Source organism: Cotesia glomerata, linkage group LG3 (genome assembly GCF_020080835.1).
Source record: "Cotesia glomerata isolate CgM1 linkage group LG3, MPM_Cglom_v2.3, whole genome shotgun sequence".
In the NCBI taxonomy this organism is placed as follows: Eukaryota; Metazoa; Arthropoda; class Insecta; order Hymenoptera; family Braconidae; genus Cotesia; species Cotesia glomerata.
The window spans coordinates 29927289-30037266 of NC_058160.1; the positions used below are offsets into that span (position 1 = coordinate 29927289).

The 109978-nt window shown below is 28.7% G+C and overlaps 10 protein-coding genes, 1 long non-coding RNA gene and 1 other non-coding gene across 16 annotated transcripts; 5 read left to right on the top strand and 7 right to left on the bottom strand.

The window, feature by feature from the left end:
* The first annotated feature begins 1275 nt into the window (after window positions 1–1275).
* On the top strand, window positions 1276–2184 carry LOC123260550 (copper transport protein ATOX1). Its single transcript, XM_044721705.1, has 3 exons — window positions 1276–1478; window positions 1583–1658; window positions 1822–2184. Exons 1-3 carry the CDS (start codon window positions 1467–1469, stop codon window positions 1950–1952), a joined length of 219 nt encoding a protein of 72 aa, XP_044577640.1. The 5' UTR covers window positions 1276–1466; the 3' UTR covers window positions 1953–2184.
* Window positions 2185–4260: 2076 nt separating this feature from the next.
* LOC123261253 (POC1 centriolar protein homolog A-like) lies at window positions 4261–7708 on the bottom strand. Of its 2 annotated transcripts, none has more exons than XM_044722816.1 (5): window positions 7362–7708; window positions 6940–7298; window positions 6360–6570; window positions 4841–5040; window positions 4261–4764 (listed from the first exon to the last, which is right to left on the bottom strand). In XM_044722816.1, the coding sequence occupies exons 2-5, from the start codon at window positions 7285–7287 to the stop codon at window positions 4456–4458; spliced, it is 1068 nt and encodes a 355-aa protein (XP_044578751.1). In that variant the 5' UTR covers window positions 7288–7298; window positions 7362–7708; the 3' UTR covers window positions 4261–4455. The 2 variants fall into 2 exon arrangements, with proteins under 2 accessions (XP_044578751.1, XP_044578752.1); XM_044722817.1 differs by having other exon boundaries at window positions 6940–7295; window positions 7357–7708.
* Window positions 7709–15072: 7364 nt separating this feature from the next.
* LOC123260616 (calpain-D-like) lies at window positions 15073–27171 on the bottom strand. Of its 2 annotated transcripts, none has more exons than XM_044721827.1 (9): window positions 25980–26675; window positions 23320–24630; window positions 22444–22915; window positions 22132–22365; window positions 20681–21073; window positions 18557–19221; window positions 17085–17427; window positions 15939–16117; window positions 15073–15850 (listed from the first exon to the last, which is right to left on the bottom strand). In XM_044721827.1, exons 1-9 carry the CDS (start codon window positions 26450–26452, stop codon window positions 15670–15672), a joined length of 4251 nt encoding a protein of 1416 aa, XP_044577762.1. In that variant the 5' UTR covers window positions 26453–26675; the 3' UTR covers window positions 15073–15669. The 2 variants fall into 2 exon arrangements, with proteins under 2 accessions (XP_044577762.1, XP_044577761.1); XM_044721826.1 differs by having other exon boundaries at window positions 15224–15850; window positions 23320–24627; window positions 25980–27171.
* Window positions 27172–27548: 377 nt separating this feature from the next.
* On the top strand, window positions 27549–27621 carry Trnar-ucu. Its single transcript has one exon. It is a non-coding gene; the product is annotated as a tRNA-Arg (tRNA).
* A 1472-nt stretch (window positions 27622–29093) lies between these two features.
* LOC123261611 lies at window positions 29094–41458 on the bottom strand. The gene is made up of 3 exons (XR_006508697.1): window positions 41195–41458; window positions 40889–41119; window positions 29094–29296 (listed from the first exon to the last, which is right to left on the bottom strand). It is a non-coding gene; the product is annotated as an uncharacterized LOC123261611 (long non-coding RNA).
* Window positions 41459–60407: 18949 nt separating this feature from the next.
* LOC123260971 (myb-like protein D) lies at window positions 60408–64326 on the bottom strand. The gene is made up of 3 exons (XM_044722386.1): window positions 64160–64326; window positions 62143–64069; window positions 60408–61215 (listed from the first exon to the last, which is right to left on the bottom strand). The coding sequence occupies exons 2-3, from the start codon at window positions 63977–63979 to the stop codon at window positions 60449–60451; spliced, it is 2604 nt and encodes an 867-aa protein (XP_044578321.1). The 5' UTR covers window positions 63980–64069; window positions 64160–64326; the 3' UTR covers window positions 60408–60448.
* Window positions 64327–64733: 407 nt separating this feature from the next.
* On the top strand, window positions 64734–68913 carry LOC123260937 (dnaJ homolog subfamily C member 11). 2 transcript variants are annotated; one of them, XM_044722319.1, is made up of 8 exons: window positions 64734–64959; window positions 65217–65346; window positions 65887–66130; window positions 66230–66543; window positions 66988–67195; window positions 67274–67838; window positions 67918–68064; window positions 68443–68579. In XM_044722319.1, the coding sequence occupies exons 1-7, from the start codon at window positions 64888–64890 to the stop codon at window positions 68059–68061; spliced, it is 1677 nt and encodes a 558-aa protein (XP_044578254.1). In that variant the 5' UTR covers window positions 64734–64887; the 3' UTR covers window positions 68062–68064; window positions 68443–68579. The 2 variants fall into 2 exon arrangements, with proteins under 2 accessions (XP_044578254.1, XP_044578253.1); XM_044722318.1 differs by having other exon boundaries at window positions 64735–64959; window positions 67918–68047; window positions 68548–68913.
* Window positions 68914–69105: 192 nt separating this feature from the next.
* Window positions 69106–70590, bottom strand: LOC123260938 (uncharacterized protein C1orf50 homolog). The gene is made up of 4 exons (XM_044722320.1): window positions 70365–70590; window positions 70197–70300; window positions 69917–70135; window positions 69106–69376 (listed from the first exon to the last, which is right to left on the bottom strand). Exons 1-4 carry the CDS (start codon window positions 70417–70419, stop codon window positions 69191–69193), a joined length of 564 nt encoding a protein of 187 aa, XP_044578255.1. The 5' UTR covers window positions 70420–70590; the 3' UTR covers window positions 69106–69190.
* A 1418-nt stretch (window positions 70591–72008) lies between these two features.
* Window positions 72009–78469, top strand: LOC123260939 (importin-13). The gene is made up of 6 exons (XM_044722321.1): window positions 72009–72372; window positions 72435–72599; window positions 74662–74817; window positions 74886–76821; window positions 77347–77490; window positions 77927–78469. The coding sequence occupies exons 1-6, from the start codon at window positions 72214–72216 to the stop codon at window positions 78172–78174; spliced, it is 2808 nt and encodes a 935-aa protein (XP_044578256.1). The 5' UTR covers window positions 72009–72213; the 3' UTR covers window positions 78175–78469.
* A 1587-nt stretch (window positions 78470–80056) lies between these two features.
* On the bottom strand, window positions 80057–89626 carry LOC123260544 (5'-3' exoribonuclease 1). 2 transcript variants are annotated; one of them, XM_044721693.1, is made up of 6 exons: window positions 89473–89626; window positions 88885–89325; window positions 84134–87580; window positions 83103–83186; window positions 82747–82923; window positions 80057–81023 (listed from the first exon to the last, which is right to left on the bottom strand). In XM_044721693.1, exons 1-6 carry the CDS (start codon window positions 89545–89547, stop codon window positions 80106–80108), a joined length of 5142 nt encoding a protein of 1713 aa, XP_044577628.1. In that variant the 5' UTR covers window positions 89548–89626; the 3' UTR covers window positions 80057–80105. The 2 variants fall into 2 exon arrangements, with proteins under 2 accessions (XP_044577628.1, XP_044577629.1); XM_044721694.1 differs by lacking the exon at window positions 82747–82923.
* Window positions 89627–91444: 1818 nt separating this feature from the next.
* LOC123260601 (CCR4-NOT transcription complex subunit 9) lies at window positions 91445–93407 on the top strand. The gene is made up of 3 exons (XM_044721787.1): window positions 91445–92154; window positions 92244–92638; window positions 93167–93407. The coding sequence occupies exons 1-3, from the start codon at window positions 91828–91830 to the stop codon at window positions 93372–93374; spliced, it is 930 nt and encodes a 309-aa protein (XP_044577722.1). The 5' UTR covers window positions 91445–91827; the 3' UTR covers window positions 93375–93407.
* Window positions 93408–94699: 1292 nt separating this feature from the next.
* LOC123261480 lies at window positions 94700–109237 on the bottom strand. Its single transcript, XM_044723075.1, has 25 exons — window positions 108386–109237; window positions 107584–107743; window positions 107449–107514; window positions 106928–107047; window positions 106565–106719; window positions 105297–105437; window positions 105076–105184; window positions 104687–104796; window positions 103714–103897; window positions 102005–102091; window positions 101545–101723; window positions 101286–101469; window positions 100208–100413; window positions 99954–100113; window positions 99766–99831; window positions 98630–98749; window positions 98374–98528; window positions 98160–98300; window positions 97999–98107; window positions 97830–97939; window positions 97046–97229; window positions 96895–96981; window positions 96661–96839; window positions 95044–95230; window positions 94700–94962 (listed from the first exon to the last, which is right to left on the bottom strand). The coding sequence occupies exons 1-25, from the start codon at window positions 108568–108570 to the stop codon at window positions 94921–94923; spliced, it is 3426 nt and encodes a 1141-aa protein (XP_044579010.1). The 5' UTR covers window positions 108571–109237; the 3' UTR covers window positions 94700–94920.
* Window positions 109238–109978: the final 741 nt, after the last annotated feature.

Here is a 109978-nt window from a genome sequence, read left to right on the forward strand (position 1 = left end):
AGGGGGGAGGAGGGACCTTACTCAGTAGGAATTTTTTCGGTAACCGAAAAAAAATAATTTATTAATTAAGTGCAATTTTTTAAAAATATTTTTTAGTTACAATTTAATAAGTTAAGCAAAATAAAAAAATAAAAAATGTCGGCATGATACTAAAGTTAGCCGACGTTTTTAATTATTTGATTTTTTTTTAATAATTAGATTAAAACGAAAAAATATTTTTAAAAAATTTCACTTATAGTTTTTCAAGTTTTTTACAAGTGACATTTTTTTTTTTAATTTTTTTGTAATAATTTTTTCAATAAAAAAAATATTCTAAAAATTTTTAAATGTCGGCTAACTTTATTATTATTAAATAATACTGAAGTCAGCTGACATCTGATGATTTTTAGGATTTTTTTAAACAAATAAATTATTAAAATAATACTTTTCTAAAAAATTCCACTTGTAGATGTCAAAAAAATATATTGTTGCCTTTTTTTTAATAATAATTTATATGGAAATGAAGTTAGCCGACATTTCAAAATTTTTGTAAATTTTTTATTAAAAAAATTTCAATTAAACAATTAAAAAAAAATTCACATGTAAAAAATTTGAAAAACTATAAGTGCAATTTTTTAGAAATATCTTTTTAGTTGTAATTTAATTAATAAAAAAAAATCAAAAATTTTTAGGCGTCTGCTAACTTCAGTGTCAATAATTTATTTGTTGTAAAAATCCAAAAAATTATCAGCTAACTTTAGCTTGATACTTATAATTAAAGGGTTTTTTTATTTACTGCTCTTACCTGCGTTATTGCGCTACAGGAATATCAAACTTCTGGATAATTAATTTTTTTTTATTTCATTTGACAGATAAATTATTCAAAGTAATTTTTTATAAATAATTCTTCACCTAAAAAATAAAAAACAAAAATTTTATTAATAAAACTGAAGTTAGCTGTCAGTTGTGATTTTTTTAAATTTTTATAACATAAATTACAATAATAAAAATATTTAAAAAATTTTTTACAAATAATTTGGTTTTAATTTTGACATTTAGAATTTTCTAATTAAATTTTTTTATCATAATTGTTCTAAAATAATAAAAAAAAATGTTTTAATGTTAATTATTTATCAATATTATTTTTAATTTAATAAATTGAAGGTTATTGTAATTTTATAACACAAAAATTAAAAAAATTGACAGCTGAGAGCTAACTTCAGTATCGTGTAATTTTAAATGAAAAATTAATACGCGGTTTATAAAAAGGTGGCGCCACTTACTGAAATCACGTGATGTAAATAAAATATTTGTTGATTGTCTTGTGAATGCTTGACACGATTAAACGATTCTTATCTTATCCAAATAGAATAGTAAAATAAATTTCTCTCGCATATTAAAGCCAACTGGACCCGAAAGTGATCTGAGATCAGGAACCAGAAGAGGTGATTGCTCGCTGCTGACGTGTCTGCAATAGAATTTTCGATATGGCGTCAAAGGTGAGTCAGTTTTTAAAATTTAAAACCTATAAAAAATATCCCAAGTGTCAATGAACTATTTATTTAGTATTTATTATTTTAATTAAATTTAAATTGGTAATTAGGTTAATGAATTTACGGTGGAAATGACTTGTGAGGGCTGCTCTAATGCTGTTGAGCGGGTACTGAAGAGAAAAGAAGGTATTTTTTTTAATTAATAATTAATACAAGTGAAATTTTTTCTTTTAATTTTAAAAAAATAATTTTTTAATCAAATAAATTATAAAAATTTTAATATGTCGGCTAATTTAATTTTCATGATTAATTTACATTTTTTTATTGATCATTATTTATTTAATTATAGGTATTGAGTCTTTCAATGTTGATTTACCGGGGAAAAAAGTTTTCGTGACTTCTGAACTGCCGTCTGATGAAATTCTGGAGTGTCTCAAAAAAACTGGCAAGACTGTAACTTTTGTCGGGGTAAAAAATTAAATTAATTATCAATTTCCCATCAATAAAAAAATTAAAGTCTCTAAATAATTTACAAACCCAAGACAATATATTAATTACATTAAAAAATACTTAAGTATTAAAATTGATGCTACAGTCCGAGTACAAGACTTATTTTAAACGTTAATTTAATAAGATTTTTTAATTATCTGGTGGCTATGTTTAAAATTATCAAATTGTTATAAAAAGGTTTAAATAAATAATTTTAAATATACAAATCTGACTTTTTATGATTGAATAACTACTGTGCTTATCGTTAATTAAACACAATAAAATATTAAAAAATTATCAAAATACTTTATTTAAAAAAAAAATTCATATTTATTTTTTAATAAATTAATTAATAAAAATTTTTTAAGTCATTATATATTGATTGTTTTATGAGATGGGACTGTCATATTAAGGAAGTTTGTAAAAAAACTAGATACTTAAATTATGTACTGTACAGCTTATCTGCAATCTTAGATCCTAAATCATTAAAAATCATTTATCAAGCTCTATTTGAATGTATAATTGGATACGGCATTATTGCATGGGGGAGCTAACGATACTGCTCTAGAACCACTTAGATCTACAATAAAATCTATAAAAAACAGAACCAAGATGTCGCACACGGCAAATATCACCAGTAATTTTGTTATCTCCTCTATTGTAAAATACTATATAGAAATAATAAGTCTAATACTAGATACAAATTAATTACATTACCTAAAATATATCGCGTGACTAATGCAAAAAGGGTGCATAGCTACACGTTAGTAGGGATCCATGCTAAAAGGGCGCATAAAAAAATTTTTTTTTGTCATTCTTCTTGAAATCACTCGAAACACAAAGATCTGTAAAAAAAAAAATTCGAGTATCCTAAAGCTAAAAGGGTGTAACTCAAGACATGCGCCCTTTTAGCTTTTAGAAAAGTAGTGCCTAAAGCTAAAAGGGCACAAAAAAAATTTAAGTTTTTATAAAAAATTTTGATAAATTTGAAAAATTTCCTAACAGCCCGTCCCTACACGGAAAGAACAAGATTACACTGGGTATCATCCCAGATTATACTCAGTGATATCTGTGGTGAAAAAAAATTTCAGATAGTAGCTAGAAAAATCCAGATTATACTGCGTGATATCTGGATAATACTCATTGTAATCTGGATTATACTAACTACTATCTGAAATTTGTTTTTACTCAATATAATCCGGGATGATATCCAGTGTCATCTTGTTCTTTTCGCGTACGATTGCAGCTTTATATTTCTCTTCTAGACAAAGAAGAATTTTGAAAAAAACGCTCTGCTACGTAATAGATTTTTTAATTATTTATTTCGTCTAGCAGGGTGTTTTTTTCAAAATTCTCATTTTTTTAAAAGAAAAACATAAAACTTCAATAGCTTTATACTCATGAATGTACCGAGGATAGTACCGTTTCTCGAAGTGAGTGCGACGCGAGAAAAAGAGGGGATCGGCTGTTTTTAAGTACATAAACAATATTGGAAAAATAATAATTTTTAACTACTTTTATACAAGCAATGGATAATTAAATTAATCGAAAAATAATGGGATTGAAATAGTTTTCAAATAAAAAATAAATTAATACAATCACGCAGATTTTGCAATTTTTTAAAAATATTTTTAATTGTAATTTTAAAAGAGTGTATGTTGAGTTAGAATACGCCTCTTTCATGTAAATCTACCGTTTTTTTTTTATTTTTAGGCTAAAAATGAGCATTTTAATTAATTATTTAGAAAATAAATTTATAAGCCCTTTTAGCTTTAGGTCATGAAATTTTCAAATTCCTATAATTAGAGACATACGCCCTTTTAGCTTTAGGAAATCAATGCTTGATTTTTCGACGAAGAATATGTCAACTAGTTGATTGGTGATAAAAAAAAAAAATTATGCGCCCTTTTTGCATTAGTCACGCGATATAAAGAAATCAGTAAAAAGAATGCCTATTACAATGCTATCAAATATTTTAATGAGTTGCCACTTAGCTTAAAGAATCTAACAGGAAAGAAAAAATATATTAGAGAAAAGCTAACTGTCTGGTATAGGGAGGAAGGGATTTTTGCCTCGGGATAAACATAAATATTTTCACTTATATTTAGATTTACGTTTTGTTATTATTTTTTTTATTTTGTTATTATTTTTTATATCGTTCAATTTTTATATTTTAAAATTTATATTCATACCCTATATATTATATTTTATATTGTAACCAGTCCCATACACAGTTGACATTTCTCAACTCTATGGGACACGACTAAATCGTGTATTAATACTGGTAAATAAATTGAAATATTTAAATAAGATATTTTTTATTGATAAGTTGAGCAGGTATAAAATTATCAAATTGGTAAAAAAAATAATTGAAGAGTTTAAATAAATAATTTTAAATATAAAGCTTTGATTTTTGGATGATTAAAGTACTATGCCTTAATTAATCCCATGGTATTTTCGACGATCCAGATCCTCGACAGGTTTCTCGATAAAATTAACTCACCAACAATTCATGCTTACTCTCTCTGTCTTTGTTCTTCAACAACTCATCAGAGCCTTCAGTCTCATCTCCAAACTGCAGAGACTTCAATTCCTTTTCAATCTCCTCTGTTTCAACGGAGCTTCTTTTGATTTGAGATCTTCGAGTGTCATGCTGTTCCAAATTGGACTCCCAGATAAGCAGCTCCTTATCTCGACCTCCGGAGGCAAAGTACCTGCCATCAGGAGAAAATGATACTGAAGAAACACCACCTGTGTGTCCTTTGAGAGTGTAAATAGGTCTTCCTTCCAATATATCCAAGATCTGTTTGGTTTATAAATATTGTGGTGATTATTTTTGCGATACTACGATAATTATTGGAAAAAAAAAATAAAATTACCTTCATTGTTGAATCTTCGGAAGCAGTTATCATGAAATTACCATTAGGGTGGTAAGAAATTTTATTTACAACATCAGTATGTGCCTGGTAATACTGATGCAGCGAGCCAGTGCGAAGCTCGTATATTTTAACAGACCCATCGGTGTTAGCCGTACCAATGGCTCCTCCAGAAGGATGAAAGTCAACGTATGTTGCTGGTCCTGAAATAAATTACACAATTTATCATGACTTAGGTAACTTGTAAACTATAAATAAATAAAATTTTGTTTTATTAAATAATGACTTCTGTTAAATTGCACTGTACTTTCTAAACTATTGACGTTTTTAAAGATATAAGCTCATCCTGATGTTACACTCATCAAGAGCTTTCATTTGAGTACCCACATGCATTTTTGATATATTTTTCATATATACATATATATAAATATATGAAATATATAAAAAAATTGATGTGGGTACTCAAATGAAAGGTCTCGATGAGTGTATCATCGGGATGAGCTTATATCTTTAAAATTATCATTATTTGACAAGATACAATGTAATTTCTTCATTATTGATATTTTTTAAGATATAAGCTCATTTCGATGTTACACTCATTGAGACCTTTCATTTAAGTACCCACATGCATTTTTGATATATTTTTCATATATACATATATATAATATATATAAATATATGAAATATATGAAAAATTGATGTGGATACTCAAATGAAAGGTCTCGATGAGTGTATCATCGGGATGAGCTTATATCTTTAAAATTATCATTATTTGACAAGATACAATGTAATTTCTTCATTATTGACATTTTTTAAGATATAAGCTCATTTTGATGTTACACTCATCGAGACCTTTCATTTAAGTACCCACATGCATTTTTGATATATTTTTCATATATACATATATATAAATATATGAAATATATGAAAAATTGATGTGGGTACTCAAATGAAAGGTCTCGATGAGTGTATCATCGGAATGAGCTTATATCTTTAAAATTATCATTATTTGACAAGATACAATGTAATTTCTTCATTATTGATATTTTTTAAGATATAAGCTCATTTCGATGTTACACTCATCGAGACCTTTCATTTAAGTACCCACATGCATTTTTGATATATTTTTCATATATACATATATATAAATATATGAAAAATTGATGTGGGTACTCAAATGAAAGGTCTCGATGAGTGTATCATCGGGATGAGCTTATATCTTTAAAATTATCATTATTTGACAAGATAAAATGTAATTTCTTCATTATTGACATTTTTTAAGATATAAGCTCATTTCGATGTTACACTCATCGAGACCTTTCATTTAAGTACCCACATGCATTTTTGATATATTTTTCATATATACATATATATAAATATATGAAATATATGAAAAATTGATGTGGGTACTCAAATGAAAGGTCTCGATGAGTGTATCATCGGGATGAGCTTATATCTTTAAAAATCTCAATAGTTCACGAGATACAAAGTCATTAATTGTAACAAAAAAAATTTTAAGTACCTTTCAGCTCGGTGATTGTTCTGATACATTGACCAGCAGCTACATCCCATAATTTAATACTTTTGTCTTCACTACAAGAGACAATCAAACGACTGTCTGGTGAAAATCTGACACAGTGGACCCAGTGTGTGTGACCTACGTATGAAGTTAGGAATCTGCGCTGGTGGATTTTCCATAATTTGATCACCTTATCATTGGATGATGTTATCAGCTGCAATTAATTTAATGAATAAACAAATTGTCTATAGAAAAAAATATATGGTGGTGAATTTAAAAGATATCTGTCAATTTTTTAGATTTTTGTAACAATTAAATTATTATAAAAAAATTTTAATTGAAAAATTCCAAGTTTAGAGATTAAAAAAAATTACAAGTGCAAATTTTTTTAATAACGAATTTGCAATAACATTTATTTTTGATTTTTATAAAGAAATTTTAATTCAAAAATTTGACATCTAGAGATTAAAAAAAAATCACAAGTGTAAATTTTTTAAATATTTTTTTTGTAATAAAAATTTTTAAAAAATTGTCAGGTGTCAGCTGATTAGAGTATCTTAAAAATAAATACAAATAGAAATACCTCTTTTCCATCAGAAGAAAATTGAACCGAGCGTACCGCGCTGGTATGAGCTCTGAAACCCAAGGATTCTCCACGAACTTTGGGAACCCAGACCCTAACAGTCCTGTCCTGAGAAGCAGTTGCCACCAGTTCACCAGAGGGCGCGTAGTCTACGTCATTTATAGCCTCAGAATGCCCGACGTAGCGATTGCACCGGGAGTTGTTGTTGAAGTTGTAGACAATGAAAGACTTGTCCAAGCTACTCGTCGCGACCTTCAGTTCCTCGGGGTGAAACTTTACACTTGTTATGTCTTTCTTGTGTCCTATAAAATTTTTCAGCACTACCGGGTCGTCTTCCGTGCCCGACATTGTTTTTTTTTTATTTGGCTGTTACTAATTTACTTTATTTATCCGATTACCGGACGGCTAGACACCTCGTTTTTATTTTTCTAAATAATTACCGCGCGAAAGTTTGAGCTAACCTTACTTTTTACTTTGGAGTTTTTGGTTGCTATGTTAAGTTACTACAAACAAAATAATTAGTGTTTTATCAATCACCGGTGTATTTATTATAATTTATGAAGTAATGTGACACTTTGTTGGTTTAATAAACGTGAGTAAATTTTTTTTACTGAGAATTTGTTTCACGAGTTCATTCAATGGATATGACAGTTGGAATAATATTTTCAAACATGCGAATGCGACCACGCGTGAGGAGAAATGTATATTGTGTGTAAATAATAAGAAGGGGAAGGGGAATTCGAGCTCAGAGCTCTTGTAAATTTTAATAAATAATAGTTTAAAAAAACTAAAAACACGCTTTTTATAGAAAACCAAACTAAAAAATAGAAAATAAATTTAAATTAAGAATAGTGTTAAAAATTTCAATAAATATAAATTAATAATAGTGTAAATAAAAAAAATGTATTTTATTTTAAAAAAAGCGTGAGGTGCATGGTGTCAATAGTTATAAATATTTTATTGACAGATATGAGTAGAGTGATTATCATTTTGATAATATCTTAAAAAGCACCCCACGCTTTTTTAAAATAAAATACATTTTTTTTATTTACACTATTATTAATTTATATTTATTGAAATTTTTAACACTATTCTTAATTTAAATTTATTTTCTATTTTTAGTTTGGTTTTCTATAAAAGCGTGTTTTTAGTTTTTAAACTATTATTTATTTTTACTTTTTAGTTTGGTTTATTTATAAAAGCGTGATTTTTAGTTTTTAAACTATTATTTGTTGATTATCAAAAATATTCAGGCGCGTAAATTACCCACGGAGAGTTACATACTGACATACTGACATACTGACATACAAGTGAAGCTAATAAAAAATAATTATTTATAAATATTATAAATACGGGGAATCAGAGTTCGATTTCGGAGAGCGAGCCTGAGAAACGGCTACCAGAACCAAGGAAGGCCGCAGGCGCGCAGATTACCCACGGAGAGTTACTGACATACTGACAAACTGACATACAAGTGAAGCTAATATAAAGCGTGTAAAAATCTACTATAGGTAAGTAAATTTATATTTTTAATAGTTAAAAATTTTGTTTGATGGTGAAATTAATTAAAAAAAAAATAAATGACATTAAAATTAGCAGACATTTAACTATTTTTTAGTTTTTTTTTAACAAATAAATTAATAATAGAAAATTATTTTTTAAAAATTATATTGAATAATTTTTATGAAAATTAATTTAGCAGATATTTAATAATTTTAAGAATTTTTTTACAGTCACTCCGAAAAAAAAATAGATAATAAAAATTGACATGTAGAAATTTTAATAAATTAAAAATGCAATTTTTTAAAAATACAATTTTTTTCGTTAATTAAAATTGAAAAATTTTCAAGTGACTGCTAACTTTAATATCATATAATTTTATTTTTAATTTTCACGTGTGTAATTTTTCTAAATTTTTTTTTTTTTATTTTTTAATTAAATTTTTTATAATCTGAAGTCAGCAGAAATCTTATGATTTTTAAGATTTTTTTAAACAAATAAATTATAACAATAATACTTTTTTAAAAAATTCCACTTGTAAATGTCAAAACAATTTATTGTTGCCTTTTTCTTTAAATAGTTTTTTTTTTTATAGTAATTTATTTGTTGTGAAAATCCAGAAAATTGACAGTTGTCAGTTAACTTCAGCTTCATAATTTTTTTCATAATAATTTAATTGCTATAAAATTATAAAAAAATTTCTAATGTCTAATCTGTCAATTTCAGTATCATAATATTTGATTTGTTAAAAAAATGATAAAATGTCTAAAATAAAGATGAACTGAATATATATCTGCAAAAAATAAAATGATATATATTAGATAATATTTAAATTTATTATTGATCGTGTCTACAGAATACAAATGAGAGGACAACATAATTTTTCGATATCATTACTTTTATAATGCGTTATTACTTACTCATAGTAAATATATATTTATTCATATCATGTATGAACATTAAATATCATAAATATTAAATATTTCATATATTTAGCGTAAATATATATTTGTAAATATATATATTTTATATATGTTCGATATTATTATTATTAATATTATTATAAATATCATTGCGTATGTTTATACTTACATCTCAATATGAATACGCGCGTGAAACACACGTGGGCATTCAGGATCTGTTGAATGTCCATGTCTGTTTGACAGATACATTATCATTATTATTTATTATTATTCTTTGTAATATTTCTTTTTATCATCTTTCAAATTTCCCGCAATTTATGAATGTCAATAAGTGTGATTATAATTTTTTTTCGGTGTACTTTATAAAGATAATTACACAGACTATCACAAAATTGGTTGCAGGGGCTTTACATCATTAGTCAGTTCAAAATTTATATCTTCATAAATTACATTCTCAATTAGGCTTTTCCGATAAATTGAAAAGAATTTTTTTGATAAAAAAAATTTCTGTTTGCCTCTCGATTGTCGGTCTGTTTAAACTCTCTCATTACTTCAATTTCTTTTTAACATTTCACTTTTTATAAAATTATTTTGTTCAGTTCATAAATTTTTTTTTTTTAAATATAATAATTTATCCTCTATATTAATTATCAAAATTTCTAATTATAATTAATAACTATTAATATAAGTAATTAATTTTTTACAATTTTTTTTTTTAATTTTAATTTAACAATTTTTTTTCTAAAAAAAAAATATTTTACCTTAAAATTTGCTTTTAAATAAAATAATTGTAAAAAATTTTAATCACAATTAAAAGTAATTAATTATAATTAAATATTTATGAAAATCAGTCAAAATAATTATAGAGTAAAATTTAAAATTACAATGACACTCGTGCTTAATTTAATTCCATTTAAAATCAATATTATATATTTCAAATTCACATTTTAAGAATATATATGTCTAGGTACTTTGTGGCTTATCGAGGATCAGTTTTTCGTCAACGTGCACTTAAAAAAAATAATTAATTCTTCAGACATTTAATCAATTGCCGATAAATTATTAAAGTTATCACATCATAAATTTTACAATAAAAAAAAAGTAAAATTAATAAAAAAAATTGAGCAGAGATAGAACACGTTGCACTGATCTCGACCGCCCGCTAATTACTCAATTTTAAACAATTGTTTTTTAAATACCAACTAATTTACACCAATCAATAATGCGTGGTCTTGCAACAAGCATGCAAACAAAAGATATTTAAAAAAAAAATTGTGCGACGCTTCCACCTCTAATTACATATAATAAACACCAACTCTCATTAGATTATTTACACTCGATTAATCTGTTATTACCCAAGTCATTATCATTAACTCTAATTACTACCTTCAATCGTTCGTAACAAATGTCTTGAGCATTTATTTCGAACAATTGAGACCCTTAAATTTTAATTAACTTTTGTTGATTCAAAAATATTTATATTTTTGCCAAGTCTGGTTCAATAATTAATTATAAAAAATCATCAATTTCCCAATTGTCAGTACAATGTCCCTCTTATGGCACAAATGGTCAGCTTATCTTCAGATTTCTTTCATTATGACGCTTCTAATTATTTTCACCTTTAAAAAAAAAATTATTAAAGTACAAGACCCAGTTATTGACACCGGCCTGGTTGTTTGACACTTGCAATTTTATTCTAATTAAAAAAATTAAATATCAAAAAACCAATTTTCTTAAAATTTATAATTCGAAAATTATCTATATTATTAAGAGAATAAGAAAAATTTTGTGGCCAGTTTATTTATATGATAAAATGGGTTTTTATGGTTAAATTTGGAAGGCTGCATTCAAAAATGCTCTATCACTCGATACATAATTAAGAAATGACACTGTATCTTGTGAACTATGGACATTTTTAAAGATATAAGCTTATCCCGATGTTACACTCATCGAGACCTTTCATTTGAGTACCCACATGTATTTTTCATATATTTTATATATTTATATATTTCACAAATACCATATATATAAAATATATAAAAAATGCCATGTGGGTACTTAAATGAAAGGTCTCGATGAGTGTATCATCGAAATGAGTTTATATCTTAAAAAATGTCAATAATTAAGAAATGACACTGTATCTTGTGAAATATTGACATTTTTAAAGATATAAGCTCATCCCGATGCTATACTCATCGAGACCTTTTATTTGAGTACCCACATCAATTTTTCATATATTTTATATATTTATATATTTCACAAATACCATATATATAAAATATATAAAAAATGCCATGTGGGTACTTAAATGAAAGGTCTCGATGAGTGTAACATAAAAATGAGTTTATATCTTAAAAATTGTCAATAATTAAAAAATGACATTGTATCTTGTCAACTAATGATATTTTTAGAGATATAAGCTCACCCCGACATTACACTCATCAAGGCTATACTCATCGAGACCTTTCATTTGAGTACCCACATCAATTTTCATATATTTTATATATTTATATATATTATATATATGTATATATGAAAAATATATGAAAATGCATGTGGGTACTCAAATGAAAGCTCTTGATGAGTGTAACATCGGGATGAGCTTATATCTTTAAAAACGTCAATATTTAAGAAAGTACAGTGCAATTTAACAAAAGTCATTATTTAATAAAGCAAAATTTTATTTATTTATAGTTCACATAGTGACTGCAAGCTTGCTAGTATTTATTAATTTATTATATTTGATTTGATTTTTTTAATTAAAATAAAATTACAAGTGCCAATAACTAGGCCAGTGTCAATAACTGGGTCTTTTACCTTATTACCACAAAATAAATCTTAGTATCAGCACCTATATACACAGTATACAATAATAATTCGTATCCATGCAATTAAAATGTAATAATTAATAAGTAAGTCGATGGCAATTATTTAATTTAATTTACAAACATTTGATTTTTTTATAATTAATCTACTGATCAATTTACATAGTTAGTAATTATTAAGTGCCATGACAACTAATAATAACTCGTAAAAACTAATTTTACTTAAAGCCAAGCTCAGACGATAGATCTAGCCAGTGTAAAGCCTCCTTTTCAGCCTTATTTAAATATAAATTATTTATTATTACAATAAAAATTTTTTTTTTTAGTATTGTCACACCTATACGGGTGCAAACTTCCATTTTTATTAATTATTACAATTTACAGTTTATTACCCTCGTCTGAGGCCATGGACATGGCAGTTGTTTTATTAAATATTTTTATTTAAAAGAACTATAATTTTTTAAACGTTTCATTAGAAGCATCACATTTTTTTTAGCAAGATGGTCTTATATATTATTATTATTAATATTATTTTTATTGTTATAAATCCCAAGTTTCTATGAAGGCTTCTTTTTTATTTATTTTTATTGGCATAATAATTATTTATTTAGTTTAAAGTAACAAGCCGTGGTACTTAATTACTTGAGACATTTATTATCGTGGTTAAATCAACTTTTAAAAATAAGTTAACAAATGAAAAAAAAAATTAACAACCTTAATGTATAATTAGATCGATATAGAACACAAATAATTATTGTTCATACTTATAATTATTATTGTAATTTAATTTTCTTACTTTTTAGTTTATTTTTTTTAACATCAAAATATCATAAATTAACAAAGATTCATTTTATTTTCTTAATATATCTTGTTAAATTAAAAAACTGGAGAATTTATAATAACTCGACATAAAAAAATTTATGTAAAAAAATCATTCAATGATTAAAAAAAAAAAAAATGATAAAATTAAACTTCAAAATTATGAGTATTTAGAGTACTAAATAATTTAAGCTTACAATGATCAAAAACTTACAACTAATTGTGCTACAAGTATATATATATAAAACAAATTTACCTTACAAGTGCTTATTAATTTTAAAAAGCGACTACTAGCTAACTTAGTAATTATTTAAAATTACCTAGTTCCATTAATACTTTAAAAAATAGAACTAGTAATTAAAATAAATCACTAAAAAAATTAAATTTTTTTTCACCTTGCAGCTGCTCTAAAAAATTAATGATTCGATCATTAAACTATGGTAACATTTAAATAAAAAAAAAAAACAAAAATTATAAAACTTAATAATTAATTCATTATAGAGGAGTAAGAGTTAGTACTCGACAAGCACGCATTATTATAAATTGAACGACTATTTTAACAGCTACATATCATACATAATATCAAATAAACCAGTCTCGCATGTTTCTTAATTAGCACAAAAAAAAAAAATGATCGAACGAAGTGTCATTAATTATTTTCTTAATTTTCACGCAAGTATCTTTGGTATCGTGAGAGTATGTAGTTAAATGCACTCTTATTCTGTTTATTATTATTAAATATTTTTGTTTTAGTTTATCGTTAAGGCGTGATATATTCAGTAATGAGTTTGAGATAATATTGACGTATGACTTGTTTGAGAAAATTAAAATAAAAATAATTTACGTACAAAATAACACATTTATATACATATAAAAGGGTTGTCCTTACTAGAATAATTTTTCTTTATACATTGTGAAAAAAAAAATTTTTAAAGAAATTAAAGTAAGAACGGCCCTTATATACCATATATATGTTTAATATTTATATATATTTATATATCTCTCACACAAATATCTTATCCGTATGATACTTATAAGTAATGTTGAGAAAATAACTATTTATATTTTAGTTTTTTTTTGTATGTTAGCAAGCAAAATTTCCAGTGTTTAATGAGAGAAGTATAATTGTGGTCATTAATTTAAGTATGTTTTTAAGTTTACTGGAAAATAGCCATTTACGTTTATGAACTATAAATTTGAAAATTGATAATGTCATTTGCAAAATTAGTCGCAAATAAAAAATAGTATTAAGGAAATTAGCGAATTGGAAATTTCACAAAATATAAACTCAATCATTTATAAAATAGTAAATAACAAAAATCTGCGGCCACGTAAATTTAGCCAATTCTTATTGCAGAAACTTGTAAAATTAACCGATTGTAAACTTTGTGAATTGTAAAATTAGCCGTTTTTAAACTTTTGAATGGGTCGGTCGAATCTGCTCTAATTTTCAGAAAAACTAAATTTATGGAAGTCTTTTTAGATGCCTCAAATCGTTTTTTGATCCGTCGATCCGTTCAAGAATTACAAGAGATTTAGAAACGGCCAATTTTACGATAATCGGAAAAAATAGATAATTATAAAGTTAGCCGACATTTATTCTTTGATTTTCTTTAGTTAATATTAAATTAAAACTAAAATAATTTTTTTAATTTCACTTAAAGTTTTTCAAATTTTTTACAAATGAAATTAAAAAAAAAATTTTTCTTAATGATTTTTTCAATGAAAAAAAATTCTAAAAATTTTTAAATGTCGGCTAACTTTATTGTCATAAAAAACAGACCTGGAAAAAATATTAAAGTTATGAAAAATTCATATTATTTCATTAAAATCATTATAAAATAAAAATGACAATAATAATTGTATCACACCCATAATTTTTCTGAAAAACAAGCACCCCCAGAATGACCACTCCATTTTTTGTTACAAAAAAAAATATTATTATTATTTTATAATAATTTAAATGAAATAATATGAATTTTTCATAACTTTAATATTTTTTCCAGGTCTATTTTTTCCGGGATTCAATTTTACAATTCACAAAGTTTACAATCGGCTAATTTAATAAGTTTATGCAGTAAGAATTGGCTAAATTCACGTAGCGACAAATTTTTGTTTTTACTATTTTATAAATAACTGAATTTTTATTTGGTTAAATTTCCAATTCGCTAATTTCATTAAAATTATTTTTTTTTTGTGACCAATTCTGCAAATGAAATTATCAACTAATTTCCAAATTTAGAGTTAATAAACGTTCTAGTTTACAAGTTGCTATTTTCCAGTAATATTAAAAACATACTTAAATTAATTACCACGATTGTACTTTAATATCAATAATCTAAGTCGACTAATTTATGAATCGATAATAAATAAATTCAGTGCATAAAAAAAAAAAAAAAAAAAATTAATAATGAACCGTGCATTAAAGTCCTAACTATTTATTTTTCTGTCACGATAATTATGCATTTTTATCACAATAAAAAAACCCACGACAATTTATTTAAAATAGATTCTCATCACAAGTAACGTTGTCATGGTTAAAGAATAAATCAGCTTGCTCGATTAGTTAACTATCTAAATATTAATATTTATATTTGTATCTTCTCTTGTGAGAGTTATTTAATAAGTGACGACGTCGATAGTAAAAATAAATAGGATGATATTCACGTTATTAATCTAGGACTGTGTAGACCTTCAACTTGGGTGTCTATTTGCGGGCAATGCTGAGTATCAGGTGGCCCCCAGTCATGTAAGTTTCCACTGTTGGCAAGTCTGTGCGTCAAACGATGAGCTATTGAGAACCCACCGCTGCCTTCTAATTGCGTCAGCACTATAATAACTTGCCTGATGTACAATTAAAGTATTCATTATTTTATTCATCAAAGAAAATACCGGGTAATTAATTTAATAAAAATAGATTAATTTAATTTACCTGTGGAGAGGCGGTACACTGTCGGCAGTCCTCAATTGGCCTCTCGTTGAGACGACGTTGTAACTTTCATGGCAGTCACACTTAACATGGATCCACTTGTTGACATGACGATTTTCCACCATTACAACCAGTCCAGCCCAGCCTTTGGTCAGATAATACGCAGTCATTCCTTCTCTTCCCTGTTAATTAAATAATTGAATAATTAATAATCTATATTATTAAGAGAATAAGAAAAATTTTGTGTCCAGGATAGTCATATGATAAAATCGGTTTTTTTTGTATCTTGTGAAATATTGTCATTTTTAAAGATATAAGGTCATCCCGATGTTACACTCATCGAGACCTTTTATTTGAGTACCCACATCAATTTTTCATATATTTTATATATTTATATATTCTATAAATACCATATATATAAAATATATCAAAAATGCCATGTGGGTACTTAAATGAAAGGTCTCGATGAGTGTAACATCGAAATGAGTTTATATCTTAAAAAATGTCAATAATTAAGAAATGATCTTGTATCTTGTGAAATATTGACATTTTTAAAGATATAAGCTCATCCCGATGTTACACTCATCGAGACCTTTCATTTGAATACTCACATCAATTTTTCATATATTTTATATATTTATATATTTTATAAATACCATGTATATAAAATATATCAAAAATGCCATGTGGGTACTTAAATGAAAGGTCTCAATGAGTATAACATCGAAATGAGTTTATATCTTAAAAAATGTCAATAATTGAGAAATGATCTTGTATCTTGTGAAATATTGACATTTTTAAAGATATAAGCTCATCCCGATGTTACACTCATCGAGACCTTTCATTTGAGTACCCACATCAATTTTTCATATATTTTATATATTTATATATATAAATATATGAAAAATATATCAATATCCATGTAGGTACTCAAATGAAAGCTCTTGATGAGTATAACATCGGGATGGCTTTATATCTTTAAAAACGTCAATATTTAAGAAAGTACAGTGCAATTTAACAAAATTCGTTATTTAATAAAACAAGATTTTTTTTAGTTCACAAGTCACGGCAGTCATATAGTGACTGCAAGATTGCCATTTAAAAATAACCACAATAATTAATTACAAAATAAATAAAATAGTCAATTACTTCATGTCGTTGTCCTTTGGCGAGTGTTAGACTGATAATAGCGTCTGCGAGGACGAAAGCTGGTGGTGATATTTGCTCGACCAACAGCCGCTTCGAGCTGTGAATTGCCAAAACGTACTCGGGATAACTCGACGTGTCCTCCATTCCTGTATGCCAGTGATTGAATGCCAGGCAAACTACGATATACAAATCTCGCTCGAGCATTTTGTGGCAACCAACAAATCCTCGTACTTGTCGTTTGCTGTGCTCGACCAGTCTACCAACTTGCGGTGCTGCTGGTGATCTTGTACGAAAGACAACTACACATAAATCTAATTGCGAACGTTGGGATTTTTCCGAATTCCTGAAAATAATTATTTTATTAATTATTTATTTTTTTAGTGATTCATTTTAATTACTAGTTCTATTTTTTAAAGTATCAATGGAACTAGGTAATTTTAAGTAATTACCAAGTTAGCTAGTAGTCGCTATTTAAAATTAATAAGCACTTGTAAGGTAAATTTGTTTTATATATATATATATATATATATATATATATATATATATATATATATATATATATATATATATATATATATATATATACTTGTAGCACAATTAGTTGTAAGTTTTTGATCATTGTAAGCTTAAATTATTTAGTACTCTAAATACTCATAATTTTGAAGTTTAATTTTATCATTTTTTTTTTTTTTAATCATTGAATGATTTTTTTACATAAATTTTTTTATGTCGAGTTATTATAAATTCTCCAGTTTTTTAATTTAACAAGATATATTAAGAAAATAAAATGAATCTTTGTTAATTTATGATATTTTGATGTTAAAAAAAATAAACTAAAAAGTAAGAAAATTAAATTACAATAATAATTATAAGTATGAACAATAATTATTTGTGTTCTATATCGATCTAATTATACATTAAGGTTGTTAATTTTTTTTTTCATTTGTTAACTTATTTTTAAAAGTTGATTTAACCACGATAATAAATGTCTCAAGTAATTAAGTACCACGGCTTGTTACTTTAAACTAAATAAATTATTATTATGCCAATAAAAATAAATAAAAAAGAAGCCTTCATAGAAACTTGGGATTTATAACAATAAAAATAATATTAATAATAATAATATATAAGACCATCTTGCTAAAAAAAATGTGATGCTTCTAATGAAACGTTTAAAAAATATAGTTCTTTTAAATAAAAATATTTAATAAAACAACTGCCATGTCCATGGCCTCAGACGAGAGAAATAAACTGTAAATTGTAATAATTGATAAAAATGGAAGTTTACACCCGTGTAGGTGTGACAATACTAAAAAAAATTTTTTTATTGTATTAATAAATAATTAATATTTAAATAAGGCTGAAAAGGAGGCTTACGATTTATAATAATAAAAATAAACATAATAATAGTATTAATAAAATTAAATAATTAGTACTTTGATATAAAATAAAAAATAAATATTAATATTTACCGTTGGCCTTCTTGAAATAATGTAAACTCCGTTTCCGTAGGTTCAAGTACAGTCAGTAGTACACACGACAAGTGTCTTAATGACGAAAGTGGTGGCAAAGTACCACGTAGTCTAACTTCACTCCAACCAACACGCGTTTTACAAATATCAATACAGTCAAAATATTTAAGGACGTCATCAAATGAAATCCAGAAGACACCATCAGAAGCACCGTGAGGCATCAACATTTCGCGCATTTGAGGAGTCCACACGGGACTGTCGTCAGACCAGTCGCCTTTCCAACTGTAATGACCCCAAGGATTCCTCAAACGCAGCAGCCTGATCCCCTGGACGTCTCTGACGTCGAGGACTGAGTAAGCGTGACGCGGTCTCAATCCTCGTCGTTGATACTCTTCTTCGTCGACTTTCATGTTTCCGCCCCCGCAGCTCGCGCCCATCAGGAACATCGCCTGTCTGGATGACAGCAGCTGAGCCCAAATCAGATCCTTGTCGAGCTCATCTTCGCTAGGCAGTGCAGAAGGTTGGAGAGGTACACTTTCACATGGCGCTCCAGTCAGGGTCGCTAATCCCTCGATTGCACGTCCAGACACCAGCGCCTCGTAGCAACCGTGAATTTTAGCGACGGCTTTTTCTATCAATGGAACCCACAGCTGTTTTCTTTTCGCCTGAAAAATTAAATAAACTTTTAATTTTATAACTAATTTAATGTTTAATTAACGATACTAAATTTTTCTTAGTCTCTTAATTATATAGATTAATTTTTGACATAAAACTAAATTGATGTGTACAAAACAAAATAAATAAATAAACAAATTATGTTTATCGCTAAATTCGAATCTATTTATAAGTACTTCGAAAACTTTTTAACTATTGACATTTTTAAAGATATAAGCTCATCCCGATGTTATACTTATCAAGAGCTTTCATTTGAGTACCCACATGCATTTTCATATATTTTTCATATATACATATATATAATATATATAAATATATAAAATATATGAAAATTGATGTGAGTACTCAAATGAAAGGTCTTGATGAGTGTATTATCGGGATGAGCTTATATCGTTAAAATTATCATTATTTGACAAGATATAGTGTCATTTCTTAATTATTGACATTTTTTAAGATATAAGCTCATTTCGATGTTACACTCATCGAGACCTTTCATTTAAGTACCCACATGGCATTTTTTATATATTTTATATATATGGTAATTGTGAAATATATAAATATATGAAAAATTGATGTGGGTACTCAAATGAAAGGTCTTGATAAGTGTAACATTGGGATGAGCTTATATCATTAAAAATGTCAATATTTCATAAGATACAATGTCATTTCTTAACTATTGACATTTTTTAAAATCTAAACTCACTTCGATGTTACGCTTATCAAGAGCTTTCATTTGAATACCCACATGGAATTTTTTATATATTTTATATATATGGTATTTGTGAAGTATATAAATATATAAAATCTATGAAAAATTGATGTGGGTACTTAAATGAAAGGTCTTGATAAGTGTAACATCGGGATGAGCTTATATCTTTAAAAATGTCAATAGTTCACGAAATACAAGGTCATTTCTTAATTATGTATCTAGAGATATTTTTGAATGCAGTCTAAATAATTATCAGAATAAATAAGCTATTTTAAAAAGCCTAAGAAACATTGAAAAGGCACAACTTCAGATCAAGACCTTTCCAACGATAGCAAATTTAACCATAAAAACCCGTTTTATCATATAAATACACTAGTTACAAATTTTCGTTTAATCTCTTAATAATATAGATTATTTCTTTATAGAGTAGTATATTTAATGAAATATTTAAGTCCGATAATAATTAATCCGGCCATCGATATGGAGCTGTTTCATTGAGACTTTTGTTTCGTTAAATATTTCTCAACTAAATAATGAGCTGAAAAAGTTTTACAACTATCGACTTTATATAAAGCATCATATAAAGTTAATATCAGTACAAACACCACCCACTACCCGGAGAAAGCTGGCTTTACCGTAGAACATATCGTGTATTATGTTTCAGCGAGATACCAGAGGCTCAACAACTTTAAGACATGTAATAAGTTTTAATGGATGTTCGATAAAATGAAAATAAATACCTGAGAATAAACCAGATGACCTCTTTTATCACAGGGTAAAAGATCATCGACAAGCACCGTAGTCCACTTGCCGTCCTTGCACAGTCTGACCTGATAAGCGCCCTCGGGACAGGTCTCTCGCATCACCAGCACCCGTCTCACCAGCTCGTCGCTCTCGGCGAGCACCGCCAAAGCCGACAGAAGCCAGCAGTTCCCCAAGACACCCTGCGATATATCCGAAGGCAGTGGAGTTCTGAAGACAGCCCAAGGCAGTTTTGAATCGACACTCGAGTCGACGTTTATCTGGTGTGGCCTTCTCCACTGCACCACGTGGTTATCCTTAGTGTCTAGTGGGTTATAGTACAATGATTTAGGTGCTGGCGGGAATGAATCGTCTACAAATGGTTCGTTTGTCTGAAAATAAAATAAAAATTTTTTTTATTTTTTTAAATATTTCATTTTCATTTAAATTAAAGATATTATTGCGTAAGACTTAATCGTAGATATAAATTTATATTTTTTAGTTTTGATAAGCTCAATCATATTATGATATTCCCTCATAAATTGAAAATTCATTATAAATTGTTTAAAAAAGTTATTAAAAATTAAAAATTAGATTTTTAACATACAACGTTATGGCACATCAGCATTTTTTGAATTTAAAACTAGCAACCTTGCAGTCACTATGTGACTGCCGTAACTCGTGAACTAGAAATAAATAAAATTTTGCTTTATTAAATAATGATTTTTATTAAATTGCACTGTTCTTTCTTAACTATTGACATTTTTAAAAGATATAAGCTTATCCCGATGTTACACTCATCAAGAGCTTTCATTTGAGTACCCACATGCATTTTTGATATATTTTTCATATATACATATATGTAATATATATAAATATATGAAAAATTGATGTGGGTACTTAAATGAAAGATCTTGATGATTATAACATCGAGATGAGCTTATATCTTTAAAAATGTCAGCAGTTTACAAGATATAGTGTCATTTCTTAATTATTGACATTTTTTAAGATATAAGCTCATCTTGTTGTTACACTCATCAAGAGCTTTCATTTGAGTACCCACATGCATTTTTGATATATTTTTCATATATACATATATGTAATATATATAAATATATGAAATATATGAAAAATTGATGTGGGTACTCAAATGAAAGGTCTTGATGAGTATAACATCGAGATGAGCTTATATCTTTAAAAATGTCAGCAGTTTACAAGATATAGTATCATTTCTTAATTATTGACACTTTTTAAGATATAAACTCATTTCGATGTTACACTCATCAAGACTTTTCATCCAAGTACCCACATAGCATTTTTATATATTTTATATATATGGTATTTGTGAAAAGTTTATACTAATTTGACTCTATCATATAAACATCCTTAAAAAAAAAAAAAAAAAATAATTATATCTAATAATAATCTAGCACAAATAATAAACTATTACCTCTTTACAGTATCGTACAATCCGTTCCCATTTTTCTAAGGCTTCTCTCTCCTCAATATGTCTCAAGTTTTCCATCACAACACTTTCCTGTCGTTGTATTCTCAGCGTACTAACACCGGGTTCACTAAAACGCGGTATATTACCCGGTGTTTGCGACAATGACTTTGAGCTTTGGCACATTTCACACACACCGTTGCTGCTTTTATTTTCAAATGTACACAACTTGCAGTGCCACTGAAAAATTAACAAACATTAAAAACTTTCACTATCTATATCTCCGTCAACAATAAATAATTCACAAAAAAAACTTACCTGAGTAACAGTCGATTCTTTAATCTTGTGTCGCTTGTCGCCAGGCAAAGGTCCATTCCTCCTGACAGAGTTTCTGTGCCTGGGCGTAGAAATCCTGGTAATATTCGCAAGACCACTCGCACTGCCACTAGACAACCTAGGACTGGGACTGCGTTGTCCAGGTCGACTATCCCTAGTACCAGGTACCTCCAGAAAGTCAGCGAGAGTCTTGCAAGCATTGCAATTTTGGGCAGTAAGAGGATTCCTCAGAGTACAGGAAGGACAGACCCAACTTTCGCCCTTTCTAAGAGTCGGATCTTCAACATGAGTGACACTCCTGAGCTTAGACCCACCACAGGCTTCACAAGTCGTCCTGGAGGCGGGATTTAGCAGCGTGCACTTCTTGCAAGTCCACTTTGGCCCCGGCATCGGAGCTTCGATCGAGTCCTCGAGGTCCGACTCGGCAGTGGCGAGGGTGGCTTTGGGGATGTACCTGAATGAAAATTAATTTAGCACATATTTTATAATTTTTTTAACAAATAAATTATGTCAAAAAAAAATGAGAAAAAAAAATTGACATTTAGAAAATTAAAAAAATAAAAAATCCAATTTTTTAGGAATAATTTTTCGGAGGAAATTAATTTATTAAAAAAAATTAAAAAATTGTCAAGCGACTGCTAACTTTAATGTCATTGTACCATGAAAATTAATTTAGCACATATTTTATAATTTTAATAATTTTTTTAACAAATAAATTATGTGAAAAAAAATGAGAAAAAAAATTGACATTTAGAAAATAAAAAAAATAAAAAATCGAATTTTTTAGGAATAATTTTTCGGAGCAAATTAATTTATTAAAAAATTGTCAAGCGACTGCTAACTTTAATGTCATTGTACCTGACACTGTCTCTAGACACAACAATCGGCGATTGGGGAATGTTCGGCCGGCAATTGAGCGTGTCCTTCGTAACGGTGATCAAACTGGGCTGTAGCAGCGAGGGAGGAGTGCGATTGGAGCTGCAGATGTCGCAGCCGATCGACCAGAGCGGGTTGTAGGCGTAAGAGCACTTGCGACAGGTCCACATGCGTCTGAGCGGACTGGAGGACCCGGGAGTCTCCACTGGACTCGTGGATTCACTTCTGGCTCGCTGCGAGACTACTGGCTGTCCGATCTTGCTGCTCTGTTTCTTCGGTAACGGTGGCGGAGCATCCGGGTCGGTTATTCCGATGTAGGAGTACTTAGGCCGAGAATTAAAGCCCACCGAGTGAGGCGGTACCGCTGGAGGATCATCGTCATTTAGGCTCCGACGATTCGCGGCTTTCTTCTGCGCTGCGTTCGCCACTGCGTCTATTTCCGAGAAGGATCTTCTGTAGGACAGCGGCCCGGCTGAAGAAAGTCCCAGGGCCCGGGACTCCCAGCCCGGAACGCTTATCACCACTCCGCTGCAAGGCGTCGGGCTTCTTGGAGCATCACAAGCCTCGCATTGCTCTAAATCCGGAGCGTTGTCGAGAGTGCAATTATCGCAGCTCCAAAGCGCGTCGTCTTGATGAGCTTCCGCGACTATTAGACTGGTCGGTCGAGGGATCACTCCGTGCTCCGGCAGCTTTTGCACCACTGACCCGTTCGACAGCGACCGACTTACTTTGGATTTGACTCGCTCGTAGACTGAGGGGCTGTGGCGCTTTGGAGACCGCTGAGAGTCCGTTGAAGAGTCCGCGAATGAAATTGGCTCCATGCTCTCGATCGGAGGAAGGGTCCAGTTTTCGCGGTTCGACTGTGACCTGTTCCTGCTGAGCCCGACTGAGCTCAACTGCGCCATCCCTTCGTCCCGGTCCAACACTCCGATTCCCAGGTTCAAGCACCCGACATCGAGGATCCGCGCGGCTAGCCCCGCTGCCACTGTCGCGACGATGTCACCCCGTGGCTCTTGCTTGTGGCTCAGCTTCAGGGCCTTCAGACGCTTCCCTCGGCGCACGCCGATCAGGTTCCCATTCGTCTGGGCGATCGTGGAACTGGCTCCGCAAGCAGTGCACACTGGAGATGCCAAGCTACTGCAGTTTGTTTGGAGACACCTGATACAGGTCCACCGGGTCACTAGTAGAGGTAGTGAAGGAGAGCGTTTGGGATTTTCGCGCTGGTGGCTCACGCACGGCCAAGAACTTCGGCGGAGGCGTCTAGTGATGTCTGGGCTGGCTTTTATCTTGCTGCTGGACAATAAATATTATACATTAACCCAAAAAGATTAGTTGTTTAAGTTAATTGCTTTTTATGATGGTCATTGGTGATAATGTGACGGCTTTAAAATGTCTTCGGGCTTTTTGTAACCTTTTTGTTATTTTTAGTTTCAATTTAATCTTTTTCCTTAGGGTTTTTTTTACTACAATAATTTTGATGGTAAAATTGTAAAATTTAATGTTTTTTTTTTTTTTTTTTATTTCAATTAAATGAATTGTAAAAATTTTTTTTTAAATTAAATGGTATTAAAATAAAAATTGTGGGTTTTTAATTCATCACTAATTAAGCAATTAACAAGACGGTAATAGATAATATTTTTAGTGATAATTGCGGGAAATATAAATTACCTGGTAATATAGTGTGTTCAATTTACTGTCAGCTTTATTAAATATTTTTGAATTAAAAATTTACTAAAATAATTATTTTTTCAAAGATAATAATTAATACAGTTCAAATGTATTTTAGAATCACTACACTGAAAAAAAAATTTTATTTAAGAGAAAAATTCTTGAACCAAGAGAATAATTTCAGAGAGTTTCATTGCATTGAATCAGGACAAAAATTCTTGAATCAAGTAAAATTTACTTAAACCAAAAAAATTTTCTTAGCTTAAGAATTTTTCTACTCAAATCAAGAAGATGAAATTTTTCATAATTGTTTTCTTGATTCAAGATAATTTTTTTTTCTGTGTATTTTTTACATCTAATTTAATGCAATATTGTTAGTATAAATCTAAAATATTTCTCAAGTTTTTTAAAATAATTTGGTAATTGTTTACAAGTGGAGTCAACCCCATTTTGGGCTATAACTAAGTGAAAAAACATTTCAAAAATTTTTTTTTTGATTCTCCTTGTTTTTATTTTTTTTATTATGATATATATTTTTTTTAATTTGTAAAATTTGTTAAAATTGTGATAATCAACTTTTTTTTTAAATTGTTCATTTTTTTATGTATTTAAAAAAAAATCATTAAAATCAAATAGAAATTTCATTAAAAAAAATGAAAATTAAAATAATTGACCCCAGTTGTAAATATTTACTAATAATTTTTAAACTTTTTTTAATTATGTATTTTTGTTTGACAAATAAAAATTCTTTTTAAAAAAAAAAATAATTAATACAGTTAAACATAATTCGTAAATAATTTAATCAACATTAATTAACAATAAATTGAACACCTAATAAAAATTATTAAATAAAAACATCAATTATTACCTTCTATTTTTAAATAAAAAAAAATATCAATAATTATTAGTTCCCGCGTGAATAAAAAGCTACCACTAAACTAATTAACTAAATAACCGAAAAAATAAAAACGAACCTGAGGGTCAAAGAATTCCGTTGGTTGTTAATATTGTTGACAAGATTAATATCATCATCAGTTCCCTGGTCTCTAGGCAAGGATGACGTGAGCGCTGAATCACCAGTGGAAGTCTGCCTCGGCGGAGGCGTCGGAGGCGAGTCGGAGGGTGCCGAGGAGGGTGCCGAGGAGGAGGCCGAGGAGGACAAAGACACAGAAACAGAAGCAGAAGCAGAATTAGATGATGCAGTGGGTGTCTCTGGGGTGTTATCACTGGGCTTTCCGCAACCTGGACAATTGTTCTCCTCGTCGTCGGGGTCCTCGAGCGGCTTATTGTCCTGGACGTGAGAATTTTCAGTGTCGTCGCTCAGAAGCAGGTGAGTTTCTGCTGGACAGGTTAGACAGGCGGAGCATCGCCTGGAGACCTGCTCGGAGAAGTTGTTTCTGCCCGGTGGAGTTGCCGCGGAAGAGGTGGTAGTGCCGTGCATGGCCATACTCGTTGACCGCGGATTACCATCGCTCCACAAGCTCGTAGAGTTATCCCCGAGAGTTTGGTCCCCAGGAACAGAGCTTCGCCGGGTTGATCGCCTGGCCAGGCTCTCTTCCTTCGCCTGCTGTCTGCCCGCCACCCTCGGCAGTCCCCCGCAAGTCAGTGTTGCCGACAGAACCGCTTCACACAGCGGCCCGTTGTCAACCAAGATCTCCTGCTGCTCCTGTTTTTATAAACAACACTTTTGTAATTATTTACATTTATTTTTAAATTTATAAATATTTTTTTTACACTTTTTAAAATAATTGTCATCAAGTTACTGTTACCAAAGCTCTTATTATTATTATTATTATTATTATTATTATTATTTATTGTCATATGTTCACAAGCAGCCATTTTGCTTCAGGGCACGAGGAGACAAACAGCACTGCTTATGCTGGTCTAATTATTATTTAGATTTTTAACTTTTTTATTTTATTAATTTTATAAATTAAAATTAATTTTTTTTAATGTTTTTTTTTAATTAAAATAATCATCACTTAAAAATAAGTCTCGCGCCAATCAATGGACTGTTCAAAGACCAAATTTATCTTCCGGGCTGTCATTTTTCACTAACCCATTTTTAAACCTTCAAAATTAACAATCTAAAAATTTATTATTATTATTCTAAATCATACTGTTTTATTTTAACACACACCTTTGACACTTTATTTTAGTTAAGGGAGCTACTGCTACGTTAGTATCGTGTACCGTTGTGTTGACTACGAGAACGTAACACAGGAACGTCACACGTCGACAACGTCATTAAGTGCCACGCGCAACCTCTTTTTTTGGAAAAAAATTTATTTTAGGGAGATTAGACACTTATTTTTTAGTCAGCTGGAGGAAAAAATCTGCAAATTGAATATTTTAAGAAATTATTTGAAATATTGAAAAGATTTAGAGAGAAGAAATGGAGAATACTTACCTTGGGAGTTGGAGAAAGAAGACACATGGCTGAGACATGGAAGACTGTGGATAGTGCTGCCCTCTAGGACAGTTTTGGGTAATGAGGGTTATAAGGAAGTATTATAGATATTGATGGCTGTGGTCTATCACCAGTCCCTGTGGCGCAGAGGATAGCGCGTTGGACTTCTAATCCAAAGGTCGTGGGTTCGATCCCCACCAGGGATGCATACCGAGGAGAGATCCTCTTTTTTTGCCCGTTGTTACTAAAGGGTAATTTTATAAATAGCTTTTGATAATTTATTTTATTCTATTTTTTTTTTTTTTTAAGAAATATTGAATTTATTCCTTGATTTTTATTCATAAATAAATAAATTGATTTTTTTTTATTTTGAATGAAAAAATATTGAATTTTTTAAGATTATTATTTTTAAATACATTAATTAATTTTGTTGTTAATTTATTTTATTTTTTTGACTGAATGAAGAAAAATTAAATTTATTTTTTCATTTTCATTTGTAAATAAATAAATTGATTTTGTTTTTAATTTATTTTATTTTGCAGATAATTTTTTTTTTTTTAATAAAGAAATAATGAATTTATTCGTTCATTTTTATTCATAAATAAATAAATTGACTTTTTTTTTATTTTGAATGAAGAAATATTGAATTTTTTAAGATTTTTATTTTTAAATACATTAATTAATTTTTTTGTTAATTTATTTTATTTTTTTAATGATTTTTTTGACTGAATGAAGAAAAATTGAATTTCTTTTTTCATTTTCATTTATAAATAAATAAATTGATTTTGTTTTTAATTTATTTTATTTTGCAGATAATTTTTTTTTTTTTAATAAAGAAATATTGAGTTTTTTCTTTCATTTTTATTTATTTATAAATAAATTGATTTTTTTTTTATTTTGAATGAAGAAATATTGAATTTATTATGATATTTATTTTTAAATATATTAATCGATTTTTTTTTGTCAATTTATTTTCTTTTTTAAATGATTTTTTTGACTTTGAATGAAGAAATATTGAATTTTTCTTTTCATTTTTTATTTATAAATAAATAAATTGATTTTATTGTTAATTAATTTTATTTTTTTTAATTTAAATAAAGAAATATTTAATTTTTTTTCACTTTTATTTATAAATAAATTAATTCATACTTTTGTTAAATTATTTTGTAGGTAATTTTTTTTTTGAATGAAGAAATATTGAATTTATTTTTAAAGAAATTAATTGAACTTATTTTTTAAATGATTTTTGTACAATAAATTTATTTTTATAATTTTGTATTATCAAGGATTTACTATCTAAAATTTGAAATATTTATTAAAATATGATAAAAAAAATCTGAATATTAATAAACTGCAGAGATGATTAATTAATTTATTACTAAAGATATATTTTTCTAAAAATAAATTGTACTGCAAACAATATGTCATTAAACAAACAACACTAATTGATAATACGAGTTAAATCCGTCTTTGGATAGGAATTATTAATTTAAATCCATTGTACTGATACAATGATTCAAATAATAATAATAATTAATGATAAAAATTATTTAAAGTAAATTTTATTAAATATATTTACAATTATTTCCAACATTACTCTTATATAAATCAAGCTAAGAAATAAAATTGTTTAAAATTTCAAACAGATAAATTTCTAGTCACAAAAATGTTTATTTGTTCTAAAAATAAATTTTTTTTCTCAGTGAAGAAATAAAACTCCTTTTTAAAACTTGTAAAATACAAAGCAGCAAATATTTTTCCGCAATTACATTACAGAAAATAAATTATTACTGCAATTATAAACTTCTATGTTGATTTTGTTATCGGTACTAAAACTCTGAGCTGTTCCAGCACAGCGAAAGTTTTAACGATAGGTCGTACCTGAAAAAATAACCACTTTCATTGGTTTCCTCACCAGCAGTTAATATTAAATTACAAAACAGCTTTTTAAACTAAATAACCGGGAAGGAAATAATTAAACTCCGCATTGTTAATCCTCACTTTTAAATAGTAATTATAATTTTTCGACCCATTTAGTTTTACTTTTAATATAAATATAAACATTAAAATCTTATAAAATAATTCATTCAATCTAAAAACTATTTTTATTTTAATAAAAAAAAAATTCTTTTTGTTAGCAGAAATATTTTTTAGCCTTTGTTAGGAACTTGCGTTAATTTAACGATTGTTAAATTTGTTTGAACAATACAAGTAGAGCAAAAACATGCTTATGAATTCGCACACATGCACACCAGACTGGAAGAATATAATAACAAGAGCCAGAGAGTACTCGTACGGAACTACATACAGAGATCACTAAAATTAGGCCGGTACTTTATGAACTCCTCGAATCTTAGATCAAAGAGCCGCGTTAATTGGATCACTTGTAAGCTAACAATAATTATTGCCAGCAATTTTATAAACTTTTTAAATAGCCAAATAATATTTTACATATTTATTTATTTTAAAATAATTTCAGCTCTGTAATGAGATGGTTGTTATTTTTAAATGTCTTTGACTATTTTTACGTGACTTTGACCTTTTCGTAATAAATTTTACTAATGATAATACATATGATTTAAACATCACACCTATTAATTATGTATGTATTTTTTTTCGGGTTAAAAACTTTTGATAAAATAAATTACAACAGAAATTACAAAGAACATTTATAAACTATGAAATTAAAAGCTTATCGGTCCATTTTGTACACGTGGATTGGACACGAGCCAATAGTGTGATCGAGATTTTACCTCCTCGTATCGACTCACCGCAAAATAAAGATCAGACTGCTTGGCGGCGGCCAATTATACTTGCATTACATATATTAATTTACGCCTTTGTATTGGTCTTTTAGTTGTTACGGTAATAACATAATACAAGGCAGTGCTGCAATTATTTATCTCGGAATTATATAAATAATAACATTTCATAGAACAGACGAGAAGAGTAGTATAGAGAAGACTAGACACGCAGTCGAGTGATATGTAACACGTGTTTTTATTGAATTGACGTCATTAAGATAATTAAATGAAAAAATAAATAGACTACTTTCAACAAAGTATTTTATTTTTTGAATAAAAGTTTTATTTTATTTATCTTATTGATAAGAATCTTTTTATAGTTAATAGTTTTTTTGGATGGTCTTGAGATTATTCAACACTACACGTGGTAGATATTATTATTTTGATTATGACTAATTTATATTAAAAAGTTTGATAAATTATTTTATTTTTTAACTCCATTTCTTTTTATTAAATAAAAAATTTATTTCTTATTTTTTATTAAAAAATTTATTTTTATTTTTCATTAAAAAAAATTTTTTTTTGTTTTTTATTAAAAAATTTTTTTTTTATTTTTTATTAAAATTTTTGTTTTTTTTACTACTTATTAAAAAATTTATTTATTTTTTATTAAAAAGTTTATTTTTTTTATTTTTTATTGAATAAAAAAAATTTTTTATTAAATGAAAAAAAAAATTATCTTATTTATTTATAAATAAAAAATAGAGAAATCAGGAAGCGGTAAAAAAAAGTAAGTTTTTATTTTAATATAAATTACTTTTCAGGATAAAGATAAAAAAATAACCATTATATGCAGATAACTTTTATTTAGTTGGCCGCCGAGTGCGGAATCGCGAGTAATCAACAGGAAGAGTTGGACCTGTGACAATCAGGTGATGTAATTAGCGTAGTTAGCTGATTTCTTATTGGCCGACTAGTGGATCAGGGACATTGAATCATTAAACGAGTGAAAATACAAATAAAATTTCCCATTAGACGTTTCTTGCTTTTAAAAAATCACAACAAAACAAAACATCAAACATTTATCTTTACTTGGTAGCTTGGGCTTTATTTAAATCTACTTTAATCCCTGCTCGCGGAAAAATAAAACTATTGGCAATCGGCCGAGCCTTGTTGGATTTAAACACTAAGTCTCTTGACAAAAAAGCTCCAGAGTATTTACAGAGCCAGTGCCAACTTTTCGGGTTTTTCAAACGAATCTAGAGGTTTTATTATTCCAAATAAAATAGAGACCAAGATATAAAGAATTATATTTATTGGAGATCTTACACTTGACCCGAATTATTTTGTTTATTTTTATAGAAAAAAAACCAGAAATTTTATTTTAGCGAGTATTAAATAATTTTAATTCTGAAATTGTCACTTTTTAATTTTTCAAGCCAAGAAATTGATATTTTAACTTTAAAATTAAAATTTCGGAGAAAATTAGGGTAAAATTTATAAAAACCTTTTTTGTATTTTTTAAATATTTTTAATATTTATATTTTTTTAATATTTGAGAATATTAAATTGAAAATTAAAAATTAAAAACATAAATAATTTCTTTTCTTTTTAAACTTTTTAAGAATTTTTTTCTTGATTTAATTTAATTTTTTTTCAGTGTACATTATAAATTATGAACATTGAATTCATAAACTGTCATACAGCATAAATAATAAAATATTTATACAACATACAATGAAGATATTTCCAGGGACCTTGAATTTGAAATTTACAATTATTGTCACGTTCTAATTGTCATCTTGATTTTTATTGTTACAAACGCGGTCGCTTCTAATTGAGTAACATCATCTAATCCTCTAGAGACTGTTCAATGTTCTAACTTGTGACGACTAACAAATTTGATACTCTAAGTAAATGTATTCTATTAATTAAAACGATCTATCATGTATTATATAACAAACTTGATTTTTCTACAAATGATTGACGTAAATTGTTTTTTTTTTTTAATTAATTATAGATTTAAGCGTATTTGTTGGCGCATTAAATAACAAATCCAAGTAGAGTTTATTACGATGTTTTTGAATAAAAATAATCGAATCTTTGTTTTGCGAAAATTTATCATACCCCCAAACGCGAGTTCGAACAATCATGCCGCGGTGAATCATTTAAATGATACGTTGTCGCACATATAATCACAACAATATGCCACAGTCATATAAATTTAATCATTCAGGGCGTCTGGTCATGTTCGTTTTTATTTTATTTCGAATTCTACGCGAGCTCTGTAGCGGGTTAATGATAAGGTTATCGAATCGGTCGTGTTAATAAAGAAGGACGAAAGTTGCAATTTATATTCATTAGATTCACCCGATATTTTTTTTTCATTCGCTGTTAATTTATCATTTTAAAAAGTTTTTGATGTATTATACTTATTTTTAAATATTTTTATAGAAAAAAATTTTTTACAAATCGTAAAATGAAAGTATTCTAATTTATACATTGTAATTTACTTGAATATTTATTGTTTCATTTAAGTTACTGTTCAATTTATTTTAAACATAAAATTGAAATGAGACTTTTATTATTATTGCATATTTTCTATTTTTTTCAATAAAAATTTATCAGGATTATTATTATTAAATAAAAAATTAGTTTAGTTATTAAAATATTGAAATTTTAACTAAATTCAATATTCTGGGTCAAATATTGAAGATAAAAAAAAATTTTAGTTTTAAAATTTAAATTTTAGAAAAAAAAATAATCATTTTCTGTAAAAGAGATAATCGCTAGAAACTTTGACCCATTTACTTGAAACAACAATAATAATCATAACAAAAAATTTCTTAGGTCATTATTTTATTTATTAATAATTACTGAAGAATTGAGAGTGAAATGAAGGGGTCATGAAATATCACTAAAGAAAAAGTAAGTCCATGACCTTATCTTGCGATAATATCAGCGCTTGTCAATGTAACATCACCCTATAAAATAATGATTATTTATTTACACAGTGAATTTAACTTTAATGATTCGTCCAGTTATTTATTGTATCATTTAATATTGCAGTAAAGTTATTTGTCCATAAAAAAATCTCGATTTTATTTAAATACGGCTTAGGTAATGCACGGCCATGATTTTTATTACAGACAAGGTATTGTTGAAAAAATAAATTAAACATTAATAATCGACGGTGTAATTAACCATCCACGCACTTTATTAACAGTATGTTATACGATTATTATTTAATGAAACGGAAGGCTGCCCGTGTAATATATAGTTTATGAAAGGTAAAATAAGGTCTACATCGTACATTAATGTCTACGGTGTTATGCTAGTGGATTAAACAATTTAAATTGTGTACAATGTTCTTGCATTTGCCGATACGACCTCGGCCTTCGGATGCCCTAAACAAGAAAAGTGAAAGGACGACTTTTAAATAGTTATTTTGTTTTATTTTAAACTATTTGCTATTTTTATATTTCAATAATTTTATGTACTAACAATTTTTATTATCAACCCTCTGTTGGGTTTGTTTATTTAAATAAAATAATAATAATAAATTTCTTTTTTTTTAAGAATAAATTAGTCTAAATAATAAAGATAGAAACCCAAGAAATAATTTAAAAATAAAAAAAAAAATAAATAGAAAAAATATGTCAGTAATTATGAAGAAAATGTTGAAATAATATTTAAAATAAAAATATATATAGAGCTTAGAAGGTTTCAAAAATAACTCGCAGAAATTGTCATCACGGTAGAGAAATTTCACGGTAAAATAATATTAGATAGATCTGCGTATTATAGATATAGTTATCTTTCGTTAACGATGAGGATGGTGATACAGTAAAACTTGGAAATGTCAGCGTTAATTTTATTACTATTTCTATCTAGCTACTACCCTTTCATTTATATTTATCACTCGACTCGTTTTCACAACATACAACATATAATATAACATAACATAATAACAGCACATGCAGTGTGTGACTCACTTACACCACTTTTTCTCCCTTTTCCACGTATCATACATTTGCTAATGGTAATATACATATATAATACAACCTACCACGCACCGTTCGTCATCTCGGTCGTCCTCATTTCCTTATTTTGGAGCATCCGAGCTGAGTATTGCGATGGAACATCTGGCAAAAGTATAAAGAGCTTCCTTTCATTTTTATTATTATCCATATTATTACAATTGCAATAATGCTCCGCCTAATTTCGTTAAGTGTTCGAATTTCTACAGTGTATGCTCATGGGAACAAAATATCATAATAAGTAGATCATGTACCAGTATATGATCACTCCATGTATTTGTATACCTATATTTATGAATATAGATATACAAATACATGGAGTGATCATATACTGGTACGTGATCATCTATTGGGGCTTTTACCTTACTATACACTAAACTAACAAGTTTTAGAGAGAGAGTCTCTAAATGGAAACGGCCGAGGGGGCAAGTGTTTTGCCTGACGCCCAAACGTCGTGGGTTCGAATCTCGCAACCGGTTTAAATTAGGAGGTTTAATTTTTTCAAGTCCTTGTGTTACTGTTGCATGATCCATAGTGTAATAGTGTCTAACAGGACTGACAGAAAATACCAAATCAAGCCATTATCCTAGCCTCTAAATTATGAGTAGGGTATACGATCGAAATGGTAATATTTTTTTTTTATATTTATTGAATTAATTTTTAATAAATTATATAATTTATTAAAAATAAATCTATATTATTAAGAGAATAAGCAAAAATTTGTGGCCAGTGTATTTATATGACAAAATGGGTTTTTATCTCTAGATACATAATTAAGAAATTACCTTGTATTTTGTGAACTATTGACATTTTTAAAGATATAAGCTCATCCCGATATTAGACTCATCAAGACCTTTCATTTGAGTACCCACATCAATTTTTCATATATTTTATATATTTATATATTTCACAAATACCATATATATAAAATATATAAAAAATGTCATGTGGGTACTTAAATGAAAGGTCTCAATAAGTCTAACATCGAAATGAGTTTATATCTTAAAAAATGTCAATAATTAAGAAATGACATTGTATCTTATCAAATAATGATATTTTTAAAGATATAAGCTCACCCCGACATTACACTCATCAAGACCTTTCATTTGAGTACCCACATCAATTTTTCATATATTTATATATATTATATATATGTATATATGAAAAATATATACAAATGCATGTGGGTACTCAAATGAAAGCTTTTGATGAGTGTAACATCGAGATGAGCTTATATCTTTGAAAACGTCAATATTTAAGAAAGTACAGTGCAATTAAACAAAAGTCATTATTTAATAAAGCAAAATTTTATTTATTCATAGTTCACAAGTCACGCAGTCATCTAGTGACTGCAACGTTGCTAGAATGATATTATTTAATTTTTTACTTTATCTTAAACTCAATAAAATAATTTTTTAAAATAATTTATCGTGTCAAAGAGTCAATTAAAAAAATCATACAGTACCATTGAGATTAATAAAAATTTTTCCAATGAGCAAAATCAGAATTTACGACTTATTAGCACCATTAAAATAAATCTAACGGGACTAATGACGCCTGAAAATAATATTCTTTATGACTCAATGTTTTAAAAAAAAAAAATCGGCAGAAATGAGGCGGAAAAGTGATACTGATATCCGACGAAAACTTTCACCTATTGCAAAAATACGTTTTATTGGCGTGCGTGTGTAATTTCGAAAAAATATGTGAGTTTAAAAGCGAGTGTATATTTTCTTGTACCAAACTCTCTATTTCGAATGCCTGCACTCAGTATTACAATAAAATCCTCACGATTCTGTCATTACATCTCGAAGTGATCGGTAACGACCGTGGGAGTGTGTGCACGGATAAATATTATGTACCTACGTGTAGATTGTAGATGTTTTCAGCAGAGACTCTAGACTTAGGATCCACATGTATATGTAATGTACAATAATAAATACGACAGATGATTCCGAGCTACAGAGTTTGAGTCGTGTCCCAGAAAGGGCGAAAGAGCAAAAATAAAGCCTGCGATTAGAAAGTTTTGTTGTTGGAGCTGCGAATAGAGGGGCACGAGGCACTAAACATCTCGCTGAGATTCACGAGTGCAATTATGGAGGCTTCACAATTATTTTTGTGTCGCAATTTCGATTTTACTTTTTATTAATTACTAAAAGAATATAAAAATATTTCGAAATTGTGAAAATTAAAAAAATTGACTTATGATTTTTTTTAATATTGTATTTTTGATGCAGAATTTAAAAAAAAAATGTAAAATATTAAATAATTATCAAAGATAAAAATTTACAGAATTTTTAAAGATTGATAAAAAAAATTTTAATCATGAAAATTTTTTTTAATTTATTTATTTTATGGCAAAAAAAATACAAGTATGAATTTTTTTGATTTTTAAATTAAAAAATTCATTTTTAAATTAAAAAATTTATTTTTAAATTAAAAAATATTTTTTTAAATTAATAAATTTATTTTTAAATTACAAAATTTATTTTTAAATTTTAATCATAAAAAATTGCTACAAATTTCAATAAAAATTAAATTATATTTATAATCAATCGTTTTAATCCGAGTAGTAACTTGCTATTTTTGAAATTTAGGTCAAGTTTTTTATCATATCACTCAATAACTACAGAACCCCGGCCTGTTTACTTGACAAACAATTTTATCTAAAACTATCATGTAATATTATTCTATTCTATTGGATTGATAGAGCGCTGTCGAGAAAAAAGTCATTACAAGCGCAAACAAACAAACAACTATCAATAGTTGCAACAGCACTCAACTTAAAGTTGAAAAATTTATAAAAAAACCCGTATAAGAATTTCTCTATTGTTTATCGGCGATAAGATGAACGCAGGATTAAATTCCGAGCATATTTACCGAACCAATCATACATTTGTCGGAATAATTGAATTCTTTGTGGTGATTTGTTCAATAATATCACATTAACATGGCCATTCATGAAATCTCTTTCGAAATTTTTGTATTGTGTTGTGTGTGAAGTGAAGAAAGAGAATGACTGGGCTCTATTATGTTGTAAATTTATATTTTGTATGGAAGTTTGCTGAGGATAAATCTGAAATATGAATTTCCTTTTGTTACAGCTGACTTTTTCAAGTATGATACTTTCGACACGAAATATAAAATATTGTTATGATAGTAAAGAGTTTAATATAAATACGTTTAACATTCTACCAGCGGATGACTTAACTCAAATTATAATTATTTTATAAAAAGGTTTATACATGAGCAGAGCTAGTAACAGTTTATAATTCTCGGGTGCAGTAATCCTGGTATAGTACGTAATCGGTCTCGGGTGATCCAGTGGCCAAGTGAAAGTAGTATGTAGATATAATAAACTTGGTATTATTCCCAATTACAATATATATTACAATTTATTTTATATATTATAAATTAATTCAAATCCATCCTGGAGTTACACTTATCGAGACCTTTCATTTGAATACCCACACGAATTTTTTATATATTTTATATATTTCACAAATATGAGGAATATCATATATATAAAATATATGAAAAAAATCGCGTGTGTACTCAAATAAAAGGTCTCGATGGGCATAACATCAGGATGAGCTTATATCGTAAAATGAAAAATGTCAATAACTAAGAAATTACGTCATATTTTTTCTACTGATGATATTTTTTAAGATATGAGCTCATTTTAGAGTTACGTTTATCGAGACCTTTCATTTGAATACCCACACGATTTTTTTTTATATTTTATATATTTCACAAATATGAGAAATATCATATGTATAAAATATATGAAAAAAATCGTGTGTGTACTCAAATGAAAGGTCTCGATGAGCGTAACATCAGGATGAGCTTATATTTTTAAAAATGTCAATAATCAAGGAATGACTGTGTATTTTGTCTCCTAATGATATTTTTAACGATATAAGCTCATCTTAGAATTACACTTATCGAGACCTTTCATTTGAATAACCACATCAATTTTTCATATATTTTACATATTTATATATTTCACAAATACCATATATATAAAATATATAAGAAATGCCATGTGGGTACTCAAATGAAAGGTCTCGATGAGTGTAACATCGGAATGAGTTTATATCTTAAAAAATGTCAATATTTAAGAAATGACATAACATCTTGTCAACTAATGATATTTGTAAAGATATAAGCTCATCCCGATGTTACACTCATCGAGACCTTTCATTTGAATACCCACATCAACTTTTCATATATTTTATATATATTACATATATGTATATATGAAAAATATATCAAAAATGCATGTGGGTACTCAAATGAAAGCTCTTGATGAGAGTAACATCAAGATGAGCTTATATCTTAAAAAATGTCAATAACTAATAAATGACGATGTATTTTGTCTAATGATAAAAATAATAATAATCATTATCGAATGAAATAATTTTATGGTAATACCGTAATTGTTACAGTAGAAGGCTACTATGTAATGCAAACAGGTGATATTTGGTATCTACCTCAGGTGAAAAGACTCTGACCTTGTATAAAGGTTTCATATGGCCTCGCGTGGCCAATACCGAAGGACACTTATGATTTTGCTCTGGTGATTATCTTCCCGCCGGAAGTGCATGTACTTAATATTCGTAGAAAGTACTTAACATTAATTTAATTTAATTTAATTTAGTTTTCAAGCCCGAGATAACTTAAAATAATTAAAGCGAGTCACCTAATACCAGACACGAGTTGAGGCTTAATGTAAATAATTATTTAATCTAGCTGATGGTAGTTACATAATTGTCAAACCGCGATCACGCTCTGTCTGCAATATTACGAGACAAATAGTCTCTTGCTCTGTTCACTGATACCGATTTAATCCAGACAAAAATATATATTTCCCACTTTAATCTAAGCGGTAATAAAAAATGTTATTCATAAATTTAATATTATTCTGTTCATAAATTTTTATCAACTAGAAGACTTATCGTAGTACGTTGAAACAATTGTGGCATGGCAATTAAGAGCCTACGGGGGCTAAACTGGTCTATCTAAATTGGTGTACGGAGATGGAATTCCCGAAAACATTCACTTGGCCATTAAATACAGACAACGGATTCCGACAAACAAGTCATTAAGTTATAAGTTATGTTTCTGTTGGTCATCGATCGATAAATTATTTTTGAGTGACGTACTATACGTTAAATGGTAAAATAACACAATGTTGAGCAACGAAAAAAGTAGGACAACGGTAAGTCCGGAAAATGAGTCATCGTATGAGCAATATGGTAATAATCGGTGATGGGACCTTTTATAAGACAGTTTAAAATTTATCAATTAGTACAATTAAATAATTTTATGTCTTAGTCGTACCAAGAAGATTAGTGGCACGACTTTCTTGATAACTCAGTCGATTTTATTGTTTTATTATGATGCATTCGTATGTAAGATGCAAAAAATTAACGTTTTTTATATTAAAATTTTATTGATTTAATTTTTATTATTATTGTTAAATAGTTTGACGTATGACATTTTTTTCATTTATTAAAAAATAAATAAATAATAACTAGCAACCTTGCAGTCACTATGTGGCTACCGTGACACAATAAAAAATTAAAATTTTGCTTTAATTAAATAATGAATTTTGTTAAATTGCACTGTACTTTTTTAACAATTGACGTTTTTAAAGATATAAGCTCATCCCGGTATTACACTCATCAAGAGCTTTCATTTGAGTACCCACATGCATTTTTGATATATTTTTCATACATATAAATATATGAAATATATAAATATATGAAAAGTTGATGTGGGTACTCAAATGAAAGATCTCGATGAGTGTAATGTCAGGGTAAGCTTATATCTTTAAAAATGTCAATAGTTCACGAGATACAAGGTCATTTCTTAATTATTGACATTTTTTATGATATAAACTCATCCCGATGTTACACTCATCAAGAGCTTTCATTTGAGTACCCACATGGCATTTTTAATATATTTTATATATATGGTATTTGTAAAATATATAAATATATAAAATATATGAAAAATTGATGTGGGCACTCAAATGAAAAGGTCTTGATGAGTGTAACATCGGGATGAGCTTATCTCTTTAAAAATGCCTATATTTCACAAGATACAAGATAATTTCTTAATTATTGACATTTTTTAAGATATAAACTCATCCCGATGTTACACTCATCAAGAGCTTTCATTGGAGTACCCACATGGCATTTTTAATATATTTTATATATATGGTATTTGTAAAATATATAAATATATAAAATATATGAAAAATTGATGTGGGTACTCAAATGAAAGGTCTTGATGAGTGTAACATCGGGATGAGCTTATTTCTTTAAAAATGTCAATAGTTCACAGGATACAATTTCATTTTTAATTATTTATCTAGTGATAGAGCATTTTTTAATGCAACCTAAATAATTATCATAATAAATTGACTATCGGTGAGAATAAAATAAAACCTTGAAGCAGCATTAAAAAACCCACACTGAAAAAATATATATGCGCATATATGCTGACAAAAATACATATACGTCGCACATATAAAATATATACGCCACATACTTTTTTTTAGCCCCCGTATATGCGGCATATATTTTTTTTCAGTACGGGAAGGATTAAAAAAAAATTAATAACTTAAATAGAAAAAAAAAATCATAAATAATTTGAATGAATTAAAAACCTCATGATCGTACCAACAATTTTAGTGACACAACGTGTCTTGTATTGGTAACCCACCGCCTGATCACGACGTTTCCATGCTGTATATCTACAAATAAAATAAAACTACTTAACCAGCCAGCCGACAAGTATCTTATCAGTCCGCTAATTACTTTGTTTACTCACTCATAAAGATGACACCCGTCCTAATATATCTTGTCTGTATTCGGAAAGCATCAACTCACATCCGGTAATACACACTTCACCTTATATAGTAAATACAAGCTCATAATATATTGCCCCAAAATGTTTATTCATTGCTTATTATTTATTATACATACCCTGGTTAGCTTTTCTCGTTGTATGTACTCTACATGATGCATCAAAATTTCCTTAACTAATAAATGTCTTCACGACCTAGTCACGTATAATGTGTCAGACGACGTGAGATGTGACACTTAGACTCTCCATTAACAGAATTAATATCAATATCAATACACATGTGCTTATTTTTTTAAAAAACATTGTTATACACACAGTGGCATAAATATTAAACAATTATCTGGGACACATACTAATTACGTGGATAAATATCATCTCAAATAATTTATATTATTGTCATCATACTATTTTATTATTAAATAAATTATTCAATTCAGTGAGTCATGCATAACATTTTTAATTTTTAATTTATTAACGCTTTGATCGATTGCATAATACATTTATTATAATTGTATAATAAATAGTCTTCTTAATTATAATTATTAGAATTTAAAATTAAGGATATAATTTAATATTTTTTAAGTAATTTTTTTATAAAAATTTCGCATTTTGATGCAATTTATTAAAAAAAAAAGTGCACCACAATTTTATAATAAAATTACGACCAAAAGTGAAATAATTAAGAGGGGAAATATTATAAAAAAATGAAACGAACGCGTGCCGTAAAATAATACAAGCGATATAACGAGATAATATCAAGCGGATCGTTTGTATTCAAGGTCGAAATAGCGCCCGGTCACGCAACTTATGCGTCAAGTGCATTTGCAACTAAAACCGGCTGAAGCAAATATTATGTAGAGGCTTGAAGTTATTATTTCTTCGGACTCTATCGGAGAGAGTTTACTGAACTGTTGGTAGTATTATTTATTATTAGTATTATTATATATAATAAACAAATTATTAGCAACAGAGTTTCAGGTGGTTAATGAGCATTTAATAATTTCGAGCTATTTACTATTATTACATTACACGCTTATTATGTTTATGTTTATAAATAAACTCCGCTCTCCGGTCGGCTAATCTGCTTCATACAGATGCGATCATAAAATAATAAGGGATTTGTTTTTATTGCCCGCGAGTTTCCTGATCCAGAGTGAAAACCTGTCCAACCTGTTGAGTGTCCGTTTTGAACTCTTAGATCCATTGAGCATTGCCCTCCGAGTCCTTGTTTTTGTCTTCATTTACTTATTGCACTCCTCAAGCGCCAGCTCAGTTTTGAGTTGAGTTGTATTGTATTAAGTTGATATCTTTTTAGAAATTTTTTAAAAAATTTCTTTCATTTATTTAAATTATGTTTGGTTTGTACGTGGGCTCAATTCTTTATATTTTTTTTCTGCAGTTAGGAGTTTCAAACTTTCTTTATTATTGAATTAAATATGTATAATTTAGTAATTTATAAATTAAATGTGCTCCTATAGGTTTTTTTATGATAATATTATTTTTAAAAATAATTTGTTTCGTTTTTTTGGTATAAAATTAAAAAATAATAATTTTAAATAATTTTCTTTAATTGTAATATTTATTAAAATTCATAAAAATAAATTTTTAATTAATTTTGTTCAAACAAAAAATAGTTCATTTTTTATTTTTCATCAAAAAAATTTCTTTTTTATAAAATCTTACAGAAAAAAATACTTGATTAATAAAAAATAAATTTTGAATAATTATTTGCAATAATTTTAATATTCTATCAACTATTTTAAGTTAAAACTCACAACAGTTTAATTGTTTCTACAACAATTATTTAATTTATTTAAAGATTATCCTGTAAATCAAAACCGGATCTACAAATAGAATTATCAATAACAAAAATTTTAATTATTAATGATAAAATGTCAATTTAATCCGCAAGCTTATTAACATAAAGTGGATTAAAAAAAACAAATAAAATAAATAAAACTCGATTGAGTAGATCAATAAAGTCTGTGTTTAAATGTTTTACGTCAATCATATGCTAATCCCGCACCCGTGTAGAGAAATATTGCGACAAATATTATAAAATATCCATCCATGTGTCTTACATCTATACATACAGATAATAATCGAGTTATTACGTTGATACCTTATTGCGGATACCATTTTGTCATTTAATATATCATATGTATATGTACATTAAATTAGATCTGGATAATACTGGTGAAAACACATCACAGGTTGCGTATATATTATTAGAATTGCATAGACTCCGCGTGGGTCTGATCGCACTACATTACAATTGCATTATATTTAATATTTGATTGTGTTGCATGTAACGAGCATATTTGTCTCAAATAAGTGTCCATTGTCAAGTTCACAACTGGGCAACGTCAATATAACTCGATTTATCCAGCTGGTGATTATTGTTGCAAGAAACATAAAACTGTTACGTCAATCAACATTTTCAATTGTAAGAATATTTTTTTTTTCGCAAACAATCCAGACGGAAGTATTCAATTTTGTTGTTTTACTTTAAAACGTGCTCAAGTACTTTATGGTAATTTCTCTTCTTTTATTAATAGATGCCGAGAGTCCTTTAAAAATGCAGAGTGTGCTTTTTTAACATTTGCTTACTTCACTTTTTACTCTTCACTGCTTTCAAATTTTAATAATCTTTTGAATAATCATCTTCAATATTATTTTTCAAAGTTTGAAATTTTTTTTCTTTTGAATAAAATTTTTTAAATTAATTATACCTAGTAACCTTGCAGTTACTAACTTTAACTTGTTTGTTAAATTACACTGTACTTTCTTAAATATTGACGTTTTTAAAGATATAAGCTCATCCCGATGTTACACTCATCAAGACCTTTCATTTGAATACCAACATCAATTTTTCATATATTTATATACATATTATATATATAAATATATGAAAAATATATCAAAAATACATGTGGGTACTCAAATGAAAGGTCTCAATGAGTGTAATGTGAGGGTGAGCTTATATCTTTAAAAATATCATTAGATGACAAGATTCAATGCAATTTCTTAATTATTTACATTTTTTAAGATATAAACGCATTTCGATGTTAGGCTCATTGAGACCTTTTATTTAAGTACCCACATGGCATTTTTTATATATTTTATATATATGGTATTTGTGAAATATATAAATATATAAAATACATGAAAAATTGATGTGGGTACTCAAGTGAAAGGTCTCGACAAGTGTAACATTGAAATATGCTTATATCTTTAAAAATATCAATATTTTACAAGATAAAAGGTTATTTCTTAGTTAAGTATCTAGAGATAGAGCATTTTCGAATGCAGCCTAAGTATTTATCATAATAAATTGACTGTCGGTGAGAATGATATAAAACCTTAAAAAGACACAAATTCAAGTCAAGACCTTTGCAATGACACTAAATTTTACTAAAAAAAATCGATTTTACCATATGACTATCCTGGAAACAAAATTTTTCTTATTCTCTTAATAATATAGATAAGTAATGTTATTTTCGTCATATAATCACCAATTGACGTCAAAATAAAAAACAGTACGAACAAAACGTACAATCGAATAAAAAAAAATAAACACACAATTGATTTACTCGCTACATCCAGAATTTAATGACAATTTAAAAGACTTACCAACTAAAATCAATGAATTAAAAAAAGGATTATTTAATGACGGAGGTATTAAAAGAAGGAACTCAACAAAAGGAGGTAAATAAATTCTTTTATATAAATGAAATGGGTAAAGTCTTTATCAGCTTTAAAAAATCGATTATTTTACCATATTAGGTCGCCGTTAACATTAAGACGTCTCTTTGGTACAATGGATCACCTACGTAAGTTTTACGTACGTAGTGACGTACATAAAGGGAATAGAAACGAGGTTTCTGCATCAGACATATATATCCGCAGTCAAGATCTCTGTATTACTTTAACCTTGTTTCCTTTTCTTCAAACTCGACACTTTTGACGCGTGATTGCTCAAAAAAAATTCAGCCTCCTTTATTCGCTCTCGACAAATACTTTAAATCATAATATAATAAATATAGTACGTGTGTATTTACGTACTTTACATGAATATATATAAAAAAAAAAAAAAAAATAATAATAATAATAATAGTAAATGGAAAATGGAAAAAGTGAGTTTATTTAATCACGCACAGCATGAATGGGCGGACTTTTATTTTTCGAGAGCCCTTTTTTCTCGGGTCAACGTGCGACCTTGAGAGCGGCATTCGCAAGGATGATTCACCTGGGACCCAGGACGCTCAATCTCGTCGGCTGGCTACAGTTTCATTTTATTACAGGTATTCATGTACGTGCTGATATACTTCGAGCCGGATACCCGGTCGTTGCTTCCATTCTTACCCGAAGAACTTAATATCTGTATAATATAATAATGTTATATTAGTCTGGCCGATGCTACTACTAGGCATCTTCGGATTACTTAGACTCATCGCGATGCTTTGAGAAGCCGTACATACTCTTTACTTCGTAGATCGTACACATGCTCTTAATGTAATGTAAGTAACGCAATAACGGTCTAGTGAAAGGAAAAAAAGGTAATGAACTGGAATCGCTGATCGTGGAATAGAAGACCAACTCATACTTAATTTCAAGTAGGCCACCGGAACTTTAAGATTGGATTACTACCACAAAAACTCTGCTATTTAGTCTCATTTTTAAGAGCTAATTAATTTTATTTTGCTATGTGTCGTTCAAGTGGCTTTTAGATCGTTAAATGGCACATTGTGTTTTATATTTTGTACTAAATTTATTTATAAGATGTCAAAAGTAGTTTATTTATTCAAGTTTTTAATATTTTACTTTCAATTCAATATTGTGGGTTAAGTATTGAAGACGAAAAAATCATATTAGACTTTTTTTATAGAGAATTTTATACAGCAAGAAAAATTTCTTGACTGGAGAACAAAATTCTTGGCTCAAGAAAATTTTCGGGTGCTTGAAGGAAGACCGAAGTTGTGTTGGCCGAAGTAAAAATTTTTCTTGAAATTCTATTCTTGGTGGAAGTCATTTTTTCTTAATTCAAATTATTATAAATACTTGATGCAATATATTTTTATATTTGATCAAGATTTTTAGATATTTTAGGGAAGCAGCGTCCAACTTCAGCTGAGAAAATTTTTCTCTTGAATATTTGATACTCATTTTATATTATTTTAGCGTGCAATTATACATATTGAATGAAAAAAAATGATGAAATATTATTTGATCTTCCCATTTGACATGTTAATCAATAAAAATATTAATGAAAATTTACTTCTATCTTTATATTTAATTTTTTGGAGCAAGAGAAAAATTTTCTCAAGACAAGAAAATTTACTTCTATCAAGAACTAAATTTTTTGGAGCTAGAGGCTGAATTTTCTCAAAACAACAAGATTTTCTTGACAAATAAATTTTCTTGGATCAAGATACGTATTTCTTAAAGCAAGAAAATTAATTTTGTTGGAATAAGTGAAATTTCTTGTCAAAAAAAAAATTTTTTTTCGCTCAAAAAGATAATTAGGGAGAACCATATTTTCTTGGCTCAAGTGAACCTTTTATGAACCCCTATCTCTGTTATTTTCTCCAAAATTAAAATTTTAAAGTCTAAATATAAAGTTATAGGATTTATAAAAAAGTTTTCAAAAGTTTAAAATGATTGTGGCTAAATATAAGATCCAAAAAAATTATATGAGACATATTTTGCAGAGAATTTAATTTTCTACAAAAAAAAGTCACCAATTTTATCCTTTCTTTAATCCTTAAGCCAGAATTTTAAAGATACAATTATTATTTTAAAAAAATTATAGATTTAAATAAGATTTTTTATAATTTTTAATCTGTTTAAAAAATTGTCAGCTGTCTGTTAATTTCTGTATCATTAAAATAGTTATATTTTTTTAAGAAAAAAAAGATAATTAAGTGAACAAGAATGTATATCCTACAAAGAAGCACCTGAGAAAGAATTTCACAAGAAAAAATGAGTTTTGAGTGCATAGTTTTATGTCAAGGTTGAAAAAACCAACAGTCATATATTGTAACGCGTTGTCTTTCTCACCCTCGTACTTAGACACTTAACTTATGCAAGTGGTGTAGGACCTGAGGAATCCACATATTGTTTGAGTCATATATAGAAAATTAAAGTAGACAATGCTCGTCTAATGATTTAGTTCCTCGTACCGCAGTCGTGAGACTTTGCGCTGTATTTTGTGCAATTACAGGTTCACCTCACTACAGTAATTATTAAAAAATAAATACGTACATATTTCTTTGTCTAAGAATAAATTCTTGAGAAATTTGAGGAAAAAAGGCGAATGTTTACTGGCAATTTAAATGTATCGCTTTTTTTATTTAATAAAACCGCGGCTGTTATCGCGATTTGTTTAAGTTTCCTGATATGAGCGAGTAATCGCATCTACTTGGTAAGAGTTTATCGCTCGTGATGCGACCGCACAATATTAATCAAACCAGCGTCATTTAAATGTACTGCGTCTTAGTTAATATGCACAAAGTGTCTTTTTTTTATTTTAAATATTACGTGGTAATATTTTTAGATTTTTCAAAGAATCAGGTTGTGTTTTTTAAATTACTCATTTTTTTTTAAATAAAATAAGTGGAATTTCATTTTAAGGTAGACAAACTTTGCGCTGAAATATTTACCTGAAACGCATAAAAAAAATATTTATCTATATTGAATACACAAGTGATAAAATAATATTTTAATTATTATATTTTATACTGGCAGTCTATGGGTATTTTATTATGTTCACTCGATTTGCGTTTTACGTACTAAAAATCCAATATGACGCAAAAGTGATGTAATAAAAAACAAGGGTCATGTTTTATTATGTGTAAAAACAGATATTTAATCTGATAGAAAATAATGTATGGCTTCCTGATTACGATGTTTTGATAAAAAGATCCATTCTTTATTTTAATTTATTCATTGTAATTTTCTTTGTAAAAAATTTCATTCATTATTTTATTATTTAAAATTTTTTATAAAGATAATAATATTTTTATTCATGATATAAAAATTTTTTTTAAATAATAAATTGAATAAATAAAAACTAATTGTAATTCAAAGAGTTTAATAATACGCTCTAGTAAATAAAATTCTGTAATTAGTTTAATAGACTGGTGATTATCGAGGATGCGTTAATAATTATATTCAGTCATATTATAAACAATCCACAAGTTATTGCTTTATTTAATTGCCTTCAGTATTTTCAGATAAAAGATAAGAATGAAAGCGGGCCAACGAAGCCCTTGAGATTAAAAAAAAGTACAAGATTATTCTCACTTAATAAAATAATAAATTTATAGAAAAATAACAGCGCGACATTTTATCATTGCAATGACTCATCTGAGTTTATCGACCCCGTACCGGGCCGATCTACAGTTCGTTTTACTTTTACGCAAAACGATATATTAACATTTAAATTTATTTATAAATAAACATTAAGAAAAATTGATCTAATAAATAAAGTTCAAATTGATTTATTTTCCGAATTAATAGCTGATGAGTTTTGATCCTCGATAAAGCGTTAAATATTTTATTAAGTTGAGGAAAAACTAACGTCAATTTTTTTTTTTAAGATTTATTGTTTTAGAGCATCAGATAAATAGTTTGCTCATAAGTTATTATTTTATTAAATAAAATGATTTTTTTTTTAATTTATTTGAATGCATTAATATTTTTTTGATTGTAAATAATTATCATCTATATTATTAAGAGAATAAGAAAAATTTTGTGTCCAGAATAGTCATATGATAAAATCGGTTTTTTTTTTTGTGAAATTTGGTATCATTACAAAGGTCTTGACTTGAATTTGTGCCTTTTCAAGGTTTCATATCATTCTCACTGATAGTCAATTTATGATGATAAGTATTTAGGCTGCATTTGAAAATGCTCTATCTCTAGATACATAATTAACAAATGACCTTATATCTTGTGAACTATTAAAATTTTTTAAGATATAAGCTCATCTCGATGTTACCTTCATCGAGACCTTTCATTTGAGTACCCACATCAATTTTTCATATATTTTATATATTTATATATATTATATATATGAAAAATATATCAAAAATGCATGTGGGTACTCAAATGAAAGCTCTTGATGAGTATAACATCGGGGTGAGCTTATATCTTTAAAATATATATTATATATATGTATATATGAAAAATATATCAAAAATGAATGTGGGTACTCAAATGAAAGCTCTTGATGAGTGTAACATCGGAGTGAGCTTACATCTTTAAAAACTTCAATAGTTAAAAAAGTACAGAGTACTGCAATTTAACGCAACTAAGAAATAATCTTGTATCTCATGAACTATTAACATTTTTTAAGATATAAGCTCATCTCGATGTTACCCTCATCGAGACCTTTCATTTGAATACCCACATCGATTTTTCATATATTTATATATATTATATATATGTATATATGAAAAATATATCAAAAATGCATGTAGGTACTCAAATGAAAGCTCTTGATAAGTGTATCATCGGGATGAGCTTATATCTTTAAATACGTCAATAGTTAAGAAAGTACAGTGCAACTTAACAAAAGTCATTATTTAATAAAGCAAAATTTCATTTATCTATAGTTCACTAGTGACGGCAGTCACATAGTGACTGCATGGTTGCTAGAAAATTTTTAGTTATATATCAATAAATAAATAACAATAAAATTTGGAATGACCAGTCATGAAAGAATAAAAATCAGCATTGTCATTAGATGCATGTAAAATAAATAAAGTGTATTATCAATCATTGAATATTTATAAAGCTTCTGCTAGACGAAAGTAAATAATATCATTCAATAATAAAAAATGTGGGAAATGTGTCATCCCGGTGATTAACGTCGATTTTATTCATCGAATTACGGTAAGAAAGAAAATAACAATAATAAAAAAAAAATACAATGCAATCCTCATAGAAAACAATGCAATTAAAACTACCGAGCACATGTGATATCATCGATTAGTTTATTTTTATTACCACTGGTAAGTTTGAGTCACTGAATAATTAAAGTCCACGTTGGCGGTAGTCGAGGTTTTTAAATATTTTCTCAGCTCACTAAAATAATCTTTCATTTCTATCAACTTCTACTCGCGAATTGCTAAATATAAACACGCTCTTTATTCTCATTTAAATTTCGAAATAAAAAATCCTTTTTTTTCTCTATTCTTGCAGATAAACGAAATTCGTTGGCCACAATGGAACCGAGTTTGCATTTTATCTTTTATTTTCGTTCTTACAACCGTTGTATTATACGTACTTTATACATTATTCGTGTAAATCGTTACCCAGGCCCAGATGGAATAACGTTCCTTTTATTTAGGTGCAGATGCTTGAAGACCGTTGGATCTTATTTATTTCAGAAAGGTCGAAAAAACCTGATGGGGATTTAAAAATGGAGCTTCTATCTCGAGTATAACTTTACTAAAAATTGCAACTATTTTTTTGGTAATTATTTACAAGTGAAGTTCACCATTTTAATTTTCATTTTTTTGAACAAAATTTTTTTTGGAATATTTTGTTATATTTTTTTGTGGAAAATACATAAAATAATAAACAATTAAAAAAAAATTTGATTACCACAATTTTAACAAATTTTCAAAAAAATTTATAAATTTTTTAAAAAATTCTCTCTTTTTTTAAATTGTTTTTTTAAATCAAAAAAAGATAAAATATAAATTTTATCCAAAAATATGAAAGTTAAAATTTTTTCCAACTTTTGAAGGCAAAAAAGCTATCAAAATTTTTATTTTTTTTTTTTTTTACGATATTTTTTATTATAAAATGCGTCGTAAAAACAAGCAGAATAAAAAAAAATAAAAAAATGCCAATTTTTCTCCTAGATATGGCCAAAAATATGGTGGACTCTACTTGTAAATAATTACCATTTTTTTTTTTTTAATAAATCGTAACTGGACGTTGCAAAAAAAACTAAAACTAAGGACAAATAAAAATTGTATGTAATAAAAAAAACTGCATAGATTAAAACTGTACATAATTAAAGGTTGAAATAATTCTGAAAAAAAAATCTTCTAGAAACTGGAAATAGCGTTAATATCAAAGTATTTGTTCCGTGATCTATGATTTAGATAATTGTCTACAAACGACTTCCGGAATAATATTTTGCCGGTAACTAAAATAATAGAAAGTTCTCTATACAGCATCAAATGCCAGCGACAGAGTTGGAGTTAATACAACCAAAGTATGCATGGAGTATAACTATATAACTGTATAACTATTCTATTATGTACAGAGTATTGCATCCTCCATCAGTCAATGATTAGAATCGCGTGATCGGCGTCAAGGTGCGGCCAGGTGTGCAGAGCATGTGATGCAGAGTCCTCAACGTTGGATTTGCCCGTTGATACCGGCCTGTATTATATTATATACTTATATTATATTAGTTTGCATTTAATAAAATACATAAATCCATTTGCAGCATGCTAAATAAAAGTACTGGAGTAATACCGGGCTCTTTACTTGTCACTCTCTGATATTGCGCAAGGCTAACTGCCAAGGATTGGTTTACAAGTTACGTAATACGGGGAACAAATAATAACGATTTATTTAATTACTTTTTTTTTAATTTTATTTTTCACTTTTTCACTTGACAAATGACTTGGATTTTGAAATACACAACTCAATAATTATTATTATAATTATTATAGTCACCTCCAGTTATAAAGTACAATGGAGCGTGTTTAAATGGTCTATGTTTTACATTAAACATTTAACATTATTATTATAATTAAATTACAGTCGTAGTACTTACTACTTATGTGTATAAAAATTTCTAATTTCATTATTAAGTAGCTCTACGGTGTTTAAACGAATTAATTTTAATTACTATTTTATTTTATTATTATACTTAAATTTATTTATTAAATTAAAGTGTAGTCTTTATATACAGACAGATAAATTATAAATTAATAAATTCTTAAATAATAATGGCGATAAAATACAATTGTTCTGTTAACACACTTAATATTATAACGTAGAAAGATAAATTTATTATTATTCTAGTGAAAACCCATTATTACCTAGTTTTACTTGCTTACAATTAATTATTATTATTACAAATTGTTTTTATTTTTTGTATTAAATATCACAGACAATATTACTATTAAATGAACGTGGATTATTTAGATAAAAATTAACATTTAATTCCAGACAATGTTAATTTTTATTGAAACAAATAAATTGCATCGTATAATAAGAGTAACACACTGATAAGATAAATTTTAAATCCGGATTTTATAATTAAATTATTTTTTAAAATTCAATTCAATTTATCAGACTTGACAATTTTTCTTACTTTATTTATTAAATTAAAAAAAAAAATTGCACTTAAATTCTGTGAAATAATTTTTTCATTGAAAAAAATTACAAAATTGCCGCCTGATAATTAAAATTAAATTAAAAAAAAAAACCCTCTATTTAATAAATAAAATACCGGAAATATCGAAGCTTATTTCCGTGAAATAATTGAATGAAATGTCGGTAGTGAGATTATAAACTGTGAAGAATAAACTTAAGGTGAAAAAATGTTAAATACTGGTGAGTACATATCTAAATAATTAAACACAAGCCATTGTCATTTTATTGTTGGTTGTCGTAGCTGTTATGTAGCTGGTTTTAATAGCGTTGTTGTGATGGTCGTGGTAGTTGGAGCTCAAACCATAAAAACCCAGCAAGCGCGTATCTCTTTCTTTTATTTTGTTATTATTATCATTATCATTATTATTATTTTTATTCAACATTTCCTCCAGTTGGTTGCTAAGCTAGAGCTAACGGTGTACAGAGCAAGTGAGACAACACGCTCTGCTCATATATATATATATATATATATATATATATATATATATATATATATATATATATATATATATGCATAATATACCATTACAGTAAGCTAACAATAATAAAAATAATAATAACAAAAATGACAATAACTTTTTTTCAAGCCCTCATTTTTATCCAGTGATTTTTTTATTCTTCACAATAAAAGACTTAAAAGTACCTGTGTGAGAACTTGGGGATCCTCACAGCTGTCCGGGATCGATTGGAGTTACCTGGAGTTTTGCCAGTCGAAAATATACCCGTAAGAATTAAAATAAAAATTAAACCCCTCGAAAATATAATAACATATCACGGATTATGTATCTCAGCAATGCACAATCCAGAATTGAGGATGTTAAAGTTCAATTGATCAAACATCAGCCAGTTGTTTTATTAATCATACACTTGATACATTTAATTTAGCTCGAGGCTCTACATTCTGGCTCTAATTTTTTTTTTTATTTTTTTATTTTTTTATCTCAATTCTCCGTGACGTAATATAAACTCTAGATTGTAGATACAATAGAATTGGAATATAAAACTAAATAATTAAAAATTGATAGAATAAAATGAAAATTTTGGAGTAAAATATTGATAAAAAGCTCGAAACTTTTATTTTACATTTTTACAGCTGATATGACGGATCGATGTCTGCTCGACGGGTGAAACGTGACCGGCGTCTGTGTCAAGGGTCACGTACATAACATAGACAACTGTATCTTCTTTCTTCTTACATACTCATTATATTTCTTGAGTAGTTTTATTGTCGCGATAACTTTCACTCGATAATTATATATTAGATGTCTGTTGTAAAATAAAGTCTTTGTTAATCACTTGGCATAATTATAAACTGATGTTGCTTCTTATTAATAACTATAAATATTAATAACTGTCATCCGGATTGGATCGAGACAGAAGACAGGTGTCAGCCCAGTGTTGTAACACATGTTTGCTATTTTTATTTTAATAATTATTTTATAAAATAGATAAAACATGCCAGTTCTGAAAATTTGTTCAACCACTACACACCTGTTTCATTTCCCAGCTCTGGAACGATCTCCAGTCAAGTCAATTTATTTTATTTATTTAAAATAATTAACCAGGGATTAAATTAATACCAGTTAAAAAAGGATTTATCAGCCTCCAAGGCGTCTGGATGCTTGCAATGGCTTTCGGCCTGACTTTTTTATTTAAATCTCCTCTTCCTCGACGATGGGGAGGCTGCTCTGGTGGACGAGGGGACTTGATCTCGCGGTGAATGCCAGGATCCAGTAGTCCAGCTCCTTCTTGTTCTCCACAAGGAATGTCAGGGTGATGGTCGTCGTGTCGAACCCTTTTTGCCGGACAACGAACCCCTCGTCCCTCAGCCGCTCAATCGTCGTGTTCTTCAGGTTCAAAACCCCCAGGGGCCGGCAAACTTTTTTCTGCGGGTAAATTACCGCGAAGTGCTCCACGCTGGTCCGGTAAACTTTGACCTGGACACCTTGCCGGTGACCCTTGGGTCCGATTAGAGTCATGTACCCGCTCATGTTCTCGGTGTTCCAGCAGGAGTCGATGTTCGAGTCCTTCAGGCTTGATTGGTTGAATTGCAGGAAGTTTGTGTGCATTGCTACGTCAGCGGGCATTTTTTTTATTTTAAATTCACTGATTTTAAAAAACTTGAAACTTTTTATTTTATTTTGTTTTTTTTTTTAATGTAAAATTTGAATTTCAGTTTTTTCAGAGAAATTGGTTTGAAAGTGCAACTGCGCGCTGTTAACTGAGGAGCTTACTCGACAAGTCTGTATTTATAGCCACGGTTTTAAACGCATGCGCGGGAACAGTCTTCTCTGCGAATGAAAATGATTCTTAAGTCGCGCCTACCGCAATAGGCGCCACCGTACATTCAATTTATGTTGCTAATGCCTATATATCGGTGATAAATATATGTATATTTATATATAAAAGATTTTTTTAAGGAAAAATTGAAAAAATTGACAAATTTTTGGTAAAAAAGTTTTTAATTAAAATATTTTAATGTTTTAGATTTAAAAATAAATTTTTTTATTTTAAAAATTTTGAGTTTAAAATATTTTTTTTTTATATAAAAAAATTTTTATGGGAAATTTATACAAAATATTTAATTTAATGATTGTATTACTTTGAAAGAAAGTAAAACTTTTGGAATCCAGAACGCGCGACAGGTAAAATCAATATCAATGGACAATGAACTCGACTAGTTTTTGTCTGACGCAAACTTATCAAAGCCCACGTATATCAAAATATTGACTCGGAAATTTTCAAATTAAATAAAATAAATCTTTCAGAGTAATCAAAGATTCTTTAGTTATTGCTTTGTAAATAAAAAATTGTTTAAGTTCAAAGTTTAATAATTTTTATTTGATAAAAGTAAAAAAATCAAAATTGAGAGCATAAATTTTTAATAAAAAAAAATTATTATAATTAATTCTATGTTAATAAATAGATATTGCAATAAACAAAGATTCGAAAATGAAATTTTCCTTTTTCTCCTAATTTAAAAATAAAATATTTATGCAAATTATTATCATTAATTACTAAGTATTTCCGGCTAGAATAAATTCACCAAAAGTTTCTTAAATTTCACAATTCTTGATCCGGAAACTTAATAAATATTTGTAAGTGTACTCATTAAACGCTTATAGCCACTAATTTTAAAAAACTTTCATTTTTAATTGGTCAATTAAAAAATTATCCGGGTAATTAACTAGAATTAAAACTATCTAGCTAGTAATCAGGATTAGTGACATCAAACTCCTAAATTTATTTATAAATCATGATAATCATTGATATTAATTAAATTAAAGTTAAAAATAAGTAAAATGCAGTAGGATAGGTTAGTAAACTCATTATTACGTATCGATATGACCATAAAAGCTGTAACCGGTAACCGGTTTGCTCGGTTGAATCTCTAGTCCGCGTGTTTGAGTTCTTACTAAGATTTGCCGGTCGATCGGTCAATTGTCGATCAATGCTAACGAAACGTAAGGGGGTCAGTTTTAACCGGTAATATCGAGTACTTATATTGACATTATATTATATACGCTCGCAACAATCGTGCGAGTGAGATACTTGTGCAGAAATGATGCATATTTGTTATATTGGGTATTAAATGTTCAACACAAGTTCATTGATATAAATGGAGCTCCAGCAAATAAAAGACAGCGTCTAAGCTCAAGCCCCCCAACTGGGATTACAATCGTTTAAATGATCTCTGCTCTCTTAAATTGTCCCAGCTTTTTATTTTATTTGTCGCTGATGAATCGCGGTCTACATATTTTTTTTTCAACTTGATTGATCCTGATTTAATCATTAAATTTCTGGATAATCTCTAGGAATTTTTCTTCTAACAGTAAAAAATTTTATAATATTAAAGTTAGCCAACATTTTCAATTTTTTGATTTTTTTTTTAAATATTTTATAAAAATTGCACTTACAGTTTTTCAAGTTTTTTACAAGTGAAATTTTTTTTTTTTTTGTAATAAGTTTTTCAATAAAAAAAAAATTTTTTTTAATTTTTAAATGTCGGCTAACTTAATTTTCATAAAAATTTGTTAAATTTTTAAATCAAAATTTTTTTACGCAGAAAACAATTTTTTTTTACAGTTAAATAATAAAAAATTGATTTTAGATTTTTAGAAAATAAAATATTATTATTTCCGCGAAACTTTGTGACAAATTCACTATTTATGGAAAATTTTAATTGATAACAACACGCGATGAGTTTCCAGTTGACTTTACTTGTAAAAATGACGTAATATAAGTAGAGTTGAGATTTTAACTGATAACAATAGCTATGATTTGAATCTACTGTTTTTTTTTTTTTTTTTTTTTTTTTTATGTCAGCCAGATCTTATTGAAAGATAATAAAAATATTATCAATGATAATAAAGTAAATTTTTTAGCGCGTTGATGAATTAAGTTAACGATTATTCGGTTGTTGTCCAGCTGAAGCCAATCAATTGGGTTAATTATTTCTTCGAGACTATAAACGTGCTTACAATAACCGGAAAATGATGCCGTTTATATCACGATGTACATTTATAAATAGCCACGCCTCTGGATTGTAAAAACTGTCACGCTATTATTGCAGTACTCGGAAATAATTAAGCCGGAAAAATAATCAACGGATCTTTTATTCTCCTATGGCTAAAATAATCGGCTAGCTGTAATTATTTATTTATCCAAATTTGTATCGTCTATAGATAAATTATTATTTTTAATCTCTATTTCAGTAAATTGACCTATTTATCATTCCCTTACTATTTATTGAGCTCGATTATTAGATCATTAAATTACCTAAATTGTTCCCCGGGGTCCGGCAGTCCCGATAAAAAAAGAAAATTACTATTGATTATATAATTAAGTTTTTTTTTAATAAAAAAAAATAATCAATTTAATCAAAAAATTGAGAATAAATCACGGGAAAAATATTATAAGAAATAAAAATATCGTGTGTATATTAGATAAGGATTTATACGTAATTAGATTAATCAAGCAAGTGGGTAATACATAATAAACATAGCAATAAGTATTGATAATGATAATGATATTAATTAAGTATAATGTAATAGTGTTTACTGACTCACGATGATTGTATAAGTGACCTTTCGACCGAGTAGTGGTCAAAGCAAGTGATTTTTCACGGTGAAAGAAAACTTGTTTTTGTTTTTGTTTATTATTATTATCTACTTGTGTTTTGCTTTCTCGTATCATTATAATTATATACTTTTTAAAAAATAAACAAAAATATCCACTTGTAATTATGTCAACAAACAATTTACTGATAAATTAACCGCAAGATTTTTAATTACGCGTATGTTTTAATAAAGTTAATTTAATTGATTGTTTAAAATTTAAATAAATTTTATTTATTATCTACATTATTAAGAGAATAAGAAAAATTTTGTGTCCAGGATAGTCATATGATGAAATTGGTTTTTTTTTTTTTAGTGAAATCTAGTGTCATTGTACATAATTAAGAAATGACCTTGTATCTTGAGAACTATTGACATTTTTAAAGATATAAGCTCACTCTGACATTACACTCATCGAGACCTATCATTTGAGTATCTACATCAATTTTTCATATATTTTATATATTTATATATTTCACAAATACCATATATATAAAATATATAAAAAATTCCATGTGGGTACTTAAATGAAAGGTCTCGATGAGTGTAACATCGAAATGAGTTTATATTTTTAAAAATATCAATAATTAAGAAATTACATTGTATCTTGTCAACTAATGACATTTTTAAAGATATAAGCTCATCCTGATGTTACACTCATCAAGACCTTTCATTTGAGTACCCACATCAATTTTTCATATATTTTATATATTTATATATTTCACAAATACCATATATATATAAAATATATAAAAAATGCCATGTGGGTACTTAAATGAAAGGTCTCGATGAGTGCAACGTCGAAATGAGTTTATATCTTAAAAAATGTCAATAATTAAGAAATGACCTTGTATCTTGTGAACTAATGATATTTTTAAAAATATAAGCTCATCCCGACTTTATACTCATCGAGACCTTTCACTTGAGTACCCACATCAATTTTTCATATATTTATATATTTCATATATTTATATATTTCATATATTTATATATATGAAAAATATATCAAAAATGCATGTGGGTACTCAAATGAAAGCTCTTGATGAGTGTAACATCGGGATGAGCTTATATCTTGAAAAATGTCAATAGTTAAGAAAGTACAGTGCAATTTAACAAAAGTCATTATTTAATAAAACAAAATTTTATTTATTTATAGTCCACAAGTCAGGGCAGTCACATAGTAACTGCAAGGTTGATTATTATTTCATCTTCAGATCCCAGACAGTTAATAGAACTATTTATACCCATGGTAAATATATTTAGATATCGAGATAGCGAATTAACCGCTAATTAAAATCGATTTTGATTGCTTTCCCCCGGTAATTTAAATAGCGGTTAACCGATCGATTTATATTTATTGACACTTGAAATAAAGAAAATAAAAACGTGATTGTCTGCCGAGGAATGACTTTTGAATTTTAAAAATCAATTATCAAACTTTTTAGTCATGCTTTTTATTTATTAATATTAAAAAGTTATTGACAATTGATGATTAACATAAAAAAGTCTCACGAGCAAGACAAAAAGGTGGTTAAAGTGTCACTGAAAAATTAAAAAAATTGGATTTATTTATTTGGACTTTTTAATTGATTTTTATTTTAATCAAAGTTAGATTTCCTAGAGAATTACGACACTTGAGAAAAATGAAACTAAAATTATTTAATTATATTATTTATTCCCATAATCTCACTAAATAATAATGAGTATTGTAGAAATTTAGAGAAAGTAGTTACATGTAAAAAAAGTAATCACTTTCGAATTACTTTATATAATTTAGATTCCGAATTGTCATTAAGTAATTTTATGCTAAAAAAATGATTAAAAAATAAGTTCTTTTTTTTCTAATCACGTTCTCAAGTCACTGGAAAATCCTACCCAAGAATAATTCTCTCGCATGCCAGTACAAAGTGATTTACATACTCCCGCAAAAAGATAAATAAAACTACGCTAAGCGATGTAGTTTTATTTCCTTAAAATTTTCTATTTCGACCAAAGATAGAAATAGAACTGGAAATAACAATGACTGGCAGCAGAGATAATTAAAAGTAATTTATGAAGATCTACAAATAATTTTCAGATTTTTTTGTTAATAAAATAAAATAAAATACACATTGTTTAATAAATAATAACAGATGCAAATACGCATGCATAACACTCTATGAATTTACGATAATCGTAAATCCGCGAAAACACAATACAATAACAATCAAGGTTTTCACGTGCGTCGGAAAATTTTATAGACCGTGCAAACATCTGATTAAATACGTAACCGAGCTAACAAAAACAACTTTATTACAAATGGAGCTACTTTTAATTGTTTTATTTAAATATTTTTAGAATACTTGAATATTTAATCTGAATAAATTTATTTTGGAAATTAAATCCGGGAATCGCGTGTTACTAAGCCGAGCTGATCAATTCTAGTTTAAAAATTAATGGAGTCGTTGACCCACCCAGGTAACCGGAATAAAAATACATAGATTGTTTCAAAAATTATAAGATCTTTATTATTAATTATTTATCTTTTCTTAAAATTATTTTTTGTTATTACTTTAAATTTATAATTAATATTAACTTTGTTAAAAATTACTCTTAACAAGAAAAGTCTCATGACTTACAATTTTTTGTATACAATTATACTTTTTAGTAATAATAATAAAATTAATATTTAGCTTAATTATAAAAATAGTATAAAATTAATCAATTAACCAAAATTGATTGTATTAATTAATTAACCTTACACTAAATGTAATTAGAATTTAATGCAAGAGATACTGATTAAGAAACCTAGTAAATAAATTCCATTTTATGTATAAAAAAAAATATATATAATATATTAATTGTGTATTAATGATCAGATAAGAAATTATTATTAGAATTAGTGTGTGCAATAGTTTTCCGGAATTCCCGTAACTCAGCTAAGAGCAACTCCCGCTGGCTACGATCGTGCTGTCTTTGGATCTCGAATTGTCGCTCCATCCACCTGTGGTGCTGCTCCTGGAGCTTCTCTTCGTGCTTCAGAATCTTCTGGACCACCGACTGCATGAACGCAGCGGTCAGCGAGCCTTCGCGGACCTGGGGCTCCGTTTGCGAGGGAGTTTCGTTGTTCTGTACGACCTCGGTCTTGATGCGCATCTGCTGGACCGGTTTGTACTCCATCGAGCTGTAGCTCCCTATCATATTAGCTGTCTCATCCTTGGTTAACACAATACCATCATTCATACCGGACTCGTGCTCCAAAATGATATCAGGGTTAACTATTTTTTCATGATTTAAAGAATTACTCACATCATTGGTCGCTTCAACTTCTTCGTCGGAATTAATTGTTTCTTTCTTAATATTGGAGATAATTTTCGGGACATCGTCAGTTGGTCGGCTCTCTCCGAGCTTGTTGTTAACAAATTGCACTAGTGATACTTCAGAGTCCATCCCTGTTAATATCGACGAGTTTAACTCGCAGTTGTCCATTATTTCAATGTTTTCATGCTCCATTATTCCGTCGTCCAGGTAATTTTGCTGCTCTTGTTGGTCGTGTTCCTGGTCTAAGACTTCGTCAGTCTGCTCAATTGCTGAAGACTCGAATTGATCGTCTATTCTCATATTAACATCATTTTCTACATTAAAAAAAAAAATCATTATTATTAATATTTTAAATATAATAATTTGGTAAATATTTACAAGTGTGTCAAACATTTTCATTTTCATTTTTTTTAACGAAATTTCATTAATATATATATTTTTTTTTAAATACATAGAAAAAATTAACAATTTAAAAAGAAGTTTATCACAATTTTAACAAATTTATGAAATTTTTGGAAAATTGTGATACTCAACTTTTTTTTTTTAAATGTTTGTTTTTTTATGTACTTTAAAAAAAAAAAATATATCTTTTAAAAAAAAAAAAATATATATTTTTTATCATAAATGCTGTAAAAATAAACAGAATAAAAAAAAATTAAAAAATGTCAATTTTTCACCTAGATATGGCCCAAAATGGGGTTGACCCTACTTGTAAATAATTACCATAATTGTAAATATTTACAAGTGGGGTCAACTATTCTAATTTTCATTTTTTTGAACGAAATTTCTATTTGATTTTATTGATATATTTTGTTTTGAAAAATACATAAAAAAATGAACAAATAAAAAAAAAAAGTTGATTATCACAATTTTAACAAACTTTCAAAAAAATTAAAAAATTTTTGAGAATAATTGTGATATTCAACTTTTTTTTTTATTGTTCAATTTTTTATGTGTTTAAAAAAAAAATATATCAAAAAAAGATAAAATAGAAATTTCATCCAAAAACATGAGAGCCAAAATTTTTTTCCAACTTTTGAAGGCAAAAAATCTATCAAAATCTTTATTTTTTTCTGTTACGACATTTTTTATCATAAATGCGCTGTAAAAATAAACAGAATAAAAAAAAATTTGAAAATCTTAATTTTTCACCTAGATATTGCCCAATAAGAGGTCGAGCCGACTTGTAAATAATTCCCAATATTTTTTTTAAAGGCTAACCACAAAAAAACAAAACTTACCAACAATAGACTCAACCGGCGACCAAAGAACATCCTGCCCAGGTTTCTTGAACTTCCTGTCAGCATCATTATCATGATCATTATTAATATGCGCTGAATTGTAACTATGATCCCCAGACTCAGACTCTTTATCATTGATAAATCCATTTACATCATCACTGTCAATCCTTCTGGAAACAGGCTCTAGCGGCGCCAAGGTATCATCATCATCATCCGGATACTTTTTATGCTGCTCATACAGCCTATCAAGGTACTCAAAGTACGGACACTCCCTGATCGCTTCGGGCGTGCAGCCTTGAGCAATGCATCTCAAGTAAGCAGTTCTCATGTTTTTTATTTTGCTGATAATCTGCTGCGTCGATCTGGTGTACCCAGCTCTAGCCAGTGGCTCAATTAATTTACTAGCGTTGCTCAGCGAGACTTTAGTCTTCAAGGGTGTTCTCAATTTCAATTCAAAAATTGAATCGTACATGGTGACTATTTCGTCCTCCGTCCAAAGGACTATTCTCTTCATAGTTACCGGCGTTTGTACATGATTGTTCTTACTTCTATTATTAACATTACTATGCCTATTATTAGTATAATTACTGCTATTATCACTAACATCATCAGTATGATGATTTTTATTATTATTATTATTATTATTATTATAAACAGATTCATCTTCTAAAACCTCAAGAGTATCATCGACTCTATCATCCCCATTGCTCATTTTATCATTGCCATTAATATGCTCCTCAATTCCATTAATATAAACATTATCCTGATTAGTTTCATCTTCGCAGAGGTCAACAACAATCGCAGAACTTCCATCAGCAGTCAAGTACTCCTCATCTTCAACCTCCTCCTCCTCCTCCTCCTCCTCCTCCTCATCAATACTTTCAATGCTCTCAACAGGGTAATTATTATCACTCAACAAATAATTATTATCAACATTATAATTGCTATGATCAAGCGTGTAATTATTATCATCATTCAAGCTGTAATTATTCCCGTCCAAATTAAAATTGTTATCATCCAGAGCAAAATTATTCTCCTCGTGCTCCAGCCCATTTTTTAAATCAATAACATTAGAGCCGTGATGACGAATGTGAACTTCCTTCCCAACAATTACATCATTAATCGCGTCGTCAATCGAAGGCAGTCTTTCGACCTCGCATTTTTTGGTATTCTCCCGGTTGAGCTTCTCTCCGCCCCAGAATTTCTCCAGGTACTCATAAAAGGGACAGGTCAGAGCCTCGATGCTGCCCGCTTCCAGAGACTCGCGGCTCTTTATGTAGGCCTTCTTGAGATTCGTCAGAGCTACTTTGACCTGGTTGGCCGACCTTTTGATCCCCGAGACCTCCAGCGCGTTGCTTATCAGCTTGAGCGCGGAGTTTGAAAACCCCTTCAAGGACAGGTCGTTGGAGAGACACATATCATCGATTATCGTGAGCATTGTTTGGATCTCCTGGTCGATCCAAATGTTTGTGTTGTTTGTAACTGCATTTATACTGAGCGGCTCCTCGAATGGCTCCACGTGGTGTGGTTCTTGCTTGACGAACATCGTGTCCTCGCCCGCGTAAATTTTGTCCAGCAAACTGTAGTAAGGACACTCCTTCATAGCGCGCGGCGTGCAATTTTTTTTCTTGCATTTCTGGTAGCTCAGACGCAGCGAGCGGAGTTTCAGCCTTATCTGGACCGCGGTCCGCTCGAATCCTTTGCTCAGCAGCGGTTTTACCAGTGCGTGACTCAGCTGGCCACTCGTGCTTGACTTTTCCAACAGATTGTTTTTTATAATAATATTTAGCAACGCTTCTGTTTCTGTTTTAGTCCACACTGGCCCGCGGTATCTCATTGTGATTATTATTATTATAACGATTGTTTTTTATCACTCTACTAAGTCACTTTATCAATGTTTATGATAATAATAACCTCAAAAGCCAATCTGCAACGGCAATTAATTTGACGTTAGTTTCTATACACTGTTTTTATTTATATATTTTTATTTATTTTTGTAAATATTAAGTGTACTTACCTGAGAAAAATTACTCTAGACGGATTATTTGCTTTATTTTATTATTATTTCAATGATAATTGCATTCAATAATAATAATTCGGACATTATTGTAGAAAACAAGTGATGGCGAACGTTAGAATGCGTGAGTGTCGATACGTATGTACTTGTGTCAGTAATAACGGTAAGTAAAGATGTCGCCAATGGTAACAAAAAAAATATTTTTTATTTATTCAGTTATTTAAATAATTATTGCATAAATTTATAATTATAAATCACTCTGACATTTTTTTTTATAATTTATTATTATTTTTTCTTGAAAAAAAATGTGTCATTTTTTTTTAATATTATTTTATTTATTTTTTGAGTAATTGTTTTGTTTACTTTATTGTTTGCCGTTATTTAATCGATTGTTTGTGAATTTTTTTTTTTTTTTCTTACCAACAATAAAATTACTAAATTACCGATAAGTAATTAAAAGAATCGATCGTAAGTATACTAAAGAGAATCTATTTACTTTCAAGCAGCGCTACCTTGTGTAATTATTTTGAAACTGCGCGCATGCCGGTTTATTAAATAAAAAGAATATGTTATATATTTTTTCGTAACCTAGATCGTGAAAAATACGTCTAAGCCGAGTGTGTATCTTTATCTAGTTTAAAAGGAGTAGAAAAATAAATCCTAGTTGATAATTATTGTGTTGATATTAATTTAAGTTGATAAATAATTAAATATATATTATTAATAAAATGGATACTGAAAATGAGCAAGAAACTGTTAATGAAGTGGATTATTACACTTTTTTAAATGTATCCAGAAATGTAAGCTGACAATAATTATTTATTGACCCTAAAATATTTGGACTACACGTGACTTTTTTCAGCTGACGTAATGAAAATTATTTATTACTTTTATTTATTTATTAATGTTAATTTTTTGGAGTATTATTATTGGTGTTGATTTATTTACGTTGTAAATCACTGATCGTGTCGCCAGAATATGCAAATAGATGACCTTGAATATTTGCAAATAATAGTAATGAATGTTTTGATTTATTTATAATTTTTTTGTTTATTAGGCAACTCCTGAAGAAATTCAGCAAGCGTACAGAAGACAAAGTAGACTTTACCATCCAGATAAACATGTGGATCCGATTTTGAAAAAAAAAGCCGAAGTTTTATTTAGTCGCACTAATAAAGCATATGAAGGTAATTTTATTTAATTAATATGAATTTTGTTTTTTGATTAAATAAGATGACGTTTAACAATTATTGTATTTTATTCAACAATTAAATTGCAAGTAAATAAATTCTTAAAAAACATTTCAATTTATTAAATTTTCTACGTGTGAAATTTTTCCTTTTAATTTTTTTGTAATAATGTTTTCAATAAAAAAATTTTTTTAATTAATTTTCTTGACCTAGTTTATTTTTAAAGAAAAATCTAACAATCTTTTTAATTTTTATTACAAATTATAATAAAAACAAATTTAGTAAAAAATTATACAAGTGCGAATTTTAAAAAATGATTTGCTTTTTTTAAATAATTGCTTAATTATAAAAATTCAAAGAATTGTCATTTGTCTGCTAATTTCAGTATATTTAAAAATATAAATAGTTTTTTGATATATATGTGTATGTTTTTATTTGAATATTCACTTGATTGAACTTTGATCAATTTAATTATTTTAATGATAAGATTTAGAAAAAAAAAGAAGATATAATTTTTTAATCAATTTAAAATTCTAGTTTTAAGTGATCCACACCAAAGAGCAATCTACGACTCTCTAGGGGTCCGCGGATTAGAAACCCAAGGATGGGAAATAGTTCAACGCACAAAAACACCCCAAGAAATTCGAGAAGAGTATGAGCGCATCGCTAAAGAACGGGAAGAAAGACGACTAGAGCAGCGGACAAACCCTAAGGGTAACGTTACTGTCTTTATAAACGCCACAGATATTTTTAATAAGTACGACGAAGACTATGAAATCAAGTAAGTTCATTCTGATTTAATACAAAGATATATCTTACACACATATCTATGTATACGTTTAACTAAAGAAGAAAAATAAATTTTTTTAACTATTTTCAGTGATGGAATATTGGGAGGCATCGAAGTCAGCGGTATGTCATTCCAACAGTCGATTGAAGCCCCCCTGACACTAAAAGACACTTTGACTCTCTACGGACAAGTGGATGCTGAAAACGGTACCGGGGTAGGATCGATAAATGTCGCTGCCAGAAGAACTCTGTCATCTAAAAGCTGGATGGAGTTTGACGTTGGAGCTGGAAATGGTCCTGTTGCGACTGTCAAATTTTATCGTTCACTTACACGTCGATTATTTTGTACCGGCGCGACTATCTTGCAATTCAAACAAGATGAAATAAGATCTGGATTAGTTGGATGTATGATTAATTTTAATCACTAGTATTTTAATTGATTTTCAATTTTTTATTGGTATTAAGTCTTTTGATACCCCGACAAATTATCCCCAAAATAAATATCGGCAGACAAAATATCCCCGAGGCTAAATATTACTGCCACAAAATATTTAAATATATAAATATTAATTTTTTTAAGATTAAGGTTTTAAAAGTTTAATGTTTATTAATTCAATTAAAATTATTAATTATTAATAATTCAAAATAAATACACACAAAATCACGCTTAAATAAATTATGAAATAATGTTCATAGCAGCTAATATTTTTTATTTAAAAAAATATCAAGTTTGTTCGATGTTAATCGTCTGATAAATAATCCTTGTGATATTTCGTTTATTGATATTTTGTCGGGGTATCAAGAATCATGGAACCATTTTATATAATTTTTTTTTAATATTATTTAAAGCTCTAGGACTGCAGTTGGATAAACAAAGCGTAGGATACTTAACATTTAAATGCGGAATTCAAAATTCAATGTCTACAATGTTTGTTCGTGACACACCAGAGTCTTACACCGCTTTTACTTTACAATTTGGATATTTAAATACGTTTGCCAGCATTAGTTATACTTATAAAATGGAAGAGAAAAAAATGAAGCTACGAGGAACGTTAAAGTATGTCCAGAAATTATTATTTTATTTTAATAATTTACTATAAATTTTTTAATAAATATTGATAATTAATTGAAATAGAGCTGGTACTCTCGGAGCTTACGTCGAATACGGTGCTGAGAAAAAAGTATCAAAACACAGCGCACTGTCGGCGTCAGTCCGAGTCGGAGTGCCCAGTGGAGTAACGTTGAGAATAAAATTAATCCGCGCCACGCAAACTTACGTATTCCCGATTCACCTTTGCGAGGAAGTGTTGCCCTCGCCGATATTTTACGCCACTGTGGCGCCGCTTATCACGTGGACTATTGTGAAGAAAATAATCGTCGAGCCGATGATGAAAGAGCAGAAAGACCGCGAGAAAGAAAAACAGAAGGAGTTGAACCGCGTTTGGACGCTGCAGAAGCAGAGAGAAGCCAAAGCCGCGGTGGAACTCATGATGGCCACCTTTAGCAGGATCAGGGCCGACGAAGAGGCTAAACACGGGCTAGTCATCACCAAGGCGCTTTACGGAAGGTTCGTTTTTTCCAACAGGCGCAATATTCCTCACGAAATTCTTGATGAGGCCAGGGATGATGTTATTGATGTCACTATTCCTTTGCAATGTCTGGTTGTTAACTCGCGCCTAGTTCTTCATGAAGCTTCCAAGGTTTTTATTTAATTAATTATTCATTTTTTTTAAGTTTGGTAATTAATTTTTAATACTAATTATTTTTTTAAAATTTCAGAGTGAATTACCTGGATTTTACGACCCATGTTTTGGAGAAGACAAACAATTACTATTACAATATTTATTTCACAAGCAAACTCATGAGTGTCTTGTTAAAGATAACGAGCCTCTAAGAATACCTCTACAATGTAAGTGTAATTAAAGTTAGTAATTTGATGGTTCAATGATTCTTGATCCCCAGACAAAATATCTTAAATAATTAAATTTTTCAATAAAACAATTTAAAACAATAAATTTGAAAAAAATTAATATTGGCTATTTTACAAATAAAACAAAATGAATTCCAAAAAATTATAATTAAAAGTTACCAAAAAATTAATTATCAATAATACTAAAAATCATAATAATTATTATATGAATTATATTGATTATTTAATCAATTATATAATATAATATAAATAGTTAATCAAATATATGTCTTAATTATTAAAAGAAATGATTTTTGCAACATTTTTCAAGAAACTAATCTGGAAAGAAGGACATAAGCTTTTTACCGTGTTGTGCCCTTTTATCATGGATTTTGTGTGATATTTAGTCTCGGGGATATTTTATCCGAGGATATTTTGTCGGGGGATCAAGAATCCTGATACCAATTTGATGGTTAAATAATTGATTAATTTATTTTTAGCTCACCGAGTAAATACTACTTGACGAAAAAAACGAATGTCAAGAGTAAAGCCAAGAGGATAATCTTGCATGCTCAATTTGTTTCCAGTACTCTCCTGATTTTCATTTTATATAATATATGATACATAATATTGTTTGTGTTCACTCAAATTTATTATAAAATTAATTGACAATTTTACCATTTTTTATTTCAATCAATCTGATCAATTACTGGATTAATTTTTCATTGTATTGATTCATTTTTTATCTCATGTCACTTGTATTGTTTAGTTGGAAGCGAGATTGTATTTTTCGAATGAAAATATCTAATAGTATATGGTATTAGATTGTATAGAACTTAATAAACACTTTAGTGATTAATTTTTAACTAGTTAAGTGTTCCAGCTAAACTTCCATGTTTAATATATTAGCAGAGCTTCAGGTAAAATGAAAAATTTATTATCAAATTTAATAGCACTTGTTAATTGTCAAAAATATGTGTTATATTTTTAGACATAAATTAGAGTCCTAATTAAGAATTTATAAATATATAAAATATAAAATAATATTGATAAATATATAATGTTTGATTTTTTAATTTATGACAAGCATATTAAAATATTTAAAGATGTTTAATTAATTTATTAACAAATTAGCTATTTGTATTAGTAATCGATGCTCATTACTTCAAGAGAATTTAATGGCAGTGTTTGATTTTTGAATAAAAATTTATCAAATACATTCAATTCAGCATCCTTAGCTTTTATTTGAGACACTGGCGTCCAAGATTGATCATGTTCTAGTCTGTAAGAACCTTTATAGACTTGCAATGGTGCTCCGTCGCCCCATTCCTGAAATAAAATTGAAATAAGTAAATAATTACAATACACTGAGAAAAAAAAAATACTTTTATTCAATTAACAAGTTTTTGTTTCAAGAAATTCGATGACGATCAAATATTCTATTATTATTAATTATTAATTTCTGAAGAGAAGAGCATCAATATTTATAATACTAAAGTTAGCCGACATTTTTAGTTTTTTGATTTTTTTCAATAATTAAATTAGAGCAAAAAAATATTTTTAAAAAATTGCACTTACAGTTTTTCAAGTTTTTTTACAAATGAAAATTTTTTTTTATTATTTTGTAATCATTTTTTCAATGAAAAAAAAATTCTTAAAATTTTCAGATGTCGGCACTTAATTTTCATTCAATATTTATCTTTGAATAATATATAAACAAGAGAATAACTTTATTTAAATTAAGTAAAAATTATTTCAATCAATTTTTTCAAGAACATTAATTCTTGTTTCAAGAAAATTTTCTTAATAAAAGTATTTTTTTTTCTCAGTGTATAATTAATAATTAAAATAAAAATAAATTTATTAGACCTCAGGACTCAGCATTGAAAAATAAAATTGTCCGGATGGTTTTTCGTACAAGTGATAAATATTTCCTGGGTGCTTTACAAAATTACAGGCAGCGTGGTGTAACATGTCATTTTCTTTAGCTTCAATTAATACTTTCTGAGCTTGATTTTTTAAAAATCTCATTTGTTCAGCAATTACATGTAATTTATTTTTCGCATTTGCTTTCACGAAATTGTCTGCCTAAATTAAAAAAACAAAATAATTAATTAATAATTCTTAAGATTATTTTTGTTACAATTACTTTCTCAATTTCCATTGCCAGTGCAATTAAATCTTGCGGTGATGATTTAGTCGCTGCATATCTGTTGACTAAATTTACTCCCGTTGAAGATTCAACGAGCATCACTGTTACAAATAAATTGTTTAAATAATTATCACATAAATATAAACATTAAATAACAATACTTACCTTTATTAGGTGTGTGATAAGAATCACTCACTTCCATATTATTTATTCTCTTCATTGTTAACTAATTATTTTGATCTTAAATGAAGCACTTAACTACGTGATAATTATTATTGTATATTGCACAATTAGTATCAAGTAAACATACAACACATGTGATAAAATCTTAAAGATTTATTTTTATTTAAGCACGCGTTTCGTCATAATCATCAACAAGAATTAGTAAATACTCCAGATAGCTTCAGAGTTTTACTCGGACTCACTTCGGAAAGTACTTACAGCGTAATCAACAAAATGGCTGCCGTTATGGCGCGAACGGCAATTTACTTATTTTTGACAGAAAATATTATTTTTAATTATTTAAAAATTAATCAAGTTATAAAACAATTAATATTTATTATATTAATAAAAAAAAACATTAATTATTCACTCACCCTTCTATGAAATGTCTAAAAGGCTTCCTTGCACTTAATTAGTATTTTCTGTAAAATAAAAATTTATCAATTTTATTTATTTTAGTAATTTATAATATTTTTAATTAAAAAAAAAATAATTAGTGGAAATTTATGACATTCAATTTATGACACTGAAGTTAGAAACAATACTAAAGTTAGCCGACGTTTTTAATTTTTTTTTCATTTATATATTAAATAAGAACTAAAAAATATTTTTAAAAAATTGCACTGATAGTTTTTCAAGTTTTTTACAAGTGAAATTTTTTATTTTCTTTTTTTTGTAACAATTTTTTCAATAAAAAAATTTATAAAAATTTTTAGATGTCGGCTAACTTAATTTTCATAAGTTAGAAGACGTATAAAATTTTTTGATTTTTTTTATTAATTAAATTACAACTAAAAAGATATTTCTAAAAAATTGCACTTATAGTTTTTCAAGTTTTTTACATGTGACAATTTTTTTTAAATTATTTAATTGAAATAAATTTTTTCGAAAAAATTGCATTTTTTATTTTTCTAAATTTTTCCATGTCAATTTTTTTTTCTACTTTTTTTTTTGCCATAATTTATTTGTTAAAAAAATTCTTAAAATTATCAAATATCTGCTAAATTAATTTTCATTGCAAATTTATTAAAATATTTTTATTATTGTTATTGATTTGTAAAAAAAATTCTTAAAATTGACAGGTGTCCGCTGATTTCAGCATCTTATTTTTAATAATTAATAAAACTCAATTAACTTTAATACTTACCATAGAAAAAACAGCTGGGTTATAAAACTGATGCGCAGGAGAGCAGGATCAGGCTTTTTTATAAATTTAAAACACATTTAACTTAATTAAACAATTATCACACTATTTAATCACTTGAAAAACTTTAAAAGTCACAATAAATAATTTATTTACATCAATTACACTATTTTATTTATAAAAAACTTACATTTTCTCGCGACTTACTTCCAGAACATCCAGCAGAGCGGTTAAAATCAAACTGCCAACTGATTGGCTGAATTCTGATTGGTTAAATTCAAACTCGCCGAACTGTTCCGAAAATAACCGAGCGAAAAACGCTAAATTGACGACGGGTTATAAAACGACATATATATATATAATTCAAACACGAATAAGAGCTTTTGTGTTGATAAAGCCGTCTGTAATAAAATTTAGTAAAATATATTTATAGAAATGTGGTGAAAAATTTTATTTTGTAAATTTATTAAAATAATGTAACATAGCTTCTTCAATTTAGCTCTAAAATTTTTTATTTATTTATAATTTTTAATTAACTATTGAGTTTTATCAAGTTATCAGATAAATTTAACTAGTTGCTATTAAACCTGTGATAGGGTTAACCTCGACAATAACCTGGAGTAGAATAATAGTTTAAATAATTAAAATATGGAAAGTGATAATTTATTAGCAAGCATAGATGAGGTCGAGAATACAATTAACAGATTCTATGCTGGAGGAGCACCACATCTTCACAATGTCCTTCTGCATTTTCAAGCATCTCCACAGGCTTGGAACCTCGTCTGGGCTTTGTTGGATCCTTCGAGGGTACTTATTAATTTTAATAACTATTTATTTATTTTTTTTATTAATTTTTGTAATTTTTTCAGTCATGGAGCGCTCAATTTTTTGCGGCTACCACTTTGCAAACCAAGATATTGAAGCAATGGGATGAAATACCGGCTACAGATTACCCGTTTTTAAAAAATGAACTCCTTAGAAGAATAGTATCTCCAAGAACACCAAAGGTTACTGTCGCTAAATTATTTGAAGCTGTAAGTAATCATTATTTTATTTAATAAAAAAATTTTTAATTATTGACAACAATAATTTATGAGAATTAATTTAGCAGATATTTGATAATTTTAAAAATTGTTGGGAAAAATGAATTATGGCAAAAAAAAATTAGAAAAAAAATTGACATGTAGAAATTTTTAAAAATTAAAAAAGTAATTTTTTGGAACAAAGTTTTTTGTTAAAGAAAATTACAAAATTGTCAAGTAACAGCTAAATTTAATATCATGAATAATTTTTAGAATTTCTTATTTAAATTTCAAGTTCTTAGAATTATTTTATTCAGTATTTATCTTTTGTTTGCTTCGTCATATTTATAATTTAATCCATTAGTAATTCTTTTAAATTTAGGATTAAATTACTCCGACTTATTTTCTATTTATAATATCAAAGTAATCTATATTATTAAGAGAATAAGAAAAATTATTGACATTTTTAAAGATATAAGCTCACCTCAACATTACACTCATCGAGACCTTTCATTTAAGTACCCATATCAACTTTTCATATATTTTATATATTTATATATTCCTCAAATACCATATACATAAAATATATAAAAAATGCCATGTGGGTACTCAAATGAAAGGTCTCGATGAGTGTAACATCGAAATGAGTTTATATCTTAAAAAACGTCAATAATTAAGAAATGACATTGTATCTCGTGAATTATTGACATTTTTAAAGATATAAGCTCACCTCAACATTACACTCATCGAGACCTTTCATTTGAGTACCCACATCAATTTTTCATATATTTTATATATTTATATATTCCTCAAATACCATATATACAAAATATATAAAAAATGCCATGTGGGTACTCAAATGAAAGGTCTCGATGAGTGTAACATCGAAATGAGTTTATATCTTAAAAAACGTCAATAATTAAGAAATGACATTGTATCTCGTGAATTATTGACATTTTTAAAGATATAAGCCCATCCCGCCATTACACTCATCGAGACCTTTCATTTGAGTACCCACATCAATTTTTCATATATTTTATATATTTATATATTCCTCAAATACCATATACATAAAATATATAAAAAATGCCATGTGGGTACTCAAATGAAAGGTCTCGATGAGTGTAACATCGAAATGAGTTTATATCTTAAAAAACGTCAATAATTAAGAAATGACATTGTATCTCGTGAATTATTGACATTTTTAAAGATATAAGCCCATCCCGCCATTACACTCACCGAGACCTTTCATTTGAGTACCCACATCAATTTTTCATATATTTTATATATTTATATATTCCTCAAATACCATATATACAAAATATATAAAAAATGCCATGTGGGTACTCAAATGAAAGGTCTCGATGAGTGTAACATCGAAATGAGTTTATATCTTAAAAAACGTCAATAATTAAGAAATGACATTGTATCTCGTGAATTATTGACATTTTTAAAGATATAAGCCCATCCCGCCATTACACTCATCGAGACCTTTCATTTGAGTACCCACATCAATTTTTCATATATTTTATATATTTATATATTCCTCAAATACCATATATATAAAATATATAAAAAATGCCATGTGGGTACTCAAATGAAAGGTCTCGATGAGTGTAACATCGAAATGAGTTTATATCTTAAAAAACGTCAATAATTAAGAAATGACATTGTATCTTGTGAACTATTGACATTTTTAAAGATATAAGACATTTTTAAAGATATAAGCTCATCCCGATGTTGCACTCATCGAGACCTTTCATTTGAGTACCCACACCAATTTTTCATATATTTTATATATTTATATATATTATATATATTATATATATATATATGTATATATGAAAAATATATCAAAAATGCATGTGGGTACTCAAATGAAAGCTCTTGATGAGTGTAATACCGGGATGAGCTTATATCTTTAAAAACGTCAATATTTAACAAAGTACAGTGCAATTTAATAAAGTCATTCTTTAATAAAGCAAAATTTGATATATTTATAGTTCACAAGTTTCGGCAGTCACATAGTGACTGCAAGGTTGCTCGTAAAATTTATTTAAATTAATTATTACAGCTAGCGGCATTTCTGTCAAATTACTACGGTACAGATGACAGAACTGAGAACGGCGAAAATAAAGAATTAATGGATGATTTATTAGGAATGTTACCGTACAATAATCCTGAAACACTAGAGATCTTACTCGGAGTATTTCTAGCTCTTTTACTAGACGTAAGTAAACAAACTTAAATTACTCTCATTAGATTATTCCCACGACAATTAACAAAAATAAATTAAAGGTTGAAAAAAGAAAAGGAACCAAACGTACAAAACTCCGTCAACAATTAGGCCTAAACGAGAACCCAAGCGAGAACTGGAGCAAATCAACCTGGCTACTAAAGCAAGTATTCACCACCTACGCAGAGACAATATCCGACGAGAACAATTTTTTCTTCATGGCTCTAGAGTGTGCGTTGCTCTGGATAAAAATGTACCCTCCACTAGACTTAATAAACCAATTATTCGAGCACTTTTTAATAGCAGCAGCGCACTACGTCCCTAAAAACGACGACTTGGACGACGAGAGCCGAGGCTGGGACGTGTCCCGAGAAATCCTGTCTACCGCAATGAGCCAAGAAGGTCTCCTAAAAAGACCGGCTTTATTCTGGGAGTGGACCCGAGCCCTAGTGACTCTAGCCCAGCAAAACGGGAACGTCAGCTTCGCTTCAATCCTCACAGGCCTCGGCGAGACGAACACCCGAACACTTCTCCTAGCGTTGGTCCAGGAGACTGATGAATCCAAGCGCTGGACAGTGGAGACATTAATAAACCTGCTGATCAGGTGCTCGGAGTACCCCGGGCGTTACGCTACTCAAGAGCGTTACAGCAGCATTCCCTTAGGCTTCTGGTTCTCGCTCCAAGATCACATATCTATGTTAGACACTCCTCTGGACGTTCAAGTGCGCCACGCATTGAAGCCCATTTATGTGAGGCTAGTTCATGTTCAGCTTCAAAAAATGACCTTGCCATTGTCTCCAGAAGAAGCTGGAACCGCCGAGGAGCGAGAAGTATTCCGGTGTTACCGCCAAGACATCGCCGATAATATGACTTATTGTTTCAATATTATTGGCCAGGAATTGCTGGTGATTTTAGGCCAGCGGCTCAGTCCACCGTTGATTGATACCTTGAAGTGGGTCGACGTTGAAGCAACGCTCTATTCTTTTCAAGCTTTGTCAGACTGCGTGGAGACAAACGACCTGGAATGTGTCCCAGCTTTAATGAATTTAATCATCACCGGGATTTCTTACGACAAATATCCCGATGAAGTTTTAGCTTGTGCCTGTTCAACAATAGCAGCTTATGCTGAGTGGTTGGGAGAGAACCCAGACCCGTGGCTCGAAAGGTCGCTCCAACTAATAACTTACAGCTTAACTCAAAGCCCGATAGTGCTCGCACGAGCGACGATGGCCCTCAAGGACATCACGCGCGAGTGTCAGGAGAATTTAGCTACTTTAGCACCCTCCATTCTTGATACAATAAGCAAGACTTTGATGGTCCTGCCGACTGGAAGCAACGAGGGGTTGAGACTAATGTATGCTGCGGGTAAATTAATAAACGCTTTGAGGACTACTGAGGAACAGCTGCAGTACCTAGATGCGACTCTTGGGCAGTGTGTTTTAAAACTCCGCGAGCTCTTGCAGAATCCTGTTCTAGAATTTAAAGAAAATGTTACAACGCAGCTCAGGATGGCGACTATGTTCTTGTCTACGCTGGAAGGAGCTATGGGAAAGTCGGTACTTGATGGACTGATGCCGACTTTTAATCAGATTGTCGCGCATCCGGAGTTGAGTCAAAATGATGTGGTCTTGGATGCTATGTACAATTGCGCGCAAAGGGCCTTGCAGTGTCTCTTGCATCCGGAGAAAGATTCCAAGTCTTTGTTGAAGTTGCTGGTTGATGCTTATAAAATTAGACCTCATCCAGCGGCGTTGCAGTTGCTCAGGCAAGTTGTTCTGCTGTTTGGGACGGATTCTAATAATACTATGGGCCCGATTTTTGCGGAAATTGGAGGACATACTCTGAGTGGTTTGGATTCTTGCAGCTCTTCTGGAGGGAATTTGTCAGACTTTGGAGACTTGCTGGAAGCTTACTTGGGTTTGTTAGGACAAATTTGTAAAAAGACACCTAAATTAATGCTACAAGTTCCTGAATATATCAGCAATATGTTGAGATGTGGTAAAATATATTTATTTCTTAAATTAATTACACGGAAAGAATAAGATACTGGATATCATCCCAGATTTTACTCAGTGACTAGAATTCAAATTTGCGCGCGCAAGCGCGCGCCTGACTGTAGCATTTGCATATATTTTCATGCTTATGATATATTCGACCAATCACGTTACGAATAGTTTGATGCCACATACATTTCATCTCAATTTTATTATGAGATATCTGTAGTGAAAAAAAATTTCAGATAGTAGTTAAAAATATTTTCATCAATAATTTCGTGAAATTTTTATATTTAGATTTTTTTTTACTTATAAATTTTTTTATTATAATCTGGATTATACTCATTATAATCTGGATTATACTCATTATAATCTGGATTATACTCATTATTATCTGGATTATATTAGCTACTGTCTGCAATTTTTTTTTCATTCAGTATAATCTAAGATGATATCCAGTGTCATCTTGTTCTTTTTGTGTAGGATTAATGTTTGGTATTATAATAATGTTAATTTTTTTTTTTTATAGGAATAGTTTCTCTAGGTCTTCCAGAAACAGCAGTGATAAAAGCTGCTGCTACTTTCTTGATACACGCAATAGCACAAAGTCAAATTTCATCGTATGTTGAAAATGTTGGAGCTGAGCTTGTTGCCATGATAATGGATTGTATTGGTAAGCTTTTATGAAAATTAATTTACCAGATATTTAATTATTTTAAAGGTTTTTTTTTAACAAATAAATTACTGCAAAAAAATTGATATGTACAAATTTAAAAAAAAATAAAAATGCAATTTTTTAAAAATAATTTTTTTGTTAAAAAAAATTAAAAAATGGTCAAGTATCTGCTAATTTTACTGTCATATTTTTATAAAAAATGTTTCCAAAAATTTTAATGTTATTAAAGTTTATTTTTGATTTTTTTTTAATTTATTAAATTAGAACTAAAAAATATTTTTAAAAAATTGCACTTATAGTTTTTCAAATTTTTTATAAGTGAAATTTTTTTTTTATTAATTTTTTCAATGAAAAAAAAGTTATAATAGTTTTTAGATGTCGGTTAACTTAATTTTCATAAATTTTGAGTAAAAAATGTTGTTTTTTTTTTCAGGAGGTAAAGTGGCGCGCAGCAATCTTGAGCATCATTCTCAAGTACTGCACGCATTAAATAATTATTTCAAAAAAAATATCGGTGCTTGGATACGTTCCGCATTAGAGGAAGGAGTTTTATCATCCCTCACACCAAGCCAAAAAGAAACTCTTACTCGCAGTATTTTAGCAGAGCGCAATAAAGGCCGGCTGAGTGAAATGTTACAAAAATTTAGTTTAGAATATTCAAAGCCCGTCGTCGGGCTTTAGTTTTTATTTAAAACACAAATGGTTTAATCGAATTTTTTTATCGAATTTTGTAATTACATTTTTTTTTATTTAGTTTTAATCAGCGACGGCTGTGTAAGATTTAAAACATTACTTATTTAGAGAATTTTAAACATGTGATTTATTGTTCATTGTAAATGATTTTTTTTATACATATTGTGAAATTATTTTCCATTGAAAATATGCCATATTAATTAATTAATTCATTATAAATTTTATTTATAGAGTAATGTAAAAAACTATTCTTGTATGATCACAATAAATCTTTAAATATTAAGGTAGTTGTGAAAAATATCGTTTTTGTTATTATTTAAGTCAAAATTAACGCTAGTGATTATTATTTTAAATGATTATTTTTTATATTTATTGAAAAAAAAATCAAGTAATTACTGTATAAAACTATAGAAATATGATCACAATTATCGATCACGTTAAAAATGACAAAGTTATTATAGACACAATGATTAATATGTTTATTATAATATCAATAGTAATTAATTACAGTAGAAAAAAAAAATATATTAAATAAAAAATGAAGCTGGGAATATATCACATACATTTTTGACAGAATTCTATCAGCTTCATAGTTGATTGTATTTAATACCAATCAAAACGTTTGCTACAAGTTCATTTTTAACAATTACAGTACAATTGATGATAAAAAAAATATATAATCATCAAAGTGAACCACGAAAAAAAAAAACAACTTAAATAAGATAAAAGACCCAATTATTGACACTGGCCCAATTATTGGACCCTTGCAATTTTATTCTAATTAAAAAAATAATTCAAAAAATCAATTATCTTAAAATTTATATAATTAAAAAATTACAGTTATTATTTTATTAAATTTAAGTTATTTTTTTTAACTAAAATAAAATTGTAAGTGTCAATAATGGTAATGGAAAAAATATACCCTAAAATTTTTAAGTTATAAAAAATTCATATTATTTCATTAAAATTATTATAAAATAAAAATTTTAATAATATTACTCCTATTCTGGGAATGATCGCTCCATTTTTTGTTAAAAAAAAAAAAAAAATATATTATTATTTTATAGATATTTTCTGAAGTAAGTCATTAAATTTTCAGTCTTGGCTGTCCAGTCTAACATAAAAATTTTTTTCTCTAATTTTTCGTAATATTGTTAGCCTGTATTTCCCTCCAGGCAAATTTGTCATTAAAGATAAATTTGCGTGAAAATTTTTTTCAGTCAAATTTATCTTTAGTGACAAATTTAGATATAAATTAATAAAAGGATAAATTGTTTATGCCTGGAGGGAAATTCAGGCTAACAATATTACGAAAAAGGGAAAAAAATTGTATTAAACTGGATAGCCAATAAACTGAAAATTTAATGACTTGCATCAGAAAATATCTATAAAGTAATATAAACCAGTCTTTAAAAAAAAAATAAATATAATTTTTATTTTATAATAATTTTAATGAAATATGAATTTTTCATAACTCAAAAATTTTTTCCGAGATTCTCAATAATTAAATCTTTTACCTTACATATGTATATATATATATATATATATATATATATATATATATATATATATATATATATATATATATATATATATATATATACATGTATATATATATATATATATATATATATATATATATATATATATATATATATATATATATATATATATATATATATATATATTTATTTATTTATATATTGATTAAGAAACAACGCGTACGTACTTGCTAAAAAATATATTTGTACGCCGCAGTAACTGTACATTTTGTACACAATAGTTGTTACAAAATAGCTTTGTTTAAAAAGAACCATTTTAAACAAAAAAAATTAACTACCAAGTACGTATATGATTGAGTTTGTATATCAATTAAAAAAAAAAAAAAAAAAAAAAAAAAAAAACATTTCTGCATTAACTTATTGTGCATTACTTCCATTAGCCGGCGCAGGTGTGGGTGGAAAATTGGCAGCAATACGAGACTTTCTTTGCCGAGGAGGTTTGTGTGTTTTTTGTGCCTGAGAATTATCTCTGAACATCCCGAGTTGTTCGTTAGCAGCCTTGTTAATGGGTTTATTATCAACCTTGGGAGAATTATTGACAGTTTTAGTCTTGGCGGTCTTAGGCGCCAAGTCTTTGCTGTCCTCCGGGGTTTCTTTAGCCTTCCGCTGCTTGTTCTTCTTCTGTGCTTGCAGAGGAACGAACGGAGTGCTCTGTTTAATCACCTCGGGCTTATCCGTTAAGTTGAGCCCGGGCTTGGGGTGGTTCTGCGGAGCTGGTCCGGGTCCCGAAGAAGTCTGGTGAATCGGACGAACTTGAGGGTTCAGGTGCATCGAGGGCATCGGCGGCATTGGAGCCATCTGCGTGAAAGGAGCTGGAGTCTGCGGTGGCATCTGGTTCCAGCTGGTGGGAGGTCTTATGGGCGGCTTCCTCGGGTCTGGGAACGAGCGCGGCGACATCATGGACTGTAAGTTGATGTTCGAAGGCGGCTGGATGTTCATCGGGATGTTCATCGGCATGTTCTGGGGCATGTTAGGCGGAGTGTTGGTCCACGCGTTCGGAGGACGCAAGTCGAAGAAGTGCTGAGGCTTCATTCCTTTGTCCAGGTTCAACTCTTTGTACACTTTCATGGACACATTCTCAGCTGCGAGCTTTGGATCGGAGCACAAGTCGCCCCAGACACTCTGCATGTTCGGGAGCACGATCTGAGCTTTTACTAGATTTTTTTCAGTGTGATAAAAGTACCGCGGCGTTCCAAGTCTCATTACTTGAAAGTGGTTCAGTAATAGTGTGCTGTAAGACACTGTCTCCTTGCGATTGTTCGCTTGCCTCGCGTGCTGGAAAAATAGTCATCTATTAGCCGAATATTTTTATGAATCGCGTTACTAAAGTCAAAAAGGCCTATCTCAAAATTTTCTGAATTTAAGAAAAAAAAATTTTTAAAGTCAAAAAGGCAGTGATCGGCGAAAATTGTATTTTCATCACTCATTTTTTTTTCTGCAATAAATCTAATTAAATTAATGTATTGTAATCCGAGGACCAAGGATCATGAAATAAGTTAATACTAAATTTTTATCTTACGCAACGTTTCGGAGTTTATTACTCCTTCTTCAGGAGTTTGTGGAAACATACAAAATTTATACAATTAATTATTTATTACAGAACAACACCTCAAATCTCTTAACAAATTTAATATCACATACCATAAAAGATTTATGTATTAACCCCGTCAACAAACAATAAATGCTGCTCTGTTGTTTCCATCGTAGTCTACAAATTCTAGTCAATACACGAGTTCTCTCAATTTTTACAAAAATATTTACTTTTTTAAAAAATATTTTTAAAAATATTATCAAAAATGTTTTGTTTGTTGAAGGGGTTAATACATAAATCGTTTATGGTATGTGATATTAAATTTGTTACGAGATTTGAGATGTTGTTCTGTAATAAATAATTAATTGTATAAATTTTGTATGTTTCCTGAAGAAGGAGTAATAAACTCCGAAACGTTGCGTAAAATAAAAATCTAGTATTAACTTATTTCATGATCCTTGGTCCTCGGATAAAAATACATTAATTTAATTCAATGTCAGGATCGGAATAATCACTTATAATAAATCTAATAATTAGCTAGTCTTTTAATTAGTAATTAAAATATGAGAATTACTACCTATTGGAATAATTAGTAATTCAAATTATATAATTAGTATTTAAAATTATTCAATTACTAATTGTTCAAATAATTAATAATTTTAGCGACTTGATTATTATTTGTCCGAATAATAACTCGATAAACTATTCAAATTACTCATTATTGAAATAATTAGTAATTAAACGCTAGTCTAATTACTGATTATTGAAATATTTATTAGTGTGACAAATAGAAATGTTAATTTTATAAATAAAGAAAAATTAGAAATCTAAATTTTTTTTTTTCCCGATCACTGCAAAAGAGTATATTTGAAAAAATAGTCAAAGTAGCTTCCAAGGACCTTAAAACGTCGAGATCTAACGAAAAATTGATTTTTGGAAGTTAGATTGAAAACATTAACACATCCCAATTTTTAAAAATTAAAAATTTTTTTGTATTTTGTGAAAATTCACTGAAAAAAATTAAAATAAAATTTTTAACTTCTTCTAACATAAGTTGACAATTTGAAAAAATTCGGCTGTGATAATATTTTAAGTTCAATTTTCAAAAATGATTTTCTCATTAGATCTCGACGTTGATAGTTTTTACACGCTACTTTGACTATTTTTTTCATATATGCTTTTTTAGCTTGAAAAATTTTTTTTCTTTAAGTCAAAAAGGTTTAGTCAAAAAAGAAAATTTTTTTGCGTTTTTCAACGATATTTTTATACATTCTCTAGTTGATTAAAAAAAAAAATTTTTTTTCATACGCTCTTTTGACTTTAGCAATGTGAAATAAATTACTGACAATTAATAAATGATGAAAAAGCATGCGACGATTAATCTAATTAATATTCATGCAATTAAATTATTATTATAAATATGTAAATAATTTTTTACTGAACCATTAACCCAGTAATAAAACATACATCGAACATTTGTTGTACCAGTGGTGGTGCTGACGGCGGTACTAGCGGCGTCGGCGGAAATATAAAGGGTTTTATGTTGGTATTTACTGCCGCTGGTGCTGACGACGGTGTCGAGGCACTAGGCTTGTCGTCGGATATTTTCAGGACTGCTTTCAGAAAAGCACTCGGGTCTTGAGGCTGTTGTGTAATAATAATAATACTGTTAGTTTGGTTATCGTTACTTTACTTTTTAATCATTGATCACCATGCTAATGCTTATTTAATAAATAATTAGCAAAGTTAAAACATCTGAAACCAGATTTGTTTCCCAGACAATACTAGACAACGACAAGTCGGGATAATTTTAAATACTTTACCGAGTTATTTACTGGCGCCGGTGGCACTTGAGGTCGCACCATCGAGAAATTCATTGGCTTTTGGACGTTGGCTCCGCTCGCAATCTAAAATATTAAGCAAATTAGCTAATAAAATTGCTATATAACATTATTAAAGAGAGTATTTTGGTCTAGAAATTTGAAAAAATTGATTTTTTTTCATGTTTTCAAAGATTAACCCTTTAAAAATATGTCTTTAAAATAATTTTAGAAAATTCAAATTATTTTTGGAGAAATAGCGAAGTTTTAAACGCTTTTTTCTTGAAACTGTCTTTTTAAAAACAATACCCACGATTTCTCAAGTTCTACTGAAGCAAATTACTTGAAATTTTGTGAAACTAATACCTAATATTTGTATAATAAAAATAAGGAGAATTGTAATTGTAATGTGTAAGGAAAAAGTGTATAATGTCGATTTTTACTTAAAAATAATTATTTAATATTTAATATTTAGTATTTAATTTAATAAATAAATTTAAAGATATTTTGAATATCAAAGCTTTGTAAAACACATGAATGTGATACGAATAAAACTCATATCTATCTACTTGAAATTTTTTGTAAGTCTTCTTTTTAGACTTCTTTATCGCATTAACTGTCCTCATTCCCAAATTGCAATATTTAATATTTTTAAAAAATTGGGAAAACTCAAACAAAGTGGTACAAAAATTAATTTTTTTTTAGGCAGTTTTTTTGTGAAAAAAAATTTTTTTTCAACTTTTTTTTTTTTAGTTAGTACCATTAGAGGCATTATTTTAAATTAATAATCTTTTTTTTCCTAGATTTTTTAAGAGGGTATGATGGTCACGTGCCAATTTTTTGAAACCCCCCACTTTATTAACTAACTTTTTGAATTTTTTTATTTTTTTTTCTGTATTCGTGAAATATTAATAAATATCTTATAAAAAAATGAATAATAAAAATATTGCCTTTTTTTACGTCACTTAAAAATTTACCTTAAATTCAAGTTTCTAGCCCAAAATACTCCCTCAAAATAAAAAAATAAAAATTACCGTAGATTTTTGCAGTTCATTCCACAGCATTTGAAATTCAGTAGCTTTTTCATTAGAATTATTAGCCTGGGTATTAGCAGGAGCCGCTTTAACTTGATTACTTGTAGGCACTGTAGGTTTTTGAGTCTGCAGACTAGAATTACGAGCAGCAGGTAGATTAACTTTACCATTCCCACCAGTATTACTATTATTACTACTATTCTTAGCAGGTGAATTAGCCGAGTTCAAAGGTTCATTTTTCTTCATAACCCGTATTTGTTGCTGCGATTGCGCCTGAGCCTGTGCTTCCTTCTTACAAAAAACTGGCAAGAAGTTATCATGTTTATTAAACGACGCAAAAGCACTAGACTTAGCATTGCTATTGCTATTACTGTTACTGTTACTACCCGTATCACCCCTGGGCTGTTTCTTGCGAGCCATTTTTTCCGTCACCATTCCAAGCCCAGTAATATCCTGCTCAGCACGAATTCCATGACTGATATTAATGAATTCAGCAGTCAGTAACTTGTACCTTCGACAAGTAGCTCCTCCAGTGAAAGAAATGTTTCCAATAAAGGGTTTATCAAACAAAACATCGTAAGTTTTTTCATCTTCAATTCCTTGAATCCCCACGATGGTGCCCTTGTACCCAAGCGGCACAGCGGAGTCATTTTTCACCGCAATAATTCTATCAAACATCCTGTGCTTAGCTGAAGGGTCCGGCGGGATGTTACCATTATTCAACTCCGGCTTGAAAAGCAAGTGAGGCTTAACTTGCATCAGCACAGTCTTAGAAGTACTTCCCTCTTCTTCAACATACTTATCAATCTGTTGCTGTAATTTTACTACAATCTCCGGATCAAGACCTTCTTCGTCGCAATTTCTAGAATTGACACTCCTGAAAGGTTGCTCCTTGAGCCACTTAACGACCTCCGAAAGTTCATCACAGTTATTAAAGACCTCATCTTCATTGTACATGTCATTACTAGCATTTCCCGCAAGGTACTCAAACAACAGCGGATATTTCTCCATGTAGCTGCGAATGAGCCCAATAGACTTCGAACTGTACAGCCACTGGCCCTCAACCTTCTTAGTATACCCCGGCAGCTCCTCGTTCTTCTTATTGAACTTCAAATTCAGCCCGATATTCTGCTGCTTGCGCTCAGGCGTCGACTGTTCAGCGGTGCGCTCAGGCAGGACAAAAATAGACCCGGTGATGCGGCTCAGCAGGTGACTGCTGATGCCCAGCCGCTGGGCAGCAATGCTCCCATACATATACTGCATCCTCAATTGACTCTGTTCTTCCCTGAGCTCCCTGAAGTCCGGCTCGGGAGAGAATTTCATAGCTACCTTCACACGACCGGTCTTAGTATTAATCCCCGGGGGAATAACGTCACCCATCGCTCCATAATGCGGATGCCCAAGCATGAAACATATGCTCTTAGGAACGTAAATATCGCTGATGTTCTTATGAGTGATAAAGCCTTCCTGCTCGACTTCAATATCACGTACGATTGTCTGATAAGCGTAGCAAAACGGGTGGCTCGACCATTCTTTCTCCAACGAAAGCCTGCCTTGATTAGATAAAATGTATCTCCGACCGGAGATAGGACACGCGTGGATCAGCATGCTTGTCTGCCCAATATCAATTCCGAATCTTGATTTGTAAGACAGCGCGACGCTTTTTGACTCAGAACTCCACTGGCTCTTAGAAGAGTCTTTAAAAAACTCCCGGTTTAAATTATCCATTCCGTAGGGACGGTTCATGTTTATTAAAGTAAACTTGCTGTCTTTAGTAGACACTCCAATGACAAAAGCCTCTACCAAGTGTGGCCATTTAATGTAAACAGTCTTGCCTAATATTTCACTGGAGATTTTCTCTATTGTTGGAGACTCTTTAGGAGATATTAATATCATCATATTCTCTCCTCTAGAAGCTTGCTCGAATACTTTGACCTTGGCTTTTCCTAGGCAAACTGTGTGCGGGATGTGCTGCATCGTGGGGAAGCCAGAGTAGTAAACATGCAACTTGACATCTGGACACAGACCCTTGACTAATTTTTCACTTGGCACGATTAATTCTTTAGGATCCAGTAGCTCTATTTTTGCGTGGCTCTCAATCGTGGGAAAATAATCAGGAGCTCGAACAGAGCCTAAGTTATCTTGTGTGTATGTAATGATGTTCATCGGGCCGTGTTGATTACGCTGCACTTCTTCAGGAGTTAATAATTTTTCATAAGGACTCATTGCTTCGATTAATTTTTCCTCGTTGATAAACGGAATGAGGACTACAGCTTCCCACTCTTGCTTCTTTTCATTCAAATCGGTCCTGAATTCCAAGGGGTAGTAGTCGATTATTGGCGATCGTTCTTCTGTTAGCAAGCCTTGATAAGCTGGAGGCAACAGTTCTTTACTAGCTGCTGGAAGAACGGCTAGTAGTTGCTGAAAAGGCAAAAATGGGCTGCCTAAATCGAAGCTGAGCTTGAAATCTTTGAAGCCTTTTATATCGGAAATGTAAGGAGCGTAGTGATGAGGGTAGTACCAGGACCAGCTGCAGCAGCCGTCGTAGTAGTAGTGCAAGTTCCACTGGATCGCAGTGACATAAGCTTCAGCTTGAGAGCGCATTACTGAGGCGTCAACGGACTCGTACTCGAATTTGTTTATGTAGTAGTCACGTTTGTGCTGTAAGAACTCAAGATTGTACATCTCGTTGTCCGAATCAGTGTCAATTAATTCTTCTTCGTCAGAATGTCCGAGAAGTATCTCGTCAGTCGCTTGTATCAGCGCGCTCAAGTCTTTGTTCATTGGTGTCTTGATAGGAGAGTCCAACTGCTCGGGAGAGTCTTTGGACTTCCTGTAGCTTGTTCGTTCACTTTCGTTTGGCCGTCTTCCGGTTTTTCCCTCGAAGTACTTGAGGTCTGCTAGAGTTTCGGCGAACCGCTCGACGTCGATGTGCGACAGTTGGTCCATAAACTTCTCGAAGCGCTCCAGGTTCAATTTACCCGCCTCGTTTATGTAGCCGTCTAGGGTTGGTAGGATTTGTTTGTACGCGTGGTATAATACTGGTAACGCTCCATTGGCTATATGTAAATTAGGCAGGTGGGGAATGAAATCATTGCCGACCAAAAATCCCATCAGAATCCAGTCGTCTATTATTTTTTCAATGTCAAAGGGAAATTTTAACTCGGTTTTTAGGGATTCAAACTCGTGCTCCATGTACTCGCGGAGCAGAGAAATATGGAGCAGGCAAAACTTTGTTTTTTCGGGTATTATGCATTTTTGTACGTTTTTTCCGTATTTCACTTCTTCACGTAATACTGCAAAATGTGGCTCGTGGGTACAAAGACTCAACATTATTAAATCTGCGTCTAGTCCGTAAAGACAGTGACGTGTATTTGGATCGTGATCTGGTTGGGATTTAATGTATCTTATGTAATCCATTATTTTGTGCTCACCTTCACCTGGTACCTTGAAAAAATAAATTTTTGTTTTTAAAAATCGTGCTAAATTTAAGGTAATAGACCCAGTTATTGACACTGGCCTAGTTGTTTGACACAATTTTATTCTAATTAAAAAAATCAACTCTCAAAATTTATAATTCAAAAATTATATTTATTAATTTATTAGAGTTGATTTGTTTTTTTTTTTTAATTAATATGAAATTACAAGTGTCAATAACTGAGTCTTGTACCTTATACCTTTACCTAAAATTAATAAATCTATCAGCACAAAAAATGCTCTTTACCTAGCAATTAAATATTAAAATTTACGACCTAATGAAATGAAACTGTTAAATTGTTTTTCAACACTACATAAAAAACTTGGGACCTGGTTAAAATCTAATAATGTTTAGGCATATAAGGTAAAAGACCCAATTATTGACACTGACCTAGTTGATTGACATTTGCAATTTTATTCTAATTTAAAAAATAAAATCTTCTCAAAAAACCAATTAAAGTAGAAGAACCGGTTGCAATTTTATTTTAATTAAATAAAACAATTCGGCTCTAATAAGTTAATAAATATAATTTTTAAATTATAAATTTTGAGACAGTTAATTTTTTGAGATTTTATTTTTTTAATTAGAATAAAATTACAAGTGTCAATAACTGGGTCTTTTACCTTATCTTAAAATTTATAATTCAAAAATTATATTTATTAATTTATGAGTCGATTTGTTTTATTTAATTTAAATAAAATTGTCTATTTTTTCTATTACCATCATTGACACTTACAATTTTATTTTAATTAAAAAAAAAAAATTTAATTTAATAAAATAGTAACTGTAATTTTTTAATTATAAATTTTAAGATAATTGATTTTTTGAATTATTTTTTTAATTATAATAAAATTGCAAGTGGCAATAATTAGGCCAGTGTCAATAACTGGGTCTTTTACCTTAAATAATTGAAAAACCTAAATCATTAAAATTATTAAAAATTTGTAATAAAAATGTACTTATTACTTTGTACTTAAATAATCTATTATTATATATTAATATGATGTAATTATGTATTTTTTCTGGTTTTATGTACAGGTGTGTACCACCTCTATAGAATCACTACCAGAAGTAAAATGATAAATAAATAAAATAAAAGACAATCTTACAGTTAAGCTGTATATTAAAAAGAATTATTGTTATCTTGCTAATTTTATTTGACATGACTGCTAATAATATTTGAGCAATCAAGATAACCTTCAATTAAATAATTAAAACCATTAATATAATTATATTGATAAACATTTTAAATGAAAAAATTTTAATTAATTACCTCAGGACCGCTGAGAATAATTTTACACTTCTGCCACAATTTGTCGGTAGATATTTTGTAAGTAACAAAATACTTTAGCTGTTGGGTCAACTTGGCCATAAAAAGTGTACCAGGAGTGATACAATTGGAGTCGAAGCGCGATTCCTCAGGTATAGTTTCACCCTTGGCGCGAGCTCTTGCTTCAACGAGCTCGGCTTCCTTGGCCGCGCGAAAACGCCGTCCCCGCTGCTGGTTTATTTTAGCACGTGGCGCAACACCATCGACAGCCATAAAAAATAATTTCTGGGGTTTTATCGTACGGAACAGTACTTCAACATAGTGAAATATATTTTTGAATATCGTCTCCTCGGTGATGCGAAATTGCGCGTCAGCGTCGTTTGGATGTGAACAGCAGTGAATTATGCCGTTCATGTCCAAGTACAGATTATCGAACTCCGGAATCTGGGGAAGAAAAAATTTAGTTAATTTTTTTATGAGTAAAAATAAAAATTATTATTTGTGCATTGAGTCCAAGAATAATCAATAAGTTCTTTGCCTGTCATTACTTGAGATTAACAGTATGTTCATGAAAGATAATGAGATTTTTACCTGATATTCATTCAGCAATTCAATAATACAAGGGTATCTTTCACAAATAAATCTTGCAAACTTCGGCACACCCATTTTTATTTATTATTAATTACGTATTATTAATTTATATTTAATATAAAGATAATAATAATGTTAACTAATATATATTCATATACAAATTTATTATCAATGGTAAAATATTATCATTTGTATATAAAAATTCATAAAAACTATCTCGTATATAATCACACACAATATACGTATTTTTTAGTCTCATAACACAGATGTAATTGTACATAACCAGATTAATTGTCAATTGTTATATAATTTCTCTAGATGAAATAAATTTTGATAAATAAAATCTAACGTTCGTTTTTTAATTGCTGAAAGCCGCAACGGGGGCACTACTTTTCACTTTTCGATCTGAGAATATATAAATAAAATAAGAAATTTTTATTAATTACAAAGTAACTTAAATAACTACTAAAAAAATTTTTTATTACATTTTTTTAATGTAAAATTAATTAATTAATTAATTAAAAGAAATTATTTGCTTATTTTGCAGTTTACAATTGGGTACTAGCAATGGCGGCGGTGGTGGGGGGTGCGGACGACAGGGAGTGTCAGTATCGGCGCAGCAACGAACGAGGTAACACATGATTCCCACAGCGGCGATAATCTCTTAGTCTGATTTTGTATTTTATGACAAAATTTAGATTATTTTAGCGTTACTTATTGAAATATTCAATAAATAATATTTATTGACATAATTAATTGTGAAAATTTATAGAAAAATATGTTTATTTTAAAAAATAATGTTTTTTTTCAAATTTTGAATTGTCATTCAAGTGTCCGCCATTTTGTTTTCTCAAAACGGTTCTAATTCATGAAATTTAATTAAATAATTTTTTTAATAAATAAATTAGGAAAAAAATTAATGAAATTAAAGATAGTAGTCACTTAACTATTTTTTTATTTTTTTTCAACAAATTGATCTTTTCGAAAAAATCACTTTTAAAAAATTGCATTTTTTTATTTTTAAAATTTCTACATGTCAACTTTTTTTTCTACTTCTTTTTTGTCATAATTTATTTGTTTAATAGATTCTTAAAATTATTAAATATCTGCAAAATTAATTTTCATAAAAAATTCAAAATGCAATTTTTTAAAAATAATTGCACGGGACAAATTTGTTTGTTAAATAAAATTAAAAAATAGTCAAGTGACTTAACTTTATAATGTCATTTTTAATTTTAATAGTGTTCGAACAGTTTACAAGTTATAAAATTTCAGTCTTATTATATATTTTTTTTTTTTAATTTTGCGTTTAATTAAGTGAAAATTGTAATTATTTTTAAAGTGTAAGTGAGTGATAAGTTCCATGGGTTGAATGACAGCAGCCAAGAAAATTTAATCTTGATTCTCCAGCAGATAACGGTGGAAAAATAGCAGTTAAGTGATGTCGATAGCAGTTTAATTTAATAATATTAAAATTTGAAGAAATTTATAATTTTTTAATTTAATTATTACAAATTTCTTCAAACTTTAGTATAATTAAATCAGGAAACCCTTCTGCATATTATTTTTCCGCCGAGGTTTGTTAAAATTTAATTGCAATAACTTATTTAAAATTAATGAAAATGAAGTTAGCCGACATTTCAAAATTTTTAGAATTTTTTTTTAATAAAAATTTATTAAATTTTTTTTAATAAAAATCTAAAAAATTGCGATTCTAATTTTTGAAAATTTCTACATGTCAATTTTTTAATATTTTTTTTGCCATAATTTATTTGTTAAAAAAAATTCTTAAAATTATTAAATATCTGCTAACTTTATTATCATAAAGTTTTCTTTAATTCTAATTTAATAATTAAAAAAAAAAATCAAAAAATTAAAATCGTCGGCTAACTTTAGTGTTATTTAAAATTAACGCGCCATAACTCCGTCATCTTGATCTCCGTGTTTCACAATGTAGTGTCGGTAAGCCAGGAGGTTGAAGAGAGAGACTCGGAAGAACTTTCGCTGATCATCTCCTCAATAGTGAAATAAAATTAAACAAATTATCCCGTCTTATAACTCTTATATTTATAACCCGACTTTAAAATAATAATAGTCGTCTTGTTGTCTCTAGTGAGTGAATATAAGCGTTATTCAATGAGATAAACCCTGGAATTTACGTGATTTTATAAATAATACCGACATTTCAAGGTTATGATAACTGAGAATGTAATTAAAGTGAGCTTGGAAACACTGTGCGACAATAATATTATTTTATTATTTATTAAAAGTTATCAATAAAAAGTGTTACAACATCAATAAGTTACTTTGGCCATTAAGTAACAAATTACTTAATAATAATTCCTGTAAAAAGTGATGAGCTCACAGCAAAGCCCAGCAGCTATGCAGTCGAGTGTTGATAGAGAAAAAGTTTACACCTGGATAATTGAACTGTCTAATCCAGAGACTCGGCAAAATGCCTTGCTTGAATTGAGTAAGAAACGCGAAGTAGTACCGGACTTAGCGCCCATGCTCTGGCATTCTTTCGGTACAGCAGCCTCTTTATTGCAAGAAATAATAAACATTTATCCGGCAATAAATCCGGCAACGCTTACTGCTCATCAGAGCAATCGGGTTTGTAATGCGTTGGCATTGTTACAGTGTGTTGCCAGTCATCCAGAAACACGCTCTGCATTTTTACAAGTAATTACAATTTTTAATACTATAAATATTAATTTTTTTAAGTTAAATTTTTTAGGAAATTAATTATTATTATTCATTTTATCCTCTAGGCTCATGTACCGCTATTTTTATACCCATTTTTACACACAGTCAGCAAGACACGTCCGTTTGAGTATTTACGACTGACCAGCTTGGGTGTAATTGGAGCACTGGTTAAAACTGACGAGCAGGAAGTAATTACATTTCTTCTGACCACTGAAATAATTCCTCTCTGCTTGAGAATAATGGAAAGTGGATCAGAGCTTAGCAAAACCGTAGCGACTTTTATTTTACAAAAAATTTTACTTGATGACAGCGGCTTGTCGTACATTTGTCAAACTTACGACAGATTCAGCCACGTCGCTATGATTCTTGGAAAGATGGTCCTATCTTTGGCTAAAGATCCTTCTGCGAGATTACTTAAGCATGTTGTTAGATGTTATTTAAGACTTTCTGATAATCCTAGGTAACAATAATAATTTTATTCTTTAATTAGATACTTTATTTTGTTGAGGATCAGTTGAAATAATTATTTAAAAAAATAGATTAGTATTAAAATAAATTATATTAAAGTTAGCAATTTAATTGCTCATTTTTTAATTTTATTCAAACAAATTTGTTCCGAAAAATTATTTTTAAAAAATTGCATTTTTAATTTATTAAAATTTCTAAATGTCAATTTTTTTTGCAATAATTTATTTCTTAAAAAATTTTTTTGATTTTATTTAACAAACAAATTTATTTTTAAAAAATTGCATTTTTTATTTATTAAAATTTCTAAATGTCAATTTTTTTTTTGCTGTAATTAATTTTTTTTAATTTATTTAACAAACAAATTTATTCTAAAAAATTATTTGAAAAAAATTGCATTTTTAATTTATTAAAATTTCTAAAAGTCAATTTTTTTTTCTAATTTTTTTTGCCGTAATTTATTTCTTAAAAAACATTTAATTTTCATTTAAAATGATTATTTCTTAATTTAAAATTTTTTTAGAGCGCTTTTAGCACTTCGTCAATGTTTACCAGACCAATTACGCGACAACACATTCGCAACTTGCCTGCAAGAGGACAAATCAACAAAACACTGGTTGAACCAACTGCTAAAAAATTTAGAAACAGGACCAATTACTCCGCAAACTGGTCCAACTCAAGCTGGACAGCCTGATCCTCGGACAATTGGTATGTCGCCGCTTACGTCTTAGACCTTACGAAAGAACTGGTAAATAAATAAATAAATAAAAAAGAATACTGATAATTAATAATTTAAGCATAAATAAAAGATAGTTTTTATTATAAAATTTATTGGAGGGCTTGAATTGTGAGTATGTAGAAAAAGAAATAGCTTAAAGTACTTTTTAAATTTTTTATTACATTGAATTTGATAAATAGAAACGAGTGAATAGAGTTTTTAATATGAAATACTGAATGTAAGATATTAAATACACCGGTTTATTAAATGAAAAGCTCTGTTGAATTGAATATAAAAAAAGATATTCGTATTTACTTGAAATTATAAATTATGCTCGTTCGATTTTAAATTTATTTTTTTTTAATATATTTTTTTCGGAGGTACATTCAGTTTATTTTACTTATTGAGCTTGCTTGTAAGTTGTATCACGCATTGAAATTTATAACTCGGATAACTTATAATGTAAATAAAAATAAATTGCATGTGTGGTACTTATGACTTACTGAGAAATTGCTCAGAAAGTGATTATTACAATACAATAAATGCAACGTCTTCTATTCAAATAAAATGTGTAAATAAATTTTATTGAAGCATTTGTTTATTTATAATTATTGCTTCGCTTAGTTTTTTTAAATTGCATTAATTATCGACATTATAATTAATAACGGTGAAAATTTAGGTATCGGTTTATTGCGCCGGTAGATTTAAATGTTCATTCATAATGTATAAAAATATAATTATATAAAACTTTGAAAAAATATATTTATAAAAAACTTTAACGTTTGGCGTTGAGTCTTACAAAAGTGGATTTAATTTAGAAAACTTTTATAAGAAAAATATTTTAGAGTTTTGTTTTATTTCTTGTATAAAGCAAATAAAAATTCTTAACAGTAATTTTTAAAAATAAGTATTGAGTTTACTAACGAGTAATGATAATTATTAAGCTTCTAGGAAAATAAATGTACAATTTCCCATTTTTTTTATAAAACTGTTGATAAAAAACTTGAATTTTATTTTTAAAAAAATTTTACTTGTTTTTTAATCTAAGAATAAAATAAAAATGTTAAAATAATTTTGCGATATAAAATATATTCCCAGTAAATAAATAAATATTTATTTCAGAGTTAATTGAATTATATTTGAGCTGAAATAAAAGAAACATACATTTAAATAATAAATCAACAGTTAATAAAAACAATGGGTTATTTTAAATTCTTAATCAAGTTATTTAAAGCGTCTGCTGTACAATAAAATTAGCGTTTGCTCACTGCCTCTATTTAGTCTTATATAAATTGAAATTAATTATAAATTATTAACTGATCAGTTGATATCTGACGATTATTAATAATAGTATATTTTGATATTCTCAAATGTGACTGTAACTTGTTATAAAACAACTGTTTTCAATAATTAAATAGTATATATAATTGATATATTTTTAATTATTAAGTAAGAACAAATACTTATATTTGTGTACAGCTATTGGACAATTTTATTTTTAATATACTTTTTAAATTTAATATTTTAGTATTTAATTATATAAGATACGAAAACAATGGCTATGCATCAATATCTTTCATAGTATCGAGTTCTCTGTCATTCTGAAATTATAAAAACAATAAAATAAAATAAGTGTAATTTTAACATGTGATGAAAATTTATAACTGATTATTAATAAATACCGGCTTTGAGGGGTTGTTTCGAAACAATAGCCAATGTACTATCGGTGTATATAATTTTTTATCCTCATATTTACATTTATTTCCTCCCGTAAATCCTGAAACAATCACTCCAACGATAACGGTCGACAAAAATCCTATAAATGTGTACCAAAGATACGAAATTCGGTACAAAATAAAAGGGTCTAAGCTGAAAGATTTATATTTGTTCCAAATAAAACACTTTGGAATTTAATATCACCTGTGAGGAATTTTAAACTCAGTGCTTTTTGATTTAAATATTTATTGCGATGTGTGTTTATTTGAAAATTTATTTTTATTATTATTACTATTAATTTTGAAAATTTTCATTGATAATAATAATAATAATAATAATTAGCAACCTTGCAGTCACTATGTGACTACCGTGACTTGTGAGCTATAATGAGATAAAATTTTGTTTTATTAAATAATGACTTTTGTTAAATTGCACTGTACTTTCTTAACTATCGACATTTTTAAAGATATAAGCTCATTCCGATGTTACACTCATCAAGAGCTTTCATTTGAGTACCCACATGTATTTTTGATATATTTTTCATATATTTATATATATAATATGTGTATAAATATATGAAAAATTGATGTTGGTATTCAAATGAAAGGTCTTGATGAGTGTATCGTCGGGATGAGCTTATATCATTAAAAATGTCAATAGTTCACAAGATATTTGTTAAAATGCCCTGTACTTTCTTAACTATTGACGTTTTTAAAAATATAAGCTCATCGCAATGTTACACTCATCAAGAGCTTTCATTTGAGTGCCCACATGCATTTTTGATATATTTTTCATATATACATATATATAATACATATAAAATATATGAAAAATTGATGCGGGTACTTAAATGAAAGATCTCAATGAGTGTAATGTGAGGGTGAGCTTATATCTTTAAAAATATCATTAGATAACAAGATTCAATGTAATTTCTTAACTATTGACGTTTTTAAAGATATAAGCTCATCCCGATATTACACTCATCATTTGAGTACCCACATGCATTTTTGATATATTTTTCATATATACATATATATAATATATAAAATATATGAAAAATTGATGTAGGTACTCAAATGAAAGCTCTTGATGACCGTAACATCGGGATGAGCTTATATCTTTAAAAATGTCAATAGTTCACGAGATACAGGGTCATTTCTTAATTATATATCTCGAGATAGAGCATTTTCAAATGCAGCCTAAATACTTATCATCATAAATTGACGATTGGTGAGAATGATATGAAACCATGAAAAGGCACAACTCCAGGTCAAGACTTTTCCAACGATACCAAATTTAACCATAAAAACCCATTTTATCATATAAATACACTGGTCACAAAATTTTGCTTATTCTCTTAATAATATAGATGATTAAGCTGTAACAATTTTCAATTGAACTAATTTTCAGGCAAAGGATACTGAACTCTGCGAAGTTATCGATTTAATTATAAATAAGGGTAATTTTTTAATCAATGATTCCTAACTACCGGAAATTTTTTCAATTATTAATCACAATTCGCATTATTTAAAAAAAATCAAAAGCACAGTTTAAAGTACAAAAAAATAAAATAATTAATTTACCTCGATGAGTCATTAACAACGGAAGTATTAACGATATTACGCAATAAATCTTCTGGACACCCTTCAATAGATACCTGTTTTTTCGGAAAATTAATTACCCCGGTGGATATCAACGCTTGAGAATTAAACGATATCCATGCGACGATACTCATACTTGTCACTGCACCCGTCAATGCACCCTTTAATTATTTTATCAATTAATTTCACGGTCTAACTCATTACAATTTTACTCACGATTGAATTCGCGTTGGGAAAAAACATTCCTAGTGTGAAAATTCCCAATATTGGACCTCTAGTTATCGCCGTCAAACTTCTCGTCGTCTGAAATAAAAAATTTTAATAATCCTTGGGAGTAATTAAAGAATAATTTAATTTTTAAAATTACTTGAAAAATACTTTGTAGTTTTTCCACAAGAAAAACCAATCCCGTGCACGTAACGCCGATGATAACAGCCAACAATCTCATGAGTCGAGTGGCAGCTACCGGCGACAATGGTTTTTTTATCCACGGCTTAATAATATCTTCGTAAACTAATCCAGACATACAATTTAATCCCGTAGACATAGTACTGCAATAAATATTACTTTAGATTCATCAAACCCTCTAATAAAATTTTTTTCAGTTTGATACCGACGATACATTTTATTTAGCTCCGCTTTTTTGAATTGTAATTAGCGTAGCTCGTGTTTGAGGCAAAGCGCTTTGATGTTTGTCAACAAAACTACATTGTTATTAAAGTTTACTTTTTACAGTGAATGTTATTACGGGTGTAATTTTTTAAATTGTGGAAAATCCCTTTGTTGACACGTCGGTCAATTAGCGGGCACGGCAATTGCGGATATTTTTTTTTATTAAATTTACTTTAAATAATTATTAAATTAGTAATGCGCTTTTTTCAGTTATCATTAATATACACTAAAAAAAAATTAAATTGAATCAAAAGAAAAATTCTTGAACCAAGAAAATAATTTTAAACAATCAAGACGAAAAAATTTTGAATTTAATAAAATTTATTTAAACCAAGAAAAATTTCTTAGTTCAAGAATTTTTTTATTCAAATTAAGATTAAAATCTTCAAAATTATTTACTTGATTAAAGTAAATTTTTTTTCTGAGTACATCAATAAAATATTTAATTAAAGTGAATAAAATTACATAAAAATAATTACCTTAGAGCTGCGCTAAAAATACTTGCAATAAATATCCCCGGTAACCCCGAAATTGATTTACTTATTTTCATCACAAAAAGCGGCAATAACTGATCAGCTTTATGGATTTGCTAATTGAAAAAATTTATTTTTAACAAAGTACTTAGATAATTTAATATTGAACACTAACTTGGGTCGTAACTGGGTCACAGTCGTAAAATGCTGCATAAATCATTAACCCCAAGTAAAATGTAATCAAGTCGAAACATACTATTCCAATTGACATGATCATTATCATTCTATAATTAATTTTAATTAATAAATCGATAGTTGATTTCTAAAAAAACTTACATGCTGGATTTTTTTATGTCAGGGATCGCGAGATATCTTTGAACAGTTATTTGACTGACGGCGCTCTCCGAGAGTACATGGAAATAGCTCCCAATTACAGTCGACCAAAACGTGTGCCTTATCGTCGGGTCAAAGTCCACACTACCCAAAAATAGATTATTTATTTATAAATGTCAAATATTTTTTATTCAAAAGGATAAAGTGATTAAATTACTTAAAAAATTCAATTCTCCCCGACTTGTCGTTTCTTTCCCATACTTTAGCGACTCCGCCGATCTGATAAGTTCCAATAATACATATAGTTATAGTACCACAATACATTACAAAGGTTTGAATGGTATCTGTCCAAACGACCGCTTTCAATCCGCCCTGAAACAAACAATTTCTCACTGTCACCTTCGCAATCGCTACTGAGTAATGGTTTATTTAAATTTCACCCTTTTTTTCAACTGTTTACTCTTTATACTTACTAACGTCGTGTAGAAAATACAAACAAAGCACACGATTGTTGTTATTGTGTTGAAATTTATTCCAGTCACTTGGTGAAGGGATATTGTTGGAACGTACATTATTATTGGTATTAACAAAAACTATAATAATAATAAATTTAAAGTAAATTAATAGCTATAGAAAAAAGTGAAAATTTAAGTCTTTATTTTATAAATTCTGACTTAAGGGTTGAAGATACGGTAATTGATAAGGACTTTTTTGTAGAGAATTTAATCCTCTACAAGAAAGGATTTATAATTTTTTTGTATCTTCAATATTTGACCCAGAATTTTGAATTGAAAGTTAAACATTCTAAACTTTACGAAATTAAGTAAATAGAATTTTGTTTTATTGAATAATGACTTTTGTTAAATTGCACTGTACTTTCTTAAATATTGACGTTTTTAAAGATATAAGCTCATCCCGATGTTACACTCATTAAGAGCTTTCATTTGAGTACCCACATGCATTTTGATATATTTTTCATATATACATATATATAATAGATATATAAATATATGAAAAAATGATGTGGGTACTCAAATGAAAGGTCTCAATGAGTGCAATGTCAGGGTAAGCTTATATCTTTAAAAATGTCAATATTATACAAGATAATTGTTAAATTGCACTGTACTTTCTTAAATATTGCCGATTTTAAAGATATAAACTCATCCCGATGATACACTCATCAAGACCTTTCATTTGAATACCCACATGCATTTTTTATATATTTTTCATATATACATATATATAATATATATAAATATATGAAAAATTGATATGGGTACTCAAATGAAAGGTCTTGATGAGTATATTGTCGGGGTGAGTTTATATTTTTAAAAATATCAATAGTTCTCAAGATACAAGGTCATTTCTTAATTATGTATCTATAGATAGAGTATTTTCGAATGCAGCTTAGATACTTATCATAATAAATTGACTATCGGTGAGAATGATATGAAACCTTAAAAAGGCACAACTTCAGGTCAAGACCTTTCCAACGATACCAAAATTTAACCATAAAAACCCATTTTATCATATGAATACACTGGCTACAAAATTTTGCTTATTCTTTTAATAATATAGATAATAATAATAATATTAATAAATTATTTACCATATCAATAATAAAAATTGAAGAGCCCAAAATTTTGACATAACGATTGAATCGAAGTTCTAAATACTAAAAGAAAAAAAACTTAATTTATCTCTATTTCTTGATGTTGTTCTTTCATTCTGTTTATTATTCATAACTAAAAATAACACATACATTATATTAATAAATTGGTATTTTATTTACTATACCTCATACGAAGAGGAGACCTCCAGTCGATAGAAAACCGGCAAAAAAGCAAATATCGAAGTTAAACAAACGAGAACTTCTGGTATGAGTGCTGTCAATATCTGGGTTCCGAAAACGTATATCTCTTCGGTGAACCCCAGTAGCGACGTCCCGGATACCCAACTTAGCATTCAGTTAAAAAAGTTTAAACCCGAGCGGGAATAGCGATACGAAATATAAATATAAATAAAAATAAATCAGTTATCGGGAAATTTACCTGGCAATCAGAGACATACTGACGGGAAAAACGGACATTTTCAGTCCGCCGGCGAGATACTCCTTGACAGCATCCGGATTTTCGCGGGCTCTGTATGCGTGATACACACCAACGACCGCGGATATTCCGAGCATTGAACCGAATACACAGTAATCAATAAAACTGAATGTAACTTTATCGAGCTCTGGATCCATTTTTCCGAGATTTCAATACCCAGATTAAAATAACAATAAAATAATAATAAAAATGAAAATGAAAGAGTACAACTAACCGTGCAGTGCCAACTCGAGAATATAAATGAAATTCGTCAGCTCGTGTTAAGCGCAATTGAATAATTGCCTAATGTAACTAACAATTCAACTTTATTCTTTGAAATCGTTATTCGTCGGATTAAATAATAATTATGATAATTTATAATTTTTATTTCGACTCACGAATTTGTGAATTTAAAAATATAAATTAAATAATACTTTAAATTCAAATAAAAATTAAAATATCTACATATAATATTTTTTATTTTAACATTTATATTATTTCGGTCTTTTATTAATACTTTTTCCTTTTACAGAAACTAATTTCCATTTTGCGGTGCTGTGACATACGGTACTTATAGCTTAGCGCATTTACTGGCGTCATATTTTCATTTGACCGGAGATTACATAGTACAGCGTGAATATACTCGGTTTTATGTATCTCCAGTGTTGAATGTAAAAGATATACATAGGACGAGGGAATTGAAGAAACTTTTCGTTTAGTTGCTCTCTGTACTAAAACTACTCTGTACCTCTGTACATGTATTATCACCACAGTTTCCATTACATCTCTCGGTCTCTTAATTATATACAGCTTGTTCTCTGACGATCGACCGTCGAATCAGGGCAAAGTTAAAAATTTAACAAAAAGTCATTTAAATTGCTCTATATTTAAATTTACATAAATTTTTTATTAACTACCCGACGTTGTTTCAAGGTTAATTGTGTTCTGTAAGCAAAAAAATTGTGATTTAATTTTTTATGGAAATTTATTTAAATATTTATATCCAGAGATTGATTTAATTTAATTTAATTTATTTATTTACCGTTTTCTTTGATCTCGAAGGCAAAAGACAGTGGATGACAGGGGTGTAGAGTTTTTTATCTTCGCTTTTATATTTATTGAAACCGGTAAGCCAGGAGACAAATAATCCAATAATGATCGCCGTGAGGAACCCGACCCACGTGTACCAGAGATACGACATTTGGTAGAGAAAAAAAGGCGTCGGGCTGTAAAGTAATAATAATAAATAATAACGAGAAGAAAAAGAATGGTGGTAATTAAAAAAAAAGGGTGTACTTTACTTGATAGTGTCCTTAATTAATGTTGCATTAGCAGCAGCGGCTTGTAAAATTTCCGAGCATCCTTCAACGGAGACCGGTTTTTTCGGAATCTTAATAATACCATTGGAAAGTGCTGCTTGAGTACCTAACGAGATCCAAGCTACAAAATGTAGACTAACTAAAGCTCCGACTAGCGCGCCCTGTTTCAGAAATTACCAATTTACATTTCAATCAAATTCAAATTCCCTCGGATAGCAAGGAAATTTATTTTACTTTACTTTTATTTATTTTTAAAGTTACTTCACTCTCTTTGTATCAGATAAATCATTATCGATTAAAGCGAGCTTAAGTGTTTAATCACGTTTTAATTTGATTTATTCGAACGCTAGAATAGAGAGGATATCGACCAAAGACATTGCATTATTCATTTGTAATTTTACTTTTAATTTATATATGTTTACTCGTGTGGAATATACATTACCGTTGAATTTGCACAGGGAAAAAACATCCCTAGGGTGAAAATTCCGAGCAACGGTCCTGCTGTTATTCCGGATAAACTTTTTCCCGCCTGGAATTAATGTTTTCATCATTAACGGCAATTATTGTTAGGATATTAAAATTTTACATTGGATAAATTTATATTATAAAAATTATTTATTGCTTTATAAAAAAAAAAATCTTTGATATAAATTTTTTTCTATAATCTATATTATAAGAGAATAAGAAAAATTTTGTTTCCAAAATAGTCATATGACAAAATCGGTTTTTTTAGTGAAATTTAGTGTCATTGCAAAAGTTTTGACTTGAATTTGTGCCTTTTCAATAATTCATTTCATTCTCACCAATAGTCAGTTTATGATGATAAGTATTTAGGCTGGATTCGAAAATACTCTATTTATAGATACATAATTAAGAAATAACCTTTTATCTTGTGAAATATTGACATTTTTAAAGATATAAGCTCATCTCGATGTTACACTCATCGAGACCTTTCATTTGAGTACCCACATCAATTTTTCATATATTTATATATATTATATATATTAGGGTGGCGCAAAAAAACCGATTTTTTTTTTTTTTTGAGTCTCGAGTGAAAAAATGTTAGTTTTTGATGTTTTAAAAGCTCTCTCCAAAGGACAGCTTAAAAAAAAATTTTTAAGATGTCGCTCCAAATTTTTTTAAATTTCAAAAATCGTCAAAAATCGAATTTTTTTTTCTAATTTTTTTTCTCGTTACGGTATAATTTTATAGACTAAAAAAAAATAAGTTTCTGGAAATTTCAGTTCAAAATTTGAATTTTGAAAGGTCGCTCATAATTTTTTTCAATTTATTAGTGCATTAGTTTAGATTTTTTCGAGCGACCTTTTACTATTCAAATTAAAATTCCATGCATTTTTTTTTTTTTATTTAGTACAATAATGGAAAAAAATACATCAAGAGATGAACTAAAAATCAAGCACAAGATAGAAAAGATAATGTTTTTTTAATTTAATAAATTTATTTAATCAACTGCCAGGCGTGGGTTCGAATCCCAAGCTGGTCTTAGAATCCAGCTTGGTTGAGATTTGACCTTGCCGCGTAGGTTAAGATTTTTTCAAACCAAAAAGACTCCAACGTACCACTCCCAACACTTAAAGTCGGCGATATGACTAATTAAAGAAAAAAAAAAAAAATTATGAGCGACCTTTCAAAATTTAAATTTTGAACTGAAACTTTCAGAAACTTATTTTTTTTGTCTATAAAATTATACCGTAACGAGAAAAAAAATTATAAAAAAAACAAGTTCGATTTTTGACGATTTTCGAAATTTTAAAAAATTTGGAGTGACCTCTTAAAAATTTTTTTTTAAGCTGTCCTTTGGTGAGGGCTCTCATATATATGAAAAATATATAAAAATTCATGTGGGTACTCAAATGAAAGCTCTTGATGAGTGTAACATCGGAATGAGCTTATATCTTTAAAAACGTCAATATTTATAAAAATACAGTGCAATATTTAACAAAAGTCATTATTTAATAGCAAAATTTTAATTATTTATAGTTTACAAGTCACGGCAGTCGCATAGTGACTGCAAAGTTGCTAATTTATATTATAAAAATTATTTATTGCTTTATAAAAAAAAAAATATCTTTGATATAATTTTTTTATATAATTATTTATTTAAATAAAAATATAATTCGTAAAATATACCTGAATTAAACTGCTGAGTTTCTCAGCGAGAAATACTAAAGCTACACAGATAATCCCAATGAATATAACCATGAACTTCATAACCCGACTGGCAGCCACCTGGGACAAAGGCTTCTTCATCAGTGGTTTAATCATATCCTCATAAATGACGCCAGACATTGAGTTTAATCCCGTCGACATGGTGCTATTAACAATAACATTTTTTTTAATAAAATATTTTCAAGTATGTAATTAATTGATTTAAAAAATTGACGGCGAGTTTTTTTTTTTTTTTTTTTTTTTTTTATTAAAAAAAATAAATCTTAAGACTCTAGTTTAAGTCGCTCTGAAACAAAATAAAAGTCCGAGATTCTTTTAGTTATTTAAACGTCAGAATTTTCTCCAAGTTACTGATTAAAAAGAATAAAAATCCTTGACTTTTTTTACTTCCGAGTTCTCGAGGAACAAATTACAGCACTAATCTGTCGGTCGCCTTCGAAAGCTCAAGGTTTCGGGTGGACTACCATCAACAGTAAGTCCTACAATTTCTAACCGAATTATGCCCATTTTTACCAGCGACCTTTTCTGTGATTTAATTACCCGGAAATAAATCGCCGCAGAAAAATAAGATAATTGACGTAAAAAAAAAAAATTGGAAAGTTATTGAAGTGAAAATTTTTCCGATAATTAAAAAATTAATTTATCTTCAATCATTTAAAATCTGATTAAATAATTTTCAGAATTTTATTCTTGTTTTTCCATTAATAAAATAGAAATAATTTAATTTTATGAAAATGTTGATGTTAATGGATTATTGGAAAACTGTTAAGCTTAATGATTAAATAATAGAATAATGTTTTGTGATTAAGTAGAAAAAAAGGCATTGCTATTAGTGTAGAGGGCAATTCATCGGGATAATGCATAGTTATAAAGGCTTATCATTATATAGTGGACGTAATAAATAGCTAAAGTGTATTTATCCGAGGTAATATACCTTAAAGCTGCGCTGAATACGCCAGAGACAAAAAGTCCCGGTAATCCTGGAATTGACTGGGCTATTTCCATCACAAAAAATGGCAGCAACTGGTCTGCTTTATTAATTTGCTAAAAACAAAGTAAATAGTTAATCAATTTTCTCTAATTTCCAAAGATCAGAATTTTATTTACAAAATAAAAAAAGTAGCTTAATGCTAGTGAGAGAGATTAGATAAAAAATCAATAAAATTCAATTGAAATTCAATGCTATGGAAATGAATAGCGTGAATTGAATGCTGACGATGAAAAAAAATATCAATCGTTTCCAATCAAAAGTTACATGGATTAAAAAAGTCCTCTTTATTATTTTTTAGTTTTATATTTTTTTAATTAAATTTCACTACTTACTTTGGTGACAACCGGGTCACAGTCGTAGAAAGCCGCGTAAATAAGGATCCCCGTATAACAGCTCAATGAGACAATAGTTATTATTCCGACGGCCATAATCATGATGGTGCTGAAGAGATTAAAAAATTAATATTGTACTATTTTATTTTATGAGGCTTTAATGAATAGTTAGTGGTAAAGTTTGCTACTAAAGGAAAAGTTTTTAATATAAAAGAACTGACATATTGGATTTCTTCAAAGTTGGCATTGCGAGACAACGTTGAACCATAGCCTGGTTGACTGAGCAAGTGGCGAGCCAGTTCAAGTAGTTTCCAACAACCACAGTCCAAAAAGTATGCCTCACTGTCGGGTTTGGGTCCATACTGGAATTAAATTTCAATTTATTATTATTATTATCTATATTATTAAAAGAATAAGAAAATGTCATTGCAAAGGTCTTGACTTGAATTTGTGTCTTTTCAAGGTTTCATATAATTCTCACCGATAGTCAATTTATATAATGATAAGTATTTAGGCTGCATTCAAAAAATGCTCTATTTCTAGATACATAATTAAGAAATGATCTTTTATCTTGTGAAATATTGATATTTTTAATGATATAAGCTCATCCCGAGATTACACTCATCGAGACCTTTCATTTGAGTACCCATATCAATTTTTCATATATTTTATATATTTATATATTTCACAAATACCATATATATAAAATATATAAAAAATGCCATGTGGGTACTTAAATGAAAGGTCTTGATGAGTGTAACATTGAAATGAGTTTATATCTTAAAAAATATCAATAATTAAGAAATGACATTTTATCTTGTCAACTAATGATATTTTTCAAGATATAAGCTCATCCCGACATTACACTCATCGAGACCTTTCATTTGAGTAACCACATCAATTTTTCATATATTTATATATATTACATATATGTATATATGAAAAATATATAAAAATGTATGTGGGTACTCAAATGAAAGCTCTTGATGAGCGTAACATCGGGATGAGCTTATATCTTTAATAATATCAATATTTAAGAAAGTACAGTGCAATATTTAACAAAAGTCATTACTTAATAAAGCAAAATTTCATTTATTTATAGTTGACAAGTAACAGCAGTCACATAGTGACTGTAAGGTTGCTAGTAATTATTATTATTATTTTCTGGAAACTACTTAAAAAAATTTGAGTTTTTCAAAGAGAAAAGTAGTTAAAAAAAAAAAAAGAAAAACTTTGGAACAATAATTATCAATACGTATCGACAGCCGTAAGCTCTCGATAAAATCCTTGGGCAACGTCTTACTCATTTAGCCGTCTTAAATTGTTAGGGATGTGAAGAAATAAAAGCAAAACTAAAACTAAAACTAAAAGTACGGTATCGGTATTTCAGACACCGAGACAGTAACTTCCCATTAAATAAAAAAATTTCTTCTTATTCTAACAAACAGCTAACGGAAATAAATGTGTCTCAACAAAAATCGATAATTACTTAAAGAACTCGATTCTTCCGGTAATGAAGTTTCTCCTCCAAACTTCTGCGAACCCGCCAACTCTTATTGTCCCAAGAACAGCGACGATAATAACTCCGCCAAACATAACAACTGTTTGAATAGTATCCGTCCAAACGACAGCCTTCAATCCACCCTGAAGAAATAAAATAATATAAATATATATTGGCGCAAACGATAAATTGTAAATATATATATGTCGAGATTAATGATGAATGTGCCGTTAGTTAATGAATTGACTGGTTACTTCCGTGGATCTCGTGGCAATATATCTACATAGACGATGATAATCTATAAATACAAAATGTATATTAAAATTTATAGTATAAATTGAAATAACTCACCAGTGTCGTGTAAAAGATGCAAACAGCGCAGACAAGTGGCGCGACTACGTGAACATTTATTCCAGTGACTTGATTGAACGCTAGCGCCGGGACGTAGACTACTAGCGGTATGTAAAGCAGCTGTAATTGCAAATCCCAATTATTTTCGAATCAACGCACTTATTTAATGTCAGATGGTATCAAGAGGTATCAAGAATGAGAGAGAAGAAGTGAGAGAAGTCTGTTTGTTTCAATGATTGTTTTACTCTCACGCATTCTTTTAATTTATCTCTACTCAGTCAATTACTCAGGATGATCCTATCCGCGTACGACAATGATCTTGACGGACGGTGGATCGAGGCTAGTGATTTTGTACGTTGACCTCATTTTTACACGGATGCGAGGGCTGTTATGAAGATGAATGTGACATTTGAATTTGACATTTTAAACCCTTTAATTTTAATCGCTCGTATTTTTTCGAAACTTTATTTTATGTGCTTTAGTTTTTGTTGAAAAATAGTTTTTAACATTTATTTTCTCACCATTTTTATTATGAATATTATCGAACCCAGCAGACGGACGTAGTTGTTGAATCGCAGTTCCAAGTACTGAAAATTTTTTTATTAGTACTACCTATTAATTTTTTTGGGGAAATTCAAGTTCAATTTTGAGAAAACCTCATAAGACGATGTGATTTGCAGACCGTAGAAAACTGGTAAGTAAATTATCGCCATTGTCAGGGAAACAAACGCGTCTGCGATTATCACTGACCAGTATTGTGTTCCGTAGACGTACATTTCTGCTGGTAGACCTAGTAGAGCGATTCCTGATATGTAACTACAATTTTAAAATATTAAGCATTATATTTATAGAACTCTGATAAATTTACAAATTCATAAAACATTTAAATTTTAATTTAAGAATTTTTAAAATCCAAAAATCCGGTAATTATTTACAAGTAGGGTCAAACCTATTTTTGGCTATATTGAGATGAAAAATTAACATTTAAAAATTGTTTTTTTTTTTATTCTGCTTGTTTTTACGGCGGATTTATGATACCAAATGTCGTGAAAAGAAAAAATGAAGATTTCGATAGCTTTTTTGCCTTTAAAAGTTGGAAAAAATTTTAGCTTTTATGTTTTTGGATCAAATTTCTATATTATCTTTTTTTGATATATTTTTATTTGAAAAGTACATAAAAAAACGAACAATTAAAAAAAAATTTGAATATCACAATTGAAAACTTGTAAGAAAAAATATCAATAAAATCAAATAGAAATTTCGTTCAAAAAAATAAAAATTAAAATGGTTGACCCCACTTGTAAATATTTACCAAAAATTCTAATAAAATTCTTAAATATCGTAATTTTTCGATTAAAAATTTTTATATAATTACCAAAAGTATAAATTTAGTTTAAAAAATAAAATTATACCCTAAAAGAACAACTATATCCCTGGAATCAATAAAAAAATATTTACCTAGCGATTAAGGACATACTGATAGGGAAAATAGACATTTTTTGGCCGCCTATCAAGTACTCTCTCACAGCGTCAGGATTGCTACGTGCTTTGTAAGCATGATAAACACCAACAAACGCAGACACTCCTAACATGAGTGCAAAAACAACACAATCTATTAAATCAAACGTCCGTTTTTCATCCATTGTTAAGGTGGAAAAAACCGAATCACTTATTTATTTCTCGCTTCAAGCGATTATATCGGTATATATAGTTCGAGATTGTGTTGCGATTAGATTGACAACTGACAAGCACTCTTATTACTCAATGTAGACATCTCGAGCAACTAAACGAAACGGCTACACTACACTGGTCACGAACCGGGTCGAGCAGATTATGCTACTTGTGTGCCGGTGCACAGATCCACCGCAACAGATTATTGAATAATTGCCCATACGAGTCTCTTTCTTCTCCTCTCTTTCATTCCACATCCAATGTTAACAGTATTCACTGGCATACGTTGTGAATTTATTAATTATGACTTATCATTACAAGACATCTAAATAATTGTCAGTGAATTAACAATCCGCAATTGTCAATCGGCAGCTTCAAAATGCCTCAGATGAAGCAATTATTAAATTATTTATTATTTAATATTCCTGCAAAAGCATTCTCTGGTTTAGTGCGTGGTTGTAAAAATGTCTCTTGGCATGATTGTGCTTATGCAAGTTAATGCAATCAAACAAATTGGAAATTCTGATGCGCCATGCAGAATAGCAAGAAGTGGAAGCGAGAGTAAACTAATAGCGATGCAAGTACATTCACCATTTAGAGACACCGAACGTTGCTGGGTGGCCTAATCGGATTCCACCGCGTTCTACGAGGCAAATACACACGATAGCCACTGCTACACTCACCACACTGACACCAACTTCCAAGCAAACAATAACACCCCATTGCCGATAACGAACGACCACACTGGAGAAACGCATCGTCGGCGATGCACATGATAATAGTGATTGAACATGCCATCACTCAATTAATTGTATAATATTCCGGACTCTCCATTATTTTCAATTACTAATTATTGTAATTGTCTTTAAGTTTTACTTCGCTGTATGTAATCGCAATTTTGTTAAAAAAGTTCAAACCTTAGAGGAAATTTTCTAACAGATCTTTCAAAATTTTCCTACATTAGCCTTCGGCAATTTTTTGGATTTTTAATTTTTATAATTAATACTAGCAACCTTGCAGTCACTATGTGACTGCCGATACTTGTGAACTATAAATATATAAATTTTGCTTTATTAAATAATGATTTCTGTTAAATTGCACTGTACTTTTTTAACTATTGACGTTTTTAAAGATATAAGCTCATCCCGATGTTACATTCATCAAGAGCTTTCATTTGAGTACCCACATGCATTTTGATATATTTTTCATATATACATATATATAAATATATGAAAAATTGATGTGGGTACTCAAATGAAAGGTCTCGATGAATGTAACATCGGGATGAGCTTATATCTTTAAAAATGTCAATAGTTCACAAGATATTTGTTAAAATGGCCAGTACTTTCTTAACTATTGATTTTTTTAAAGATATAAGCT

Bases quoted from the DNA above. Each gene is read 5' to 3' on its own strand.
- LOC123260550 (XM_044721705.1), top strand. The intron at 1,659-1,821 runs GTATTTTTTTTA...ATTTAATTATAG, and splicing joins GGTACTGAAGAGAAAAGAAG to GTATTGAGTCTTTCAATGTT.
- LOC123261253 (XM_044722816.1), bottom strand. From the start codon at position 7,287: ATGTCGGGCACGGAAGACGACCCGGTAGTGCTGAAAAATTTTATAGGA. The intron at 5,041-6,359 runs GTACTTAAAATT...AATTTATTTCAG, and splicing joins AACAATCACCGAGCTGAAAG to GACCAGCAACATACGTTGAC. The intron at 4,765-4,840 runs GTAATTTTATTT...TAAACCAAACAG, and splicing joins CCGAAGATTCAACAATGAAG to ATCTTGGATATATTGGAAGG.
- LOC123260616 (XM_044721827.1), bottom strand. From the start codon at position 26,452: ATGGCCATGCACGGCACTACCACCTCTTCCGCGGCAACTCCACCGGGC. The intron at 24,631-25,979 runs GTTCGTTTTTAT...TTTATTGTCCAG, and splicing joins CGGAATTCTTTGACCCTCAG to CAGCAAGATAAAAGCCAGCC. The intron at 21,074-22,131 runs GTAATAGTTTAT...TTTTATTTTCAG, and splicing joins TTGTACGATACTGTAAAGAG to ACAAACGAACCATTTGTAGA.
- LOC123260971 (XM_044722386.1), bottom strand. From the start codon at position 63,979: ATGAGATACCGCGGGCCAGTGTGGACTAAAACAGAAACAGAAGCGTTG. The intron at 61,216-62,142 runs GTAAGTTTTGTT...TTTTTAATGTAG, and splicing joins GCCGGTTGAGTCTATTGTTG to AAAATGATGTTAATATGAGA.
- LOC123260937 (XM_044722318.1), top strand. From the start codon at position 64,888: ATGGATACTGAAAATGAGCAAGAAACTGTTAATGAAGTGGATTATTAC. The intron at 66,544-66,987 runs GTATGATTAATT...TATTATTTAAAG, and splicing joins AAGATCTGGATTAGTTGGAT to CTCTAGGACTGCAGTTGGAT. The intron at 67,839-67,917 runs GTTTTTATTTAA...TTAAAATTTCAG, and splicing joins TTCTTCATGAAGCTTCCAAG to AGTGAATTACCTGGATTTTA.
- LOC123260938 (XM_044722320.1), bottom strand. From the start codon at position 70,419: ATGAAGAGAATAAATAATATGGAAGTGAGTGATTCTTATCACACACCT. The intron at 70,301-70,364 runs GTAAGTATTGTT...TATTTGTAACAG, and splicing joins TTATCACACACCTAATAAAG to TGATGCTCGTTGAATCTTCA. The intron at 69,377-69,916 runs GTCTAATAAATT...ATTTTATTTCAG, and splicing joins TTTCAATGCTGAGTCCTGAG to GAATGGGGCGACGGAGCACC.
- LOC123260939 (XM_044722321.1), top strand. From the start codon at position 72,214: ATGGAAAGTGATAATTTATTAGCAAGCATAGATGAGGTCGAGAATACA. The intron at 72,373-72,434 runs GTACTTATTAAT...TAATTTTTTCAG, and splicing joins CTTTGTTGGATCCTTCGAGG to TCATGGAGCGCTCAATTTTT. The intron at 77,491-77,926 runs GTAAGCTTTTAT...TTTTTTTTTCAG, and splicing joins CATGATAATGGATTGTATTG to GAGGTAAAGTGGCGCGCAGC.
- LOC123260544 (XM_044721693.1), bottom strand. From the start codon at position 89,547: ATGGGTGTGCCGAAGTTTGCAAGATTTATTTGTGAAAGATACCCTTGT. The intron at 87,581-88,884 runs GTAATTAATTAA...TATTTTTTCAAG, and splicing joins TTATTCTCAGCGGTCCTGAG to GTACCAGGTGAAGGTGAGCA. The intron at 82,924-83,102 runs GTAAAGTATTTA...ATTACACAACAG, and splicing joins CGGCGCCAGTAAATAACTCG to CCTCAAGACCCGAGTGCTTT.
- LOC123260601 (XM_044721787.1), top strand. From the start codon at position 91,828: ATGAGCTCACAGCAAAGCCCAGCAGCTATGCAGTCGAGTGTTGATAGA. The intron at 92,155-92,243 runs GTAATTACAATT...TTTATCCTCTAG, and splicing joins CACGCTCTGCATTTTTACAA to GCTCATGTACCGCTATTTTT. The intron at 92,639-93,166 runs GTAACAATAATA...AAATTTTTTTAG, and splicing joins AGACTTTCTGATAATCCTAG to AGCGCTTTTAGCACTTCGTC.
- LOC123261480 (XM_044723075.1), bottom strand. From the start codon at position 108,570: ATGGATGAAAAACGGACGTTTGATTTAATAGATTGTGTTGTTTTTGCA. The intron at 101,724-102,004 runs GTAATGTATATT...TTTCTGAAACAG, and splicing joins TTCCCTGTGCAAATTCAACG to GGCGCGCTAGTCGGAGCTTT. The intron at 101,470-101,544 runs GTAAAGTACACC...ATTACTTTACAG, and splicing joins TTAATTAAGGACACTATCAA to CCCGACGCCTTTTTTTCTCT.